This window comes from Elephas maximus, chromosome 2, assembly GCF_024166365.1.
Source record: "Elephas maximus indicus isolate mEleMax1 chromosome 2, mEleMax1 primary haplotype, whole genome shotgun sequence".
NCBI classification, from domain to species: domain Eukaryota; kingdom Metazoa; phylum Chordata; class Mammalia; order Proboscidea; family Elephantidae; genus Elephas; species Elephas maximus.
In genome coordinates this window covers 200484256-200628434 of record NC_064820.1, presented here as the reverse complement: position 1 = coordinate 200628434, position 144179 = coordinate 200484256, and the positions used below count along the sequence as shown (strand labels likewise).

The 144179-nt window shown below is 40.5% G+C and overlaps 1 protein-coding gene and 1 pseudogene across 5 annotated transcripts in view; both read left to right on the top strand.

Moving 5' to 3' along the window:
• Positions 1 to 36846: 36846 nt before the first annotated feature.
• LOC126067423 (butyrophilin-like protein 8) lies at positions 36847 to 94978 on the top strand (annotated as a pseudogene).
• A 33970-nt stretch (positions 94979 to 128948) lies between these two features.
• BTNL9 (butyrophilin like 9) overlaps positions 128949 to 144179 on the top strand; it is an 18657-nt gene continuing 3426 nt past the window's right edge. Inside the window, exons 1-10 of one of the 5 annotated variants that reach the window (XR_007516200.1) lie at positions 128949 to 129105; positions 129231 to 129291; positions 134322 to 134483; positions 136534 to 136881; positions 138183 to 138464; positions 140063 to 140191; positions 140364 to 140718; positions 142258 to 142416; positions 142554 to 142574; positions 143331 to 143357. Coding sequence is in view for 4 of the 5 variants with exons in the window: in XM_049874495.1 (XP_049730452.1) it covers positions 129028 to 129105; positions 129231 to 129291; positions 134322 to 134483; positions 136534 to 136881; positions 138183 to 138464; positions 140063 to 140191; positions 140364 to 140718; positions 142258 to 142363 (1521 nt within the window). In the remaining variant the exon portion in view is untranslated. The other 4 variants (XM_049874492.1, XM_049874493.1, XM_049874494.1 and 1 more) reach the window with 4 other exon arrangements.

Genomic DNA, 144179 nt, shown 5'->3' with positions numbered 1-144179 from the left:
ACTATATATATCTCCATTCTACAGATAGGGAAACAGAGAGGGTAAGCAAATTTCCCAAGAGCACAAAACTAAGCAATTAAAAAATTTTTTTTTTGTGAAAATATGCACAGTGCAAGATACACCATTTCCACAGATTCTACACATATAATTCAGTGGCATTGCTTACATTCTTCAACTTGTGTAACTGTTCTCACTATCCTTCCCCAAATTATTCCACCACCATTAATGGTGAAAATCACTGCCCCCTCCCCAAGCTTTCTCATTTAAACTTTTGAGATTCTATTGTCAATTTGATCCCACATAGATAAATCTTCGAGAGAGCACAAATGCTCAAGGCAGACATACTTTACTAATTAAGCTAAACTGTTGTTTGGTTCAAAGTAGACTTTCAGGAAAAGTTTTGGTTTGAGGTTTAAGGTTTAAAGGTTATCTCAGGGCAATAGTTTTGGGTGTTCATCCAGCCTCAACGGCTCCAAAAAATGTGGATTCCATTGAGAATTTGAAATTCTATTCCATTCCCCTCCCCTCCTTGATCAGAATTCTTCTACAGAATATCAGATCAAAACGTTCAGTTATGGTAGCTGGGCGCCATCCAATTCTTCTAGTCTCATGGCACAGAAGGCAGATGTTTATGGTGGCAGCACTTCCTCCTTCGTTTCCTGCCTCTTCTTCTTCCTCCGCTACCCCAGGTGAATGGAGACCTATTGTAGCTGGAATGGCCACTTGCAAACTTTCAAGACCCCATGCACTACGCAACGAACTAGGAGGTAGAACAGAAGCACGGATAAAAAATATTAGACCAATTGACTGAGATATCCTATGAGATCATGAAGCTAAACCTCCAAATAAAAAATAAAAATAAAAAACTCCACGAGATGTTTGGTTGTATATGAGCAGCATCAGAGACTGCTCTCTCTCTTAATATGTATTACACCATACTTATCATTTCAATATTTTTCTGATGAACAGCTTAGTGATATCAATTTCATTAGTAGGTCGTCAACTCTTACCCATAATCTGTGCCAAATTCCCCATCACCACAAGCAGAAGCTCATTGCTTCTCAAGTAAAGGCTATCCTTGTTCCCCTCCCTCCAGCCCCTGATAACCACCAATAAGCTTTGGTTTCTATATATTTGCTTATTCTTGGCATTTTATAGAAGTGAGTTCATACAGTATTTGTCTTTTTCTGATTGACTTATTTCACTTAACGTAATGTCTTCAAGGTTCATTCATGTTCTAACATGTATCGGGTCTTCATTTCTCTTTCCGGCTATGTGGTATTCCATTGCATGTATGTACCACATTTTGTTTATCCATTCATCTGTTGATGGACATTTCGGTTGTTTTGTAGCTATTGTGAATAGTACTGCAATGAATATTGGTGTACATACTGCTAAGTAGTTTTGCAACTGGGATCTTTGACATCTTTAAAATGGTCTGAGACTTATGTCCATATTTAGGCCTGCATGATGGGCACCATGGTCCCTAAAACTCTGGAAATAATCTATACAAAGCACTCTAGCAAAGATGGAGGACAGAAGGGCAGACATACACACAACCTGGACTGGCCCTAGAGAATACACGGAATACTCCAAAGACCTGGAGATACTAGAAAGTGGCAATGGTTTGCCAAACCAGGAAGTGGCAATGGTTTGGTCAGGATAGGTTAGACTAGGCTGTAGTAAAAAATAAACCCTCCATCCCTGTGGCTTAGCACAAGAAGGATAATTTGTTCTCACATAAAGTTTGATTCAGGTCAGGCTGCCTTTCTCCATCGTGCAGCTGTAACATCTGGAACACGTGTCCTTCAGGGTTGCCACTACAGGGAAAAAGAAGCCTGGAAGATCCCATGGGATTGTATGTGTGTGTGTGTGTGTGTGTGTGTGTGTGGTGAAAATATACACAACAAAACATACACCAATTTAACAATTTCTACATGTATAATTCAGTGACACTACTCTTCAAGTTGTGCAACAATTCTATTTCTTTCCAAATTATTCCAACACCATCAATGTAAACTCGCTTCCCCCCAAGAAAATACCCCCTTTTCCCTCCTCCCTTCCATGCCTATACCCTTGGGGTCAAGTTAATTCCGACTCCAGCGACCTCTCACCTCTGGTAACCACTAAAAAATTTTTTTGTTTCAATATATTTGCTTATTTCATATAAGTGAGATCATATAGTATTTGTTCTTTTACAACTAATTTCACTCAGCATAATGCTTTCAAGTTTCATTCATGACGTGGCTTGTATATGGACTTCATTTAACTTTATGGCCAAGTAATATAGTGTTGTACGTATCTACCATATTTTGTTTATCCATTCATTTGTCGATGGGCATTTAGGTTGTTTCCACTTTTTGGCTATTGTGAATAGTGTTGTAATGAACATTGGCATGCATGTGTCTGTTCACGTCATTAGCCAGGTCATATGGTAGTTCTATGTCCAACTTTATGAGGGGCCATCAACTGTTTTCCACGGTGGCTGTACCATTTCCCTGGGATATTTTTAAGGGCTAGGCCTGGGAGTGCCTGACGTCACTTACACCTACATCTCTTTGGCCAGAACCAAACTCCTGTCTAACCGCAAAGAAGGCTGGAAAATAGAGGAGCATGTGGATATTTCGTGAACACTAACGGTCTTGGCCATAGTCAGGGAGACAAGGGGCCCTTAATTCTCAATTCTGGGGCCACAGCTGGCAACATCCAAGTATGTTATCAATGTGGCCTCATTTTTCACAATGCCTGGGGAAGCCTAAGAATAATCAGGTGACACAGGAATCTTTCCTCAAAGTTTAGAGGGTCCTTTCCCTTCTAAGTTCTGCTTCTGTTTTCTTCTAATTTTTTAAAAATATTTTGTCCTTTAACCTTTGTATTATTTATCTATTGCTATATAACAAATTACCTCTCAAATTTGGTGACTTAAAACAACATTTATTTCACAATCTCTTCAGGTCAGGAATTCAAAAGCATCTTAAGCATCTGAAGACTATTTATTCACAGCTTGCTTTAGCAAGACAGTCGGCCACCTTCACTTGCATTTGGCAGAGACTCAAGTGCAGGCAGGGAAGTGGGAAAGCTTTATAGTAAAAAAAAAGTGAAGGTGTTAGGTGTGCCCTTACTGGAGGCTTCCAGCAGGGGGAAGCTGGAAGTGGGCTAACTAGAAGCAGGGCATCCTACGTGATTGGTGGGGGGAGCATATTTGGCTTCCTCCGGTTAGTCCTAAATTGGAAGCTGGATAAAAATTAAGGAAGCTGTCAGTTATTAATCAAGTCCTGGCCATTTTAGGCCCATTGTTACAAGGACCGTTCTTGGCTTCCTGGAACTGCAGATAGTGGTTTGACTTCCTGGGTTGGATGCTGCAGAGAGTGGGTCAGAGTTCTACTTTTATATATGATCTGGCCATTGTCCGTTTGTTCATTCAGCCTCTCAGATCTTTCATGAAACTGGGATCAAGATGTCGACCAGGGCTGCAGTCATTTGAAGGCTTGCCTGAAGTTGGAGGATTCACTTCCAAAATGACTCACTCTCACAGCTATTGGCAAGAGGACTCAATTCCTTGCCACGTGGGCCTCTCAACAGGGCTTTCTGAGGGTCCTGATGGCATGGCAGCAAGTGATCCAAGAGACAGGTCATTGTAGGAGTCACAGTGCTTTTTACGCCCTAGTCTCTGAAGTTATACACCATCACTTTTGCCATATGCTTTTCATTAGAAGTGAATCACTAACTCTAGCCCACACTCAAGGAGAGGGGAACTAAATACCATTTCCTGAAGGGATGATTATAAGAGAATTTGTGGACCACGATCTTCCTAAGATTTATTTTAGAATACGTATTTCTCTCCCCTCCAGAGAACTGATTGCTCCATTATCACTTACTCATTTTTCAACTTCCTCATTGATTTAAAATATGGTATTTCATCATATTAATTATACAGAAAAGGATCTGTTATGGGTCACATATTTAGTTACACTGATCTGTCTATTCTCATGTCCAAATAGCATAAAACATTCATGTGACTAAAGAGGCACAACAGCCCAGGGTCAAGGACTAGAAGGCAGGAGGGGACAGAAAAGCTGGTAATAGGGAACCTAAGGTTGAGAAGGGAGAGTGTTATATGTTGTGAGGTTGTTAGCTAATGTCATAAAACAATATGTGTACTAATTGTTTAATGAGAAACTAGTTCGTTCTGTAAACCTTCACCTAAAGTACAATAAAAATAAAAAATTAAAAAAATTGCAAAAAAATAGCATAAAACTTTCAGCCAGCCCACAAATAGTCCAGTAGTCTTACCTTTAGACACGTAAGTGATTACAATATACTGTACTAAATGCAACAATAAATAAAGTGGCAGCATGGGGGTGGTGGTAGATAGTATTGGCCCTCAGTAAAGAATGTTGACATCATCACAATCTAAGGGCAGCAGCAATGAGAGTGATAGAGGCCGTGCCGTACACAAGGCAGTGATCATGTGACAAACCAGGGACACGTGTGTGTGTGTGTGTGTGTGTGTGTGTGTGTGTTTTGGAAGGGGGGTATTTCAACATACGGGACTTGGTGACAGATCTTTATTGAGGGAGGGGTGCTAGAAAGCATTGCAGCTTGTTGTTCTATGTGGAGCCCTGGTGGCAAAGTTGTCAAGAACTCAGGCTGCTAACCAAAAGGTCGGCAGTTTGAATCCATCAGCCACTCCTTGGAAACCCTATGGGGTGGTTCTACTCTGTCCTATAGGGTCGCTATGTGGCAATGGGTTTGGTTTTTGGTTTGGGTTCTTTCTGTGTGCCATCAAGTCAATTTCAATTCATAGTGACCCTATAGTTGGAGTTGCAGATTAACTCTGTCTTTTGTTAGAAATCCAAAACTCTCAGCTCCTGGAACTCTAGTCACCATCTGTTGAAAGATTCTAATTATGAAAACAGCAATATCGCTGCATCCCATAGACATTACTCCTGGCGCAGTCCAAGATAAATCACATGGTGGGGCACCCATTAGAAGACAGGCTGTTGGGGAGTGCTACGTGAGCATATCCAGGACATTTGCCAGAAGCAGTGGAGGAAGGGGAGTCTTCTGACTACAGCAGAGGAGGGAACCTGCTCTGAAGATGAGTAATTTGCCTGAGATCTAGGCAGAGTCACAGAGCCATCAGGCCTGAGGATCAGTCCCAGGACCTCACTCCTCTACTTGAAGTTTCAATTTGGCAATACATGGGTTCCTTTCTTCAACCCTGAAAGACATATAAATAGGATGAAGAAGGCTTCCATCTTGGAATTAAAGTATTACTTCAGGCATAATAAAGATAATAAGCTTTTGATATATGTTATGGATTGAATTGTGTCCCCCAAAAAGGCTTGTTGAAGTCCCAACCCTGATATCTGTGAACATGACCTTGTTTAGAAATAGGTTCTCTGAAGATTTTATCAGTTAACATGAGGTCATACTGAAGTAGGGTGGGTCATAATCCTGTATGACTGGTGTCCTTATAAAAGAGGAGAAGAAATACAGAGAGAAAGACAAGGAAAACAACCAAGAGAAGGTGGAGTTACACCGCAGTTGTAAGCCAAGGAATGCCTGGCGCTACCAGAAGCTGAGAAAGGCAAGGGAGACTCTTTCTCCAGAGCCTTCAGAGAGCACGGCTTTGCTGCCACCCTGAATTTCAACTTCTAGTCTCCAGAACTGTGAGATAATACCTTTCTGTTATTTAAAGCCACCAACTTTGTGGTACTTTATTATGGCCTCTCTAGGAAACTAATACATTATGATAACCCAGGAAACTACCTGTACAAATGTGATTGAACTTATAAGCATCCCAAATTCCAAAGATGCCAAGAGTGCAGTCTGAGGCAGAGCTGGAATGGGATTTCAATATTGTGAACTGTGGTGACTGTCAGTGGCCTTCTCAGTAGCCATTCCCATCCTGCTTCTTCTTGGCTAAAAGAACCCCAGCATTATAAGGGGCAGCAATATGCCCCGACCAATCAGGGTTGGTGTAAGACAGCCAAGGACAACTCTCATTATCCTTTTTCAGATACTCAGTTTTCCAGCCTCCCTTGCAGCCAAAGGAGGCCAGGTGATGAATTTGCACCCTTGAGATAAGTGGGGAAGTCTGCTAAGGGTTTTGAGAAAGATTTTGTCTTAAATTAATAAAAACCACCAGCACCAGAAGAGAGCTGACTGGTACTGCCTCTTCCCTCTTCTCCTTCTTTAAAGGTCCACATGATGCCTGGAGCTCCTCTGGTCTTCTTGTATCCAAGAACCATGGGAAGATTCTAAGGCAACGGACTGAAGAGGGCTGCGCAATGCTTGGACATCAAATCCCACTTCTCTGACACCAAATGTGAGAATCAATACAATCTATTCCACTTTTCTGACACTAACTAAATTGAAGGAATTCAATTCCAAATCCTCTGACTCTAACCACCTGAAGCTAGTTCAGATGTCACAGATTAAAAGGGCATATCCTCCAGAATGGCAAGTCTGCCCAAGACCTCAGATGCCAACTACAAGCTTGGGGTTCCCCCTTACTTCTGACCTACTGGCTACAAATTTAGGGATCCCCTCTATCACTTCAGGATACTCCAGCAACCCCTCAATTCTGTTCTGCTTGAATGACTCACAGGACTCAGGAAAGAATGATGTCATAGGAGGTGGTCTAGAAAGGTTCTAACATGGAGTTCCCATTTCCCAGAAAGGGATGTTCTACCCTTCCAAGTGCATTGATGTCTTTCATCAACCAGGAAGCCCACGGAGCTTCTGTGCCAAGGGCCTTTACTTGGGCATCAGTCCCCTTCCTCCCTGAGGTCAGCTGATATGTGGTGAGTCTTTTTAGCCTGACCAGCTCCCACGGGAAAAGGAACCTCATTAGCATAAACCCTAAGGTGTGGTCTGGAGGCCTCATCAAAGACTTCAATCACTGGGGAAATTGCAAGGTTTTAGAGGTTACTGCTCAGGAACTAAGGGCAAAGACCAAATTTGTTGCCTAAAGTTAATCATAAACCCCATAGCAGGCAGATGGGTAATCATGTCTCCACTGATGTCACTGGTCTGCTGCACCAACTGTGATCTGCTCATCTCCATTTTTTTGATACATGACAAATGGAAATGTTTTTATTGTTTAGGCAATATAGTCAGTCTGTTACTTGCAGCCAAAAGCATTCTTAACTGACCCTGGTTGATTAGGTGTGAACACTCTTCTTGTTCTCAGCTCTAGTGTACAAAACAGTCACCCCCAGGAGGCTCACCTTCCAGAAACTGTTTCAATAACTCTACATGGAACCCAAGACTTTTCACAAGCTTTTTTACACCTTTCCAAAGAATTCTGTTAGCCTCTGAGAAACACTGGACTGTGGAAAACAGGGTGCAGCAGACATAATGGAGTAACGTGGAAAATACAATGAAAGAAATGGTAGGATAAAAAAAGTGACTATGCAGGAAATGATTTAACTACTTTAAAAGACAGAAAAAATTTACGTACACTGAGGCAAAAAGGCTAGAGTGAAATCCATCAAAATGCTGAGTAGCTGCCTCGAGGTGCTTCAGATTTTGATATTTTTGTTTGCTTTTCAAACATTTTATAGACAAAGCTTACTTTATGCTATATGTGGTTGTGGGGGAGGCCTTACATGCACTTAAAGGAAGCCCCCCCCCCCAAAAAAAACCTAACTTCTTGCCGGTTGATTCTGACTCATGGCAATCCCATGTGTTACAGAGTAGAACTGCTCCATGAGATTTTCTTGGCTGTAATCTTTACAGTAGATTGCCAGGCCTTTCTTCCCTAGCATGGCTCGGTGGGTTCAAACTGCCAACCTTTGGTCAAGTACAAACTGTTTGGGCCACCTAGGGACCTATTTAAAGGCTCACCCTTCTCTTATTCCTCCTCTCCCAACCCTGTGACCTTCTGGTGATAATTCTGCCTGCCCATGTTAATATTTCAGTCACCAATACGTAAGATTTCCCACTGCAAATTAATAAATTAGCATTTGTATTGAACAGTCAGCTGTGAATCTGGATAAAGTGAGTCAGACAAGACAAAGATTGAGTTTCTGCTATTTAGACCCTGGCTTGTGGCAGGGACCCTTGGCAGAGCTGGCAGGACCCAGAAACAGGGAAAATTACATACCAACACACCCACTAACAGCAATCAATCTCTGCCAAGTACTTACTGTGTGCTAAGTTATGTGGTTTAGCACTTCAAGGACCATCTCATTTAATCCCTAGGACAATCCTGTGAGGTACAAACTGTTAGCAGATAAATCCAAAGGCTCAGAGAGGGCATATCACTAGCCCAAGGCCACACAGCAATTTAACCACTAAGCGATGGCAGTGGGTTTTTTGGGTTAACCACTAAGCAACCACTATTAAAGGCTTGGACTGGGGTGAAAAAAAAAAAAATGTCCGTGGGAATCTTAAAGACATAGAAATAGTGTTGGCAGAATGGACAGAGAGGATCTGGGGGGATAAATACAACTTGAGGCTGTGCTGGTTGTGGGGGCCTCTTTAGCATTCTAAATGAAAAGAGTTAGCTTGTGCAGATAAAAAGGATTTATTCAGCACTTTTGATTGGTATCTTCATTCTTTAGAGATACGAAAAGGCCAAAGAATGTGAAATTCAAGAATCTCTTCTATATTTTACAACGTCGGCCCCATTTAAGCAATTCTCCAATTTTTCAGGGAGAGGAAAAAAAAAAAAAAAATCGAAGTTCCACCCTGTCATGTGGAAATCTGACTCTCTGAAAAGGACACATGGACCTCATGGTGAGGGTACGACTTCCCGCATCCCTTTTCCAGGAGACACAGGGAAAGAAAACAAAACAACACCCGCTGCCGTCAAGTCGATTCCGACTCATAGCGACCCTATAGGACAGAGGAGAACTGCCCCATACGGTTTCCAAGGAGCGCCTGGTGGACAAACAAAGAAAGGCAGAGTTGAACTCCTAGCACTTGGAGGCCGCCCGGTCTTCGGCTTAAACTGATTCTTGCTGCTGATCCGCAACCAGCGCCCCAGGAGGCCGTTGTACAGGGGTGCAGGAGGGCAAGAGGATTAGGTCACCGCCGGTTCACTCGATGGTCAGCCCATGACCCTCTCTTCCGCGGAAGCCGAGGGTAGGGAGGGGACCTACCCTTTATCCAACCGTTTCCTTCCCGGCCCTGCGCCCCACTAACGACCTACAATGACCGAGGTTAAGGCCCCGGGCTTTGCAGACGCGGAACCAATGTAGAGGGGCGGACAGGGCGCAAAGGTCACGAGGTCCTCTAGTGTAGTTCCGCTTCCGCTCCAGGAGGCGGGGCGGTCCCTTTCTCACTGGTCCACCGCCCTGTTGACCCCGGACCAACAGAGAGAGTGTTTTTTGTCGTTGTTCCCGTTGGGGTATTTCAAAGTTAAACCGACAACGCGGGGCGGCTGTTGGCCGTTGGGATTGGAATTCTTGTAGGATGAGGACAAGTACTTTCTGTGATCCTGGAGTCTTCACGCAGAAACAAAAGGCTATAGATATGAGTGGTGTTGAAAATAATCAAAACACAAAGAAATTAAAACATAAGGTTTATTCCGAGTAGTCATTCTATATGCATGCAGGGAGATGATTTTGTTTCTAAAACAAGTGGCTCAAAGGAGGGTAGTTACTTAAAATGGTTAAAAATAAATCTTTGAATTAACTCAAAACGATAATATATGATTGTTTCATGACTTAATAAACAATTTACATAAAAAGGAATGGTCCTGAGGATTGGAGATTTTAGAAAAGCTTAAATTCGTTTTTTGCTTAATGAATTTAAGTTTTCGCGGTAACAAAGCAGTTAATGATTATTGAGTTAGCATTTTAAAAAGTATCTCCTGAAAATCTGGCCTTTTGCATAGATCTCTTGAATTATAATTAAGGAAGAAAACCGTCGTCTTCATTAATTACGAGTTAATGGGTCTCTTACAGACTACTCGTTTTCAGCCAGAAAAGGCAAATTGACTATGTCTGGTAAGAAACAAGTCAGTAGTTTTGCAGTTTTGATTCAGGCTTTTACTGTGGGTAAGGAGAGAAGGAGAGAAACCCCTTGAAATTAACGATTTCTGTTAAAAAGAAAAAATTTTTTGACAGCATCTATATAAAAATTTCATTTTCTGAATGATGAAAATTATGACACCGAAATTAAATCATACAAAAAAGTAGACTGAGAGGAATATTTGCAACACATAATATTATATAAAAAGACTGCCTACAAATGGATAAACTAAAAATTAACCCAATAGAAAAATATGCAAAAGATATGGACAGACACTTCATAGAAAAAGATTTACAAATGGCCAGTTAACATGGATATATGTTCATATCTTGAATAATTAAATAAAAATTAAAATGAGATACCATTTTTGTCCAAAGAGATTAGCAAATGGTAAAGATTGATACCAATAGTGACAAAGTGGGGACGGGACTATTGGAGGGAGGATGAATTGTTGACTTGGAGGATGTTGTTGTTGTTAGATGTGGTCGAGTCTGTCCCAACTCATAGTGACCCTATGCACAACAGAACGAAACACTGCCTGGTCCTGAGCCATCCTTACAGTTGTTATGCTTGAGCTCATTGTTGCAGCCACTGTGTCAATCGACTTCATTTGAGGGTCTTCCTCTTTTCCGCTGACCTGGTACTCTGCCAAGCATGATGTCCTTCTCCAGGGACTGACCCTGCCTGACAACATGTCCAACGTAATGAAGATGCAGTCTCGCCATCCTTGCTTCTAAGGAACATTCTGGTTGTACTTCTAAGACAGATTTGTCTGTTCTTTTGGCAGTCCATGGTATATTCAATATTCTTCGCCAGCACCACAATTCAAAGGCTTCAATTTTTCTTCGGTCTTCCTTATTCATTGTCTAGCTTTCACATGCATATGATGCGATTGAAAATACCATGGCTTGGGTCAGGCACACCTTAGTCTTCAAGGTGACATCTTTGCTCTTCAACACTTTAAAGAGGTCCTTTGCAGCAGATTTACCCAATGCAACGCGTCTTTTGATTTCTCGACTGCTGCTTCCATGGCTGTGGATTGTGGATTCAAGTAAAATGAAATCCTTGACAACTTCAATCTTTTCTCTGTTTATCGTGATCTTGCTCATTGGTCCGGTTGTGAGGATTTTTGTTTTCTTTATGTTGAGGTGCCATCCCTACTGAAGGCTGTGGTCTTCGATCTTCATTATTAGTAAGTGCTTCAAGTCTTCTTTACTTTCAGCAAGCAAGGTTGTGTCATTTGCATGACGCAGGTTGTTAATGAGTCTTCCTCCAATCCTGATGCCCTGTTCTTCTTCATATAGTCCAGCTTCTTGTATTACTTGCTCAGGATACAGATTGAATAGGTATGGTGAAAGAATACAACCCTGACACACACCTTTCCTGACTTTAAACCAATCAGTATCCCCTTCTTCTGTCTGAACAACTGCCTCTTGATCTATGTACAGGTTCCTCATGAGCACAATTAAGTGCTCTGGAATTCCCATTCTTTGCAATGTTATCCATAATTAGTTATGATCCACACAGTCAAATGCCTCTGCATAGTCAAAAAAACACAGGTAAACATCCTTCTGGTATTCTCTGCTTTCAGCCAGGATCTATCTGACATCAGCGATGATATCCTTGATTCCATGTCTTCTTCTGAAACCGTCCTGAATTTCTGGCAGTTCCCTGTCGATATACTGATGCAGCCATTTTTGAATGAGCTTCAGCAAAATGACTTAGAGGATAGTTTGGTAATATTTATTTTTTGATAAATATTTTAATTTTTTGATCAATATTAAAAAAATACTATTCTTTGACTCAGTAACTCCACTTCCTGGAATAAATCCTGCAGAAATACATATGTACCCAGAGATACGTATGAGAGTCTTCTTTCCATATATCTGAAAAAGACCAATAAAGAAATAGGTAAATAATTTCTGGTACATCTATACAATGAAATCTTGTTACCAATTAAAAGAACAAGAGGGATCTATTTTCATTGACATGAAGGATGTCTGTAAAACAGTGAGGGAGAAAAAAAGTCACAGAACTGCACCTGTGTCATACTCATACTCTTTTTAGTGTGTTTGTGTTTTTAAACTCGACAGTACATAAATGGGAAACCCCAGTGGTATACTGGTTAAGTGCTACTGCCGCTAACCAAAAGGTCAGCAGTTCAAAATCCACCAGGCATTCCTTGGAAACCCTATGGGGCAGTTCTATGCTGTCCTATAGGGTAGCTATGAATCCCAGTGGACTCCAGGGCAATGGGTTTGGTTTTTGACATACAGAAATGGAGCCCTGGTGGCTCAGTGGTTAAGGATTATAGCTGCTAACCAAAAGATCCACAGTCCAAATCTGCCAGCCCCTTCTTTGAAACCCTGTGGGGCAGTTCTACCCTGTCCTATAAGGTTGCTATGAATTGTAATCTACTCGAGGGTAACTTTTTTTTTTAATACATATGTATATACATGTATGTGTTAGATACATTTGTACATTCATAGAAAAAGGCCTGGAAGAATCAACAGTGTTGAGCTTTGGGAGGGAACAGCCTGGTGACTTTCGCTCTTACCTTCGTCAGATCTATCTTGTTAGAAGGTTTTCAATGAGTAAATAATGCCTTTGTAAAAACAAATAACTAAGCAAGTAAGTGCCAGGTGTTGCCCTCTTTCATTAGAATTTCCCACTCTTTCAACTTTATTTTGTTGCAGGGCAAGACTTCCCAGCTTGGGACTAAGCCCTGCCTAGGTTTTTGCCTTCTACTGACCAAGAATGACCAGGAGAGGCTCAGAGGTTCCACACAGACAAAGGTTTATTAGTGACAGAAAGTAAAGGCTCATGAGGGAGAGATGGAGAGGGTCTTCCACCTATGCTAGCCTCCAGTCTCTCCCCGAACAAAGGATCTCCTAGGGTTTATAAAATTTTTAGGTGGGAAAAAGGCATTATCTTTATTCATTAGATGGGGGGACATTTCCAGGAGAAGGGGAGGGCTTATGAAAATCAAATGCATGCCCACAGTTAGAATTCAAGATGGATTTCCTCACAGAGGTTGCTGGAACTAAGATGGAGTCCATCAAAAAGGCTGCCAGAATGTCCAACATGACTTATTCTGAGATGTTGTGCATGCGTGATGCCTCTGGACCTTGGTTTGAGTCCCGACGAGGGTTCCCTGCTCATGTTTGTCTCATGTAGAAGGTCATTCATAGGCCACGTTGAGCTTTACTGCCCAGGCTCTGCGCCTGGTGGGGCCTTGAAATACAACTCAGGAGGGTTATCAGTAGTTTATAGCTGGTCAAGCCCACAGGGCATTGAAATGCAGCTCCTTATCTTGTCTAAGCACCTGGCTTGTTAATCACAAATAGTTCTCGGGTGCCAGGAACAAAAGTTCTATAGTGGTCTGCACTTAGGTTTATATTCCAAGAATACTGAGTCAGCGGCTACTTAATTCACCCAGCCGGATCTCTTGACTTTCTCAATTTCCCACGGTTTTTTTATTACCTTTTCTAAAAGGAAAGAGGCTTCTGGAGTGATATTTGCTGTTGACCATCAAAGGTGTCATCGGCTCCTGGGGTCCCCCAGTCTCCCGCTGTGTCTTTCCCCATCGATGTTGACTGGCCCCCAGCTTCCATGAGGGGCCCGGGACTTTGCCCTCCGGACCCTGCAGAGCCTCCACCCCACGATGCAGTGGGAGGGAACTGAAGCCCCAGCCACTAGGAGCCTCCAGTGGTCCCACTGTTCTGGCTAGCACGACCGGCTGTGGGCATCAGAAACCATAGGGAGACCTCCAGCAGAAGGTGGGGATGTGGGGAGGCCTAGCCTCCGGAAGCCTGGCCAGGGTCCTAGCAGGATGCAGGGGTCAGGAACTAAGCAGGCTGCTCCGAGATTCTGTGGGCAAATTGAAAGCGAGAGAGCCAACACCTGGATGCAGGGGAGACAATAAAAAACTGAGGGAAGAGGGTCCACATGGTTGTCTGGAAATCCGTTTCACCACCCCAAAATCAGAGATCCTGGAGAAATGGCTGATTCCAGGGCTGGAGAAGGAATGAGCCTGACAAACCTTGTCATGCTAGGTAGCAAGGACTCCAATGTAAAGGGCAAGTGGGAGCAGCAAAAAAGGAATAGGGAGCCAACTTGAAGCTCAGTGAGAATTACCACTGCAATGGATGGAAATGAAGTAGAGAAAATAGGTTTTCTCCAGTGTTTTGGTATTAGAGAGAATATGTTTTCTTGTTTGTTTATATAAGCTGTGATTAATCTTTAGTCTTTAGAAAATGGCGCAGCTTCTGTTCAAGATATGACTGAGCAGCCTGTTCCACTCCTAACAAATACCATAATACCTTACAACATGTTTTCTCCTATTTACAATGGGTGATTGAGAACTTGACATCACTAACGCCATAATGATGCTTTAAGTAATCTCTAAAAACAGGCTTGCTTTCTTGGTCCCTATCTCAGCCAGAGTGGACTTAGCAGACCAGTTCCACTAGCTGAGAGATTCTCATGTGAGTTTTTTCAGCCTGTTACAAACATACTGATTAGAGTCCAGATGTCTGACAGACATATCTGTAGTTTAATAGTTTTTTGTAGCTGTTTTGTGATATATAAGACCACCTGTGGACTACGTGCTCAAAACATTAGGTAACCCTGATCTTCCCCCTAAAAACTCTCCCGCTAGCTCTTTAGGATTAGACAGAATTTGGGAGAAATTTAACCCCCTCTGTCTCTTCAATACCGGTGTTCAATAAAGCCCTCTTACTGCTTACCTCCTGCTGTCTCAGCATTGGCTTTGTGGTAGGCGGCTCGAACCCACATTTTGCAGTAACAGAAATACATCTAATACGTTTAAATCCATGAATTCATAAGGGCACACATGTACACGAAAGTCCAAGCATTTCATTGGCCATCTATGGAGAATGCTAGGGAGCCAATTCATTATTTTGAAAACTGATAAAACGAAAGAATTAAGCATTTATCCTGTACCTGAATTATAAACAAATACTTGATGAGAAGTTACCTTTATAAAAGTTTTTTTTTTCTTATAATCAGCGGAGAAATGATGGATCATTGCCACCCCTAATTAATTGATCTAGGGGAAAAACAAAAATCAAACAAAAAAAACCCTTAATCTGATCAAGTCTCTAGATCTAATTACCAATTTTCAGGAAATCAGTGACAGAGGAACAGGTCGAATATATCACAGAGATTTGATCAACAACATACAGATTGGGAAACTACTAGACAAATGCCTCAATTTCTTAAAAAAAAAAAGTAAGGAAAAATAAAAGTCAAGCAGGTAGTCATGAAGGGGTTATTAACCATCCCATAATAGTTGTTTTTCAGCAAAGTCTACTCTTGCTACATTTTTGTTACAACTTTTACAGCACTTCACGATGATTTGTCAAATCACCAGGTTTCTTTCATATGGAGAGGAAGTCAATGAGATATCAAGAAACAAAAAGATGGGTTTAAACTTAGAAAAATAGAGGTAAATATTAAGGTAACCACAAAGTAAACTAGTAATCCTACAAATCAAAATAAAAAACAAGAAAAACATAAAGACTCAGCAAATACAAAATCAACAACAATGAAAAAGATGAAAAGAAAAATCCTTAAAGAAAAACGACTCAGCACAGAAAATTAGGTGGAACAAAGAAACAGTCAACAACAACACACACAGACACATAGACACACACATAAAACACATCCAAATGACAGCACTAAACTCATATCCATCAATAATTACACTGAATGTAAATGGACTAAATGCACCAGTAAAGAGACATAGGGTGGCAGAATGGATAAAAAAACCCCATGATCCTTCTATATGCTGCCTACAAGAGATAACGCCTTAGACTCAAAGACACAAACTAAAACTCAAAGGATGGAAAAAAACATATCAAGCAAACAACAATCAAAAAAGAGCAGAAGTGGCAATACTAATTTCTGACAAAACAGACTTCGAAGTTAAATCTGCCACAAAGAATAAGGAAGGAGACTGTATAATGATTAAAGTGACAATATACCAGCAGGTATTACCATATTAAATATTTATGGACCCAATGACAGGGCTCCAAAATACATAAACTCTAACAGCATTGAAAAGAGAAATAAACAGCTCCACGGTAATAGTAGAATTACCACAATCGAGGATTCGAGCCACCTGCCGCAAAGCCAATACTGAGACAGGAGAGGTAAGCAGCAAGAGGGCTTTATTGAACACCAGTATCCAAGAGACAGAGGGGGTTAAATTTCTCCCAAATTCTGTCCACCGTAAAGGGCTAACGGAAGGGTTTTATGTGGGAAAGGTCAGGGTTACCTAATGTTTTTGAGCACGTAGTCCACAGATGGTCTTACACATCGCAAAACAACTACAAGAAACTGTTTATTAAAGACATGCATGTCAGACATTCTGACTCTAATCAGTAGGTTTGTAACAGGTCGAAAAAAAAAACTCACATAAGAATCTCCCGGCTAATGGAACTGTTCTGCCAAGCCCACTCTGGCTGAGATAGGGAGCAAGAAAGAAAGTTGCAGATTAAAAATGCCAGACAGCCCTTCTGCTGTTTTGCAGGCTGAAGGCCATTTCTCAAGAGAACAAAAAAAGGCCACAGGACCTGAGAGAGCTCTGCACCCCTTTGGAAGACACTGGTGCAGCTTGTGCAATAAAAAAATGTTTAGAGATTACTTAGAGCATCATTATGGCGTTAGTTGTGTCAAGCTTTCAATCACCCATTTTGAATAGGAGAAAACATGTTGTAAGGTATTAGGGTGTTTGTTATGTTTAAGAGTGGAACAGGCTGCTCAGCTATATCTTGAACAGAGCCTGCGCCATTTTCCAAAGACTAGAGATTAGTCACAGATTATACAGCTATACTAAAACAAACGAGAAAATATATTCTCTCTAATATTAAAACACCAAAGAAAATGCATTTTCTTTACTTCAGTAGGAGACTTCAACACACCATTTTCAGTGAAGGACAGGACATTCAGGAAGAAGCTCAATAAAGACAAGGAAGATCTAAATGCCACAGTCAACCAACTTAATCTCTTAGACATACACAGAACGTTCCACCCAATAGCAGGCTAGTATACTTTCTTTTCCAACGCACATGGAACAATCTCCAGAATAGGCCACGTATTAGGCCACAAAGCAAGCCTTAACAGAAGAATCCAAAACATCGAAATATTACAAAGCATCTTTTCTGACCATAAAGCCATAAAAGGATTGAATTGTGTCCCCCCAAAATATGTGTTGTAAATCCTAAACCCTGTGATTATAATCCCATTTGGGAATGTTTTTTCTTTGTTATGTTAATGAGGAAGTATTAGTATAGGGTGTGTCTTTTTTTAAGACTAAATGATTTTTAATAGAAAAAAAATACACTATAGATAATTCGAGGGAAGATCATGCACACTGGCTGTTAGGTCTGCACCCCAGCCTCCCCATCTTTCCTACCAGGCTGGGCACTCACTGAAGACAGTGGTCTTGGCCCTCATTCTATAAACCAGCTGCCCTTGGGTCGATTCCAACTCATGGTGGCCCCTTAAAGACAACATTCTCTGGATCTCCCTATAAGCACTTCTACAGAGGGTGCCCAAACGGTGATGATGACCATTAGGCAAGCATCTACTTCTCAGGAAACCAAGAACAGTGGACACCTACAGGTAACTTCTTACAGGCCAGAGGATTCACCACAATGGTGGCACACATGTCCTAGAACTGCATCTGGAACTCAGGATTCTTCTAGATTTCCTACTTGTGTTTGCTGGCAAATTCCTCCAGGTTGGTCTTGAACATGTCCAACTGCTTCAACATCTGGACCACTTGGTCCTCAGCCAAGACAATCCCTTGCTCCTTATTCTTGGCCTCAGCAAGCTTCTTGGTGCTTTCATCCAGCCCTGAGTCCCTGGGCTGCTTGCTGCCTGGACCCCAGATCTCTAAATCCCAGAATCCACCTAGAGGTCCTGGGGGTGTGTCTTAAGTCAATCTCTTTAGATATAAAAGAACAGATTAAGCAAGCAAGCACAAACAGAGGGGAAGATACACAACACATGATAGCCAAAGAACCTAGGGATAAAAGCTAAAAAGAGACAAGGACCTTCTACCAGAGAGGACAGAGAGAGAGCCTTCCCCTAGAGTCAGCTCTCTGAATTCAGACTTCTAGCCTTCTAAATTGTGAGAAAATAAATTTCTGTTTGTTAAAGCCACCCGCTTGTGGTATTTCTGGAATAAAAACAAAACAGAACAAAAAACCAAACCCATTGCTGTCGCGTCGATTCCAACTCATAGCGACCCTAAAGGACAGGGTAGAACTGCCCCGTAGGGTTTCCAAGGAGCACCTGGTGGATTCAAACTGCCAACCTTTTGGTTAGCAGCCATTGCTCTTGACAATTCCATTGTATGTGTATACCACATTTTGTTTATCCACTCATCTGTTGATGGACACTCAGGTTGATTCCACCTTTTGGTTGTGTAAATAATGCTGCATCTAACCCACTTTTAAGGGTTCCAATGATTACACTGGGCCCATCTAGATAATCCAGGAATCTCTCAATCTCAAATTCCATAACATTAATCATATCTACAAAAGTCCTTTTTTTCTATAAAATAGCATCTGCACAGGTTCAGGGGATCAGGGTATGGACATCTTGCACAGGGCAGGGAAGGAGGCATCATTCTATGTTCCATTAGGTTAAAAGAAGCCGTTTTCTCTTCTTTTGGCAGGCAACTGGATGGTATTTCCCATCCTCCCTGTAGTTGGATGTGCCCATGAGACTGAGCTCCGCCAGTGAGATGTGATGTGTGCAATGTCCAGGCTAGACCCATACAACCCTTCCACATATACTCTTCCATATTCTTTCTCCTACCAGCTGTCTGCAATGGAGAGGACCCCAAAGGTGACTTGTAAGCCAAGTGTAATAGAAGGCAGGGCCCTGACTGCCTGGGTCCCTTAACCAGAAGACCTGTTCCTGCCAATCTGATTATCTTCCCAGGAATGTTTCTGGAGCAAAAAACAAATGACACTATATAGAGCCACTGTATGATTCTGGCCTAGCCTACCCCAACTAATACATGCTATTCTTTAAGATATTTGTTGTAGATACCTTTTATTAGGCATCTTTTAGGGAGGGGCCCTTGTTGCCCAGTGGTTAAGCTTCAGCCTGCTAACCTAAAAGTCGGCTGTTTGAATCCACCAGCCACTCCTTGGAAACCCTATGGGGCAGTTCTACTCTGTCCTATAGGGTCACTATGAGTTGGAATTGACTCATAGTGGCAACAGGTTTGGCTTTTTTTCCCCTTCTATTTCTAATTTAGTAAGATATTTTTTATGAATGTATGTTAAATTTAATTAAACGCTTTTCAGCAAATATAAAATAATTTGGTTTACATTGTTTTTTATTGTTGTCATTATATGTTAATGTATCTTCATCTTTATTTTATGTATAACAAACATACAGTGTTTGCTATTTTCTTTAGGATTTTTACAGCTACATCTGTGAATGAGATTGACCCATAATTTTCATTTTTGCTTTTCTTCTGGGAAGATATTCTACCTCTGCTATTTCTGCTTCTTTTCTTGTTTACCTCTCCATCTGTGGTTATGTACCTTTTCATCTATTGCACCCCAGACCTCAGGTTACTAAATATAATGGTCTCTTAACGTCCGCTTTTGATTTGACATTGCCCGTGTCACGGATTATTGCTCAAATCCACTGTTCCTTTAGCTTTTACAGCTGTGTTCATTTCTACTCTTCCCTTTATATTTCTGGCACACCTTCTATTTCACCTTGGGAAACATCTTTCTTGTTTCCTGAGTTAATGTGATTCTATAAACCTTTGTTCTGGGCCCTCTTTTCTCACTGTGTACTCTTTTTCTTGTACACTCTTTCATTCTTTCTTGTGCTCTCTACTGCTGGTTGGACAACCTTATGGAAATGTTCTATGGACAACTTACATTTCCTTTCTAAGACTACTCCATGTGCTTCTCCACATGAGCTGCTGCCCGGCTGAATCACACCAACATCCACTTTGCAACCCAAATCAGAAATCCAAAGATTACATCCTTTCCCTTATAATCCAATTAGTCTTGCTAAGTTTTATTGTTGCTACTGCCTTAATAGCTCTCAAGTTCTTCTGCTCCTTTTCAACTTTACTGCCGCTGCATCAGAGGAAGTCCGCATCACTTCTCATTTGAGTTACTCTTGGGGCTGATCTCTCTGCTCATCTCTCTCCAATAAAACCCGTATTGCTAACATTTTATTGGCAAAGTGGTTCTTCTCAAAGCCAATCACATTAGCTCTTCTTCTTAAAATTTGTTAAAATACTTTTTATAAGTACACAAGACCTATTGTGAGTGCCCCCTTACCTTGGCAGTTTTCTCTCCTGATCTTCCCTTTTATTTAAACAATGTTTTTACTAAGTTCCTTGAATTTATTTGCTGTTTTCTGAATATATACTATTGTTTCATTCCTTTACACCATTACCTATAATGACACGCTGCTTGGAAATCCATTCCCTACTTATAGCTTTGTAGCCTCAGATCAGCTCAGGTGTTTCCCTTGCTGGAATCCTCCCAGAACCTAGTTAATGTGGTCCCTTCTATGCTTCCAGAAGCCAGCACACACTTACGTCTCAGGGCACTTACTCCATTTTCTGAATCGAAGTTGCTGGTTCACTTCTTGTCTCCACCTCTAGTCTGTAAACTCCCAGAGGGCAGGGACTTTCACTCATACCTGTAATCTAAGTGTGGGGCACCATTTCCTTCTGGCTTTTGAGTCCGATCCTTTGTTCAGCTAATTTTCAGACCCTTTTTCTTTTCTAATAAGCATTTGAGGATAAGCATTTGTGTCTGAGAATTACTTCACATGCATTATATATCTTTTGAAATGTACAGTGTTCATTCTCATTCTATTCTAAACACTTTCTAACTTTACAACTTTCTTTTGGACTCATGATTTTTCAAAAAAACGTGTTATTAACAATTTCTAAGTGTATGAATTTTCTGTTTTTAATTGCTTTTTTCCTTAATTGCTTTATGATTACAGAATGGTTCTTTCATTCCAGTTCTTTGTGTTGGTAGTTTTTGTTATCTGTGTGTCTTAGGTACTTAGTGCTGCTGTAACACAAATGACAGAAGTGGGTGACTTTAAAGAGCAGAAATTTATTTTCTATTATTTCAAGATGCTAGAAGTCCAAATTCAGAACTTGGCTATTGTTATGAACTGAATTGTGCCCCCTAAAAATGTGTGTCAACTTGGCTAGGCTATGATTCCCAGTATTGTGTTATCGTTCTCCATTTTGTCATCTGATGTGATTATCCTATGTGTTGTAAATCCTAACCTCTATGATGTTAATGAGGCAGGATTAGAAGCAGTTATGCTTATGAGGCAGGCACAATCTATAGGATAAGGTTGTATCTTAAGTCAATCTCTTTTGAGATATAAAAGAGAGGAGGTGGAGCTAATACCACCAAGAATGAAGCAGTATTCATCCTTTGGGCCTGGGGTACTTACACTAAGAAGCTCCTAGACACAAGGGAACATTGATGACAAATACCTTCCCCCAGAGCCAAGAGAGAGAGAAAGCCTTCCCCTGGAGCTGGCACCCTGGATTTGGACTCCTAGCTTCCTAAACTGTGAAATAATAAATTTCTCCTTATTAAAGCCATCCACTTGTGGTAGTTCTGTTACAGCAACACTAGATAACTAAGATAGCTATAGAGGGAAGTCCTTCGTTGTACATTTGAGTTTCTAGTAGCTGCTGGCAGTCCTTGGCTTTCCTGAGCTTGTAGATGCATCTGTCTCCACCACCTGTCTTCCTCTGTGTCTCTGTGTCTATTCTGCTGTGAGTCAAAATTCAGAAGGATTCGATTTAGGAGCCACTCTCCTGCCGTTTGAACTCATTAACATAACAAATGACACAGAATCATATTTACAGGTACAGAGGTTAGGATATCAACACACACTTTTGTGGGACACAATTCAATACATAACACTGTGGAAACATGCTTTCTGATCTAGTAAGTGGCCACTCTTTGTGAGGTTCCGTGTGGTTGAAAAGATTTCATAATCTTTCATTGTGGCTTCCCTGATATAGTATACTTAATGAATGACTGAATGAATGGGTCTTCGCCTTATCCCCATGACTGAGCCACTGCTCCCGTACCTTTCTCCGCATCTCAGGCCTTTGGCGACTAAGGCCTTGTCTTGTTCTAGCCAGTAATTTCCCATCTGGCTTCATAATCACAGTCTTGACCCTGAGCTTAAGACAAGGGTGGGTGGCAGAATACCTCAAGCTGTACCAGGAAATGTCAGTTTCACCTTCTCTCGATTACCCCTCATGGAACCCTGCCTGTTTGTATGTACACTGCACTATCGTGCACAGCTCTGCCTGTCAGGCTGGACCTGACAGTCCTGAGCCACCTGCCCAGGGCACAGTATTGTCCCAGCACAGATCGCCTTCCAGTCTTTCCCATTCCCCCTTTCTATATTGCTTCCTCAGGCCATGCCTGAGCTTGGTCTGACATAGGTGCTTGTGGCCTTCCAATAAATGCTTGATCATCACCTGATCCAGTGATGCAGAGTCCAGAATCTCTGCAAGGTGTGGAGACTTTAAGAAGAGCAGTGGTTTGCCATCAGCCCTTGCTGAGCCTCTTCATGTCTCCTACACCTTGGACAGCTGGCATGATACTTTCTCACTAATCCAACCATCCCTCCTTCCTGTCATATGATTTGATACAAGAGATTGACCCACATCCATGCCCCTTGTGCTCATGTTAGTTCTCAGTCTCCTCAAACTGGTGTCAGGTAAGACTTCTGGGCTGCATTGTTCTCTATCATCTTCCTGTTCATTGACAATTTGAGTACCTTAGCTACAGTGATTGCAGCATATTAGGAGTGGGGGCATCTTTGTTGTTTGCATCTTTTACCTCTTCTAGTTCCAGCCTGGCATCCCCCAATTCCAGGGGCTGTGGGAGGCATGGAGCAGCAGGAAGGACTCAGCACTGTGGAAACTAGTAGTCCAGAAATAACGCGGCAGAGGTGTTGAAGAGAGGCTGCAGTAGTGGGGAGGGGACACATCAAAGATGTTAAGGTCTGTAAATTAAACATTCTTTCCAGACAGCTGTGGGGCTTAAGCAGTGGAGGTCTTTAGTAGAATACCCAGATTTCTGACTTGGATGCCTGGGCAGAAGGAGGCAATGATTAGGATGTTTGGTGAAATGACAATGTGTCCAGCTGTGGTTGTGCTAAGTGAGAAACGCCTGTGCTATGAGACCTGAGAGAGTGATCTTTAAGTGAGGAATAAGCTGCAACCTGGCATATTATGGGCAGAAATCTTCTTTCTCCTTCCAGTTACCATCAACACAAAGGTTGAGTGATAGAATAAAATTCACAGAGGAAGCTGGAGGCTGGGAGTCTAACACAGGTCTATGAACAGTCAAGTCCAGCTGTAAAATGTCAAGTCAACTGTATTTACCTCCCATCTGCACAGGTCCATCTGCCATCTGTCTACTGCATCTCTTTTTCTAAACAAAGCTAAGAAAAGAGAAATAAGGGACTTTGAAACATATTCCGTGTTTCTACAATAAAATCCCCAAAATCCCATAGGAGAGCCTCTCATCTAAATTCATTCTTCTCCATTTTCTGATGAACTTCTTTGTCTGCTTTCTGTTTCCAGGGGAGGCAGCAGTGTTTGGTTTTTTAATTTCGCTTTCTCTGTTTATTAGCTTCACAGCTCATAACTTCTCTAAGTGTGTTTGCTCATCATGACATGGAGATAACATTACATTCCTCACAGGACTGTTGTGAGATTATGTGAGATTGTGTGTGTAAAGCATGAAGCACGGAGCTATGTTGGTTCATGAGATGTATTCAACCACTCACAGTTTTTCCCTTACTGCTCCCTAGGAGAAGGAAAAGTAAAGAGTGGGAAGAGCTGCTATAGGCAAGGAAAATGACAGCAGCAAGGGCTGGCCAGATGAACCAGGGATACTCTGGAAATCTTCCCTGGTTTCTGTAGCCCCACACAGCCCTGTGCAGTACCACCAGCAGCCCACTTCACTTAGACTGGATCCTCCAGAGCAGATCCCAGGACAGGTGGTTTGTTTAGGAGGTGACTTTGGGAAACAAAAGTGAGGCTGTGGGGACAGTGAGGCCAAGATTGGAGGAAAGTCAAAAGAGGGTGTGCTAATGAGGTTACTGATGTGGACAACTGGGGCTCAGTCCCACTGGGACCTTCTGGGGAACCAGGTAGACCACGGCTCAGAATCATCCCAAAAAGAGCTAGGAGGCTGGGGGTTCATCCACTGATTCTTGGTCCCTACGGGTTAAGATGTTCCCCTAAACCAAAGAACCCACTGCCATCAAGTCAATTCTGACTCATGGTAGAACTGCCCCATAGAGTTTCCAAGGGGCGGATGGTGGATTTAAACTGCTGACCTTTTTGGCTAGCAGCTGGAGCTCTTAACCACTGTGCCACCAGGGCTCCAGATGTTCCCCAAAACAAACAAACAAAAAAAACAAAAATCCCAAACCCATTGCTGTTGAGTCGGAATCAATTCAATGGCAACAGATGTTTCCCTAAGCAGTGGCAACAGATGTTTCCCTAGAGTTGTTAAAATCTTAGCACTACTGGGCCTCCCTGCACCTGAGCTGAGCAGGTTCCAAAATGAGGGAAGAAGACCCCAGCAGAGAGTCAGAGAACAAGCTCCTGGAGTGGAGCTGTCAGCATTCAAGGGAAGTGCCCTTCTCAGGAAAGGTAGACTCAGAGGCAGAGGGGGGTGCGCAGGGCATCATAGTTGATACACCAGGTCAGCAGTGATCAGAGAGATAATGATACAAAGTTATGTTTCATTTAACAATCCTTCTCCTGAAGATAAATGAATGAAAAATATCTCAAAAAGATTTACAAAAGGTATTTAGAGTAGGAAATAGTTGGTGCCAAAATAAAAACAAATTTACTATTTAGCAAAATCCACAGAAGACACGCTTTACCTCCAATGCACATGCACACACCACACACATATATGCATATATCAATAAATAGGTATGTGTGAATTAATCAACAAACATTCCCAATCAAAGGGAATGTGTGCATAAAAGTTGAAGGAAGTGTGCTTCCATAGTTTGTGGTCGCTCTAATGATTACAAAATGGCAAGTGTGATTTACATTGGAAAAATCATGGAAGGGATCAGATGTGAACAGAAGAGCAAATGTGGAAAGAAAATAGTGCTCACCATTCACACAAGTGACCATTGTTTCTGGAACCCTTACTCTGTGTCAGGCACTGTGCAGGCCCTCCATGAGGAAAGAACCTATCTGTGTTGGTTCCCAGAGCACCCCCAGAGGAAAATACTGAGAGGAAAATTACACCATTTCTCCCTCACTTGTGCCTTGAAAAGGTACGCGTCCTCTGTTCCCTAGTACAAGCATTAAAAAAAAAAAAAAGTGGAAAACATGGACATTATTTTAAGATATGAGGAACATGGGAAGACTTGAAGGTCCCATCATGCCTTCATTTCCTCCCTTGGTGTGATGTGCAGGAAGCCTTGCAGCAGCACCAGCTCTACAAGCCAGCATTTATCGCCTTGTCTTATTCTCAGAGGACGGAAGCCTGCTTGGCAGTTAGGCAGCTTTTTCCCATAGAAATCTTGCCTAATGAGGAATGAGGCAGGAATGTTTATCCAAAAACGCAGAATCTTTAGAGGAAACAAGATTTTTGTTTCTTTTGTGGTACCTTAGATGAAGGTTTATAGAACAAACTAGTTTCTCATTAAACAGTTAGTACACATATTGTTTTATGACATTGGTTAACAACCCCATGACATGTTAACACTCTCCCTTCTCAACCCTGGGTTCCCTATTACCAGCTTTCCTGTCCCTTCCTGCCTTTTGGTCCTTGCCTCAGAGCTGGTGTGCTCCTTTATTCTTGTTTTGTTTTATGGGTCTGTCCAATCTTTGGCTGAAGGGTGAACCTCAGGAGTGACTTCATTACTGAGCTGAATGGGTGTCCGGGGGCCATACTCTCAGGGTTTCTCCAGTCTCTGTCAGGCCAGCAAGTCTGGTTTTTCTTTTTGACTTAGAATTTTGTTCTACAATTTTCTCCAGCTCTGTCTGGGGCCCTCTATTGTGATCACTGTCAGAGCAGTCAGTGGTGGTAGCCGGGTACCATCTCGTTGTACTGGACTCAGTCAGGAGGAGGCTGTGGTAGATGTGGTCCATTAGTCCTTTGGACTAATCTTTCCCTTGTATGTTTAATTTTCTCCGTTCTTCCTTGCTTCCAAAGGGGTGAGACCAGTGGAGTATCCTAGATGGCCGCCCACAGGCTTTTAAGACCCCAGACACTTCTCACCGAAGTAGAACATATTCTTTATAAACTATGTTATGCCAATTGAGCTTGTTGTTCCCCAAGACCATGGTCTCCACAGCCCTCAGCCCAGCAATTCAGTCCCTCAAGGAGTTTGGATGTATCTATGGAGCTTCCATGACCTTGTCTTGTACAAGTGTGCTGGCTTCCCCAGTATTGTGTACTGTCTTACCCTTTACCAAATTTGCCACTTATCTATTGTCTATTTAGTGTTTTTCCTTTCGCATCCCTCCCCTCCCTCGTCACTATCAAAGATTGTTTCTTTTTGTGTGTAAACTTTCCATGAATTTTTACAGCAGTGGCCTCAAACGATATTTTTGTGATTGATTTATTTCACTCAGCATAATGCCCTCCAGATTCATCCATGTTATGAGATGCTTCACAGATTTGTCATTATTCTTTATCATTGCATAATCCCCCATTGTGTGTATATACCACAGTTTGCTTATCCATTCATCTGTTGATGGGCATCTAGGTTGTTTGCATCTTTTTGCTATTGTGAACAGTACTGCAATGAACACGGGTGTGCATATGTCTATTTGTGTGATGACTTTTATTTCTCTAGGATATATTCCTAGGAGTGGGATTTCTGGATCATATGGTATTTCTATTTCTAGGTTTCTAAGGATGTGCCATATCATTTTCCAAAATGGTTGTATCATTTTGCATTCCCACCAGCAGTGCATAAGAGTTCCGATCTCCCTGCAGCCTCTTCAACATTTATTATTTCCTGTTTTTTTGAATCATGCCAGAAATGCCAGGGTGAGATGGTATCTCATTGTGGTTTTGATTTGCATTTCTCTAACGTCTAGTGATCGCAAGCATTTCCTCCTGTGTCTGTTGGCCGCTTGAATGTCTTCTTTGGTGAAGTGCTGTTCATTTCCTTTGCCCATCTTTTAATTGGATTATTTGTCTTTTTGTTGTACAGGTGTTGGATTTTCTTGAGATTTTAGAGATTAGAACTTTGTCTGATTTGTAATAGACAAAAATCTTTTCCCAGGCTGTAGTTTCTCTTTTTTATTGTTTTGCTGAAGTCTTTTGATGAGCATAAGTGTTTAATTTTTAGAAGATTCCAGTTATCTAGCTTATCTTCTGGAGTTTTTGTGCTGTTGGTTGTGGTTTGTATCTTGTTAATACAGTGTTTTAACGTCTCTAGCATTGATCTTATTTTTTCTTCTATGAACTTCATAGTTTTTGGCTTTATGTTTAGGTCTTTGTTGCATTTTGAATTAGTTTTTGTATATGGTATTAGGTATAGGTCTTGTTTCTTGTTTCTTTTTTCTTTTTTTGCTGATGGACATCTGGTTTTGCCAGCACCAATTTTTAAAAAGACTGTCCTTTCCCATTTGATGGACTTTGGGCCCTTGTCAAAGATCTGGTGACCATAGATGGATGGATTTACTTCTGGGTTCTCAATTCTGTTCCACTGTCAATGTATCTGTCATTGTGCCAGTACCAGCTTATTTTGACTACCTTAGCTGTATAGTAGGTTCTGAGGCCAGGTAGTGCAAGTCCTCCTACTTTATTCTCTGTTTTCAATAGTGCTTTATTTATCCAGGGATTCTTCCCTTTCCATATAAATTTAATGATAAATTTTTCCATCTCTTTAAAGAATGTTGTTGGTATTTGGATTGCGATTGCATTGTATTTGTAAATCGCTTTTTGTAGAATTGTCATTTTCACAATGTTGAGTCTACCTATCCATGAGCATGGCATGTTTTTCCATTTATGCAGATCTGTTTTGCTTTCTCACAGTAGTGTTTTGTAGTTTTCTTTTACAGGTCTTTAACATCCCTGGTTAGATTATTTCCTAAGTGCTTTATTTTTTTCAGGGCTATTATAAATGGTATTGTTTTCCTTTTCTTCATTCTCTTTATTGGTGTATAGAAATCCAACTTGGTTTTGTACGTTTATCTTGTATCCTGCTACTTTACTGAATCTTTCTACTAATTCCAGTAGTTTTCTTGTGGAGTCTTTGGGCTCTCTATGTATAGTATCATATGATCTGCAAATTGGGGCAGTTAAAATTCCTTATTACCAATTTGGATGCCCTTTATTTCTTTTTGGAAACCCTGGTGGCATAGTGGTTAAGTGCTATGGCGGCTAACCAAAGGGTCAGCAGTTCGAATCCACCAGGCGCTCCTTGGAAACTCTATGGGGCAGTTCTACTCTGTCCTATAGGGTCGCTATGAGTTGGAATTGACTTCATGGCACTGGGTTTGTTTTTTTTGTTTTTGGTTATTTCTTTTTATTGCCTTATTGCTTTAGCTAGCACTTCCAGCACAATGTTAAATAGGAGTAGTGATAAAGGGCATCCTTGCCTGGAAACAAGACTATTGACCTTAGATTTCTGAAGGGGCCTGAAGGGTATTGTGCTTATTAGCATTAGGGAAGAGCTAAACTAAACAATAAGAGAAAATCATAATGAAAACCCTTTCATAATTGGAATAGGTGGGTTTGGACATCATAAGGTCTGTATTGGTTAAGCTGATCCTCTGGGGATGTTTTGGGGGCTGGAGTTTTGTGAAGCAGTGAAATGGAGATTACTGGAGCCAGTATTTTGGGTAACATATTACCTGGGTTACTGTAAAAGAGATCATCTCTGATTTTTAGTGAAGAAATGGAAAAGGGGCTGTCCTGAGTTTTTAGTGAAGCAGATGGACAAAGGGGAAGAATGGGGATATAGAATCTTCACTAGTCAGAAGGTGTGCATTTGGATAGTGCCTCTCTTGCCTCTGAATGACTTTGTCTCTCTGAGATATATTTTTCTCATCTGGAAAATGGGGACATGAATAATACACAAATGGGGAGGCAGGGCCAAGATGGCTGACTAGGCAGAAGCTTCCGCTGAACCCTGTTGGAACAAAGACCTGAAAAAACAAGTGAATCGATTACATACATGACAATCTACAAACTCTGGCCATCAAACACAGAACTAAGGAATCGACCTGAGTGACAGGGAAGTGAGAGACCGCACAGAAGCAGCAACTAGTTGTGGAGCCTGGTGCATAGCACCCCAGCCCTGATCCCTTGGTGCTGTGCTTTGGTGCAAATGCAGTGGGGCTGATGGTGGCTTCCTGAGACAAGGCAAGCATGAGACACAGCCCTAACCCCCTGGAGCAATCATGGCAGGGACCCAGCCAGTGCACACAGGCTACACACCAACCTGAGTGACAGGGGAGCGAGAGGCTGCACAGAAGCAGCGACTAGTTGCAGAGCCCGTGATCAACACTCCAGCCCTGATCCCTTGGTGTGTGCTTTGGCATGAGTGTGGTGGGGTTAATGGTGGCTCCCTGAGAAAAGGCAAGGATGGGTTGCAGCCCTAATCCCCTGTGGCAATCTCGGAGGGGACCCAGTCAGCACACACAGGCTACACACCCCTCTGGAATCTCAGATAAAACAGTCCTCTCCACACAAGGTAAGTGATTTTGTCTATTTTACCATGCTACTCTCTCCTATCTCTCTAATCCCTCCCTCCCCCAGCCACCTTCATTAACATTTGAATTCCTTGGGCCAGAGATAGAAGTGCCCTGCTTTTTTCTCACCCATTCTCCTAGCCTGGGAAAAGCAGCAATTAACAATCAGGGGAAAAATCCTTTCTTGACTTCCCTAAACTGGAAGATCAGAATAGAAGCAGCTCCAGTCCAGGCATAAAAGATCCACAGTCTTTGGCTTTCACCCCTACATGGAACCAGGTGGCTATTATAATGCAAAGGCAATTCTGTTAGAGGTCTGACTGTAATTGTTTCAGCTGAGTGGTGGAGAGGCAGGTTTTGGAAGTCTGATACCACTCTACCTAATAAACAGAGCCCTCACCTACCCACAACAGGGAACTGAGGGCTGAGGCTAAATCCACACCACCTAGCTACCCATGAAAGAGGTCTGAGGATAGTGGTGCCTACCAGTCTTTACAGGTACAAGCATTGGGGGCCTACGGTACAGCTGCAGAGCCCACCAACCAGAGAGCTCTAGAGAACAGAGATGCTCCTTCCTCACTGGCACTTGGGGGAAGGCTGTCAGCACCCTGCACTCCTCGGAGTGTTACCCCCTGCTGCTTCCAGAAACTGGAGCATACAACCATCAACACTACTCCTCTAAGATAGTAGAGAGCCTACACCACACACTAGGTGACTGACCATCAGGACACCTGCGCTGATTTTATTCAAGAATAGTGAATGGACTCATAAGCTCATATACCTGGTAACAGCTCAAACCATCTGGTAACAGGACATAAGTGGTTCAAGGGCCCCACCAATCAAGTTAGCGCACTCTAGTAGCCCATTTGGGTATATTGAAACAAAACAAGAAGATAAGACTCAGTGAGCAAATATCAAATATAATTATTGGAATAACTTATAGATGGTTCAGAGACAGCAGTCGGTATCAAATCACACAGAGAAGCAGAACATGATTGCTTCAAAAACCCCCAAAACAGAGAATCAAGCTCTCTCCCAGATGACGATATATTCCTGGAATTGCCAGACGTAGAATACAAAAGACTAATATACAGAACACTTCAAGATATCAGGGATGACATCAGAAATGAAATAAGGCAATGCACAGAAAATGCCAAGGAACACACAGATAAAGAAGTTGAAAAAATTAAAAGATTATTCAAGAACATAATGAAAAATTTAATAAGCTGCAAGAATCTGTAGAGAGACAGCATTCAGAAATTCAGATTAACAATAAAATTACAGAACTGGACAACTCAATAGGAAATCAAATGAGCAGAACTGAGGAATTGGAATGCAGGATTGGGGAAATGGAGGATAAGGCAATTGGCACCAATATATTTAAAGAAAAATCAGATAAAAGAATTAAAAAAATGCAGAAACACTAAGAATCATGTGGCACTCTATCAAGAAGAATAACTTGTGTGTGACTGGAATTCCAGAACAGGGAGGGATAAGAGAAAACGCAGACAGAACTGTTGAAGATCTGTTGGCAGAAACTTCCAACATTGTGAAGGATGAAAGGATATCTATCCAAGATGCCCATTGAACCCCATACAAGGTAGATCCCAAAAGAAAATCACCAAGACATATTATCATCAAACTTGTCAAAACCAAAGATAAAGAGAAAATTTTAAAAGCAGCCAGGGATAAACAAAAAGTCACCTACAAAGGAGAATCAATAAGAATAAGGTTGGACTACACAGCAGAAACCATGCAGGCAAGAAGGCAACGGAATGACATATATAGAGCATTGAAAGAGAAAAATTGCCAGCCAAGAATCATATATGCAGCAAAACTCTCTTTCAAATATGAAGGTGAAATTAAGTCATTTACAGATAAACACAAGCTTAGAGAATTTGCAAAAACCAAACCAAAGCTATAAGAATCACTAAACGAAATTCTTTGGTCAGAAAATCAATAATATCAGATATATAACACAAGGACACAGAACAGAACATCCTGATATCAACTCACATAAAGAAATCATAAAAATAAAATAAGATTAATAAAAAAAATGCTCAAAACAGGGAATCATTGATGTCATTATGTAAAGGATGACAATAATCAATAAAGAGGAACTAAATACAGGAGGCATAGATCTTCTATATGGAGAGGAAATCAAGGCGATATAGGGAGATACAAGTTAGGTTTATACTTAAAAAAATAGGGGTAAATATTAAGGTAACCACAAAGAGGACTAACAATCCCACACTTCAAAATAAAAACCAAGATAAACATGAGGACTCAGCAAAAATAAATTCAACTACAATGAAAAAGAGGAACACAGGATTTACAAAGAAAAACTTCTCAGCATAAAAAAGTAAGTGGAAAATGAAATTGTCAACAACAAACAAAGATATCAAAATGACAGCACTAAACTCATAAAAAAAAATTATACATATCTATAATTACACTGAATGTAAATGGTCTAAATGCACCAATAAAGAGACAGAGAGTTGCAGATTGGATAGAAAAACATAATCCAGCTATATGCTGCCTATAAGAGACACACCGTAGAATTAGAGACATGAACAAACTAAAACTCAAAGGATGGAAAAAATATATCAAGCAAAGAACAATCAAAAATGAGCAGGAGTGGTAAAACTAATTTCTGACAAAATATACTTTAAAGTTAAATCCACCACAAAGGATAAAGAAGGACACTATATAATGATTAAAGGGACAATTTACCAGGAAGATATAACCATATTAAATATTTATGCACTCAGTGACAGAGCTGTGAGATACATAAAACAAACTTTAACAGCATTAAAAAGTGAGATATACAGCTCTACAACTATAGTAGGAGACTCAGCACACCACTTTCAGTGAAGGACAGGACATCCAGTAAGAAGCTCAATAAAGACACGGAAAATCTAAATGTCACAATCAACCAATTTGACCTCGTAGACATATACAGAACACTCCACCCAACAGCTGCAAAGTATACTTTCTTTTCTATTGCACATGGAACCTTCTCTAGAATAGACCACATATTAGGTCATAAAGCAAGCTTTTGTAGAATCCAAAACATTGAAATATTACAAAGCATATTCTCTGACCATAAGGCCATAAAACTAGAAATCAATAACAGAAAAACCAGAGAAAAGAAATCAAATACTTGGAAACTGAACAATACCCTGCTCAAAAAAGACTGGATTATAGAAAACATTAAGGAGGGAACAAAGAAATTCATAGAATCTAACGAGAATGAAAACACTTCCTATTATAACCTTTGGGACACAGTGAAAGCAGTGCTCAGAGGCCAATTTATATCAATAAATGCTCAAATCTGAAAAGAAGAAAGGGCCAAAATCAAAGAACTGCCCCTACAACTTGAACAAATAGAAAGAGAGAAACAAAAGAAACCATGAGGCACAAGAAGAAAACAAATAATAAAAATCAGAACAGACTTAAATGAATTAGAGCACAGAAAAACAATTCAAAGAGTTAAGACCAAAAGCTGGTTCTTTGAAAAAATTAACAAAATTGATAAACCATTGGCCAGACTGACTAAAGAAAAACAGGAAAAGAAACAAATAACCTGAATAAGAAATGAGATGGGGGATATCACAACATATCCAATTGAAATTAAAAGAATCATATCAGATTTACTATGAAAAATTGTACTCCAACAAATTTGAAAACTAGAAGAAATGGATGAATTCTTAGAAACACACTACCTACCTAAACTAACACAAACAGAAGTAGAACAACTAAATAGACCCATAACAAAAAAAGAGATTGAAAAGGTCATCAAAAAACTCCCAAACAAAAACAAAGCCCTGGCCCTGACGGTTTCACTAAAGAGTTCTACCAAAAATTCAGAGAAGAGTTAACACCACTACTACTAAAGGTATTTAAAAACATAGAAAAGGATGGAATACTCCCTAACTCATTCTATGAAGCCAGCATATCCCTGATACCAAAATCAGCTAAAGACATCACAAAAAAAGAAAATTACAGACCTATATCCCTCATGAATATAGATGCAAAAATCCTCAACAAAACTCTAGGCAATAGAATTCAACAACATATCAAAAAAATAATTCACCATGACCAGTGGGATTTATACCAGGTATGCAGGGATGGTTCAACTTTAGAAAACAATGTAATCCATCATATAAATAACACAAAAGTCAAGAACCACATGATTTTATCAATTGATACAGAAAAGGCATTTGACAAAGTCCAACACCCATTCATGATAAAAACTCTTAGCAAAATAGGAATAGAAGGAAAATTCCTCAACATAATAAACGGCATTTATACAAAGCCAACAGCCAACATCATCCTAAATGGAGAGATTCTGAAAGCATTCCCTTTGAGAACGGCAACCAGACAAGAATGCCCCTTATCACCACTCATATTCAACATTGTGCTGGAGGTCCTAGCCAGAGCAATTAGGCTAGATAAAGAAATAAAGTGCATCCAGATTGGTAAGGAAGAAGTAATACTCTCCCTATTGGCAGATGACATGATCTTATACACAGAAAACCCTAAAGAATCCTCAAGAAAACTACTGAAACCAATAGCAGAGTTAAGCAGAGTACCAGGATACAAGATAAACATACAAAAATCAGTTGGATTCCTCTACACCAACAAAAAAAACATCGAAGAGGAAATCACCAAATCAATACCATTTACAGTAGCCCCCAAGAAGATGAAGTACTGAGAAATAAATCTTACCAGAGTTGTAAAAGACATACAAACAAAACTACAAGGCACTACTGCAAGAACCCAAAAGAGACCTACAAAAGTGGAAAAACATACCTTGCTCGTGGATAGGAAGGCTTAATATTATAAAAATGTTTATTCTACCAAAAGCAATCTATAGGCACAATGCAATTCCGATCCAAATTCCAATGACATTTTTTAATGAGATGGAGAAACAAACCACCAACTTCATAAAGAAGGGAAAGAGGCCCCGGGTAAGTGAAGCATTACTGAAAAAGAAGAACAAAGTGGGAGGCCTCACTCTACCCAATTTTAGAACCGATTATACCACCACAGTAGTCAAAAAAGCCTGGTACTGGTACAACAACAGACACATAGACCAATGGAAGAGAATTGAGAATCCAGACATCAATCCATCCACATATGAGCAGCTGATATTTGACAAAGGCCCAAAGTCAGTTAATTGGGGAAAGGACAGTCTCTTAACAAATGGTGCTGGCATAACTGGATATTCATCTGCAAAAAAAAAAAAAAAGAAAGAAAGAAGACCCATACCTCACACCATGCACAAAAACTAACTCAAAGTGGATCAAAGACCTAAAGATAAAGTCTAAAATGATAAAGATCATGGAAGAAAAAATAGGGACAACGTTAGGAGCCCTAATACATGGCATAAACAGAATACAAAACATTACTAAAAATGCCTAAGAGACCAGATAACTGGGAGCTCCTAAAAATCAAACACCTGTGCTCATCCAAAAGACTTCACGAAAAGAGTAAAAAGATTACCTACAGACTGGGAAAAAGTTTTTAGCTATGACATTTCTGATCAGTGCCTGATCTCTAAAATCTACGTGATTCTGCTGAAACTCAACTACAAAAAGACAAATAACTGAATTAAAAAATCATCAATGTATATGAACAGGCACTTCATTAAAGAAGACATTCTTTCAGACTGCTAACAGATACATGAGGAAATGCTCACGATCATTAGCCATTAGAGAAATGCAAATCAAAACCACAATGAGATTCCATCTCACTCCAACGAGGCTGGCATTAGTCCAAAAAACACACAATAATAAAAGTTGGAGAGCTTGTGGAGAGACTGGAACACTTATACACTTCTGATGGGAATGTAAAGTGGTACAAACACTTTGGAAATCGATTTGGCGCTTCCTTAAAAAACTAGAAATAGAACTACCATCCGATCCAGCAATCCTACTCTTTGGAATATATCCTAGAGAAATAAGAGCCTTTACACTAACACATATGCACACCCATGTTCATTGCAGCATTGTTTATAATAGCAAAAAGTTGGAAGCAACCAAGGTGCCCATCAATGGATGAATGGATAAATAAACTATGGTATAATCACAGAATGGAATACTAAGAATCGATAAAGAACAATGTTGAATCCATGAAACATTTCATAACATGGAGAAATCTGGAAGATATTTTGCTGAGTGAAATTATTCAATTGCAAAAGGACAAATATTGTATAAAACCATTATTTTAAGAACTGGAGAAAGAGTTTAAACAGAGAAGAAAATATTCTTTGATGGTTACGAGGGGGGGAGGGAGAGAGGGAAGGAGAGCGGTATTCACTAATAGATAGTAGATAAGTTTTATTTTAGGTGAAGGGAAAGTCAATACACAATACAGGAGAGGTCAACACAAATGGACTAAACCAAAAACAAAGTAATTTCCTGAATAAACTGAATGCTTCAAAGGGCAGCATAGCAGGAGCGGGGGTTTGAGGACCATGGTTTCAGGTCCTCATGGTTTCAGGGACATCTAAGTCAATTGGCATGATATAATCTATTAAGAAAACATTCTGCATCCCACTTTGGAGAGTGGCATCTGGGGTCTTAAACGCTAGCAAGTGGCCATCTAAGATGCATCAATTGGTCTCAGCCCACCTGGCGCAAGGAAGAATGAAGAACACCAAAGACACAAGGAAATTATGAGCCTCAGAGACAGAAAGGACCACATAAACCAGAGAATACATCAGCCTGAGACCAGAAGAACTAGATGGTGCCTGGCCACAACCGATGACTTCCCTGACAGGGAACTCAACAGAGAAACCCTGAGGGAGCAGAAGAGCAGTGGGCGCAGACCCCAAATTCTCATAAAAAGACCAGACTTAATGGTCAGACTGAGACTAGAGGGACCCCGGAGGCCATGGTCCTCAGACCTTCTGTTAGCCCAAGACAGGAACCATTTCTAAAGCTAACTCTTCAGACAGGGATTAGACTGGACTAGGGGATGGAAAATGATACTGGTGAAGAATGAGCTTCTTGGATCAAGTGGACACAGGAGACTTGGATGAAGTAGACTTATGAGACTATGTTGGCATGTCTTGTCTGTTCTCCTGCTTCCTCTCTCCTGAGATGAGTGCTGATGCAATGGAGGTACGGTTCTTTAGGAATCAGTTCTCTACCATGGTCCACATTTACAGGGATGGGAAAGACCAGGCATATATGCAGATGAGAGCCTATCACGGGAAAACTGAGTTCATGAAGGACTTCATTGCAGAGGGCCATGTCCTCCTGAGGGTGAAAGACATCACTACCTTGGATGCTTGCGTGTATGGGTGCTGGTTCAGCTGGGAGCTGCAGGTGTCAGATCAATTGCCTTATTATTTTTTTAAATAATGTTTTATTGTGTTTTAGGTGATAGTTCACACAGCAAATTAGGTTCCCCTTTTAAAATTTGTATGCAAATTGTTCCATGCCATTGGTTACAATTTTTACAACGTGTCAGCATTCTCAGTATTTCCGTTCTGTTTCCATTGATCTAGCTTCCTTTCCCCTCCTTGCCTTCTCACACCTACTTTTGGGTAAAAGTTGCCTGTTTGGTCTCATATAGTCCATTGTTTGAGGGAGCACATTACTCATGTTTTATAATTTTACTTTCTTTGAGAGAGGAGAAGTGAGAGATGCATCTATGCCATCTTATCCGGAATCCCTTCCTTAGTGCTTGCATCTCTCACGTGTCTGTCAGTTTGTCATACTGTGGGGGCTTGTGTGTTGCTGTGATTCTGGAAGCTATGCCACCAGTATTCAGATACCAACAGGATCACCTATGGAGGACAGGTTTCAGCTGAGCTTCCGGACTAAGACAGATTAGGAGGAAGGACCTGGCGATCTACTTCTGAAGAGAATTGGCCGGTGAAAACATTATGGATAGCAGCAGAACATTGTCTGATAGAGTGCTGGCAGAGGAGCCCCACAGGTTGGAAGGCACTCAAAAGATGACTGGGGTGGAGCTGCCGCCTCAAAGTAGAGTTGACCTTAATGACGTGGATGGAGTAAAGCTTTCAGGACCTTCATTTGCTGATGTGGCACGACTCAAAATGAGAAGAAACAGCTGAGAACATCCATTAATAACTGTAACATGGGATGTATGAAGTACGAATCTAGGAAAATTGGAAATTGTCAAAAATGAAATGGAACGCACAAACATTGAGATCCTGGGCATTAATGAGCTGAAATGGACTGGTATTGGCCATTTTGAATCAGACAATCATATAGTCTACTATGCCAGGAATGACAACTTGAAGAGGAATGGTGTTGCATTCATCATCAAAAAGAACATTTCAAGATCTATCGTGAAGTACAAGGAAGACCAGTTAATACAACTATTATTCAAATATACACACCAACCACTAAGGCCAAGGAAGAAGAAATTAAAAATTTTTATCAGCTTTTGAAGTCTGAAATTGATCGAACATGCAGTCAGGATGCATTCATAATTACTGGTGATTGGAATTCGAAAGTTGGAAACAAAGAAGAAGGATCGGTAGTTGGAAAATATGGCCTTGATGATAGAAACAATGCCAGAGATCGAATGATAGAATTTTGCAAGACTAACGACTTCTTCATTGCAAATACCTTTTTTCACCAAAATAAACGGCGACTATACCTCCCCAGATGGGATACACAGGAATCAAATTGACCCCATTGGTGGAAAGAGACAATGGAAAAGCTCAATATCATCAGTCAGAACAAGGCCAGGGACTGGCTGTGGAACAGGCCATCAATCGCTCATATACAAGTTCAAGTTGAAACCGAAGAAAATCAGAGCAAGTCCACGAGAGCCAAAATATGATGTTGAGTATAATCCCACCTGAATTTAGAGACCATCTCAAGAATAGATTTGATGCCTTGAACACTAATGACCAAAAACCAGACGAGTTGCAGAATGACATAAAGGACATCATACATGAAGAAAGCAAGAGGTCATTAAAAAGACAGGAAAGAAAGACAAGACCAAAATGGTTGTCAGAGGAGACTCTGAAACTTGCTCTCGAATGTCAAGCAGCTGAAGTAAAAAGAAGAGATGATGAAGTAAAAGAACTGAACAGAAGATTTCAAAGGGTGGCTCAAGAGGACAAAGTACAGTATTATAGTGACATGTGCAAAGAACTAGAGCTAGAAAGCCAAAAGGGGAGAACACGCTTGGCGTTTCTCAAGCTGAAGGAACTGAAGAAAAAAATTCAAGCCTCGAGTTGCAATAGTGAAGGATTCTATGGGGGAAAATATTAAAAGACGCAGGAAGCATTAAAAGAATATGGAAGGAATACACAGAGTCATTATACCAAAAAGAATTAGTTGACATTCAACCATTTCAAGAGGTAGCATATGATCAGGAGCCAATGGTACTGAAGGAAGAAGTCCAAGCTGCACTGAAGGCATTGGAAAAAAACCAGACTCCACGAATTGATGGAGATATTTCAATAAATGGATGCAGCACTGGAAGTGCTCCGTTGTCTATGCCAAGAAATCTGGAAGACAGCTTCCTGGCCGACTGACTAGAAGAGATACATATTTATGCCTATTCCCAAGAAAGGAGATTCAACAGAATGCGGAAATTGTCGAACAATATCATTAATATCGCACGCAAGTAAAATTTTGCTGAAGATCATTCAAAAGTGGCTGCAGCAGTATATTGACAGGGAACTGCCAGAAATTCAGGCCAGATTCATAAGAGGATGTGGAACCAGGATATCATTGCAAATGTCCAGGATGGATCCTGGCTGAATGCAGAGAATACCAGAAAGATGTTTACCTGTGTTTTGTTGACTATGCAAAGGCATTTGACTGTGTGGATCATAACTAATTATGGATAACATTGCAAAGAATGGAAATTCCAGAACACTTAATTGTGCTCATGAGGAACCTGTACATAGATCAAGAGGCAGTCGTTCGAACGGAACAAGGGGATGCTGATTGGTTTAAAGTCAGGAAAGTTGTGTGTCAGGGTTGTATCCTTTCACCATACCTATTCAATCTGTATGCTGAGCAAATAATCAGAGAATCTGGACGATAGGAAGAAGAACAGGGCATCAGGATTGGAGGAAGACTCATTAATAACCTGCGTTATGCAGATGACACAACCTTGCTTGCTTCAAATGAAAAGGACTTGAAGCAGTTACTAATGAAGATAAAAGACCACAGCCTTCGGTATGGATTGAACCTCAACATAAAGAAAACAAAAATCCTCACAACTGAACCAGTAAGTCACATCATGATAAATGAAGAAAAGATTGAAGTTGTCAAGGATTTCATCTTACTTGGATCCACAATCAATACGCATGGAAGCAGCAGTCAAGAAATCAAAAGACACATTCCACTGGGCAAATCTGCTGCAAAGGACCTCTTTAAAGTGTTGAAAAGCAAAGATGTCACCTTGAAGACTAAGGTGCGCCTGACTCAAGCCGTGGTATTTTTAATTGCCTCACATACATGTGGAAGCTGGACAATGAATAAGGAAGACTGAAGAAGAATTGACACCTTTGAATTGTGGTGTTGGTGAAGAATATTGAATATACTGTGGACTGCCGAAAGAACGAACAAATCTATCCAGAATGCTCCTTAGAAGCAAGGCCATGAGATGAAGCAAGGCCGTGAGACTGCGTCTTATGTGCTTTAGACATGTTGTCAGGAGGGATCAGTCCCCGTAAAGGACATCATGCTTGGTAAAGTACAAGGTCAGCAGAAAAGAGGAAGACCCTCAAGGAGATGGATTGACACAGTGGCTGCAACATTGGTCTCAAGAATAACAAGGATTATAAAGATGGTGCAGGACCAAGCTGTGTTTTGTTCTTTGGTACATAGCATCACTATGAGTTGGAACCGACTCGACGGCACCTAAAAACAACAACAACAACAAAGTTCTTGCATCATCATTGTTTCATTCAAGAAACATCTATTAGGCTCTGTGCACAAGTCTAGGCCCTGGGGAAAGGCAGAGAACAGCATATAGAGGGTCAGTTCTATTTGGGGTGGATAATGGGCAATAACAACTGATCATGTCTAGATTACGTCTGTAAGGGATGCTCTCCTTAACCTACTAATTCACAAGTCTGGCGGTCAGGCTTAACCTTTCCTCAATCTCCAGTAAGTCTTATTGATTAACCTCACAAATAGCTCCTGTATCTGTTTTCTTTCCTTGTTATAGATTCCTTCTGCTCCAGCCCTTATCTTCTCCCACTACAATGAATTCAGTGGCTACCTGGATGACCTTTACGCTCCTGAGGGGTCCTTGTGATCCCTTCTCCATGCAGCTGTTTTGAGGGGTTCTGTATGATGCAAGCCTGGTCATAACTCTCACCCAGTAGAAGTCAGTCAATAGCCCTACAGGGCTTACAATGCCTTCAGTGCCTACAGAGGCAATGGTCCACACCTTTTAGGTCACTGCACTCATAGTCTCCATAGCCTGCCTCTGCACTTCACTCAGACCTCATCTCAGACTTGTCCTTCCTTGCACCTCACAGTCCAGAAACACCAAATGCTCATAGGCCCTTGAACACACCACAGCCTGGCAACACTCCAGACCATGGTATGCATTTACCCCCTGCCTGGCATGCTTCTCCCCCTCTCCCACTTGTAAACCTACTAACCTGACACAACAGTGTGCAAATGTCACCTGTGACTTCCCACGATTAATCACTTCTCTGTACCAACTTGACTGTGCTTCCATAGTTGTACTTTTCACAATGAAATTCATTTGTTTACATTTATCTCCCTCTTTAGTCAGTGAGATCCTCATTACAAGGAGTTCTGTCTAATTCACTTCATTATATTTAGTGCTTAGGAATAGTCAGGCATTAAAAAAAAAAAAAAACCCAAACCCATTGCTGTCAAGTCAATTCTGACTCATAGAGACCCTACAGGACAGAGTAGAACCGCCCATAGAATTTCCAAGGAACACCTGGTGGATTCGAACTTCTGACCTTTTGGGTCGCTGCAGTAGCTCTTAACCACTAAGCCACCAGGGCTTCCAGTCAGGCTTATAAAAAAAAAGGCTTATAGTAGTTGCTAAATAAATGTTGACTAAACAAAGACAATGGAAAAGCTTAGGGCAGCAATCCGTAAGTAAATGTGTGTAAGAGAGAATGAGGATGAGATAGAGAGAGAGGAAGAAAGAAAAAGAGAAAAGAAGAGAGAGGAGAGCGGAGAGAGAGAAGGGAGTGGAGAGAGGAGGAGGGGGATAGAGAGAGAGTAACACCTATCATGTTTGCTGAACTTGGTACAGAACTGCTGTGGCCTTGGGACATGATCTTTGTTTTTACCCTTTTCTGTTTTCTCCCCAGCTTTGGGCTCAACTTCTCTTATTTCTATCATAGGATATGTTTATGGAGGAAGCTAGCTTCATTATATTTAGTGCTTAGGAACAGTCAGGCATAAAAAAAAAGTCAGGTTCCATCAGTCCTGGAACCTGAAGTACTCTGTCAGCCCTTGGGCTGATTCCCTCAGTCCGCAGGGACGTAGAACGGTCCACAGGGACAGGATTTGCCCTCAGACTCCAAAATGAATGCAGACAGATGTGGCATGCTTGATGTGGAGACTTCCTTTAAAATAAAATAAAATGCTGGAAATACATCATGTTCCATTCAGCATTCTGATCAGAGTCGAGAGTTGCAATCCAGTCTATGGATAGGAGGTAAGTAAAGAGGAGAAGATAAGTAAGAAGGAGGAAGAACCGGAGCTCTATCTCAGGATTGTTGTTTAGTATTGCTCAGACTTATTAATTTTCTTTGAAAATTAAAGGTCAATGGGTTATAAAAATAAAATCATAATAACTCATTATATGGAAATAGAATTGCTTACAATTCCAGAGGCATATAACTATTTCCTTTACCACATATCATTTCCATGGTGTACTTCTCCAAATTAATCACATATAAAACTTAAGAAAGCTGACTCTATGACCAAGAAAAACTTATTGTTTACTCACTTTTTTTTAGAAAATATATCACGTAATTACTCTTTGAGGCAGAATATAATAAAAAGATAGATAATTTCAGGAAGGATGAAAAAATAATAGGACAATTAATGTAAACTCAAATATGTCAGAAATCACAATCAATATAAAAGGACTTAATCTGCTAGTTAAAAGACAAAGAATGTCAGACTGAATTAAAAAATCCCAACTGTTGCAATTCACAAAAGAAAACATAAATTCTATGAGCTCTTCACTGAAAATAAGACAGAAAAATATATACCAGACAAATATTAATCAAAGCAGAGGTATATCAGATTATGTGTCAAGAAAAGAAAAAAACATGCTTTAAGAAAAAAATTATTAGAGATGGAGTTGTTTCATAATTTTTTAAGAATTAATTCACCAGGAAAATATAAAATTTCATTTGGCCACCAGGGCTTCTTATAAGGGTCCATATATATACATGGGGGACTCTTATAAGCAGCCCTGGTGGCCAAGCGGTTAAGTGCTTGGCTGCTAATCAGGAGGTCAGCGATGGGAACCCACCAGCCGTTCCACAGGGGAAAGATGTGGCAGTCTGCTTCCATAAAGATTCACAGCCTTGGAAACCCTATGGGACACTTCTAGTCTGTCCTATAGGGTTGCTTTGAGTAGCAACTGACTCCACAGCAAGGGGTTTGGTATGCATCTTATAACTTTAACATACAGAATGCAAATACTGACGAACTATAAGGTAAAATTAGCATACTGTGAGTTCCAGAACTGGCTAAATAAGCAGACAAAATTAATAAGACTATAGTATGTTTGAACTGCAAATTAACAATCATGATATAATAGACATCCTTAGAAGACATCAGACAAAAAATATTACTGTGAACACACAGAATGTTTACTAACTTTTACCAGGTACAAGCACATAAAATGGTGTTCAGAAAAGTTAAAGGAATTGACATCTACAGATAGTGGTCTGTTATCACAATATAATTAAGTTAAATAACAATAATAAAAGATAATTTAAAATTTATATATATTTGAAAAATTTAAAAATACACTTTTAAAATAACTGAGAGGTCACTGAAAAAGTCATACTGGTAATTAGAAAATTGTTATAACTGAATGATAATGAAATCACAATATATTTTGTGTGAAATAGAGCTAATGTAGTTTTCTGAGTATAAAATTGTATTCTTAAACATTCACATTAGAAATGAAAAAAGCTGAAAATTTATCTACTAGGCTTCCATATTTACTTCAGGATAAACTGAAAAAGAACAGGAGGATGTAAATCATAAAAAGAGGAATTTACAGAAATAAAAAGACAAATATTGCAGATAAGCAAAGTTAAAGGTAGATGTTCAAAATACTATTGTAATAGATAAACTTCTGGCAACATCAACCAAGAATAAAAGAAAGATGGCATAATTAGATAGTATTGGAAATCAGAAGGGGACAGAACTAAAGATGAAGAGATATAATAGACAAACTGTTTTGAATAACTTTGTGCTATTATATTTAAGAGTGATGAAATAAAACTTACCCAGAAAAAATATAAAATACAATATCTGACTCAAGGAAAAATAGATCATCTGTCTAGTTCTATCAGCACAAAAGAAACCAAATCAGTATTTAAAAGTCTTCCCACAAGGAAGACATCAGGGCCATAGTATTTTACATGTAAATCCTACCAAACATTTAGAAAAACAGAAAGTTTCAGTCTTATAGCAAATGTTCCAGAAAATAGAAAAATATGAAATATTTATTCATTTTGTTAGGTTAACATAATTTTGATACCAAAATAGAGCAGGACAGTTGTAAAAAGGAAAAGTATTAGTCAACTTTACTCAGAAATATAAATGTGATAGTTCTATCAGAAATTTTGCAATCCCAAACCAAAAGTGTGTAAAAAACATAATGAATCATGACAGGATTTAACGTATCCTGGAATGAAAAGTTAGTTCAATTTTGGAATATTTATTGATGTAATTATTACCTTAATGAATTAAATGAGATAAACTTTAAACTTATCTTAATATATGTAAATAAAACACATACGTTTTGACTTCTGGCCAACATGGCGCCATAGGCAGAAGCACCACGCTGTCCTTCCATAGCAAAGACCTGAAAAACTAAGCAAAACAGAGAAAAACATCAGTCCTGGAACCTGAAGTATCAAATTAAGAGAACAACAACTCAGCCAAGGACCGAATGGAATAAAACTGACAGAGAATGAGGGGAGATATATGTGGAGGTCCCCTATCAGCTAAAGCAGCACGGATTCAACATCTTGGACTCCTGCTAGAGATAGGCAGACAGGGAGCATGGGAGAGCAGCTTCACGGAACTCCCAGCAGGAGACAGAGCACCCAGTAACCAGCGATACACACTTTCCCACTCCCAGCCTCTCCCCACTGCTCTACCTTTGTGCTTCCTGACTGGCAGAGGTGGCTCAGTCAGCTGGGAAGTACAGCATCCATGCCACTTGGATTCGACCCATCCACATCAGAGATAAGTGGACAGGGAGTACAGGAAAGCAGCTTCACAAAGTTCTCAGCAGGAGACAGAGCACTTGATAACCAGTAATATATACTTTTTTCCCCCTTTGCTTTGTTTTGTTGTGCTTTATTCTGTTTATCTTTTTCTTTTCATGGCTTGGGAGCCCCTTCTAGATGGGCTGAACTGTGTTTAGGAGCCAGTCTCTCATTCTGCACAGCCACATAGGTGGGATCCTTAGGGTCATTTTTTTATTTCTAATTTTTTTTCTCTTTTTTCCTTTCTGTCTCTCTTCACTTCTCAGTTCTTATCTCTCTATACTTACCTTCTTTTCCTGTCTCCTGAATACCTGGCACTGTGTGACATCTATACCCCCTCTAGCCAGGCTATATTACACGGCCTGGGAGCCATTTCCCATTTTTTTGCAGCCACACTGGTGGGACCCCTGGGGTCTCTTCTTTTCTTTCTTTCTTTCTTTTTCTTCTAACTTTTTATCTAGTTTTTTTTTCTTTTTTCTCTTTTTCCTTTTGTTTTTCTCCATTTCTTGGTTTTTCATCTCTCCACTCCAGTAGCAAGCTGCCTTAGCACTCTTTTTTATTTGTTTGTTTGATTGTGGTTCCTGCTTCTCTCTCCTCTTTCCCGTACCAGTATTAGCTCTACACATCACAATCCCCCCCCCTCCTGCCTACCTGCACTGCACACTTAACATCACACCTGCAAAGAGCACAGGCACGGCCTACCAGAACCTGCCCAGCACTGATTCATGGCCCATGCTGTTAGCCCTAGTACGTGCCACAAACAATCCATCCCAGCCCTTCCCCTTCAGCTGGACCTGCCCTGCTGCTACATAGCTGAGTGACTGGCCCTGTCCATTGGACAAGGAGGTGAAAAGTATCATGACCACAGATGAGTAAACAACAAAGAATACACAGCCCGCCTGCTCAGACGTACACAAATAAAACAAAAAAGCAGGATGGAACAAACATGTATAATCGGTAAACAAAGAAATTAACTACTGAATGTCCTGAAGACAACAGAAAATATCAAAACACAAAAAAAAGGACAAGATGATTCTAGTAGGTGTCCAAAATAAAGCACCAGATGAGTTTCCAGTGGAAGAAAAGGCACTGGAACTACCTGACAGGGAATTCAAATCTCTAGCATTCAGAGCTATCCAAGAGTTGAAGCAAAATGCAGATAAAAATGAGGAAAAAATAGACTAATTCATGGAAAAGGCAAGAAAATTCATGGAAAATACAGACAAAAAAAAAAAGGAAGAATTTAGGAAAATAATACAGGAACAAAATTCCAAAATAAATTCACAACTAGAAATCAAACAAATAAAACAATTAGAAATTCAAAAGATAAACAACAAGATTTCAGAAATGGACAGTGTCATAGAAGGGCTGAGGAGCAGGTTTGAAATGATGGAAGACAGGGTCAGTGAAATTGAAGACAAACACTTGGATACAACTCTTTTTGAGGAAAAATCAGAAAAAAGAACAAATAAAAATGAAGAAACCCTGAGAATTATGTGGGATACAATCAAAAGCAAAAATTTGCAAGTGATTGGAGTTCCAGGACAGGCAGAGAAAATGGAAAACGCAGAGAGGATCACTGAAGAATTGCTGACAGAAAACTTCCCTAATATCATGGAAGATGAAAAGCTGACCATCCAAGAAGCTCAATGAACCCCATATAGGATAGACCCCAAAAGAAAATCACCACTCGCTAAAACTAAAGAGAGAAAAAATCCTGAGAGCAGCATGAGAAAAACAAAAAGTCACGTACAAAGGAGAAACAATAAGGTTAAACTCTGATTATTTGGCAGAAACCATGCAGGCAAGAAGGCAATGGGATGACGTATATAAAACCTTGAAAGAAAAAAATTGTCAGCCAAGAATAATATATCTTGCAAAACTCTCATTCAAATATGATGTTGAAATTAGGACATTTCCAGGCAAACAGAAATTAGGGGGATATGTAAAAACCAAACCAAACTTACAAATGACATCAGACCACAGCCTGAATGCAGGGTGCAAGATTGTACCAGCCAGATACCAATGTAGGAAATGAACTCTCAAGGACTATCCAAAACCAAAAGAATTGCAACAGGGAGCCAGAGAGGTTAATCTGTAAATGACAACAATGTCAAAACAATAAAAGAGGGAATAAATGGTGTAGGTATAGAACTTTCTAATGGAGAGGAAGACAAGGTGATACCAAGTAATAATAGGCTGGTTCAAACCTAGGAAGACAAAGGTATCTACCTATCATGTAGTTTTAGTGCCAAGGGTAACCACAAAGAAAGTTAACAAACCTACTCATCAAAATAAAGTAGAAAAACATAAAATCTCAAAAAAAAAAAAAAAAAAAAAAACCCTACAAAAACAAAAGAAAAAGAAGTCCACAAACAAAAGGAACTCAGCACAGGAGAGTAAGAGGAACAAAGAAAATGTTAGCACCACAAAAAAAAAAAAAAAAAAATGGGGCACTACAAAATGACACCAATAAACTCACACCTATCAATAATACACTGAATGTAAATGGCCTAAATGCACCCATAAAGAGACAAAGAGTGACAGAATGAATTAAAAAAAAGGAACCATCAATATTCTGTCTACAAGAGACACACCTTAGACACAAAGGTGTAAATTTATTAAAAATGCAAGGATGAGAAAAAAATATATCAAGCAAATAACTGCTGAAAAAGAGCAGGAGTGGCAATACTAATCTCAGATAAAATACACTTTAAAACAAAATCCACCATAAAAGACAAAGGAGGACACTATATAATGATTAAAGGGGCAATCCATCATGAAGACTTAACCATAATAAACATCTATGCACCCAGTGACAGGACTCCAAAATACATAAAACAAACTCCAACAGTGCTGAAAAAAGAAACTGACAGCTCCACAATAATAGGAGACTTCAACACAACATTCTCAGTAAAGGACGGAACAACCAGGAAGAAACTCAACAAAGATATAGAAGAGCTAAAGGGCACAATCAGCCAACTTGACTTCATAGACATATATAGAACACTCCACCCAACAGCTGCAAAGTACACATTCTTTTTCAATGCACATGGAACGTTCTCTAGAATAGACCACATCTTAGGCCACAGAGAAACCCTCAACAAAATCCAAAACGCTGAGATAATAGAAAGTATCTTCTCTAACCACAATGCCGTCAAAGTAGAAATTAACAGGAAGAGCAAGGGAAAAAAAAATTGGTTACATGGAAACTGAATAACACCCTGCTTAAAAACTTCTGGGTAATAGAAGAGATTAGAGATGGAATAAAAAAAATTCTTAGAATCAAATGAGAATGGAAACACATCTTACCAAAACCTTTGGGACACAGCAAAGGCAGTGCTCAGACGTCAATTTATTAGATGCGCACATCAAAAAAGAAGGGACAAAAATCAAAACATTGGCTATACAATTTGAACAAATAGAGAGCAGCAAAAGAAGCCCACCGCCACCAGAAGAAAGGAAATAAGAAAGATCAGAGCAGAAATAAATGAAATAGAACTATCATACAATCCTTGGAATATATCCTAGAGAAACAAGGGCCTTCACATGAACAGATCTATGCACACTCATGTTCATTTCAGCACTGTTTACAATAGCAAAAAGATGGAAGCAACCAAGGTGCCCAACAATGGATGAATAGATAAATAAGCTATGGTATAGTTTTTTTGTTATAGTCACACAATGGAATAATAATAATAATAATAATAAAAAAAAAAAACAATGAATCTGTGAAACATCTCATAACATGGAGGAATCTAGAAGGTATTATGCTGAGTCAAATTAGTCAGTTGCAAAAGGGCAAATATTGTATGAGATCTCTACAATAAGAACTCTAGATAAGGTTTAAACACAGAAGAAAATATTCTTTGATGGTTATGAGGCTGGGGAGGGAGGGAGAGGGACATTCACTAACTAGAGGTGGAATTGCTCAATCATGTGGTAATTCTATGTTTAAGTTGTTGAGAAACCCCCAAACTGATTTCCACAGCAGCTGTACCGTTTTACAATCTGACCAACAATGGATGAGAGTTCCAATTTCTCCATATTCTCTCCAAGCCTGTTGTTTTTTGTTTTCTAATCATAGCATCACATAGCCATCTTAGTGTATGTGAAGTGGTATCTCATTGTGATTTTGCATTTCCCTAATGGCTAATGATTGTGAGCATCTTTTCATGTGCTTATTGGTCATTTGTGTTTCTTCTTTGGTGAGATAACTATTTAGGTTCCGTGCCAATTTTTTATTTGGGCCAAATTGATTTCCAAAGTGGTTGTACCATGTTATATTCTCACCAGCAGTGTATAAGTGTTCCAGTCTCTCCACAACTTCTCCAACATTTATTATTTTGTGCGTTTTGGATAGTGCCAGCCTTCTTGGGGTGAGATGGTATCTCATTGTAGTTTTGATTTGTGTTTCTCTAATGGCTAATGATCCTGAACATTTCCTCATGTATTTGTTTGCCACCTGAATGTCCTCTTTGGTGAAGTGCCTGTTCATCTCCTTTGCCCATTTTTAAGTTGGGCTATTTGTCTTTTTGTTGTTCACTTTTTGCAGTATCGTGTAGACTTTAGAAATCTGTTGCTGATCGGAAATGTCATAGCTAAAAATTTTTCCCAGTCTGTAGGTAATCCTTTTGCTCTTTTGGTGAAGTCTTTGGATGAGCATAGGTGTTTGCTTTTTAGTAGCTCCCAGTTATCTAGTTTCTCTTTTTTTGCACATGGTTAGTAATGTTTTATATACTGTTTATGCCATGTATTAGGGCTCCTAGTGTTGTCCTTATTTTTTCTTCCATGATCTTTATCCTTTTAGATTTTATATTTAGGTCTTTGATCCATTTTGAGTTAGTTTTTGTGCATGGTGTGAGGTATGGATCTTCTTTCTTTCTTTTTTTTTGCAGATGGATATCCAGTTATGCCAGCACCATTTGTTAAACAGACTGTCTTTTCCCCATTGAACTGAATTTGGGCCTTTGTCAAATATCAGCTGCTCATATGTGGATAAATTTATGTCTGGATTCTCAATCCTGTTCCATTATTCTACGTATCCATTGTACCAGTACCAGGCTGTTTTGACTACTGTGGCAGCATAATAGGTTCTAAAATCAGGTAGAGTGAGGCCTCCCACTTTGTTCTTCTTTTTCAGTAATGCTTTATTATCCGGGGGCTTTTTCCCTTCCATATGAAGTTGGTGATTTGTTTCTCCATCTCATTAAAAAATGTCACTGGTATTTGGATCGGGATTGCATTATGTGTATAGATCTCTTTGGGTAGAATAAACATTTTTACTATGTTGAGTCTTCCTATCCATGAGCAAGGTATGTTTTTCCACTTATGTAGGTCTCTTTTGGTTTCTTGCAGTAGTGTCTGTAGTTTTCTTTGTATAGGTCTTTTATGTCTCTGGTTAGATTTATTTCTGAGTGTTTTATCTTCTTGGCAGCTATCGTAAATGGTATTTATTGGTGATTTCCTCTTCGGCATTCTCTCTGTTGGTGTAGAGGAATCCAAGTGATTTATGTATGTTTACCTTGTATCCTGATACTCTGCTAAACACTGCTATTAGTTTCAGTAGTTTTCTTGAGGATTCTTTAGGGTTTTCTGTGTATAAGATTATGTCATCCACAAGTAGAGATACCTTTACTTCTTCTTTGCCAATTTGGGTGCCCTTTATTTCTTTATCTAGCCTAATAGCTCTGGCTAGGACCTCCAGCACAATGTTGAATAAGAGTGATGATAAAAGGCATCCTTGTCTGGTTCCCATTCTTAAGGGGAATGCTTTCAGCCTCTCTCCATTTAGGATGATGTTGGCTTTTGGCTTTGTATACCCACTAACCCACTGCCGTCGCTTTGTATAAATCCCTTTATTATGCTGAGGAATTTCCCTTCTATTCCTATTTTGTTGAGAGTTTTAATCACAAATGGGTGTTGGACTTAGTCAAATGTCTTTTCTGCATCAACTGATAAGATCATGTGGTTCTTGTGTTTTATTTTATTAATGTGATGGTTTGCATTGATTGTTTTTCTAACATTGAACCATCCCTGCATATCTGGCATGAAACCCACTTGGTTGTGGTGAATTATTTTTTTGACGTGGTGCTGAATTCTGTTGGCTATAATTTTGTTGAGGACTTTTGTGTCTAAGTTCATGAGGAATATTGGCGTGTAATTTTCTTTTTTTGTGCTGTCTTTACCTGATTTTGATATTGGGGTTATGCTGGCTTCATAGAATGAGTTTGGGGGTATCCCATCCTTTTCTATACTCTGAAATACGTTTAGTAGCAGTGGTGTTAACTTTTCTCTGAAAGTTTGGTAGAATTCTCCAGTGAAGCCATCTGGGCCAGGGCTTATTTTTGTTGGGAGTTTTTAAATTGCCTTTTCAATCTCTTTTGTTATGGGTTTACTTAGTTGTTCTACCTCTGTTTGTGTTAGCTCAGGTAGGTAGTGTGTTTCTAGAAATTTTCCCATTTCCTCTAGGTTTTCAAATTTGTTAGAGTGCAATTTTTCATAGTATTCTAATTCTTTTAATTTCAGTTGGGTCTGTTGTGATGTGGCCCATCTCATTTCTTATTCGGGTTATTTGTTTCCTTTCCTGTATTTCTTTAGTCAGTCTGGCCAATGGTTTATCAATTTTGTTAATTTTTTCAAAAAACCAGCTTTTGGCTTTGTTAATTCTTTCAATTGTTTTTCTGTTCTCTAATGCATTTCATTCTGCTCTAATTTTTATTGTTTGTTTTCTTCTGGTGCCTGATGGATTCTTTTGTTGCTCGCTTTCTATTTGTTCAAGTTGTAGGGACAGTTCTCTGATCTTGGCTCTTTCTTCTTTATGTATGCGTATATTTATTGCTATAAATTGACCTCTGAGCATTGTTTTCGCTGTGTCCCAAAGGTTGCGATAGGAAGCATTTTCATGCTTATTGGATTCTTCGAATTTCTTTATTCTGTCCTTAATTTCTTCTATAATCCAATAGTCTTTGAGCAAAGTGTTGTTCAGTTTCTCTGTGTTTGATTTCTTTTCCCTGTTTTTTCCGTTATTCATTTCTAGTTTTTTGGCTTTATGGTCAGAGAAGATACTTTGTAATATTTTGATGTTTTGGATTCTGTTAAGGCTTGCTTTATGGCCTAATACATGGTCTATTCTAGAGAATATTCCATGTGCGTTGGAAAAGAAAATATACTTGTCTGCTGTTGGGTGGACTGTTTTGTATATATCTGTGAGACCAAGTTGGTTGATTGTGGCATTTAGATCTTCCCTGTCTTTATTGAGCTTCTTTCTGGATGTTCTGTCCTTCACTGAAGGTGGTGTGTTGAAGTCTCCTACTATTATTGTGGAGCTGTCTATCTCACTTTTCAGTGCTGTTAGAGTATGTTTTATGTATTTTGAAGCCCTGTCATTGGGATGCATAAATATTTAATATTGTAATATCCTGCTGGTATATTGTCACTTTAATCATTATATAGTGTCCTTCCTTATCCTTCGTGGTGGATTTAACTTTGATGTCTGTTTTGTCAGAAATTAGTATTGCCACTGCAGCTCTTTTTTGATTGTTTGCTTGGTATATTTTTTCCATCCTTTGAGTTTTAGTTTGTTTGTGTATTTAAGTGTAAGGTGTTTCTCTAGTAGGCAGCATATAGATGGATCATGGCTTTTTAAAATCCATTCTGCAACTCTCTGTCTCTTTATAGGTGCCTGTATTCCATTTATATTCAGTGTGATTATGGATATGTATGAGTTTAATGTTGTCATTTTGATGTCCTTTTTTGTGTGTTGTTGACAGTTTCTTTTTTCCCTTTAATTTTTTTGTGCTGATTAGTTTTTCTTCGCAAATTGTGTTGTCCTCTTTTTCATTGTTGTTGACTTTGTTTTGGCTGAGTCTTTATGTTTTTCTTGTATTTTATTTTGTTGTGTAGTATTGTTAGACTCCTTTTGGTTACCTTATTATTTACCCCTATTTTTCTAAGTTTGAACCAAACTTTTATCTCCCCATATCACCTTGACTTTCTCTCCATGTGAAAGATCTATGACTACTTTATTTAGTCCCTCTTTATTGATTTAATGTTGTCATCTTTTATATAATGACATCACTGTCTTCCCGTTTTGAGCATTTTTTTATCTTGATTTATTTTTGTGATTTCCCTGAGTTGACATCTGTTTGCTCTGTCCTGTGTTCTAGTATTGGGTCTATATCTGATATTATTGATTTTCTAACCAGAGAGTTCCCTTTAGTATTTCTTGTAGTTTTGGTTTTGTTTTTGCAAATTCCCTAAAATTCTTTTTATCTGGAAATGTCCTATTTTTGCCTTTATATTTGAGAGGCAGTTTTGCTGGACACATGATTCTTGGCTGGGAATTTTTTTCCTTCAATGCTTTATATAAGTCACCCCATTGCCTTCTTGACTGCATGGTTTCTGCCGAGTAGTCAAGGTTATTCTTATTGACTCTCCTTTGTAGGTGACTTTTCATTTATCTGTTTGGTCTGCTTCTTTGTATGATTTGATATCAGCTGTTTTCTATGAGCCATCTATAAGTTATTGTATTAATTTATCTTATGTTTGCTCACTGTGTCCTAGCTTCTTGCTTTGTTTTGTTTTGATATACCCAAATAGGCTACTAGAGTGAGCTAACTTGATTATTGGAGCCTTTGAAGCACTAACGTACTGTCACTAGATGGCTAGAGCTGTTATCAGGTGTATGAGCCTAGGAGCCCATTCACTGGCCTAGATTCAGCTCAGGTGTCCAGGTAGTTGGTGACCTAGTATGTGATACAGGCCCTCACCTACAATCTTAGAGGAGCAGTGGTGATTGGTGTATGCACAGGTTTCTTGTTGCAGAAGGGTATCATACTCTGAGGAAGGCAGGGGGCTGAAAACCTTCCCCCGAGTATCTGTGAGGAAGCCATGTCCCTGTTCTCTAGAGTGCACTGGTGGGTGGGCTCTGCAGCCATACCATATGCACCCAATGCTTTTAACTGTAGAAACTGGGAGGCAGCATTTATCCTTGGACGCCTGTCACAGGTCGCTAGGTGGCGTGGGTGGAGTCACCAGTCCTCAGGCCCCTGATGTGGATAGGTATCAGATGTCAGATGTCAAAACCCCACCTCTCCACTGCTCAGCTGAAACAGTTACAGTCAGACTTCAAGTACATTCACCCTTGCAATATAACAGCAAGACCCTAGCTGCTGAAACGGGGCCGCCTGGGTCCATGCAGGGGTGAAAGACACTCCAAGTCTGTGGACTGCTTCTGCCTGGACAGGAGCAGCTTCTGCTCTAAGTTTTCAGATTAGGGGAGCCGGCAGTTTATTTTTCTGCCTGTTTGTTAATTTATTCCTTCTCCAAGGCTAGGAGAATGGCTCAGGGAGAGCAGCAGAGCCTATCTCAGGCCGAGGGAAATCAACTGAAGCTGGCTGGGGCAGAGGGAGGAGGGGTCAGATAGATGGGAGAGAGTTCTTTCAAAAGGAGGAGCTATTAGATCTGCACGGTAAATTATATGAAATCCGTTATCTTGTGCTGAGAGCGCTGTTTTTTTTTTGCCGATTCCCGAGGCACGAGTAGATTCTGTGCACTAGCTCCGCCCCGCCACAGTTATGCGAAGGAATTGGGGCTGCGCCACTTCTCTTTCCTTCTTTCACTGAAGCAGCCTCTTCCTGAACTCCACCGCCAGCCCCACCGCAGTCACGCCAGGGGATCAGGGCTGCGCTACCTCGCTTGCGTTCTTTCTCTGAAGTAACAGCATTCTGAATGCTACTGCCAGCCCCGCTGCGGTTGCTCCAGGGAATTGGGGCTGAGGGGTGCCGCTTCCTGCCAAATGAGGTCCAGCAACTCCTTGCTGCTTCTGCACTGTCTCTCCCTCCCCCTGTCACTCAGTCAGGTTTCTTAACTTTGCCTTTGATGTTCAGGGTTCCTAGCTTGTCACATACATAACTGATTCACTTGTTTTTCTGGGGTCTTTGTTGTAAAAGGGACCACTGAAAGCATCTGACTACTCCACCATCTTGGCCCCACCTCCAGGAGTTCTTTATATAATCTAGATATTAAATTCTGATCCCCAAAATATTTTTGTCCAATCTATGGCTGCCTTTTCACTTTGTTGATAAAGTCCTTGAATGCACAAAATTTTTAATTTTGTTGAGGTCACACTTTCTATTTTTTCTGTTGTTGCTTAAGCTTTCAGCGTCATATCAAAGAATCCATTGCCGCTGGATTCTGAATCATTACCCCTATATTTTCTTCTAAGAGTTTTATGGCGTTAGGCCTTAAATTTAGGTCTTTGATCCATTTTGAGTTAGTTTTCATATATGATGTGATGTATGGGTTCAGATTCATTCTTTTGTTTGTGGAAATCCAGTTGTCCCAGCACCATTTATTAAAAAGGCCATTCTTTCGCCCATTGGATGGATTTAGCATCCTTGTCAAAGATCAATTGACCATAGATGTATGGTTTTGCTCCTGGAATCTCAATTCTATTTCATTGGTCTATATGTTTATACCAACACCAGACTGTTTTGATTCTTGTAGCTTTATAATGTGTTTTGAGATCAGGAAGTATAGTCCTCCTACTTTCTTCTTCTTTTTCAAGGTTGCTTTGGTTATTTGGGCTCTCATAAATTTGATGATTGGCTTTTCCATTTCTGCAAAGAAGGCTGTTAGAATTTTGAGGGGCATTGTGTTGAATCTATAAAAAAAAAAGAATCTATAGATTTCATCAATAGAGTTGATCTTGTAGTTTTTTTTTTTCCTTTGTTCTATTTTTTTTATTGATATGGTATCTTACATTGGTTGATTTTTAAATGTTGAACCATGCTTGCATTCTTGAGATAAATCCCATTTGATCATGGTACGTAGTCCTTTTGATAAGTTTTTGCATTTTGTTAGGTATTTTTGTATCTACGTTCATTAGGGATGTTGGTCTCTTCTTTTCTTGTAGTGTCTTTGTCTGGCTTTGGTATCAGGGTAATGGTAGCCTCATAGAATAAGTTAGGAAATATTCTCTCCTCTTCCACTTTTTAGGAAAAGTTTAAGAAAGACCGAAGTCACTTCTTCCATAAATGTTTTGTAGAATTCCCCAATGAAGCCATCTGGTCCATGACATTTCTTTGTTGGGAGGTTTTTGATTACTGATTTAACCTCTTCCTTTTTTGTGGGTTTGTTGAGATCTTTCACTTCTTCTTGACTCAGTGTAAGGAGTTTATCTGTTTTTGGAATTTGTCCATTTCATCTAAATGATCTAATTTTTTGGCATGCAATTGTTCATAGTATTCTCTTATGATCCTTTCTATTTGTGTAGTGTTGGTTGTAATGTCCCCACAATTGTTTCTGATTTTAGATATTTGCATCTTCTCTCTCTTTTTGTCAGTTTAGCTGAATGTTTGCTGATTTTATTGATCTCAAAGAACCAACTTCTGGTTTCACTTATTTTATTTATTGTATTTTAGATGACGGTTTACAGAGCTAATTAGCTTCTCATTAACAATTAATACACATATTGTTTTGTGACATTGGTTGCCAACCCCACAACTTGTCAACACTCTCCCCTTCTTGACTTTGGGTTCCCTGTTACCAGCTTTCCTGTCCCCACCTGCTTTCTTGTCCTTGCCCCTGGGCTGGGGTGCCCCTTTAGTATCACTTTGTTTTATGAGCCTATCTAATATTTGGCTGAAGGGTGAACCTCAGGAGTGACTTTGGTACTGAGTTAAAAGGGTGTCTGGGGGCCATGCTCTTGGGTTTCTCCAGTCTCTGTCACACCAGTAAGTCTGGTCTTTTTTTGTGAGTTAGAATTTTATTTTACATTTTTCTCCAGCTCTGTCCAGGACCCTCTATTGTATCCCTGTCAGAGCAGTCAGTGGTGGTAGCTGGGCACAATCTAATTGTGCTGGACTCAGTCTGGTAGAGGCTGTGGTAGTTGTGGTCCATTAGTCCTTTGGACTAATATTTCCCTGTGTCTTTGGTTTTCTTCATTCTCCCTTGCTCCAGACAGGATGGGACCAGTGGAGCATCTTAGATGGCTGCTCACATGCTTTTAAGACTTCGGACGCTAATCACCAAAGTAAGATGTAGAACATTTTCTTTATAAACTATGTTATGCCAATTGAGCTGGATGTCCCCCAAGACCATGGTCTCCAGCCCTCAGCCCAGTAGCTTGGTCCCTCAGGAGAGTTTGGATGGGCCTGCAGAATTTCTATGATTTTGCCCTGGTCAAGTTGTGTTGGCTTCCCAGAATTGTTACTGTCTTACCGTTCACCAAAGTTACCACTTGTCTACTGTCTACTTAGTGTTTTTCCCTCCCTGCCACTCCCCTCCCTTGTAATCATCAAAGATTGTTTCTTTCTGTGAATGAACATTTTTATGAATTTTTATGATAGTGGTCTCATACAGTGTTTGTCTTTTTGTGATTTTATTATTTCACTCAGCATAATGCCCTCCAGATTCATTTACGTTGTGAGATGTTTTTCAGGTTCTTCATTGTTGTTTATCATTGCATAGTATTCCATTGTGTGTATGTATAAATTCATTCTTTCACAGTCTAGTAGGCTACAAGTCCAAATTCAAGGCATCAGCTCAGGGTAAGCCTTTCTGTCTCTGTTGGCTCTGGAGGAAGGTATTTGTCGTCAATCTTCCCCTGGCTGAGGAACTTCTCAGCTCAGGGATCCCAGGTCCAAATGGTGGGCTATTCTCCTGGCTCTTGTTTCTTGGTGGTATGAGGTTCCCATGCCTCTCTGCTTACTTCTCTCTTTTATATCTCAAAAGAGATTGGCTTAAGACACAGTCTAATCTTGTAGATTGAGTCCTGCCTCATTAACATAACTGCCACTAACCCTATCTCATTAACATCATAGAGATAGGATTTACAGTACATAGGAAAATCACATCAGGTGATAAAATGGTAGACAATCACACAATTCTGGGAATCATGTCCTAGGCAAATTGATACATGTTTTGGGGGGGGGACACAATTCAATCCATGACAGTAAGGAAGAAAGAAAATTATTACTTTTTGCAGATGACACAATCCTATATATAGAAGACCCCAAAGAATCCATAAGAAAATTGTTGGAGCTAATAAATGAAATCAGTAAAGTAGCAGGATACAAGGTCAACACATGAAAATCAGTGGGATTTTAATACACCAACAGTGAGCAATCTGAAAAGGAAGTTAAGGAAACAATTCAATTCACAATAGTATCTAAAAGAATAAAATATCTAGGTATTAATTCAACCAGAGAGATGAAAGACCTGTAAACAGAAAACTATAAAACACTGCTAAAAAAAAATAAAGATTACCTAAATTAAATAGAACATTCCATGCTTATGGATTGGAAGACTTCATATTCTCAAGATGTCAATAGTAATGAAAGAAATCTATAAATTCAGTGCAGTCCACATCAAAATTTCAAAAACCTTCTCTGCAGACTTGGAAAAGCCAATCCTCAAATTTTTATGGAACTGCAAAGGATCCTGAATTCTCAAAGTAAATTTTATAAAAAAAACAGTAGAGGGACTCTGACTTCCTGATCTCAAAATATCTTATAAGGTTACTGTAATCAAAACTGGTACTTGTATAATGATAGACATATACACCAATAGAATAGAATCTGAGTTAAGCTCACATAGCTATGGTACATTAATCTTTGACAAGGGTGCTAAATCCGTCAAATGGATAAAGAATAGTCTCTTTAATAAATGGTGCTGAGGCAACTGGTTTTCCATATGCAAAAGATTGGAGATAGGCCCATATCTAACACCAAATATGAAAACTAAAAATGGATCAAAGACCTAAATGTATGACCTAAAACCATAAAACCCTTAGAAGAAAACATAGGGGGTAATTCTTCAAGACCTAGTCCGCAACAACAGATTCTTAGATATGACACCAAAAGCACAGGCAACAAAAGACAACATAGATAAGTGAGATCTCATCAAAATAAAAAACTTCTGTACATCAAAGGACTTTATCAACAAAGTAAAGAGACAACCTACAGACTGCAAAAAAAAAAAATTTAAGAACCATATGTTGGATAAGGATTTAATATCTAGAATATGAAAAGAACTCCTTTAGCTTAGCAAGAAAACAACGAACAATCCAATCAAAAATGAGCAAACACCTTGAATAGACATTTCACCAAAGAGGATATTTGAATGGCCGGCAAGCACATGAAAAGATGCTTAATGGCATTGGCTGTTAAGGAGAAGCAAATCAAAACCACAATGAGATACCATTTCATTCCCATTAGGATGACTAAGATTTAAAAAGAAAAAAAGGAAAATAACAAATATTGGTGAAGATGAGGCAATATCAGAGTGCTCGTTCACTATAAAATGGTACAACTGATGTGGAAAACGGTTTGGAACTTCCTCAAAAAGCTAAACACAGCACTACCATATGACTCAGCAATACTACTCTTAGGTATATACCCAAGAGACTTGAAAGCAGTAATGCAAACAGACACATGTAGACCAGTGTTCATTGTGGTACTATTCACAATAGTCAAAAGATGGAAACAATCCAAATATCCATGAACAGGTGAATGGATAAAACAAAATATGGTACACATACAATTAAATATTACTCTGCCATAAAAGGAAGCCCTGGTGGAGCAGTGGTAAAGTGCTAAGGCTGCTAACCAAAAGATTTTACACAAAAGTCTACCAAACATTCAAGAAAATGGAAAATTTCAGACTCACAGTAAGTCTTCTAAAAATAGGAAAATAGAAAATATTAAACTCATTTTGTTAGATTAGCATAAATTTTGATACAAAAACAGACAAGAGAAGTTTGAAAAATGGCCAAAATATAAGTGTAAAAATCTTACCAGAAATTTTGCAAACCCAGCCAGACTTACTGGTCTGACAGAGACTGGATAAACCCCGAAAGTATGGCCCCCATGTAACCTGACACTTCAAGGTCTGCTGGGTGGCTGTGAAGACACACGAAGTAGATGAAAATGAAAGAAGGTTTATTTAGCTGGCCAAGTAAAAAGCACATTGGGACCCGGGTCACCAAGGTGTCTCCCAGAACAATGGCCCAAGGGGTTTATATGGATAAGGTAAATTGGGTCTGGGGTCCCCAGGAGCACCCCAAGATGGGGTAAGCTTGCTGTTGGTTTGATATGAGAGGGCTTTCTCGGGGTGATCCAGTCTTCTACGTCTGTTCAGTCTGACAGGGGGCCACCAAGATGGCATTTTGTCCATGTCCAAGGCATAGACAAGGGTGTGTTTTTTGGTCTCTGACATCAGTAAGATGTCTGAGGGCAAGGTCATCAGTATTGCATAGTTCAGGAGGGCCTGAGCTGGTCCAAGACCAGTTTTAGCTGGACAGAAGACCCCAGTCTCTTGTTTTCTTTAACTGAGTCTGGAAGTATACCTCAATAAGGAGATACTCTAAAAGCAGAGGTTAGTTCCTGTTTTGCCTAATAGGGGGATAGCTTCCATGCTGGGAGTTAATTCTCTATGTTACTGAAGATGGTAGGCTCAGCCCCTTGGCGCGGCCCCTTGTTTGTTCAACGTGGCCGGTGTACTTTCGGTCTCACCCAGACACCCTTTTAACTGAGTGCTGAAGTCACTCTTGAGGTTCATCGTTCAGCCAAAGATTAGACAGGCCCGCGAAACAAACTAAGTGGGCACACCAACTCAGGGACAAGGATCAGAAGGCAGGAGGGGACAGGAAAGCTGATAACGGGAAGCCCAAGTTTGACACATTGTGGAGCTGGCAACCAGCTTCACAGAACAATGTGTATTAATCGTCTAATGAGAAACTAATTTGCTCTGTAAACCTTCATCTAAAGCACAAGAAAAAAAAGAAATTCCTCAAACTAAAACCAAAAGTGTATGTAATAAATAAATAAGGCATGATCCAATTTAAGTTATCCTGGAATGAAAGATTAGTTCAACATTGTAATATATGTGACTATAATCATTACAATAATGAATTAAAAGATAAAAATCTTTATAACTTTTTTCAGTAGATATAAATAAAACAAATTTCAACATCCATTTATTAAAACTCTTGTGAATCCAGAAATAGAAGAGAACATCTTATGAATCTAGGAATAAAACAGAGCCTCCTCAATTTCATAAAAAATGTATCTAAAAATGCCTACGGCAAGCATCATACATAATGATATGTCATTTAAAATCAGGAACTAAAGACTACCATAGACAGAAGCACCATTCTGTCCCTCTACAGCGAAGTCCTGAAGAACTAAGTAAAATGGAGACAAATGTCATTCCTGGAACCTGAAGTGTCAAATGAAGAGATAAAGAACTCAGCCAAACATGGAATGGAATAAGAAACTGACAGAGAACAGAGAGCAAGGAGAGATACATGTGGAGGTTCCTTATCAGGTAATGCAGCACAGATCCGGCATCTTGGACTCTTGTCGGAGATCTGCGGACAGGGAGCACGAGAAAGCAGCTTCATGGAGCTCCTAGCAAGAGACAGAGCACCCGGTAACCAGCGATACATACTATTCCACCACTATCCTCTCCCCACTGCTCTACCTCCAAGCTTCCTGGTTGGCTGCTCAGCCGACTGGGAAGTGCAGTGTCCATCCCACTTGGATTAGACCCACCCACATCCCAGATCCCGAATAGGGAGTATGGGAAAACAGCTTAAAAGTTCCCAGCAGGAGGCAGAGCACCTGTTAACAAGCAATATACGTTTTCCTAACCCCTACTCTTCTCCTCCTCCTCCTTCAGCCTCCTCTGCTTCCCACCAGCTGCAGTCTTTTTGCCAGGAGGCAACTGCTTCCACTGCTTGGATTCACCTTGCCCACACTGGCCAGGTCCCTGAGTTGGCGCTGCTTCTTTCTGTCTCTTTTGGTTTCTTCCATGCCTCCCACCACCTCCCCGCCTTTCTCCTGAATGCCTGGCTCCATGTGCCATCTTTGCTTCTTCTTGAAAGGCTGTGAAGCCGTGCTCAACTGGGGAACCACTCGCCAGCCCAAGACACCGTGCTGGTGGGATCCCTGGGGCTTTTTTTTCTCCTTGTTTTGTTTTGCTTTGTTCTGTTTAGTTTTATTTGTTTGTTTTCTTTCTCTTTTCACACTTGGGAGCCCCTTCTAGCCAGGCTGCACTGCACAGCTTAGGAGCCACTCGCCCAATCTGCACAGACACTTAGACAGGATCCCTGGGGGCATATCTTTTTTTTTCTTTCTTCTTCCTTTTTCCCTTTCTGTGTTTCTTCATTTCTCAGTTCTTGTTTGTCTATACTTACCTTCTTTTCCTGTCTCCTAAATACCTGGTGTTGTGTGGCATCTCTACCACCTCTAGCCAGGCTATCCTGGGCAGCCTGGGATACTTCCCCCATCTTCTCAGCCACACTGTTGGGACCCCTGGAGGCTTTTCTTTTCTTTTAAAGTTTAACCTAATTATTTATTTTCTTTTTCCCTTTTTCCTTTTCTCTACTTCTTGGTTTCTCCTCTCTCCACTCCAATGGCAAGCTCCCTTTGCACTCTTTATTGTTTTCTTTTTTCCTTTGTTTGTTTTTTGCTCTCGTTTCTCTCTCCTTTTTCCCACACACATATTAGCTTCATACATCACAACTTCCCACCTCTTTCCTGCCTACCCGCACCATGCACTGAATATCACACCTCTGAGCAGCACAGGCACATCCTATCAGAACCTGCCCAGCACTGACTCCTGGCCTGCCCTGTTGGTCCCAGTATGTGCCACAAACAACCAATCTCAGCCCCTCTCCTTCAGCTCAACCTGTCCTGCTGCACCATAGCTGAGTGACTGCTCTCTTCCCCGCAACTGGACAATGAGGTGAAAAGTATCACAACTACAGATGAGCAAACAACAAAGAAAACACAGCCGGCCTACTCAGACATAAACAAATAAAACAAAAAACCAGGATGAAACAAACAAATCTACAATCAAGAAGCTAACTACTGAATGTCCCGAAGACAGCAGACAATATCAAAACATAAAAAAAAAAAAAAGGACAGGATGGTTCCAGTAAGTGTCCAAAACAAAACAGATGACTTTCCAGTAGAAGAAAAGGCACTAAAACTACCTGACAGGGAATTCAAATCTCTAATATTCAGAGCTATCCATGAGTTAAAGCAAAATGCAGACAAAAATGAGGAAAAAATAGACAAATTTGTGGAAAAGGCAGACAAATTCATGGAAAGTACAGACAAAAAAATGGAAGAACTCAGGAAAATAATACAGGAACAAAATGCCTAAATAAATTCACAACTAGAAATCATACAAAAAGAATGATTAGAAATCCAAAAGGTAAATAACAAGATTTCAGAAATGGACAGTGTCATAGAAGGGCTGAGGACCGGGTTTGAAATGATGGAAGAGAGGATCAGTGAAATTGAAGACAAACACTTAGATAGAACTCTGTTTGAGGAAAAATCAGAAAAAAATAAGGAAACCCTGAGAATTAAGTAGGATACTATTGAAAGAAAAATTCACAAGTGATCCGAGTTCCAGAACAGGGAAAGAAAATGGAAAACATGGTGAGGATCATTGAAGAATTGCTGACAGAAAACTTCCCTAATATCATGAATGATGAAAAGCTGACCATCCAAGAAGCTCAACGAACCCCAAATAGGATAGCCCTCAAAAGAAAAACAACAAGGCATATCATAATCACACTTGCTAAAGCCAAAGACAAAAAATCCTGTGAGAAACTTGAGAAAAACAAAGTCATACACAGAGGAGAGACAGTAAGACTAAGCTCTTATTATTCAGCAGAAACCATGCAGGCAAGAAGGCAATGAGATGACATATATAAAATCTTGAGAGAAAAAAATTGCCAACCAAGAATAATATATCTCACAAAACTTTTGTTCAAATACAATGGTGAAATTGGGACTTTCCAGATAAACAGAAATTAAGGGAATATGTAAAAACCAAACCAAACTTATAAGAATTATTAAAGTGAGTCCTTTGATCTGAGAACAAACAACATCAGACTATAGCCTGAATTTAGGATGCAAGATTGTACCAGCCAGACACCAATGTAGGAAATGAACTCTTAAGGACTACCCAAAGCCAAAAGAATTGCAACAGGGAGCCAGAGAGGTTAATCTGTAAATGACAAAAATGTCAAAACAATAAAAGAGGGAAAAAATGCTGTAGGTACAGAACTTTCTAATGGAGGAAGACAGAACTTCCTAATGGAGGAAGACAAGGTGATACCAAGTACTAATAGACTGGTTCAAACCTAGGAAGATAAGGGTAAATTTCAAGGTAACCACAAAGAAAGTTAACAAACCTACAAATCAAAATAAAGAAGAAAAACATAAAGTCTCAGTAAAAACAAAATCTACAAAAACAAAAGAAAAGAAAAAAAATCCACAAACAAAAGAAATTCAGTACAGGAGAGTAGGAGGACAAAGAAAATGTTAGTACCAAAAAAAAAAAAAAGCACTACAAAATGACAGCAATAAACTCACGCCTATCAATTTTTTTTTAATCAGTAATTACACTGAATGTAAATGGCCTAAATGCACCCATTAAGAGACATAGAGTGACAGAACAGATTAAAAAACAGGATCCATCAATATGCTCTCTACAGGAGACGTAGCTTAGACACAAAGGTGTAAATTTATTAAAAATGCAAGGATGGGAAAAATATATATATCAAGAAAATAACTACCAAAAAAGAGCATGAGTGGCAATACTAATCTCAGATAAAATACACTTTAAAACAAAATCTACCATAAAAGACAAAGAAGGGCACTATATAATGATTAAAAGGACAATCCATCATGAAGACTTAACCATAATAAACATCTATGCACCCAATGACAGGGCTCCAAAATACATAGAACAAACTCTAACAGCACTGAAAAGAGAAATTGACAGCTTCACAATAATAGTAGGACACTTCAACGCACCACTCTCAGTAAAGGACAGAACACCTAGAAAGAAACTCAACAAAAATACAGAAGAGCTAAAGGTCAGAATCAGCCAACTTGACCCATAGACATATGTAGAACACTCCACCCAAAAGCTGCAAAGCACACATTCTTTTCCAACACACGTGGAATGTTCTCCAGAATAGACCAATCTTAGGCCACAGGGCACCCGTTAACAAAATCCAAAACACTGAGATAATAGAAAATATCTTCTCTGACCACAATGCCATCAAAGTAGAAATTAACATGAAGAGTAAGGAAAAAAAAAATCGATTACATGGAAACTGAATAACACCCTGCTTAAAAACCACTGGGTAATAGAAGAAATCAGAGATGGAATAAAAAAATTCCTAGGATCAAACGAGATTGAAAACACATCATACCAAAACTTTTGGGACACAGCAAAAGCAGTCATCAGAGGTCAATTTATAGCAATAGATGCGCTCATCAAAAAGAAGGGACAAAATCAAAACATTAGCTACACAACTTGAACAAATAGAAAGGGAACAGCAAAAGAAGAACACAGCCACCAGAAGAAAGGAAATAATAAAGATTAGAGCAGACGTAAATGAAATAGAGATAGAAAAACAATAGAAAGAATTAACAAAACCAAAAGTTGGTTTTTTGAAAAGATCAACAAAATCAACAAACCACTGGCCAAACTGACAAAAGAAAAACAAGAGAGGACACAAATAACCCAAATAAGAAATGAAATGAGGGACATTACAACAGACCCAACTGAAATAAAAAGGATCATAACAGAATATTATGAAAAACTGTACTCCAACAAGTTCGAAAGCCTAGAGGAAACGAGGAAATGGGCAAATTTCTAGATACACACTACCTACCCAAGCTAACAGGAAACGATGTTGAAAATCTGAACAGACCCATAACAAGAGAAGAGATTGAAAAGGTAATTAAAAAAAAAAAAACTCCCAACAAAAAAAGCCCTACCTCAGATGGCTTTACTGGAGAATTCTACCATACGTTCAGAGGAGAGCTTACACTAGGACATAGAAAAGGAGGTGATACTTTCGAATTCATTCTATGAAGCCAGCATAACACTGATACAAAAACCAGGCAAAGACACCACAAAAAAAGAAAATTACAGACCAATATCTCTCATAAAACAAATACAAAAATTCTCAACAAAATTCTATCCAACAGAATTCAGCATCATATCAGAAAAATAATACACCACGACTACGCAGGATTCATACCAGGTATGCAAGGATAGTTCAACATTAGAAAATCAATTGATGTAATCCACCACATAAATAAAAACAAAGAAAAGAATCACATGATAATCTCAATTGACCCAGAAAAAGTATTCAACAAAGTCCAACACACATTCTTGATAAAAACTCTCAATAAAAGAGGTATAGAAAGAAAATTTCTCAACACAATAAAGGGCATATATGGAAAACTAACAGTCAATATCATTCTTAATGGAGAGAGGTTGAAAACATTCCCATTGAGAACAGGAACAAGACAAGGATGCCCTTTATCGCCACTCCTTTTTAACACTGTGTTGGAAGTCCCAGCTAGAGCAATAAGGCAAGAAAGACAAATAAAGAGGATCCAAATTGGTAATGGAGAAGTTAAACTCTCCCTATTTCTGGATGATATGATACTGTACATAGAAAATCCAAAAGACTCCACGAGAAAACTAGTGGAACTAATAGAAAGATTGAGCAGAGTACCAGGATTCAAGACAAACATACAAAAATCAGTTGGATTCCTAAACACCAAAAAAGAGAACAATGAAAAGGAAATGAGGAAAACAATACCATTTATAATAACCCCTAAAAATATAAAATACTTGAGAATAAATCTAACCAGGAATGTAAAAGACCTATGCAAAGAAAACTACAAAACACTACTGCAAGAAACCAAAAGAGATCTACATAAATGGAAAAACATACCATGCTCATGGATAGGTAGACTCAACCTTGTGAAAATGACAATTCTATCCAAAGCGATTTACAAATACAATGCAATCCCAATCCAAATGCCAACAGCATTCATTAAAGAAATGGAAAAACTAATCAATAACTTTATATGGAAAGGGAAGAAGCCCCAGATAAGTAAAGCACTATTGAAGAAGAAGAATAAAGTAGGAGGACTCACACTACCTGACCTCAGAACCTACTATACAGCTATGGTAATCAAAACATCCTGGTACTGGTACAACTACAGGTACATTGACCAATGGAACAGAATTCAGAACGCAGATGTAAATCCATCCACCTATGTTCACCTGATCTTTGCCAAGGGCCCAAAGTCCATCAAATGAAGAAAAGACAGTCTTTTTAACAAATGGTGCTGGCAAAACTGGTTGTCCATTTGGAAAAGAATGAAAACAGGACCCATACTTCACACCATATAAAAAAACTAACTCAAAATGGATCAAAAACTTAAAGATAAAGCCAAAAACCATGAAGTTCATAGAAGAAAAAATAGGGTCAATGCTAGGGGCCCTAATAACACGGGATTAACATGCTACAAACCACAACCCAACAACCCACAATCTCCAGAGGATAAGCTAGACAAGGATCTTCTAAAAATTAAACACTTATGCTCATCAAAAGACTTCACCAAAAGAGTAAAAAGAAAACCTACAGACTGTGAAAAAAATTTTGGCTATTATAAATCAGACAAACATCTAATCTCTAAAATCTACAAGAAAATCCAACACCTCTACAACAAAAAGACAAATAACCCAATTAAAAAATGGACAAAGAAGAAATTCAAGGGGCCAAGAGGCACATGAGGAAATTCTCATGATCTCTAGCCATTACCCTAGCCATTAGAGAAATGCAAATCAAAACCACAATGAGATACCATCTCAACCTGGCATTACTGGCATGAATCAATAAAACAGGAAATAACAAATGTTGAAAAGGCTGCAGAGAGTTTGGAACTCTTATGCACTGCTGGTGGGAATGCAAAATGATGCAACCATTTCAGAAAAAGATATGGCACTCCCTTAGAAAGCTAGAAATACCATATGATCCAGCAATCCCACTCCTAGGAATATAACCTAGAGAAATAAAAGTTGTCACACGAATAGACATTTGCACACCCATGTTCACTGCAGCATTGTTCAAAATAACAAAAAGATGGAAACAACCTAGATGCCCGTCAACAGATGAATGGATAAACAAACTGTGGTACATACACACAGTGGAGTATTATGCAATGATAAAGAACAACTATGAATCTGTGAAGCATCTCATAACATGGATGAATCTGGAGGGCATTATGCTGGCCGAAATAAGTCAATCACAAAAGGACAAATATTGTATGAGACCACTACTGTAAAAGCTCATGAAAAGGTTTACATACAAAAAGAAACAATCTGATGATTACTAGGGAGGGGAGGGGTGGGGATGGAAAAATACTTAATAGGCAATAGATAAATGGTAACTTTGTTGAAGGGTAAGACAGTACACAACCTGTACAAGGCAAGGTCATGGTAGCTCCATAGACACATCCAAACTCCCTGAGGGACCAAATTGCTGGGCTCAGGGCTCTGTGGGGACCATGGTCTCAGGGAACATCTAGCTCAATTGGCATAACATAGTTTATAAAGAATATGTTCTACATTCTACTCTGGTGAGTAGCGTCTGGGGTCTTAAAAGCCTGTGAGTGGCCATCTAGGGTACTCTACTGGTCTCACCCATTTGGGAGCAAGGAAGAAAGAAGAAAACTAAAGATACAAGGGAAAGATTAGTACAAAGGACTAATGGACCACATCTACTATGGCCTCTACCAGACTGAGTCCAGTGCCCGGCTACCACAATTGACTGCTCTGACAGGGATCATGGTAGAGGGTCCCGGACAGAGCTGGAGAAAAATGTAAAACAAAATTCTAACTCTAAAAGAAAGACTAGACTTGCTGGCCTGACAGTGACTGGAGAAACCCAGAGAGTATGGTCCCTGAACAGCCTTTCAGCTCAGTAATGAAGTCATTCCTGAGGTTCACCCTTCAGCCAAAATTGAACAGGCCCATGGAACAAAACAAGACTAAAGCGGCACACCAGTCCTGGGGCAGAGACTGGAAGGCAGGAGGGAACAGGAAAGCTGGTGATAGGGAACCCGAGGTCTCAAAGGGAGAGTGTTGACATGTTGTGGGGTTGTTAACCAATGTCATACAACAATATGCATACTAACTGTTTAATGGGAAACTAGTTTGTTCTGTAAAACTTCATAAAAAAAATAAAGGAAAGAAATCAGGAACTTAATAAGGATGACTGCATTAAACATTTCTGTAACACTGTACTGGAGTGAGTACCAGTCATTGCAATAGGGGAAAAAATGAAAAAAGAGTTGTAACTTTTAGAAAGGAAGAAATAGAACAGCCACTGTTCACAGGTTATGTGATGATTTAAAAAAAAAAAATTCAAAAGAATAATTCTCCTGATTCATAAAAGAATTTATCAGGTTCATGGTATATATTATGGACTGAATTGTGTCCCCCCAAAATATGTGTTGGAATCCTAACCACTATACCTGTGAATGTAATCCCATTTGGGAATAAGGTTTTCTTTGTCATATTTTTGAGGCCATACTAGGGCAGTGTGTATCTTAAATCTATTCCCTTTTGGGTATTAAAAGGGCAGATTAGACACAGAGAAGCAAGCATGAATTGAAAGGAAGATAACATGTTACGTGGAGATCACTACGGAATGTGGAGAAACAGCTGAGAAAAAGATTTTCACCCAAAGAGGACAGAGACAACCTTCACTTAGAGCTGGTGCCCTGAATTGAGACTTCTAGCCTTCTAAACTGTGAGAAAGTAAATTTCTGTAAGTTAAAGCCACCTACTTGTGTTATTTCTGTTTCAGCAGGACTAAGAAACTAAGTCAGTATATAAGATTGATAAAAAAAATAAATTGTATTTCTACACCAGCAAAGGCAGAAAAACAAACATGCCATTTACAATAACAATAAAAAATCTGCTAACTAGGAATATGTCCAATAAAACATTTGAAAACTGTTAATGAAGGAAATTATAAAACATTATTAAAAGGTATTAAAGAAAACTGAAATAAATGGATAAGATACAGATAAGAAGATAAAATAGATTAAGGATTCCTAGAATTGATCTACAGATTCAATACAATTCCATTCAATATTTCAGCATAACTTTCTTAAAATTTGAAAATTTCTTAGAATTTGAAAATTTATGTGACTGAGCAAAGGACTAAGAATTGACAAACACAGTTGAAAGAGAGCTTAGCCTAGTATTTATGAAGATGCATCCCAAAGCTGTGATGATTAAGCCAGTCAAATTATTGGCACAGGAATAGACAAGTAGGCCAATGACACAGAACAGAGAGTCTAGAAACAAATCCAAGTATGAGTAGAAACTTGATGTAGACAGAAATGACATTGCATGTGACAGTGGGCAAAGAAAAGTCCATTCAATAATTAATGCTAGCACAATTGTTATCCATTAAAAAAAAAAAAATTAAATCAGACCTCAACCTCACTTCACATACAAAAATAAAATCCACAGTACTGAAGTCACTCCTGAGTTTCACCCTTCAGCCAAAGATTAGACAGGTCTAAAGGGCAGACAATAATACACGTGAGGAACGTCCATCATAGTTCAGTCACGTATAGGAGACTAAATGGGCACACCAGCCCAAAAGCAAAAATGAGAAGGCAGGAAGGGACAGGAAAACTGGACAAATGGAAACAGGGAACCCAGGGTAGAGACGGGGAGAGCGATGGATGACACATCATGGGGTTCGCAACCAATGTCATAAAACAATTCGTGTATTAAATGTTTAATTAGAAACCAGTTTCCTCTGTAAACTTTCACCTAAAGCACAGTAAATAAAATAAAATCCAGATGGATCAAGACTTGTACAGATATGCAAAGTTTTAAATCTTTATAGGAAAATATCCTTTTCATATTGAAGTATAAGGACTCATTAAATGAGAATCAAGTTGCCTTGGCTGTTGAGAAATCACGAAGAGTCTGTGGGACTGTTTTTCAGAGACATTTTTCCAGCCTTCACATTGGCACCTGGCTTTCGTTTTACTGGGATCGACCTGCGTTTGCCTAATTGTTGGTATCATCATTGCAGAGAGGATTTTCTACTCCAAATCCCAAGGTAAGTATCAAAGAGAAGCATGGACCAGTGGCTTATTCATGGTTCACGTGAGGCCAGGAGCTGGGATGCCCCACATAGTTTCCTGATCCATTTTTCCAGACCTGAGCTCCAGGGGCCCATCACTAAGACCACAGGAACTACAGTCTTCATCCTTCTTCATTGCTCACCCAAACTTGCTCCCCCAGGACAGGCCAGCCCCCACCTCGCCTTCCTACTTAATATAGGTCTCAGAATTAGGGGAAGAATAATTTTCAGTACCTATTTTTTTTTTTTTTATAACCCATTGCTGTCGAGTCGGTTCCGACTCATAGAGTAGGACTGCCCTATAGGATTCCCAAGGAGTGGCCAGTGGATTCAATCTGCTGACCTTAACCACTGCACCACTGGGGCTCTTTAGTACCTACAGAGCTCATATAAATGTTTAAGAGCAACACCAAGACTCTGAGGAAAAAACTTTCAATGTAGTAAAAAAGAGGAAATAAAAAATATGACAATGAGGTAAAATAATATTCAGCCTCACTAAGAATTTTCACCCTTAAGAACCAATTTTCTCCTCCTTGGTGGTGATATTGCCCCTTAAAAATATATGCCATAATCTCATCTCACCCTCCCACCTTCTCCCTGATAACCTCCATCTCCACATGCTCTTAGATATCAATACTCCCCTTCATGGATCCATTCCTGATCTCTCATATAGAGGCACTCAGTGCTGGGGCAAAAGGTAGAGGGTGTGGAGATTTCTAAGAGATCCCATGTCCGTCAGACTCCACAGCTCATTCCACATGAGCAAGGAGCCATGGTTGTGTGTGTGCCATACACATTCCTGTGTAGACCACTGAATATTCTCTTTCTATTTCAGAGAAACACCAGAAATAATTAGATAAGTGTCTTAATGTGTTTGGAGACTTCCCCCCACAGTTCTCTTGGGTCCCTCCCTGTTTCATGGTTACAGCCATCTGTAAACTTTCTTGGCTTCAGGTTGGACAGAAGCATGTGCAGGCCAAGGAGAGCAGCTGATTCACTCTCCCCATTCATTAGCTAATGAATTGATGCTCAGTGGTCAGCAGGACTTAAGCTGAGCATCACGGCCTGGAAATCTCGTAAAGCTGTCTGCAAATTTTGCATGTTGGTGTATTTTTTGAGTAGAGGAACTGTAGATTTCATGAGCTGTCTGAGGGTGTGTGGTCCCAGAATGGTTAAGTACCTCAACTTCACCATGCCCTTATGCTAGAGATTTTATACAGGCCCTGAACCAGCTATCCAATATCCTGCTTTTTGTTTTGTGGAAACTCCAGGAAAAGCTAGGTTATTATAGGCAGAGCTTTCCACCTACTACTCCCCAGGCACTTGTTGTACCATTTGAGCTTCTACTATGTTTTCTTGGCTTCAGAATGGAGAAGGATACAAAGACAAGCGGGTGAGAGACCTATTCTCCTCCCCTCGTTTAATCTCTTTTCCATATCCATAGTTTATCCCTGTCAAGACCCAATTATTTTCTTCTTTGAATTTTTTGTTGACACCATGTGTTTTCAGTAGTGGAATGCATGCTGAGCCATCGAATGTTTAAATTTTTTTTGGTGATATAGATTTTGAGAAATATTATCTGAAAGTACATGATTTGTGAGAGCCCGTCTGGCCCATTGGTCTTGAGTTCCAGGCTTAATTGAGGGATGCCTTCCATTTGAGTACATGGGGCACCTCTGGTTTTGCCTAATACCCCAGCTATTTTGCTTCAAAAAATGTTTTCTTTCGCTTTTCACCATTACACAAGTCCCCACTGAAGGGAAGCAATTTTTTTCAGAGGAAAAAGTATACTCCTAAAGAACCTCAAAGGCATAAAAAGTGGGTGGGTAGCATATGATCCACCAAGTTACAAAAGGGTTATGGATTCTTTTAAACTGACACCCAGGAATCTCTGCAGAGGCAAGCTTGTGATGGACTTCAGGGTTCAAGGGGCACTAAAATTTTCCACAGGGTGAAGTGCATTTTTGTAGAGAGGCCCCATTGTCTTCATCACATCTCAAGTGGACCCATGACACCCAAAAAAGACAACCACTCTTGGTCTCTCCCCTTTCCCTGCCTCCTGCTCTTGGTGTGAGCATTGACTCAGCTCCCTCTGTCTGTTTTCAGACCTAAGTGAGGCCTGAACTTATGCAGGTACCAATGCCTGAGAGGTGAGAGTGGGACAGAGCCTAGTAGCCATGTGAGAGGGAGCAAAACACCAACAGATACGGGGCTGCTGAGCAACACTGAGTCCCACCCATCTTGAAGGTGAGGAATCTGTGATGCCTTGATCAGGATACAGCTCCCCTCATACCCACTTCACAGCCCAGGTGTAGGAGAAAAGAGAATAGGAACTGAGTCAAAGCAGGGTGGGGGTTGCAGACAGAGCTCCAGGGAATCAAGGGCACTAGTAACTGACCATAGGGCTGAGGGGTAAGCAAGTGGTGTTGGGAAAGAACTGATGGATGGGAGGAAGATGGGTATATGTGTATAGGCACATATATATATGTGTATAGGCATATATGTGTACATATGTGTGCACAGATAGAATTATCTATATGCCCCAGAAGTACATATATGTGTGTATGTATATATATTCATAGAGGATGTAGTTATAGATACTTCTCAGACACAACCAAACACCTCACAAAATTGGTTTTCTGGGTTTGAAGACCTAGAACCTTAGGACCTTTATGGGAAAACTCAGTCAATTGGCATAGTATAGTTCGCAAAGTTTATGTTTTGCATTCTAGTGAGGTGAGTAGTGTCTGGGGTCTTAAAAGCTGCAAGCAGCCATCTAAGATACAACTATCAATCTCTACTCACCAGGAGAAAAGAGAAAGAAGGAAACCAAAGTCTTAGAGAAGAAACCAGCCTATAAGGCTAATAGTCTTCGTGAGCCATATCTTCATCTACCCTGAGACCAGAAGAACTAGGTGGTGCCTGGCTACCACTACTGACCATTCTGATCAGGGGCACAATAGATGGACCCTGATAGGACAAGAGGAAAATGTGGAACAAAACTTACATTCTTAAAAAGTCCAGACTTACTGGACCAGTTGAGATTAGAGGATTCCGTGAGATTACTGCCCTGAGATACTCTTTAAACCTTGAACCAAAAATATCCCCTGAGGTTACCTTTCAGTGAAATAACAGATTGGCACACAAAATAAAGGATATTACCCAGGCAATAAAGCAATTATTTTATTTAGGAACACTAGTGGTAGAGTAAGGAGCCCTAGTGGTGCAACGGTTAATTGTTGGCTGCTGGCTGAGAGGTCGCTAGTTTGAAACTACTTGCTGGTTCCATGGTGGCAGGATCTGGCAGTCTGCTTCTGTAAAGATTACAGCCTGGGAAGCCCTGTAGGGCAGTTCTACACCTTAATGTGGGGTCATTGTGAGTCGAAGTCAATTTGATGGTACCCAGTAACAACAGTGATGGAGTGCAAAGTCATCAGCTAAGTGTCCTAACAGTAAGAAAGCAATCCTAACCAGACAGAAAAATTTGCACTCTGGAAACTCACCTCTGAATGTAAAAACAATATTTTCCTCCCTGATTTTCATGTTAGAATTTATGTTTTTTTGAAGACTAACGTATCCAATTCAGATTGAGGTTGAAAGACGGTCCTAAGCTCTCTGAAGAGGCAGGAGGTGCTCGGGTTTCTAATTTCTGGGTGGACATGTTGGAACTTCTCACCAACTATAGGATAGTTCGGCATTGCAAACATAGGTTTGGAGATTCAGACAGCCAAAATTCAGTTGTCTTTTACATGAACTCAAAGGAAGTATCAAGGTGAGTGAGGAATAGCCTAAGAGAGAAAAGTGCCTTCTTGCTACTTAGAATCATTCTTTCACATATGTCTACTGAGCAACTGTGGGTGCCAGCCTTGCTCTGTACCCACTGAGGAGACAGAGATGAAGAAGACACATCTCCTGCCACCAACGTGCTCATGGTTTAATGATGGAGGCACATTCACAATGATTTGTGCCACACATTCTATTCAAGTTATGTACTGAGGATTATGGGAATACAGTGCAGGTAGCCACCTAAGTTTCTAGGGATTTGGGGAAAGTTCCTTAAAAGGGATAACATTTAACCCTTTGAGGAAAAGGAGGAATTCAACGGGCAGGAAGGAATAGTTTTAGCAGAGGGAGCAACACATCGAAGGGAGCATAGACAAACCCAGCAAGGATCCCACCTCAACTTTTTTCTCTTTGTAACTGGATTATATAGTAAGAAGAAAGGAGGCAACAAAGTGGCAGTTGTGAACGGTTCTTTTGGCAAACTGAGGAATTTTCTGTTAGCTTATGGGCAAATTAGTGGGTTTCCCCCATCCAATATGACTGGGTTCACTACTTCTGCACCCTGCCCTTACCTCTCTCATATAACATTGCAATACAGTGTGGTGACTGCTGGCTCTTTGTTTCTCCTGCTAAATAAAGAATTCCTTAAGGTCACAGAAAATAAAAAACAAAGGATATTACCTGTAAGTATGGTGCTCCATTAAAAAACCATCTATATGAGACCAAAAGGTCAAAAATTACTCTAAAGCAAAGATGAAAGATAAGAGGGTAGGGAAACTAGAGCACTGGAAATGGAACAACCAGACAGAATTAAAGAGAATGTTGACACATTATGACAAATGTTACTGATGTCACTGAAAGATTTGTGTAGAAATTGTCAAATGGGAACCTACTTTTCTGTGTAAACTTTCACCAAAAACACAATAAAATGTTATTTAAAACAATAGATGCAAAAAAAAGTTTGACAAATCCATCATTCATTACCGAAAAACAAAAACGTCAGCAAAGAATATGATACACAGATAGCAAATAAACACATGAAAACATCATCACACTGTAATAAAATGCAAATTAAAACCACAACCTGATATCATTACCTACCTATTAAAATGGCTAAAATTAAAAAGACTCACCATACCAAGTATTGACAAGGATGTGGAAGAATTGCAATTATACACTGCTGATGGGAATATAAAATAGTACAACCTCTTTAGAAACAGTTTGACAGTTTCTATAAAAAGTTAAACAGATACCTACCACATGATACAGCCATTTCACTCTCAGTATTTGCCTTAGAAAAAAGCGTCTTAGTTACTCAGTGCTGCGATAACACAAATACCAGAAGCAGGTGACTTTAAAGAACAAGAATTTATTTTCTTATAAGCCCAAAAGACAGAAAGGGCCACATAAATCTGAGACTCCATCAGTCTGAGACCAGAACTATATGGTGCCTGGCTACCAACAATGACTGCCCTGACAGGGAACAAAACAGAGAGTCCTCAACGGAGCAGGAGAAAAGTGGGGTGCAGAACTCAAATTCTAGTAAAAAGACCAGACTTAATAGTCTGACTGAGACTAGAGGAACCTAAGAAGACATGGCCCCTGGACTCGCTGTTAGCCCAAAACTAAAACCAGTCCCAAAGCTAACTCTTCAGACAAAGATTAGACTAGACTATAAGACATAAAATGATACTTGTGAAGAGTGTGCTTCCTTAGCTCAAGTAGATACATGAGACTAAATGGACAGCTCCTGTACAGAGGTGAGATGAGAAGGAAGAAAGGGATAGGAGCTGGTTGAATGGACACAGGAAATACAGGGTGGAAAGGAGGAGTGTGCTGTCACATTATAGGGGGAGCAACTAGGGTCACATAAGTGTGTGTATAAATTTTTGTAAGAGAAACTAACTTGAACTGTAAACTTGCACTGAAAGCAAAATAAAAAAAAATTATTTTCTCATAGTTCTGGTTGCTAAAAGTCCAAATCAGGGTCTCATCCATATCGATTCCTTCTGTATGCCTCTCTTTTATATTCTAGTGTGTGCTGGCAATCCTTGGCATTCCTTTGCTTATAGATGGGTCCTCACATGGCATCTCTCCTCTCCCTGTGTGTGTCTATGTCTATTCTGCTCTTTTTATAAGACACCACTCAGAAGTAATTAAGTTTAGGACCCACCCTACTCTGGTATGACCTCATTAACATAAAAAAAAGAAAATTCCTATTTCCAAACAGGGTTATATTTAGGACTTCCACATTTCTTTTTGGGTGGACACAATTCAATCCATAACAAAAAGGAAATACATATCTACACAAAGACTTGTACATGAATGTTCATAGCAGCTTTATTTTTAATAGCAAAAAGCTAGAAACAAACCGAATGTCCATCAAAAGACCATTAAAAACATTAAGAGGAATACTACTTGGCAATAAAAAAGAATGAACCACTGGCTAATAAAACAACATGGATGAATCTCAAAATATTTATTCCAAGTGAAAGAAGCCAGATATCCTCTCCCAAAAGAATGCATACCATGTGATTCCATTTATATAAAACTCTAGAAAATGCAGACTAATCTATTGTGACAGAAAACAAGCCAGTGGTTGCTTTCAGGGGAGGGGAGGGGAGGAGGGATTACTAAAGGGGCACAAGAAAAGTTTTGGAGATAAAGGATAGGTTCATTATCTTGATTGTGGCCAAGGTTTCATGGGTATATACATAAACCGAAATTTATCAAATTAAACACTTTAAATATGTGCATTTTATTGTATATTAAGCATGCCTCAATTAAGCTGCTTTTAAAAATAAATAATTAAACATCATCAACAACATAAGAACTCCATTGGTCATGGTGCCACTATTTCCTAAGCCTCATCCTTTGAGTGCCAGTTTCACGTTTTTCCCATAGCTCTGTGGCCTGATACACTATTATTTGCTCAATGATGTCCTTTCAAGTCTAAGTCTGTGGACACCCAGATATGTGAGTGTGGACACTGTCGCGAGGGAGAGAGGAATGTGCTCCTTGATGCAGTAACTTGGAAGGTCCCTGTGTGGGAAGAGGCGACCACACCCTCATCTGTCACTGTTTAAGCCTGTCTGGCCTTAGTTCTAGGGAGTTATGGGGTGACTGGGAGCGCAAATCCTCAGGGTCTCACAAAACCACAACCCCAGAAGCTGTGTTTGTCTAAAAGAAGCTATTGATAGAATATTATTCAGTAATAAAAAGTAGCAAATTATTGATAAGTGCAATAATTTGGAAGTTTCTTAATGGTGTTAGAAATAATCGAAACTCAATGAAATTGAACCATAAAGTTTATTCTGAGCAGGTATCCTATATGCATATAGGGAGACCATTTTGATTCCAGAAAAAGCAAATGGTTTGAAATAAGCTAGGTACAATGAGGCTTATAGAGAGAAGAGGAGGGAGAAATAGAGAAGATCAACCACTGGCTAATCTTAACATGATTGATTGAACCCTGCCCTCCCCTTTTTACTGAGATCAACTAATATCAGGTCACAAGATGGTCTCTGGCCCTCTACCCAGCCATATCTTTTGAGATTCATATTCAGGAAGCCTGACTTCAAACAGGAAAGAAAATATTAGCAACTTTGGGTGAATTAATTTTTGTTGGGAATTTCTTTACAAGTGAATATTTGGTTTAATGGGTAGGAAAACTCCCAAATCAAACTAAGATGTCTGTTACTAATTTATCTTTTTGACAATGTCATGATATTGAGTAAAAAAACTCAAAAGGTTACATACTGTATGATACCATTTATATAACATTCTCAAAATAACAATATTATAGAGATGGAAGATAGATAAGTGGTTGCCAGGGACTAGGAAAGGGGCAAGGGGGAGGATGTGACTGCAAAGGGGCAGCATGAAAGAGTTCTTTTGTTGCTGGGACAATATCTTTATTATGGTGGTGGTAAGGATGGTGCAGGACCGGGCAGTGTTCTGTTCTGTTGTGCATAGGGTCGCTATGAGTCGAAACCAACTCGACGGCACCTGACAACAACAATATGGTGGTGGTTATGAGACTATGTATGTAATAAAATTGTGTAGAACTAACTACACACACACACACACAGATAAATACATGTAAAAATTGGTGAAATCTGAATGAATTAGGCCTGTAGTCTGGTTAACAATATTTATCCATGTCAATTTCCTGGTTTTGATATTGTACTAACACTATAGTTACGTAAGATGTTTCCTGTGAAGCAAACTGGATGAGGTTACAGAGGACTCTGTACTATTTTTGCAACTTCCTGTGTCTATAATTATTTCAAAATAATAGATCGAATTGTGTCCCCCAAAAGTGTGGGTAAACTAGGTTAGGCCACGTGTGGTTGTCCTCCATTTTTTGATTTTCCTATGTATTATAAATTATAATCTCTGCCTGTGGTTAAAGAAGACTAGTGGTGGGATATAGCACCCTTGCTTAGGTCACATCTCTGATCCAATGTAAAAGGATTTTCCCTGGGGTGTGGCCTCCATCACATTTTATCTCTCAAGAGGGGGGAAACAAGCAGAGAGTTGGGGACCTCATACCACCAAGAAAGCAGCATCAGGAGCAGAGCATGTCCTTTGGACCTGGGGTCCCTGTACCTGAGAAGCTCCTAGACCATGGGAGGATTAAGGACAAGGACCTTCTTCCAGAGCTGACAGAGAGAGAAAGCCTTCCCCTGAAGCTGATGACTTGAATTTGGACTTTCAGCTTACTATACCGTGAGGAAATAAATTTATCTTTGTTAAAGCCAACTGCTTGTAGTATTTCTGTTATGGCAGCACTAGATGATAATGACAAAAATTATCTTTGAAAAACAGCTATAAATCTATAATTATCTCAAAGTAAAAAGTTTAGTTAAAAAAAAGTAATTCAGCTGGGCAGCAGTGCATTATCTACAGTAACTGAAATTAGGAAATGTTAAACACAGTATCAGAGATTAACTGGTGTTAACGCATACAAATAATAATGAAACAGAAGGCTTTAAAAATCTCTGTTAGCTTCAAATATCAGAACAATTATCTTCAACTAATCTAAAATGCAGGATGCCAACCACTGTGCTGTCCAAAGTAAACGAAGAATAAAATTATAAACGAGAAATTTTGTATGAGTAAGTGAAAAAATGATAATGCAATGTGGTGGTAGGACTAGAAACAGTAAACAGCAATACAATGAACACCCCTTCCCATGCAATGAAATCCTAATCATCATATTGTTTTTCATAATAAAACTGATTTCAAACAACAAAGCAGCCACAGATGGACTGCAGGGCCAAGGGCCCAGGATGGTGTCAGAACCAAACCACTACAGATCAGGAGTTATTGGAGGGCTTGAGGACCCTGTCTCCTGAGGCAGCCTTCCAAGCTTTCCTACCTTAGGACAACCATGGGGAGCAGCTGCTGTGAGGCGTGGATCAGGAGTTAGACCCACCGCTGTGCCTGGGGAGGGAGGCATGGCTCTGAGGACTGACAAGGAGAGGAAGCAGAGTGGTTTGTGAAGCATGGACTGAGTCCAGGTGGCCAGAAACAGTGGAGGGTCTGGGAGTTCATGGTGAGTGACAGAGGGGATGGCTAGTGTCCCTCAGGGAGTAATAAATATGGGCCCAGAAAGTAGCAGAACATGCTCATGAAGGATATGAGAGCAGGCTAGTGTGTGCATGTGGGAGGCAGGGGTGGCGGGAATTATCTGGGAACAAAATGGTATGCTGTGGAAGGAGGTGGAAGAAGCTTAGCTCCTGGGAAGAAAGAAGGAAGAGAGTCAGGGAGGGTCTTGAGTAGCCAGGGAGGGGCCTGAGCACACACATGCACGAACACACACTGATACACATAGAAATATTTGTGTGCATGTGTGTTAGAATGGAAGAGTGAGAGTGAGCTAACTAGGGCCACCATATCCTGAGGGTAATACCACATTTTGTGCCTATGCCACCAAGAGCCTGGCCTGGGTCCTGGCAGGAAGTGGGGGCAGGAGCTAAGTGGTGGCCCTGAGACTCTGCAGGCAACTGGAGAACAGGGGAGAGAACATCCGTGCTCAGCGGGAGTCCTGAGCACCACCTGGCGGGGGTGCCCATCCTGCTTTATAACCCTACGAGGGTGGGGAGGGGTCCCACCTTTCCCAGAGGGCTGTTTTTCAAAGTGAAATAATAAAGAGTTGAGGGAAAATGATCTAGGTGGTTGTCTGAAATTGCTTTTGCCACCCAAAGGAACCAGGGATCCTTGGAGAAGTAGATGATTCTATGTCTGGGGAGTTAGTGAGCCTGACACATCTGGTCATACCAGGTAGCAAGAACACCACTGTCAATGACAAGTGGGTCTGGCAAAAGGAATCAGAAGCCAACCTGAAGAGGCTCCCACTGGGCAAGTTGATTTGAGCTTCAGTGAGAATTGTAATTGCAATGGTTGGAAACACGTCTAATATGTTTAAACCCATTAATTTATAATGGCACTAAAAAAAAAAAAAAAGCCTCATTGGCCACCTATGGACGATGCTAGGGAACCACCTCATTATTCTGAAAACTAGTAAATAAAGGGAAAGAATTAAGCATTTATCCTGTACCTGAGTGTAACCAAATACTTGATGAGAATTTTCCTTTATAAAAACTTTCCCTATCATCTGCGTTTTAATGATGGAGCTAGGATGTCAGTGGCTACGATGTGGAACATGTTTCAGCAGAGCTTCCAAACTAAGATGGACTAGGAAGAAAGGCCTGGTAATCTACATCTGAAAATCGGCCAGTGAAAACCCTTTGGATTGCAACAGAACATTGTCTTGCTTTGCTTATGGTCACCATAAGTAGGGCAGACTTGACAGCAGCTAATAACAATAACAATAAGGATATTATTGCCACCCCTAATGAATTTTTTTTAATGAATTATCATCCGGCAAATAAACAAATATCAATCAAACAAAAACATCCTGAATCTAATTAAGCCCCTACATCCAATTACCAATTTTTGGGAAATAGAGGAACACATTGAATATACTATAAGGATTCAGTTAGCAAAATGCAGGCTGTGGGAAATTCCTGGACAAATGACTCAGTCTCTTCAACAAAATATTATTAAGTGCAAATGAAAGGATCAGGAACTATAGATTAAAATACACTTAAGAGATCATAGACTAAATTTTTGGAATTGATTTGGATGCTGATGAAACAGACAGACAAAGTAGTTACACATATTACGTATTGTCTGTGTAAACCAGTTGAGAAATGAAAACAAGGACTGGATATTTTATAATGCAAAGTAAATATTACTACTTTTTTAAATTGATGGTAACAAAATTGTTATTTTTTTAAGTATCTTTATCTTTTGGAGATACACACTGAAATACTTTTGGATGAAATGATATAACATCTGAGATTTGTTTGAAACTTATCTGGAGGGCTGGGAGGAAGTTGTCGAGAATTTAGATGGCATGAGATGGCCAGGAGTTGGTTATTTTTGAAATTAGTGTTGTATACATCAGGGTTCATTATAGTTTTCTTTGTATATATTTAAATATTTCCAAATTGGAAATTAAAAAGAAGCCAAGGGAAGGCAAGGTTTGGGAGAGGAGCACACCCTTTCCGTCTCATCACAATGATCATTCCTCAGCAGCTAATGGGAAGTGCACAGTTCAGATCATCCTCAATTGGAAAATTATGAGGGCACAGACCTGTCTGAAAATATTCTTATTTTGCCTTTATTCTTGGGCATTATTTTTCTGGTTATAAAGTTCTAGGTTGACAAATTTTGTCCTTCAGGACTTTAAATATGTCTTTCCATTGGTTTCTTGCCTCCATTTTTTCTGTATATTTTAGTGACGTTCTCTTGATTATAATTTGTCTTGTTTTCTTAGGTACTGTTAAGATCTTCTCATTTGTTTCTAGCAACTAGACAATGATGTGTCAAAATGTGATTTTCTTTGTAATGATTTTTCTTGGATTTTGCTGACATTGTTGGATCTCTTGGTTCATGCATATCCAGAATTTTGGAGTTTAGGCCTGTGTCTCACGGAAAAAAAAATGTTTTTAAAGCCGCCCTTTTCTCTTTCCAGAAATCCTTAGACATATATGTTACATTGTTTGATATTTTCCCACAGGTCTCTGATCAGTTATGTTTTTCATTTGTTTGTCTTTCTGTGCTTCAGTTTTTGGGTTTTTCTAGTCTAGGCTAGTTTTATAATTCCAGGGTCAGCAAAATATGGCCCATGGATCAAACTGGTTCACTGTTTTTTTTCAGTTTGTAAGAAAAAATTCAAGCCTCGAGTTGCAATAGTGGGGGATTCTATGGGGGAAAATATTAAATGACGCAGGAAGGATCAAAAGAAGATGGAAGGAATATACAGAGTCATTATACCAGAAAGAATTAGTAGACGTTCAACCATTTCAAGAAGTAGCATATGATCAGGAACTGACAGTACTGAAGGAAGAAGTCCAAGCTCCTCTGAAGGCATTGGAGAAAAACAAGGCTCCAGGAATTGTTGGAATATCAATTGAGATATTTTAACACGCAGATGCAGCGCTGGAGGTGCTCACTCGTCTATGCCAAGAAATATGGAAGACAGCTTCCTGGCCAACTGACTGGATGGAAGAGATTCATATTTATGCCTATTCCCAAGAAAAGTGATCCAACCAAATGTGGAAATTATAGAACAATATCATTAATATCACATACAAGCAAAGTTTTGCTGAAGATCATTCACAAATGGCTACAGCAGTATATCGACAGGGAACTGTCAGAAATTCAGGCGTGTTTCAGAAGAGGACATGGAACCAGGGATATCATTGCTGATGTCAGATGGATCCTGGGTGAAAGCAGAGAACACCAGAAAGATGTTTACCTGTGTTTTATTGACTATGCAAAGGCATTCGACTGTGTGTATCATAAGAAATTATGGATAACATTGTGAAGAATGGGCATTCCAGAACACTTAATTGTGCTCAGGAGGAACCTTTACATAGATCGAGAGGCAGTTGTTTGGACAGAACAAGGGGATACTGATTGGTTTAAAGTCAGGAAGGGTGTGTGCCAGGATTGTATCCTTTCACCATACCTATTCAATCTGTATGCTGAGGAAATAATCAGAGAAGCTGGACTATATGAAGAAGAACAGGGCATCAGGATTGGAGGAAGACTCATTAACAACCTGCGTTATGCAGATGACAGCCTTGTTTGCTGAAAGTGAAAAGGACTTGAAGCAGTTACTAATGAAGATAAAAGATTTTACCTCATCATAAAGAAAACAAAAATCCTCACAACTGGACAAATGAACAAGATCATGATAAATGGAGAAAAGATAGAAGTTGTCAAGGATTTCATTTTACTTGGATCTATAATCAAAAGCCATGGAAGCAGCAGTCAAGAAATCAAAAGACGCATTGCATTGGGTAAATCTGCTGCAAAGAACCTCTTTATAGTGTTGAAAAGCAAAGATGTAATCTTGAATACTAAGGTGCACCTGACCCAAGCTGTGGCATTTTCAATATGCAAATGGTATTTTCAATCACATCATATGCATGTGAAAGCTGAACAATAAATAAGGAAGACAGAAAAAGAATTGATGCCTTTGAATTGTGGTATTGGTGAAGAATATTGAATATACCGCGGACTGCCAAAAGAATGAACAAATCTTTCTTGGAAGAAGTACAACCAGAATGCTCCTTAGAAGCTAGGATAGCGAGAGTGCATGTTACATACTTTGGACATGTTGTCAGGAGGGATCAGTCCCTGGAGAAGGACATAATGCTCAGCAAAGTACAGGGTCAGTGGAAAAGAGGAAGACCCTCAATGAGGTGAATTGACACAGTGGCTGCAACAATGAGCTCAAGCATAACGATTGTAAGGATGGCACAGGACTGGGCAGTGTTTCATTCTGTTGTGCATATTTGATGGCACCTAACAATAACAACAATCTTTGGCTGAAGGGTGAACCTCAGGAATGACTTCATTACTGAGCTAAAAGGGTGCCTGGGAACCACACTCTTCAGGTTTCTCCAGTCTCTGTCAGGCCAGTAAATCTGTTTTTTTTTTTTTTTTGAGTTACTATTTTGTTCTACATTTTTCTCCAATTCTGTCCAGGACCCCCTATCGTGATCCCTGTCAGAGCAGTCAGTGGTAGTAGCGGGGCACCATCTAGTTGTACTGGACTCAGTCAGTGGAGGCTGTGGTAGTTATGGTCCATTAGTCCTTTGTACTAATCTTTCCCCTGTATCTTTAGTTTTCTTCATTCTGCCTTGCTCCTGAAGGGGTGAGACCAGTGGAGTAACTTGGATGGTCGCTCACAGGCTTTTAAGACCCCAGATGCCAATCACCAAAGTAGAATGTAGAACATTTTCTTTATAAACTGTGTTATGCCAATTGAGCTAGACGTTCCCTAAGTCAATGTAACTCTTTTTGGATTTATCCTAGTTGGTGTTCGTTTAGCTTCCCGGATGAGTAAATTTGTGTCTTTTGAGACATTTGGGAAATTTTCAGCCATTATTTTTTCAAAAATTTTCTTTGTCCCTTTTTCTGTCTTCTTCTTCTGGGATCCCATAATGTGTATATATCCTACCTGATAGTTTCCCAGGTATCCCTTAAGCTTTGTTCATTTTTCTTCATTTTTTTTCTCTTTGCTTCTCAACCTACATAATCTCAAATGTCCTAGCTTCTATTTCTCTGATTCTTTCTTCTGCTGATTCAAACCTATTTTTGACCCCCTCCAGAGAGTTGTTCATTTTTATTATTGTATTTTCTTTTTCCATCAACTCTTTGAGCATACTTGCAACTGTTGCTTTAATTTTTTTTGTCTAATGATTCCACTGTCTGTTCTTCTCAGGATGGTTTCTATCCCCTTCTCTTGATCTTTTATTTGGGCCATCCTTTTCTGCCTTTTTATATGCCTTGTAATAGTCTGTTGTAATTGGGACATTTAACTATTTTACTGTGGTATCTCTGGAGATTAGTGCTTCCCCTATTCTAAGGTTTGCTTTCTTCCTCTTTTTTTTCTTTTGTTTGCTTTCTTCCTCTTTATTATTGTTATTATTACTACCATTTTAATTTATTGAAGGTTATGATTCTGTACTTCAACTCTAGACTCCCTGCTAGGTGTACCTGCTGTTGTCCTTTCCTTATTTGTCTCCCTGTCTATGGGTACCATCTGTCACTGCTTAACTCTATGTTCCCTGAGTGGAGCACTGGCAGTGCCTCTGCAGCTCTGTTGTAGGCTGAATGAGTAAATTTGTGTCTTTTGGCAGATTTGGGAAATTTTCAGCCATTATTTCTTCAAAAATGATCTCCGTCCCTTTCTCTCTCTTCTTCTTCTGGGACTCCATAATGCTTATATTATTCTATTTGATGGTATCCCACATAGCAAAATCAGTTAAACATATATGTGTGTGTGTGTGTGTGTATAGAGAGAATTATATCAAGGAAATGGCTCACGTGGTTGTAGAGGCTGGAAAATCCCAAGCCAGTGGGTCATGCTAGAGGCTTCTCTTTACTCACATAGCTGCAGGAGCCAGCGAGCCCAAGATTGGCAGGTGAGACTGCAGGCTTCTGGCTGACAGGCTGTGGAGGCTAACAAGCCCCAAGATTGGCAGGTAAGATGGCAGGCCACTGGCTCACAGGGTGCAGAGGTTCATGAATCCCCAAATCAGCAAGTAAGCTGCTAGTTCAAGTCCCAAGAACCAGAGGTCAGATAAGGAGCCAGCTGCAGGATCCAGAGTAAGCAAAAGCCAGCAAGCTTTGCCAGAAAGTTCCCATATATTGGATGCAGGCCACATCCCCAAGGAAACTCCCTTTAAACTGAGTGGCTGCTTATAGTAGACCTCATTGTGGAGGTGATCACATCATTACATAGCTGCCAAACTACATTATAACTGCCAAACCACTGAGAATCATGGCCCAGCCCGAATGACACACAACCTTAATCATCACAAGCACCAAACTCTATGGCCTGTAGCACCTGTGTGGTTGCCTCGTCATCAGATTTTGGGAATATTGACCATGTTCTCCATCACCAGACTTCCCCACCAAGGTGCTGTCTATGCCCTTCCAATGCCTGTCTCCACGTTTGGGTTTAGCAGTTGTCCCTACTTACCACAAATCACTCTCCTACCCCTCCAGTGAGCATTGGTCTTGCATCTCTGACTCCCCAGGTTTCCCTCTTCAGGAGCTGCAGCTGTTGCAGACTCCCCTTACATGGGGCATCAGCGGTACAGCACCAGCCTCAGATTCTCACCCCAAAAGTGGCAGCTGTTGTCAATTCACCACTTATCCTCACTGTTCAGAAACTCAGGCCCAGCTGTTCTCACTGTGTCACTCTTTCTGGGGACTCACAGGAAATCTGTGCTTGTCACAGTGCTCCTTCCCAAATCTGCCTGTTCAGTTGTGCTGACCTGTGCTGCATTCACCATTTCTCTCTGTCCCAGGCCTGAGTGCTCACAAAGTCTGCACCACGTTGTTCTGCCATTGTTGCTCTTTCCTGGGACACACCAGGACTCCAGACTTCAATGCACTTGCCACACCTGTCCCCTGAAGCTTCCAACTTGCTCTGCTTTTACTGTGTACCTATCCCAAGCATTTTTGCTCATAAAGTCCATTCTGTGCTGTTCCCCCCGTGTAACTCCCAGGACTCATGTGGACTCCAGCCTGTGCTGCTCTCACTGCGCCTCACTTTCCCTGGTCTGCCCCTAGAGGGGCATCCACTTCATCTCCCTTTCCCAGGGCTGGGCTGCTCATAAAGTCAGGTCTGCTCTGTTCCCCTCCCCCCGTTACTCTTTTCCAGGACTCATGGAGACTCCCACCTGCACTACACTTGCTGAGTGCCCTTTCCCAGGTCTGCCTGCTTGGAGGTTCTGGCCCGCTTTGTGGTCTCTGACCCTCTCCATTCTTGGCTTCATTGCTTACTTTGTCCACCTTGCCAAACCATTCCAGGGTTGATTACTCAATACCTTCAGACCACTCTGTGTCTTCCATGCTGCTCCAATCCTGGGCTCCCTGTCCAAGGGCACCAGCTGTAGCTGCCCTAAGATGTCTGTGCTCAGCTGGGGAGTGGGTGGGTTGAGGATGTGTGTCAAACTTCTACTCTCTTGTGATCTGTAGGCTATCTTTTTATTGATTCAGTGTTCATTTTGGCCCTCTAGCCCTTTAACTGATGTCCAGAATTCTGAGATTATCAATTTTATAAGTTTTTGCTTGTTTTCTTCCTGAATTGCTGTGGGGCGATGAGACTGTATAACTTCTTATACAGCCATCTTACTCTGCCATCTTTGCCTTCATTCTTGAAAGATTTTTAAAAAATAATTTATTTTTGTTGTTATTGTTCAGGATGTACACAGCAGAACATATACCATTCAACAATTTCTACATGTACAATTCAGTGACATTGATTATATTCTTCAAGTTGTGCAACCATTCTCACCTTCCTTTACAGAGTTGTTCCTCCCCCATTAACATAAACTCATTGCCCCCTAAGTTTCCTATCTAATCTTTTGAGTTCCTATGGTCAATTTGATCCCATATAGATAGTTCTTAAAAGAGCACAATGTTAAAGACAGATGTTCTTTACTAGTTAAGCTAAGCTGTTGTTCGGTTCTAAGAAGACTTCAGGAGGATAGTCTTGATTTAAGGTTTAAAGATTATTTCAGGGTAGAAGTTTTAGGGTTCATCCAGTCTGCCTGGTTTCAGAAAGTCTGGATTCCACGGAAATTTGAAATTTCGTTCTGCATTTTCTCCATTTTGGTCAGGAATCTTCAATCAAAACATTCAGTAATGGTAGCTGGGCACCATCCAGTTCTTCTGGTCTCATGAAAAAGAAGGCACTTGTTCATGAAGGTAATTAGCCCCACATTCCACTTCTTTCTCCTATTCCTGTCTTTCCTTCTTCCTCTGTTGCTCCAGAATAGAGACCAATTGTACCTTGGATGGCCACTTGCAAGCTTTTAAGATTGAAGGCACTACACAACAAACTGGGAGATAGAACAGAATCACTAAACACAATATTATGTCAATTAACTGCAATATGCCTTCAAACCATGACCTCAAGAAACCAAAACCCATGAGGTGTTTGGTTGGACATAAGCCGCCTCAGCAGCTGCTCTTTTGTTGTTGTTGTAAATACATCTATTATGCAACTTTTGCCAATTCAACTTTTTTACAACTTATTGACAGCAATTACATTAGTCGGTTGTGCAACCCTACCCTGAATCAATGGAATTTTCCATCACCATAAACCAAAACTCAGTGCTCCATAAGCAATAACTGCCCGTTTCTCCCTTCCTTCGGCCCCTGATAACCACTAATAAACTTTGATCTCTGTACATTTACCTGTTTTTGCCTTTTTATATAAGTGAGGTCATACAGTATTTGTCCTCTTATGATTGACTTATTTCACTCATCGTAGTGTCTTCAAGCTCCATCCATGTTGTAGCATGTATCAAAATTTTACTTCTCTTTCTGGCTGAGTAGTTATTTTTGCTGGTTATAAAATTCTAGGTTGACAGGTCTTTTCTTTCAGTACTTTAAATACTTCTTTTCATTGGTTCTTGCCTCTATTGTTTCTGTATATTTTAATGTAGGTCTCTTGATTATAATGTATCTTGCTTTCTTTGGTTACTTTTAAGATTTTCTTTTTTGATTCCAACACCTTGGCAATGATGAGCCTTAGTATGGATTTCTTTATAATTATGCTGCTTGGGTTTCCCTTGGATTATTGGATCTGTGGGTTGGTGTATATCCATGATTTTGGAAAAAATTTAAGCCAGTATCTCATCAAGTCTTTTTTTTTGGAAAATCTTCCCATTTGCCTTCCTGGGACTCCAAAGACACATGTATTACATTGTTTGATATTTTCCAACCAGCCTCTCTCGTTTGTCTTTCTGTGCTTCAGTTTTGGGATTTTCTATTGACTATATATGGAAACACTGGTGGCATAGTGGTTAAGTGCTGTGGCTGTTTACCAAAAGGTCGGCAGTTCAAATCCACCAGGCACTCTTGGAACCTCTGTGGGGGCAGTTATACCCTGTCCTAGTGGGTCGCTATGAGTCAGAATTGACTCCATAGCAACAGGTATGGTAGTCATATCTATCTATCTACCTACCTATCCACCTACCTGTCCACCTACCTGTCCACCTACCAGCTACCTACCAGCTACCTATCACCTACCTGTCTATCATCTACCTGTCTAGCATCTACCTGTCTACCTATCTTGTCTACCTACCTACTACCTATCTACCATCTATCTATCCATCCATCCATCCATCCATCCATCCATCCATCCATCCATCCATCCATCCATCCAATCTATCATCATCATCTATCTGTCTATCATCTATCTATGTATCTATATCTATCTATCTATCTGTCTATCTGTCTATCTATCTATCTATCTATCTATCTATCTATCTATCTATCTATCTATCTATCTATCTATCTATCTATCTATCTATATCTATCCTCTATCTATCCTCTATCTATCTATCATCTATCTATCTATCTAATCTATAGTTCCAGGGTCAGTAAACTCTGGTCCATGGGTCAAATCTGGTCCACTGTCTGTTTTTTTTTTCTGAGTTTTATTGGAAAAAAGCCACATTATTCATTTAGATATTGTCTAAGCCTGCTTTTGTGCTAAAACAGTAGAATTACACAGTTGCTGCAGAGATCATATGCCTTGCAAAGCCTAAAATATTTACTGTCTAACCCTTCACAGAATAAGTGTTTCTAACTCTGTTCTCGTTCACTGATCTCTTCTTCTGTCAATTACAGAATGCTCTTAATTCCATCCAATGATTTTCTTACTTAAGATGCATTTCCTTTTTTTCTTAGAATTTTCATTTCTCTCCTTCAGTTTTCCATCTGTTTACCCATTCTAATATTTTTACCACCTAAATTCTTTAACCTAATTAAAATAATTATTTTAGTTTTAGTGTCTTCTAATTTTAAACCTAGCCCATCTCTGCATTTGTCTGTACTGATGGTGCTTTCTCTTGGCAGGTTGCATTTTATGCCTTTTGGCATGTTTTAATTTCTAAGTGTAGGTTTGACATTGGAGACTGAAATAGATCACTTTTTGTTTCCTTTTTCCAGGCAGGAAATCCCCCCTTTTTTTTTCTGTCAGGCATTATGGGTACTTGGTATTTTTTATGTTTCTCAGCCTTATAACTTTTTAAAAATTCATTTTTGCATACTGATATATTTATTTTATATATTATTTTTTACATATTTTGTTTCCAGTAATTTTGCTAAAAACTCCTATTAACTCACATAGCTTATCTGTTCATTATTTTGGATTTTTCACACTCAAAATCCTATCATTCAAAAATACTTTTTTTTTTTATTTTCCAGTTCTTATTCATTTATTCCTTTTTCATGTCTTAATGTGCTAATTGCAACCTCCTATACAAAGTGGAACATAATGCTCATGGGCAACTTTCCCTTGTTCCTGACCTCAATGGGAGAGGTTTTCAATGTTGTTTTTTAACTGGGATGTTTGTCATAGGTTCTGTGTTGTTGCTGTTTTTGTTGTTAGTTGCTGTTCAATTGTCTCTGTCTCAATGACAACCTTATGTATAACAGAATAAGATGTAGCCAGGTCCTGCCCCATCTCCATGATCTTTGATATGTTTGAGCCCACTGTTGTGGCTGTTGTGTCAGCATAATGACCTTTTCTAGAGATTAGTCTTTCCTGATGAGGTGCCCCAAGTAAGCAAGATGAAGTCTCTCCATCCTTGCTTCTAAAGAGCTTTCCAGTTGTGTATCTTCTAATATTTGTTTGTTCTTCTGGCAGTCCATGGTATATTCAACATTCCTTGCCAATGCCACAATTCAAATGTGACAATTCTCCTTCTGTCTTCTCTTTTCACTGTCCAGCTTTTGCATGCATGTGAGGAGATTGAAAAGACCATGGCTTGAGTCTGGTGTACCTTAGTCATCAAAGCGATGTCTTTGCTTTTTAGAATTTTAAAGAGTTTTTTTTTTTTTGCATCAGATTTGCCAATTGCAAAACAATGTTTGATTTCTTGGCTGCTGCTCCCAAGAGCGTTGATCCAAGTAGAATGAAATCTTTGAGAACTTAAATATTTTCTCCATTTATCGTGATGTTTATTTGTCCAATTGTGAGGATTTCCATTTTCTTTACATTTAAGCAAAATTCATACTGAGGGCTGTGGTCTTTGACCATCAATAAGTGCTTGAAGTTGTCTTCATTTTCTACACGCAGGGTTATGTCAGGTTATATAGGTTTTTAATGACTCTTCCACCAAACTTGATGCCACATTTTTCTTCACATAACTTCTGAGATTATTTGTTCAGCACAGATTGAATAAGTAAAGTGAAAGGATACAAGGCTGCTGAACACATTTTCCAATTTTGAACCGTGCAGTATCCCCTGTTCTGTTTGAACTACTGCCTCTCGATCTGTGTAGAGTTTCTGCGTGAGTGCAATGAATTGTTCTGGAATTCCCAATCTTCACAATATTATCCATAATTTATGATCTACACAGTTGAATGCCTTCATGTAGTTGATAAAACACAAGTAAACATTTTCTGGTAGTTCTGCTTTCAATTAAGATCCATCTGACATTAGCAATGATATCTTTCATTCCACATCCTCTTCTGAATCTGGCTTAAACTTCTGGCAGTTCCCTGTCAACATATGGCTGCTGTCATTTTTGAATTATGTTCAGCAAAATTTTGCTAGCATGTGATATTAATGTTATCATTTGATAATTTTTATAATTCCCAAATTTTGTTCGGCCACTTTTCTTTGACATGGGCACAAATACTGATCTCTTTCCATTGGTTGGTCAGGAAGTTGTATTCCAAATTTATTGACATAGATGAGCGAATGCTTCCAGCATTGCATCTGTTTGTCGAAGCATTACAGTTAATATTCCATCAATTCCTGGAGCCATGTTTTACGCCAATGCCTTCAGTACAACTTAAAGGTTCTCTGTAGATGCCTTTTATTAGATTAAAGGAGGTTTCTTCTATTTCTATTTTGCTAAGAAAATTTTTTTTATGAATGTGTGCTGAATTTTATCAAATGCTCTTCAATAAAATGAAATAATTGTATGATTTTTCTCCTTTAATCTATTAAACTAGTGATTTACATTTCTTTTATTTATATATTATTTTTATATATTTTGTTTTTTTAATATTAAGCCACCCTTGCATTTATGTGATTAAACCCAACTTGGCCATTATATATTAATCTATCTTTCTATATACTTTATGTATTTATTCATATTAAATACATAGTAATTATGCTACTTTATATTATATTAAATAAATATTTATACAGATTGGGTTTTTAAAATATTTTCTTTATAATTTTTATAGTTATGTCCATGAATGAGAATGGCCCATAATTTTCCTTTTTACTCTTTTTCTGGAGAGATACTCTACTTCTATTATCTATATTTCTTCCTCTCCTGTTTACCCTGCCATCAGTGGTTATGTGATTTCTCATCCACCACACCCCAGATTACAGGTTACTAACTATAACAGCTTCTTAACAGTTCACATGTGATTTCACATTGCTTGTGCCACAGATCCAATTACCATCAAGTAGATTTTGACTCACAGTGGCCCCATGTGTTGGAGAGTAGAACCATTTGCACCACCCAGGAAACTTATGCATCAGAGCCAGGATGGTTTGTACTCAGCTACTAACCTATAGGTTGGTTATTTGAAGCCACTCAGCAGCACCATGGAAGCAAGGCCTGGCAATATACTTCCTTAAAGATTATAGCCAAGAAAATCCTGTGGAGCAGTTCTCCTCTATAATACCTAAGTTCACCATGAGTTGGAATCTACTCAATAGCAACAGGTTTTGTTTGTTTGTTTTTGGTGACACAGATAATTACTTCTTCACTCAAATACATTCTTCTTTTAGCTTTCACGTATGCTCACTGCTACATTTCCCTTTATATTGCTAGCACATCTTCTATGTCACCTTGGAAAACATCTTTCTTGTTTTATTAAGTCAGTGTTGGGATTCTTTAAGGCTCTGTTCTGGGCTCTCTTTTATTACTCTTTATACTGCTTTTTGGTCACCAAACCAAGTTCATATTCAACTTTCATAACACCTATGTTGTTGTCATTGTTAGGTGCCGTTGTCAGTTCTGACTCATAGCAACTCTATGTACAATAGAATGAAACACTGCCTGGTCCTGCCCCATCCTCACAATTGTTGTTATGCCTGAGCCCATTGTTGCAGCCGCTGTGTCGATTGATCTTGTTGAGGGTCTTTCTCTTTTTCTCTGGTTTCTACTTTACCAAGCATGATATCCTTCTCCAGGGACTGATCCCTCTTGATATCATGTCCAAAGTATGTGAGATGTAGTCTCACCATCCTTGCTTCCAAGGAGCATTCTGGATGCACTTCTTTCAAGACAGGGTTGTTCATTCTTTTGGTAGTCCATGGTATATTCAGTATTCTTTGCCAACACCACAATTCAAAGGTGTCAATTCTTCTTTGGTCTTCTTTATTTATTGCCCAGATTTCGCATGCATATGAGGTGATTGGAAACACCATGGCTTGGATCAGGAGCACCTTAGTCTTCAAGGAGATATCTTTGATTTTCAGCACTTTAAAGAGGTCTTTTGCAGTAGATTTGCTCAATGCAATATATCGCTTGATTTCTCGACCGCTGCTTCCATGGGCGTTGATTGTGGATCAGACCCTGTAGAATCTGCTTTTCCATGAGTACCTGCCCTACACTAGTAAGGATCTTCCTGGTCTTGAGGGAGGGACCATCTCCTTCTTCAATATAAATAATCAGTCCCTTGTTTATACCCTAACGCATCAGTTTCAAGGTTTACTGAGGCCCTACATTGAACCTTGTATTTTGTGGAAAATCCCATAGTCATCTGCTGTGTGTACCAGTGATCAGAGCGAGAAGCCCTTTCTCAAAGGGTCCTCGCATCCCCAGACACAGACAGCCGAGACCCCCCCCTCCACAGGTGACCACATCCTTCCTCTCCAGGAGTGATGTCCCAAAGGAATCATGATTCACACTGTTCTTTAGGCTTCAAAGTTCTCTATCCTAGTTCCAGAGCCCTGCAGTACCAGCAGTGATGGCATTCAGATTAAGGGAAAATCATGCTGCCCTGAGTTTGGGAAGGAAGAAAGCTTGGAAGTTGATTTAGTTTGCACCAACTCTATCCAAGTAAGTATCCTTGGATGAGTCGCGAGCTCTCAGGCTCCTAATGTTTTAAACAGGGACAGTGATTCCCAGCTTAGAGGTCATCATTGCTGAGTCAGTTTTGACTCATACCAATCCTAGTGAATATTAAAGAAACAGTGAGTGTGAATCATATTTGCGTCATAGCAATGCCACAGTGTTTGGTAACTATTCCTTTACATTAAACTTTTCTTTAACATAATCTCTGTTTATTTATTCCATCTTTATTCATTTTTCCTTATTCCAAATAACCCATGGAATGCTGATCGATCACCCACTCTGTTTCAGGCCCAAATAATTCAAGAGAAGGGTACACTCTCCAACTCATTCTATAAGGCCAGCATTACCCTGATGCCAAAACAAGACTAAGACATTACAAGAAAAGGAAACTGTAGACCCACATTCCTCATGAACATAGATGGAAATTTTTAAAATAAAATTTAAGCAAATTGAATGCAACAATATAATCAAAGGATCATGCATCAATGCTCAATGCAGTTTATCCCAGGAATGCAGGGTTGGTTTAATATTCAAATATCAACCAGTGTAATTCACCACACTAACAAACTAATACAGAAAATTTGTATAATCATTTCAATAGATCAAAAAAAAATTCGACATATCCAACATCCATTACTAGTAAAAAAAAAAAAAGTCAGCAAAGAAGATATACAGATGGCAAATAAGCACCCAAAAAGTTACTCAACAGCATCAGACATTAAGAAAATGCAAGTTAAAACCACAATGCGATGCCATTACCCACAAATTAAAACGGCTAAAAGTAAAGAGATTGATCATACAAATTTTGTCAAGGATGTGGAAGAACTGAAACCCTCATATGCTGTTGATGAGACTGTAAAATGGTAAAATGATTTTGGAGAATTGTTTGGAAGTTTCTGTAAAAGTTAAGCAGACACCTACCATATGATCTACCCATTATACTCTTAACTATTTGCCTAAGAGAAATGGAGATACATATCTATACAAAAACTTGTACCTGAATGTTCATAGCAGCTTTATTTGTAATAACTCAAACCTTAAAACAACCCAAATACCCATCAATAGATGAATGGTAAACAAATTGTGGTAGGTATGTACATTGGAATACTAAGCAATAAAAAAGGAATGAACTATTGATACACAACACGGATGAATCTCGAAATAATTATTCCAAGTCATAGAAGCCAGACCAGGAAAAAAAAAAAAGAATACATATTATGTGATTCCATTTATATAAAATGCAAACTAATCTTTAGAGACAGAAAGCAGATCAGTGGCTATTTGGAGGGGAGTAGAGTAGGAAAGATTATAAAGGGACACAAAGATACTATTGAAAGTGTGAATATATCCACTATCTTGTGGTGATGGTTTCATGGGTATATACATAAATCAAAACTCATCAAATACTTTAAGTATGTGCACTTTTTTGTTTGTCAGTTATGCCTCAATAAACCTATTTTTTTTTCTAATAAATAATTAAATATCAACAACAACCAATGGACCTGGTTAGTCATTATGCTACTATTTCCTAAACCTCATTCCTTGAGTGTCACTTTCATGTTTTCTGCCACAGTCCTGTGTCTGATACACTATTATTTACTTAAGGATTTTCTTGCAAGTCCAACTCTATGGGCATCTGCATACCTGAGTGTGGACACTGTCAAGAAGGAGAGACGGATGTGCCCCTTAATGTAGCATCTTCTGTGTGGGAGGAGGTGACCACACCCTCAGCTGTCCCTGTTCAAGCACTCCCAGCCTCAATCCCAGGGTGTTATGGGGCACCTGGGAGTGCAAGTCCACAAGGCCTTTTACAACCTCTCTCCCTTCCAATGCTGTAAGAGTGTGCCTAAAAACAGCTATGTTGTTGTTGTTAGGTTCCGTGGAATCAATTCTGGACTCATAGCAACCCCACGTGAGAGAGTAGGGTTTGCTAGACTATGATCTTTATGGGAGCAGATTGCCAGGTCTTTCTCCCGCACAGCTGCTGGATGGGTTTGAACCACCAACCTTTCAGTTAGCATCCAAGCACTTAATCATTGTATGACTAGGGCTTCTAAAAACAGCTATAGATGGAATATTACTTAGCAATAAAAAGGAACAAACAATGCAATAATTTGGAAGGATCTTTACAGCATTGTATTGAGTAAAAAAAAGCCAATTTCAAAGGTTATGTACTGTGTGATTCCATTTACATAACATTCTCAAAATGACAATATTATGCAGATGAGGAATGGTTAAAAGTGATGCCAGGGGTTAGGGCAGGGGAAGGAGGGCATTGACTATAAAACGGCAGCATTCAGGAGTTCTCTTTTGTTGATGAAACAGTATCTTTATTATGGTGGTGGCTATATAAGTCCGGGAATCTAATAAAATTGTATAGAACTACATACATACATACAGATGCATGTAAAAACTGGTGAAATATGAACGAATTGGGCCTGTAGTCTTGTTAACAGTATTTTATCCATGACAGTTTTCTGCTTTTGATATTGTACTATCATAATGTAAGATGTTGCCATTGGAGCAAGCCGAGTGAGGGAGCACTGGACTGCACACTATTTTTGCAACTTCCCGTGAGTCTGTAACTATTTCAAAATAAAAAGCATCTTTGAAAAGCAGCTGTAAATCTACAACTATGTCAAAATAAAATGTTTAATTAAAAAAAGTGATTCAACTGGTCAGCAGTTTATTATACATGTGATTGAAATAAGGAAATGTTAAATGGAGTTTCAGATATTCAACTAGGGTGGTTGTTGTTAGGTGCCATCGAGTTGGTTCCGACTCATAGTCACCCTATGGAGGACAGAACGAAACACTGCCCGGATCTGCGCCATCCTTACAATCGTAGTTATACTTGAGCCCATTGCTAGAGTCACTGCATCAATCCACCTCATTGAGGGTCTTCCTCTTTTCCACTGACCTTGCATTTTACCAAGCATAATGTCCTTCTCCAGGGACTGATCCCTTCTGACACCATGTCCAAAGTATGGAAGATGCAGTCTCACCATCTTTGCTTCTGAGGATCATTCTGGTTGTACTTCTTCTGAAACAGGTTTGTTCGTTCTTTTGGCAGTCCATGGTATATACAATATTCTTCACCAACACCACAATTCAAAGATCTCAATTTTTCTTCGTTCTTCTTTATTCATTGTCCAGCTTTCACATGCATATGATGCGACTGAAAATACCATGGCTTGGGTCAGGCGCACCTTAGTCTTCAGGGTGACATCTTTGCTCTTCAACACTTTAAAGAGGTCCTTTGCAGCAGATTTACCCAGTGCAATGTATCTTTTGATTTCTTGACTGCTGCTTCCGTGGCTGTGGATTGTGGATCCAAGTAAAATAAAATCCTTGACAACTTCAATCTTTTCTCCATTTATCATGATGTTGCTTATTGGTCCAGTTGTGAAGATTTTTGTTTTCTTTATGTTGAGGTGCAATCCATACTGAATGCTGTGGTCTTCGATCTTCATCAGTAAGTGCTTCAAGTCCTCTTCATTTTCAGCAAGCAAGGTTGTGTCATCTGCATAACACAGGTTGCTAATGAGTCTTCCTCTAATGCTGATGCCTCATTCTTCTTCGTATAGTCCAGCTTCTCAGATTATTTGCTCAGCATACAGATTGAAGAGGTATGGTGAAAGGATACAACCCTGACACACACCTTTCCTGACTTTAAACCAATCAGTATTCCCTTTTTCTGTCTGAACAACTGCCTCTTGATATATGTACAGGTTCCTCACGAGCACAATTAAGTGTTCTGGAATGCCCATTCTTCACAGTGTTATCCATAATTTGTTACGATACACACAGTCGAATGCCTTTTCATAGTCAATAAAACACAGGTAAACATCCTTCTGAGAGTCTCTGCTTTCAGTCAGGATCCATCTGACATCAGCCATGATATCTCTTGTTCCACGTCCTCTTCTGAAACCAGCCTGAATTTCTGGTAGTTCCCTCTTGATATACTGCTGCAGCCATTTTTGAATGATATTCAGGAAAATTTTGCTTGTGTGTGATATTAATGATATTGTTCTATAATTTCCACATTCGGTTGGATCACCTTTCTTGGGAATAGGCATAAATATGAATCTCTTCCAGTCAGTTGGCCAGGAAGCTGTCTTCCATATTTCTTGCCATAGACAAGTGAGTACCTCCAGCACTGCAACCGTTTGTTGAAACATCTCAATTGATAGTCCATCAATTCCTGGAGCCTGTTTTTTTGCCAATGTCTTCAGTGCAGTTTGGACGTCTTCCTTCAGTACCATCGGTTCCTGATCATATGCTACCTATTGAAACGGTTGACATTCTTTTCAGGATAATGACTCTGTGTGTTCCTTCTATAGTCTTTTGATGCTTCCTGCATCGTTTAATATTTTCCCCATAGAATCCTTCACTATTGCAACTTGAGGCTTGAAATTTTTCTTCAGTTCTTTCAGCTTGAGAAACACCAAGCGTGTTCTTCTATCTTCAGCTCTTTGCACATGTAATTATAATACTTTACTTTGTCTTCTTGAGCTGCCCTTTGAAATCTTCTGTTCAGTTCTTTTACTTCACCATTTCTTCCTTTTGCTTTAGCTGATTGACGTTTGGGAGAAAGTTTCAGAGTCTCCTCTGGCATCCATTTTGGTCTTTTCTTTCTTGTCTTTTCAATGACCTCTTGCTTTTTTCATGTATGATATCCTTGATGTCATTCCACAACTCGTCTGGTCGTTGGTCATTAGTGTTCTGTGTGTCAAATCTATTCTTTTTTTTTATTTTTTTAAATAATTTTTACTGAGCTTTAAGTGAACAATTACAAATCAAGTCAGTCTGTCACATATAAGGTTATATACACCTTACTCCATACTCCCACTTACTCTCCCCCAATGAGTCAGCCCTTCCAGTCTCTCCTTTTGTGACAATTTTGCCAGTTTCTAACCCTCTCTACCCTCCTATCTCCCCTCCAGACAGGAGATGCCAACACAGTCTCAAGTCTCCACCTGATACAAGTAGCTCATTCTTCATCAGCATCTCTCTCCTACCCATTGTCCAGTCCCTTCCATGTCTGATGAGTTGTCTTCGGGAATGGTTCCTGTCCTGGGCCAACAGAAGGTTTGGGGACCATGACCGCCAGGATTCCTCTAGTCTCAGTCAGATCATTAAGTCTGGTCTTTTTATCAGAATTCCGGGTCTGCATCCCATTGATCTCCTGCTCCCTCAGGGGTTCTCCGTTGTGCTCCCTGTCAGGGCAGTCATCGGTTGTGGCTGGGCACCATCTAGTTCTTCTGGTCTCAGGATGATGTAAGTCTCTGGTTCATGTGGCCCTTTCTGTCTCTTGGGCTCATAGTTATTGTGTGACCTTGGTGTTCTTCATCCTCCTTTGATCCAGGTGGGTTGAGACCAATTGATGCATCTTAGATGGCCGCTTGTTAGCATTTAAGACCCCAGACGCCACACTTCAAAGTGGGATGCAGAATGTTTTCATAGTAGAATTATTTTGCCAATTGACTTAGAAGTCCCCTTAAGCCATAGTCCCCAAACCCTTGCCCTTGCTCCATTGACCTTCGAAGCATTCAGTTTATCTTGGAAACTTCTTTGCTTTTGGTCCAGTCCATTTGAGCTGACCTTCCATGTATTGAGTATTGTCCTTCCCTTCACCTAAAATTTCTTATCTGCTAACTAATCAGTAAATAACCCTCTCCCACCCTCCCTCCCCCCCTTGTAACCACAAAAGTATGTGTTCTTCTCAGTTTATACTATTTCTGAAGATCTTATAATAGTCTTATACAATATTTGTCCTTTTGCCTCTGACTAATTTCACTCAGCATAATGCCTTCCAGGTTCCTCCATGTTATGAGATGTTTCACAGATTCATCACTGTTCTTTATCGATGTGTAGTATTCCATTGTGTGAATATACCACAATTTATTTAACCATTCATCTGTCGATGGACACCTTGGTTGCTTCCAGCTTTTTGCTATTGTAAACAGAGCTGCAATAAACATGGGTGTGCATATATCTGTTCGTGTGAAGGCTCTTATTTCTCTAGGGTATATTCCGAGGAGTGGGATTTCTGGGTTGTATGGTAGTTCTATTTCTAACTGTTTAAGATAACGCCAGATAGATTTCCAAAGTGGTTGTACCATTTTACATTCCCACCAGCAGTGTATAAGAGTTCCAATCTCTCCACAACCTCTCCAACATTTACTATTTTGTGTTTTTTGGATTAATGCCAGCCTTGTTGGAGTGAGATGGAGTCTCATCGTAGTTTTAATTTGCATTTCTCTAATGGCTAATGATCGAGAGCATTTTCACATGTATCTGTTAGCAGCCTGAATATCTTCTTTAGTGAAGTGCGTGTTCATATCCTTTGCCCACTTCTTGATTGGGTTGTTTGTCTTTTTGTGGTTGAGTTTTGACAGAATCATATAGATTTTGGAGATCAGGCGCTGATCAGAGATGTCATAGCTGAAAATTCTTTCCCAATCTGTAGGTGGTCTTTTTACTCTTTTGGTGAAGTCTTTACATGAGCATAGGTGTTTAATTTTTAGGAGCTCCCAGTTATCTGGTTTCTCTTCGTCATTTTTGGTAATATTTTGTATTCTGTTCATGCCTTGTATTAGGGCTCCTAAGGTTGTCCCTATTTTTTCTTCCATGATCTTTATCGTTTTAGTCTTTATGTTTAGGTCTTTGATCCACTTGGAGTTAGTTTTTGTGCATGGTGTGAGGTATGGGTCCTGTTTCATTTTTTTTGCAAATGGATATCCAGTTATGCCAGCACCATTTGTTAAAAAGGCTATCTTTTCCCCAATTAACTGACACTGGGCCTTTGTCAAATACCAGTTGCTCATATGTGGATGGATTTATATCTGGGTTCTCAACTCTGTTCCATTGGTCTATGTATCTGTTGTACGAGTACCAGGCTGTTTTGACTACTGTGGCTGTATAATTCCTATTTTGGTGAGAGTTTTTATCATATATCGGTGTTGGACTTTGTCAAATGCCTTTTCTGCATAAATTGATAAGATCATGTGGTTTTTGTCTTTTGTTTTATTTATATGGTGGATTACATTAATGGTTTTTCTAGTATTAAACCAACCTTGCATACCTGGTATAAATCCCACTTGGTCGTGGTGGATTATTTGTTTGATATGTTGTTGAATTCTATTGGCTAGAATTTTGTTGAGGATTTTTGCATCTATGTTTATGAGGGATATAGGTCTGTAATTTTCTTTTTTTGTGGTATCTTTACCTGGTTTTGGTATCAGGGATACGGTGGCTGTATAGAATGAGTTAGGCAGTATTCCGTCATTTTCTATGCCTTGAAATACCTTTAGTAGTAGTGGTGTTAACTCTTCTCTGATAGTTCGGTAGAACTCTGCAGTAAAGCCATCTGGGCCAGGGCTTTTTTTTGTTGGGAGTTTTTTGATTACCATTTCAATCTCTTTTTTTGTTATGGGTCTATTTAGTTGTTCTACTTCTGATTGTGTTAGTTTAGGTAGGTAGTGTTTTTCTAGGAATTCATCCATTTTTTCTAGGTTTGCAAATTTGTTAGAGTACAATTTTTCATAATAATCTGATATGATTCTTTTAATTTCAGTTGGGTCTGTTGTGATGTGGCCCATCTTGTTTCTTATTTGGGTTATTTGTTTTCTTTCCTGTATTTCTTTAGTCAGTCTGGCCAATGGTTTATCAATTTTTTCAAAGAACCAGCTTTTGGCTTTGTTAATTCTTTCAATTGTTTTTCTGTTCTCTAATTCATTTAGTTCAGCTCTCATTTTTATTATTTGTTTTCTTCTGGTGCCTGATGGGTTCTTTTGTTGCTCACTTTCTATTTGTTCAAGTTGTAGGGACAGTTCTCTGATTTTGGCTCTTTCTTCTTTTTGTATGTGTGCATTTATCGATATAAATTGGCCTCTGAGCACTGCTTTTGCTGTGTCCCAGAGGTTTTGATAGGAAGTATTTTCATTCTCATTGCATTCTATGAATTTCTTTATTCCCTCCTTAATGTCTTCTATAACCCAGTCTTTTTTCAGCAGGGTATTGTTCATTTTCCAAGTATTTGATTTCTTTTCCCTAATTTTTCTGTTATTGATTTCCACTTTTATGGCCTTGTGGTCTGAGAAGATGTTTTGTAATATTTCGATGTTTTGGATTCTGCAAAGGTTTGTTTTATGGCCTAATATGTGGTCTATTCTAGGGAATGTTCCATAAAAAAAAAAAAAAAAAATTTATGTACTAGAAAAAGAAGTATACTTTGCAGCAGTTGGGTGGAGTGTTCTGTATAAGTCAATGAGGTCAAGTTCAAATCTATTCTTGAGATGGTCTCTAAATTCAGGTGGAATATACTTGAGGTTGTATTTTGGCTCTCGTGGACTTGCTCTGATTTTCTTCAGTTTCAGCTTGAACTGGCATATGAGCAACTGATGGTATGTTCCATGGTCAGCCCCTGGTCTTGTTCTGACTGATGATATTGAGCTTTTCCATCATCTGTTTCCACAGATGTAGTCGATTTGATTCATGTGTTTCATCTGGTAAGGTCCATGTGTATAGTCGCCGTTTATGTTGTTGAAAGAAGGTATTTGCAATGGTCTTGCAAAATTCTATCATTCGATCTCTGGCATAGTTTCTATCACCAGGGCCATATTTTCCAACTACTGAGCCTTCTCCTTTGTTTCCAACTCTCTGATTCCAATCACCTATAATTACCAATGCATGCTGATTGCATGTTCAATCAATTTCAGACTGCAGAAGTTGATAAAAATCTTTAATTTCTTCATCCTTGGCCTTAGTAGTTGGTGGGTAAATTTGAATAATAGTCGTATTAACTGGTCTTCCTTGTAGGTGAATGGATATTATCCTATCACTGACAGCGTTATACTTCAGGATAGATTTTGAAATGTTATTTTTGATGATGAATGCAACACCATTCTCCTTCAAGTTGTCATTCCCAGCATAGCAGACTATATGATCAAATAGTATTAGCCTGCATCAAGTAATAATGAAACAGAAGCTTTTGAAAATCCTTGTAGCTTCAAGTATCCAAAAAATTATCTTCAGTTAATTATAGGATGCCATCCAAAGTGAGGGTTAAAATCATGAGTGAGAAACCATTTTTGAGTTGGTGAAAAAAGTTAACATTAATGTAATATGATGGTTGGATTATAAACAATGAGCACCAATACAGTGTATATCCCCCCCTGAAAAAAATCCCAACCATCATATTGATTTTCATAATAAAACTGATGGCAAACAACAACAATAAAACAGCCATAGGTGGACTGCAGAGTCCAGCTTGGGTCACTTGGAGCCCAGGATGGTGTCAGAGCCAAACAACTGCAGACCAGGTGTTATCAAAGCCCTTGGGGACCTTGTCTTCTGGGGCAGGCTTCTGAGCCTTTCCACCTTATGACAACCATATGGGCAGCTGTTGTGGGGTCTGGATCAGGAGTTGGACCCACACACTGTGCCTGGGGAGGGTTCATGGACTGACAAGGAGAGGAAGCAGAGTGGTTTGTGAAGGATAGGCTGAGTTCAGATGGTCAGAGGGAGCGGAGGGTCTAGAAGCTCTTGGTGAGCTGTCAAGAGGTGATAGTTGGTTCCCCATGTGTTCTGCAGTGAGTAATAAATACAAACCCAGGAACTACAAGTACTCACTCATAAAGATATGGTGGTGGAAAGTTGGAGGGGGGTAGTTTATGAAAAAAATTACCAGTTCAGAGAATGCTCTGGAAGAGACTTTTATTCTTGGGAGAAAAGGAGAGCCAGGGAGGGCCTCTGGCAGCCAGAGAGGAGCCTGGCTACACATACACATTCACACTCAAAGAGGTATTTGTATACATATGTATGTATGTGTGTGTATGTATGCATGTTAGAAGGAGTGTGTGTGTGTGTGTATGTGTGTTAGAAGGAGAGAGAGAGAAAAAGAGAATGATTGATTTTGAGGTCCTCTATGGTTTTCATTTCTTTGTATGACCAAAAAGCCAGCCAAGTTGCTCACATATTAAACATGACTTCACATCTCAGGCAACCTCAGGACTAATAAGCTCCTTTGTATTTTAAAAAATTTATTCTTATCAAAGTAATTCAGGCTCATGTTTAAAAAATAAAGTGGGACCAAAAGCATGATAATAAAAAAGCAGCAGTCCCCTGATCACCTTTTCTTTTTGCATCCTTCAACTTCCAACCTTATTTTCCAGATGGAGAACTTTGTGGTTCCCAGTTTTGGTTTTTCTGGTAGTTATTTCCCTGATGTCTAATGTCTAATATAAATGTTTATATCACTACCACTTATCTATTGACTTTCTGCTCTGAGGGACCAGGATTAATTCACTTAGACTACCCCCTACCTCTTTACTCCCTCTTCCCAATAAGACCCTACTACTATTCCCATGGCCTCCCCTGATCATATCTGTATTTTTGAACAGTCATCTTTCAACAATGTATGTAAAAAAAAAAAAAAGAAAACGACATAAGAAATGGAAGGAATCTGAGAAATTATATTACTCAAGGACATTTTTGGAAATAAGATACTTGAAAATATTTTAAGCAAAATGAACCCAAGAAAAAATAAAGCAGATGAGACATGTAACACAAGAAACAGTGGTGAGCAAAAAACTGAAGAAAAACAAAAAACCCACCAACCAAAAGTAGTGATCATTGATATAACTGCCACTAATGCACCTGTGATGTGTACTGTAATTTCTAGGAAATAGGTCTTAAATCAAGGGGAGAAAAAAAAATGCATGCAAAGACATCTGAAACAAACCCTTCAGATGACTTCACCAAACATGGGAGTTTGGAGGATGAAGAGGAGAAAGGAAGAAAAGGGAACTAAAAGTATACTCAAGATCTTGTCTTATTCAGAAGTAACCAGTATTTCTAAATATGAGAGGAGAATACAAAGATTTAGGTATGTTTTACAAATTTTTAAGGATTATAGATTATAGAACTTTCAAACCACTACAGGGAAAGCAAAGAAAGAAAAACTGTATCACCCATTAAAAGACAGAAACTCTATCTTGTAACAAAAAATAAATGTTCCTCATAGTTAACCCTAATAGTCATGAAAGTATCAAACACTTATATACCGCTGATTATAAGCCAGATGGGAGCCCCGGTGGAACAGTAGTTAAAGGGTGTGGCTGCTATCCAGAAGGTTAGCAGTTCAAATCCACCAGCTGCTCCTTGGAAACCCTATGGGGCAGATCTACTCTGTCCTATAGGGTCGCTATGAGTTGGAATCAACTTGATGGCAACAGGTTATAGGCCAGATTAGGAGCCCTGGTGGTGCAGTGGTTAAGAGCAGCTAAGTGGAAGGTTAGCAGTTCTAACCCACCAGCTGTGGTCCAAGGGAGAAAGATGTGGCAGACTGTTCCCGTAAAGATTACAGTCTTGAAAACCCTATGAAGCCATTCTACTCTGTCCTACAGGGTCACTATGAGTCAGAATCAACTCGTGGACAGAGGGTTTTTTTTTGCCGCACACTGTTGTAGATACTTTACATACAGCAACTTAATTAGCAAAATAACTAAAACAAGATCACAGAGAAAGTTTGTAAACATAAGAGATGGGCAAAGGTAATCTAGTTGAAACAAAAAGGAAAGTTGAAATGGCAAGAGTAATTTTAGACAAAGAATAACGCAAGAAAAAAATTTAAACGGAACACAGAGAGACAGTTTACATTAATAAAAGACACGTTTATTGAGGAAGTGAAACAGCCACGGTTAACGCAATGCACTGAAGAACAAAATATCAAACATGGAAGTACATTAAATGCTATACTTTAACAAAAGCACAAGTATTGGGGAAACTAACACAACATTTTTCTGAAACAAAAATCAGGGAGACAAAAATAAATAACAAAGAAAGAATTTGAATAACACAATAAACCAAAAAACCAGGCACTGTAGAGTCGACTCTGACTCATGGCAACCACACGTGTGTCGGACTAGAACTATGCTCCGTAGGGTTTTAAGTGGCTGGTTTTTCAGAAATAGATTGCTAAGCCTTTCCTCCTAGGCACCTGTGACTGGACTCAAACCTCCAACCTTTTGGTTAGCAGCTGAGTGCATTAACTGCACCACAGAATTGAAGATTGTGAATTGATGAATGTATAGAACTTGGTGCCCAAAAAACTTAGACCAGAACTTAGTCTTTTTAAATGCCCATAGATCATTTTAAACATTGTGTTTGAAAGGTCCTGGGTGGTGCAGTTTGTGCTTAAATACTAGCCTAAATGTTGGCAGTTTGAATCTACCCAGCAGTGTCACGGAAGAAAGAACTGGCAATCTGCTTTTGTAAAGATGTGAGCCAAGAGAACCCTATGGAGCAGTTCTACTCTGGGATCGCCATAAGTTAGAATCAACTCAACAGCAACAAGTTTTTTTTTGTCGTTGTTTGTTTACGTTTTAATCTAGACCTTAAAAAAAAATCACGTAACTATCGAAATGGAGAAATTAATTGCACAGGTCACATTCCCTGACTACAAGACAATTAAATTAGAAATGAACAGCCAAAAGATAGGTCCTCCCAACTTCCAAATATAACCTTTTGGGAAAAAAAAGGTATTCTTCTAAATAATTCTTGCATTAAAGAGGAAAATGAAACTGAAATTACAAACTACTTGGAAATAAACAATAATGAATAAATTATATATGGAGCATGGTCTAGCTGGTACCCAGAAAAATTATTAGCCCTAAATGTAGTTATATTAGAAAGTAAGAGAGATACAAAATGAAATCACAAGCATATAAATCAAAATGTCAAAACAATCCTGACATTACTTGCACTAATCAAAAAAAGAGAAAATGACAAATGTTGGATATGCTGTGGGGAGATTGGAGTTCTTATGCACTGCTGGTGGGAATGCAAAATGGTACAACCATTTTTAAAAGCTAGAAATAGAAATACTATATGATCCAGCAATCCCACTCTTAGGAATATATCCTAGAGATATAAAACCCGTCACATGAATAGACATATGCACACCCATGTTCATTGCAGCATTATTCACAACAGCAAAAAGATGGAAACAACCTAAGTGCCCATCAACACATGAACGGATAAACAAATTATGGTCCACACATAATGGAATACTGCGCAATGATAAAAACAATGATGAATCTTCGAAACATCTTATAGCATGGATGAACCTGGAGGGCGTTATGCTGAGCGAAATAAGGCAATCACGAAATGACAAATACTGTATGAGACACCTATTATAAAAACTCAAGAAAATATTTACACACAGAAAGAAATAATTACGAGGCAGGGGAGGGGAGGGGTGGAAAAACACTAAATAAACAATAGATACGCGGTAACTTTGGTGAAGGGTAAGGCAGTACACGATACTGGGGAACTCAGCAGGACTTGGCCAAGGCGAAGTCATAGAAGCTTCATAAACACATCCAAACTCCCTGAGGGACCTCATTACTGGGCTAAGGGCTGGGGACCATGGTCTTGGGGGACATCTAGCTCAATTGGCATAGCATAGTTTATACAGAAAATGTTCTACATCCTACTTTGGTGAGTAAAGTCTGGGGTCTTGAAAGCTTATAAGCGGCCATCTAAGATACTTCTACTGGTCCTATCCTGTCTGGAGCAAGGTATAATGAAGAAAACCAAAGACACAAGGGAAAGATTAGTCCAAGGGACTAATGGACCACAAATACCACAGCCTCCGCCAGACTGAGTCCAACACAACTAGATGATGCCTGGCTACCACCACCAACTGCTCTGACAGGGATCACAATAGAGGGTCCTGGACAGAGTGGGAGAAAAATATAGAACACAATTCAAATTTACACACACACACAAAAACCAGGTTTGCTGGTCTGACAGAGACTGGAGAAACTCCGAGAGTATGGCCCCTGGATACCCTTTTAACTCAGTACTGAAGTCACTCCTGAAGTTCACCCTTCAGACAAAGATTAGACATGCCTATAAGACGAATAATAACACACGTGGTTCAACCATGTACACAAGATTAAATGGGTACACCAGCCCAAGAGCAAAGACAAGAAGACAGGAAGAGACAGGAAAGCCAGACGAATGGAAATGGGGAAGCTAAGGTCAAGAAGGAGAGAGTGTTGACACATTTCAGAATGGCAACCAATGTCACAAAACAATATGTGTATTAATTCTTTAATGAGAAACCAATTTGATATGTAAACTGTCACCTAAAGCACAATAAAAAATAAAATGAAACAAAAAACAGGATAATAAAATTAACCACAAAAAAGTAGGGAAGGAATAATTTTAAAAGGTAAAAACAGGTATCAAAGAAATAGGGAAGTAAGTAGACTTGTTAAGTACATACAAGCTGCCTCTCTGCTTCCCCCCTCCCCCAGGAGTTCCTTTGCCCCCTTATTTTTCTGGTGGTTCCTTCTGTTGCTTACCTTTGGAAACCTCCTGCTGTAAGAGTTTTTCTTTCCTGCAAATCTATAAAAGCACTGGCTCCAATAAACAGCTTGTTTCACAACATATCTTTTTCCTTGATCAGCCTGAAGCCCCTCAAACTCATTTCACCATATAGTTTAAACTAATTGATCTGAAAATATAGATGAAATAACAATTTTGTAGGAAAATATAAATGACCAACATCGGCAAGTAGGAAACTTTAATAGACAACATCAGAATACACTTTTGAAATGGTTACACATCTATTGTCCCCCAAAGTCTATGCCCAGGTGGTTCTGAGTTAGTTCTATCAAATCATCAGTCTCTGATATTTAGGAAAAAAAAATCTTCGCTGAGAAGATAGAAAGCTTTCTTTCTCATTTTAAGATTGTAGCACAATCTTGATGCCAAATTGGACAAGATAATGCTGGGGTGGGGGTGGGGAGGAGAGAAAGAAAAATGAAAGAAAAGTATGCACCTATTTTGTTAAAGAATATAGAAAAAACTTCTGGTCTTAGTCATCTACTGCTGCTATAACAGAAATACCACAAGTGGATGGCTTTAACAAAGAGAAATTTATTCTCTCACAGTCTAGTAGGCTACAAGTCCAAATTCAGGGCGCCAGGTCCAGGGGAAGGCTTTCTCTCTCTGTTGGCTCTGGAGGAAGGTCCTTGTCATCAGTCTTCCTTGGTCTGGGAGCATCTCAGCGCAGGAAACTCATGTCCAAAGGATGCCCTCTGCTCCTGGCACTCCTTTCTTGGTGGTATGAGATCCCCATGTCTATCTGCTCGTTTTTCTCTTTTACTTCTCAAAAGAGACCGGCTTAAGACACTACCTAATCTTGTAGATCTCATCAATATAACTGCCATTAATCCATTTTGTTGAAAACCCTGGTGGCCTAGTGGTTAAGTTCTACAGCTGCTAACTAAAGGGTCGGCAGTTTGAATCCCCCAGGCGCTCCTTGGAAACTCTATGGGGCAGTTCTACTCTGTCCTATAGGGTTGCTATGAGTCGGAATCGACTCGACGGTACTGGGTTTTGGTTTAATCCGTTTTGTTATATCATAGTGACATGATTTACAACACATAGGGAAATCACATCAAATGACAAAATGGTAAACAAACGCACAACACTGGGAATCATGACCTAGCCAAGTTGCAGGTATTTTTGGACACAATTCAATCCATGACACTCCTAAAGTAAATATTAGTGAACAAGCAGAGAAGAATATTAAGAGTAATGTGCCAAGAATGGTTCTCTCTAAGAGAATTTTATTAATGTAATTAATTTCATTAATGAACAAAAACTATTAACTATTGAGTTAATAGATGTTTAACAAGCAACTGATAAATTTAACAACAAATCCATGTTTTAAGAATCCTCTTAGTAAGCTAGGAATAGAAGGAAAAGACTTTAAGGTGATAGTGTATCTGAAAATACACAGCAAATGTCACATTTAGCGTTAAAACACCAGCAGCATTCACTTTGAAGTGCAGAATAATACAAGAATGACTGTTATCAATGCTATCCCAATGTAATAAAATAAAACAAGGCATAAATGTTGAAATGCAAAAGTAAAAAAATTTTACTGCTTGCAGATTGATAGAATTGTCTACCTAGAAAACCCATGAGAATCGACTGGAAAGCTATTTGAACTAAGACAGTTTCCAAAGGTGATTAGCTACCAGATAAAAACAACCAGGCAATGATTTTTCCCCCATATATTAGCAATAATAAAAAATAATAAATTAGAACATTTAAAAAATCCCATTCATAATAGCCACACAATCTAAAATATAACACCTAGGGGAAAAAATCTTAACAATTCATGCGCCTGAAGAAGAAAACTAAAAAACCGTATGGAAGGACCAAAAAAAAAAAAAAAAAAAAAAAAAATTAGGTTTTACTCTTAGATGGGGGAATAGCATATTATAAAGACGTTCACTACTCCAATCCAAATTCTAAGAGGTTTATTTTGCAAAATTGAGGAGATGATTCTGAAGTTCATGTGGAGGACCAAATGTGTAAATATAGCTGAGAACCTTTAGAAAAGGAAGCACTGAGATGTCCTTCGAATATCAGGATGTTACTAAAGCAGTGTGTTGCTGATGTGGGAATAGTCAAGTAGGTCAATGGAACAGAAGAAAAGCTCTAGAAACAGACCCAGGAATATATGAAAATAGAGGGCAGTGGTGGTTCAGTGGCAGAATTCTTACCTTCCATGCAGAAGACCTGGGTTCAATTCCTGGCCAGTGCACCTCAAGAGCAGCCACCACTTGTCTGTCAGTGGAGGTTTGCATGTTGCTATGATGGTGAACAGATTTCAGTGGAGCTTCCAGACTAAAACAGATTAGGAATAAAGGCCAATGAAAACTCTATGGATCACAACAGTCAAATTCCATTATACATGGGTGTTGCCATGAGTTGGGGACAGACTGGGTGGCAGCTAACAACATAGTATGTGATGAAGATATCACTTCAATAATTTTAATCATAGTTACATTCTAAACATGAAAGAAACCCCAGAACTTGTAAAATAATTATTGACACATTTAACTACATTCACATTTTATACTTCTCTAAAATGGAAGATACTATAAATAAAGTTAAAACACAAGCATTAGATAAAATATCTGCATTAATCATTACAGACAAGAGGGCAATATCCAGAATATCTAAAAAAAATCTAAAAACACCTACAAATAATAGGAAAAAGAAAACAATCCAATATAAATATAAGAATGAAATAGAATAGGAAACTCACAGAAGATGAAATTCTAAAACACCATGAAGATAAAAAGATGCTGAACTTCACAGTGATCAAGAAAAGACAATTTTTCAAAAAAAGACAAGACAATTTTCCTAAATTGATAACCTATCAAGAAGTTTTATAACATTCAGTACTTATTGAGGGTGTACAGATATGGGTACTTTTATACCCTAGAAGTATTAACAGGAACAACATTTTTGGAAGATCAAACTCTTAAAAGCATGTTCCCTACTATCGCTTCTGTTTTCAGGAAATCTTGACACAAATGCTCAGAACAATGCAGCATTTTTAGTGAGAACAAATTTCTACATTCAAAGCCAAGATAGGCAAGATGGCAACAGTGGACAGAGAAATGGAAGTGGGACCACGTGGAAAATATGTAGGCTTCGAATTCAAGTGTTAACAGGGACACTATATCAGTGACTAGCCCTACCTAGGGCTGGTTCTCAGGACTACATCTGGGCTGTAGAGACGTGTACCTCCTCATGCAACGTGGTGCTCTGCTAACTCTGCCTCTCCTATTAGGCTCGCTGAGTCACTTGGACTCTGTGGCTTTGGGATCTGGATGGTGCAGTGAGGGACTTGGGCAAAGCGATCTCTAAGATCTCCTTGTGTCCTACATTCTGCAGAGGTACTCATCTCTCTTTTTAGTCTCTTCCTCCCCTCCATTTTTCTTCCTGGAGTGAGCTCCAGGAGGTGAATTTGTTGCACCAGCTGCAGTTGAGGGTAGCAAACTGTGTGCAGAGGAAAGGGCCTTGATGGTAACACAAATCCACTGTCAGCTTCAACTCTGACCAATGTCCCCCATTTATTTTTTATGCAGGCAAATACTCAAAAAAGCTTAATTCTGAGTCTCAAACTTGGGAAGGGGCACTTATCCTTTTGAGCCCTGTGAAAGGAATAGACTTACTCAATTTTAGTTGGGAATTCAGATCCCTACTTGGTCCCAGTTCTAATGATTTAAGTACAGATTTGGGTGACCAGCTCAAGCTGTGAATAGTGTTTTTTTTTTTTTTTTTAAACTCTTTGTAGTATGTGATTGTTAAGGTTGTGTGTCAAATTGGCTGTGTCATGATTCTCAGTAGTTTGGCAGTTGTATGATGTTGTGATCACTTCCATGATGTGATTTGATACAATGTGATCACCTCCATGATGGGATCTGCTATAAGTAGCCACTCAGTTGAAAGGGAGTTTCCTTGGGTATATAACTTGCATCAAAAATAAGTGGACATTCTCGCAAGGCTCATGGGCTTTTGCTCGTTCTGGTTCTTGCAGCTGGCTCTTGTTCATCTGACCTCCATTTCTTGGGACCTGAGCTAGCAGCTTACCTGAGGTCTTGCCTGCTGATCTTGGGATTCCTCGGTCTTCACAGCCTGTGAGCAAGAGCCCTGCTATCTGACTTGCCAATTTTTGGTTTGCCAGCTCCTGAAGCTATGTGAATCAGGAGAAGCCTCCAGCCTGACCTACAGATTTGGGATGTTCCAGCCTCTACAACTTCGTGAGCCATTTCCTTGATATAAATCTCTTTATATAGATATTTATATGCTTTACTGGCTTTGCTTTTCTAGAGAACCCAGCTGAAGACATAGTGACGGCACGGATCTTAATTAGATGGTTAGAAACTAATCCTAAATGAAGAAAGGGGAAGACAAAATGGTCTCTTAAAGAGGACCTCTAATATTTAGGAGAAGGAAGACAGTAAAGTCCAATTTTTCTGGCAAAGTTTTCCAGATGGTGCCATTTTACCCTGGCTCCATCATGGATTCAGGTGGTTATTGAGTAAGTGCTCATTAAGTCAGTGATTAGCACACAGCGATGAGGAGACTAGGTTGATGGGTACTGCCAGGGCCTGGTCTCTTTCAAGAAAAGCTGTTTCTAGGTGAATGACTTGTCAAACTATAATTTTCAAAAAATTTAAAATATGACTTTTTTGTTCAAATACAAATGAACACGTGTCAAATATTTTATTCAACACATTAAATTAAGAGGGAACCAGTGATATAGTAAAGACTGATTCAAAGAACCTTTGAGGAATTGGGTATTTAGAGGCATGTTAATAAGGGAATGTTGGGATAAGATTGCTGGCTTATATACAAAACTGGTTAATGTCCCACAAGGCAATAAACTGTAACCTTTAGGGATATTTTTTCTACTAGAAAGAAATCATTTGTAACTCCATTGGGCAAAAATCTACAAGTTAATGTGAAATTTCACTGCATCTGGGGCCTTTACATAATAGTAAACGGCAATCAAAAAAGTATACTCCATAATAATTAAATAGTCCTTGAGTGGGCTAGTGCCCCCATATGACAAATGATGTGTTTCCCACCTTTTTTTTTTTTTTGCCTTATTTAGAAATTTTAAATAATATTTCTTAAAACACCTTACTCCTAACATGGAAAATAGGTGCCATTGGTTTACCAAAGGAGCCAGGAGAGAGTATGGAGAGCCTGGTGGAACCCACCGCATGCTAGGAAAGGAAGCACAGGTTTGAATGTCCATGGGTCTAGAGCACCATCTTTAAGAAACAGCCTAGTGTCCATCAACAGATGAATAGATAAACAAAATGTGGTATATACATATGATGGAATATTATTTAGCCATAAAGAGAAATGAAGTTTTGATAGTACAACATGAATAAACCTTGAAAATGTTACACTGAATGAAATAAGCCAGACAAAAAAAGGACAAATATTGTATGATCCCACTTATATGAAATATCTAGAATAGGCAAATGCATAGAGATAAAATTTTACTAGTGGTTGGGGGACTGGGGGGGGGGCAGAAATGGGAGTTACTGCTGAAGGGGTACTGAGTTTCTATTTGGAGTAATATACAACTTTTGGAAATGGATAGTGGTGATAGTAGCACAACATGGTGAGTGTAACTAATGTAATTGAACTGTACACGTAAAATCATCAAAATGACAAAATTTTTGTAATATATATTTTGCCAAAAAAATGTTTTAAAAAAGACATAGCTTAATCATTTCTTCTCATTACAGCCTCTTTATGTAACTCAACCTCTGTCAAACTCTACGTTTGGGCTGCCTCTCTTCCTACTCATGAACAGTGGCACCCACCAGAGTCCATCTACTTCCCTTCTCCAAATGCTCAGGACTCCTGTGAGTACTGCTCTCACAAAGCCTGCATTCTTTTACAACCAACTCTTACCCTCCATGTCATAAGGTGTATAGCCTGAGTTCCGTATCCCACCCACTTTTTTTTTTTTTAATTTTCATGGTGCTTTAAATGAAAGTTCACAAATCAAGTCAGTCTCTCATACAAAAATTTGTATACACCTTGCTATATACTCCTGGTTGCTCTCCCCGTAATGAGACAGCACACTCCCTCCCTCCACCCTCTATTTTTGTGTCCATTTGGCCAGCTTCTGACCCCCTCTGCCCCCTCATCTTCCCTCCAGACAGGAACAGCCCACATAGTCTCATGTGTCCACTTGATTCAAGAAGCTCACCCCTCACCAGTATCATCCTCTATCCCATAGTCCAGTTCAATCCCTGTCTGAAGAGCTGGCCTTGGGAATGGTTCCTGTCTTGGACTAACAGAAGGTCTAGGGACCATGACTTCTGGGGTCCTTCCAGTAAGAGTCAGACCATTAAGTCTGGTCTTTTGATGAGAATATGAAGTCTGCAACCCACTGCTCTGCTGCTCCCTCAGGGGTTCCTTGTTGTGTTCCCTGTCAGGGCAGTCATCGGTTGTAGCCAGGCACCACCTAGTTCTTCTGGTCTCAGACTGATGTAGTCTCTGGTTTATGTGGCCTTTTCTGTCTGTTGGGCTCATAATTACCTTGTATCTTTGGTGTTCTTCATTTTCCTTTGCTCCAGGTGGGTTGAGACCAATTGATGCATTTTTTTTCCAAGTGGGTTGAGACCAATTGATGCATCTTAGATGGCTGCTTGCTAGCATTTCAGACCCCAGACGCCACTCTCCAAAGTGGGATGCAGAATGTTTTCTTAATAGATTTTATTATGCCAATTGACTTAGAAGTCCTCTGAAACCATGGTCCCCAAATCCCCGCCCCTACTACTCTGGCCTTTGAAGTGTTCAATGTTTTCAGGAAATTTCTTTGCTTTTGATTTAGTCCATTTGGGCTGGCCCCTCCTGTATTGTGTGTTGTCCTTTCTTTCACCTAAAATAGTTCTTATCTACTATCTAATTAGTGAAAGCCCCTCTTCCTCTTGCCCTCCCCCCTCTTGGAACCATCAAAGGATGTTTTCTTCTCAGTTTAAATTATTTCTCAAGTTCTTATAATAGTGGTCTTATACAGTATTTGTCCTTTTGCAACTGACTAATTTCACTCAGCATAATGCCTTCCAGGTTCCTCCATGTTATGAAATGTTTCACGGATTCATCATTGTTCTTTATCGATACTGCTACTATTCCATTGTGTGAATATACCATAATTTATTTATCCATTCATCTGTTGATGGGCACCTTGGTTGCTTCTATCTTTTTTGCTATTGTAAACAGTGCTGCAGTGAACATGGGTGTGCTTATATCTGTTTGTGTAAAGGCTCTTATTTCTCTAAGATATATTCCAAGGAGCGGAATTGCTGGATCCTATGGGAATTCTATTTCTAGTTTTTTAAGGAAGTGCCAAATCGATTTCTGAAGTAGTTGTACCATTTTGCATTCCCTCCAGCAGTGTATAAGTGTTCCAGCCTCTCCTTAACCTCTCCAACATTAATTATTTTGTGTTTTTTGGATTAATGCCAGCCTTGTTGGAGTGAGACAGAATCTCATTGTAGTTTTCATTTGCATTTTTCTAATGGCTAATGATCGTGAGCATTTCCTCATGTATCTGTTAGCTACCTGAATGTCTTCTTTAGCAAAGTGCCTGTTCCTTTGCCCATTTTTTAATTAACTTTTATTAAGCTTCAAGTGAACATTTACAATTCCAATCAGTCTGTCACATGTATGTTTACATGTATCTTACTCCCTTCTCCCACTTGCTCTCCCCCTATTGAGTCAGCCCTTTCAGTCTCTCGTTTCGTGCCAATTTTGCCGTCTTCCCTCTCTCTCTATCTTCCCACCCCCCCTCCAGTCAAGAGTTGCCAACACACTCTCCAGTGTCCACCTGATTTAATTAGCTTTCTCTTCATCAGCATCTCTCTCCCCCCCGCTGACCAGTCCCTTTCATGTCTGATGAGTTGTCTTCGGGGATGGTTCCTGTCCTTTGCCAACAGAAGGTCTGGGGACCATTGCAACCGGGATTCCTCTAGTCGCAGTCAGACCATTAGGTATGGTCTTTTTATGAGAATTTGGGGTCTGTATCCCACTGATCTCCTGCTCCCTCAGGAGTTCTCTGTTGTGCTCCCTGACAGGGCAGTCATCGATTGTGGCCAGGCACCAACTAGTTCTTCTGGTCTCAGGATGATGTAGGTCTCTGGTTCATGTGGCCCTTTCTGTCTCTTGGGTTCTTAGTTGTTGTGTGACCTTGGTGTTCTTCATTTTCCTTTGATCCAGGTGGGCTGACACCAATTGATGTATCTTAGATGGCCGCTTGTTAGCATTTAAGACCCCAGACGCCACATTTCAAAGTGGGATGCAGAATGTTTTCATACTAGAATTATTTTGCCAATTGACTTAGAAGTCCCCTCAAACCATGTTCCCCAGACCCCAGCCCCTGGTCTGCTGACCTTTGAAGCATTCATTTTATCCCGGAAACCTCTTTGCTTTTAGTCCAGTCCAATTGGGCTGACCTTCCTTGTATTGAGTGTTGTCTTTCCCCTCACCCAAAGCAGTTCTTATCTACTGATTGATCAATAAAAAACCCTCTCCCACCCTCCCTCCCCCCGCCTCGTAACCACAAAAGTATGTGTTCTTCTCAGTTTTTTCTATTTCTCAAGATCTTATAATAGTGGTCTTACACAATATTTGTCCTTTTGCCTCTGACTCATTTTGCTCAGCATAATGCCTTCCAGATTCCTCCATGTTATGAAATGTTTCAGAGATTCGTCACTGTTCTTTATCGATGCGTAGTATTCCATTGTGTGAATATACCACAATTTATTTATCCATTCATCCGTTGACGGACACCTTGGTTGCTTCCAACTTTTTGCTATTGTAAACAGAGCTGCAATAAACATGGGTGTGCATATATCTGTTTGTGTGAAGGCTCTTGTATCTCTAGGGTATATTCCAAGGAGTGGGATTTCTGGGTTGTATGGTAGTTCTATTTCTAACTGTTTAAGATAACGCCAGATGGATTTCCAAAGTGGTTGTACCATTTTACATTCCCACCAGCAGTGTATGAGAGTTCCAATCTCTCCGCAGCCTCTCCAACATTTATTATTTTGTGTTTTTTGGATTAATGCCAGTCTAGTTGGTGTGAGATGGAATCTCATTGTAGTTTTAATTTGCATTTCTCTAATGGCTAATGATCGGGAGCATTTTCTCATGTATCTGTGGGCTGCCTGAATATCTTCTTTAGTGAAATGTGTGTTCTTCTCCTTTGCCCACTTCTTGATTGGGTTGTTTGTCTTTTTGTGGTTGAGTTTTGACAGAATCATGTAGATTTTAGAGATCAGGTGCTGGTCGGAGATGTCATAGCTGAATATTCTTTCCCAGTCTGTAGATGGTCTTTTTACTCTTTTGGTGAAGTCTTTAGATGAGCATAGGTGTTTGATTTTTAGGAGCTCCCAGTTATCGGGTTTCTCTTCATCATTTTTGGTAATGTTTTGTATTCTGTTTATGCCCTGTATTAGGGCTCCTAGGGTTGTCCCTATTTTTTCTTCCATGATCTTTATTGTTTTAGTCTTTATGTTTAGGTCTTTGATCCACTTGGAGTTAGTTTTTGTGCATGGTGTGAGCTATGGGTCCTGTTTCATTCTTTTGCAAATGGATATCCAGTTATGCCAGCACCATTTGTTAAAAAGACTATCTTTTCCCCAATTAACTGACACTGGGCCTTTGTCAAATATCAGCTACTCATACGTGGATAGATTTATGTCTGGGTTCTCAATTCTGTTCCATTGGTCTATGTGCCTGTTGTTGTACCAGTACCAGGCTGTTTTGACTACTGTGGCTGGATAATAGCTTCCGAAATCGGGTAGAGTGAGGCCTCCCACTTTCTTCTTCTTTTTCAGTAATGCTTTGCTTATCCGGGGGTTCTTTCCCTTCCATATGAAATTGGTGATTTGTTTCTCTATCCCCTTAAAATATGACATTGGAATTTGGATCGGGTGTGCGTTATATGTATAGACGGCTTTTGGTAGAATAGACATTTTTACTATGTTAAGTCTTCCTATCCATGAGCAGGGTATGTTTTTCCACTTAAGTATGTCCTTTTGAATTTCTTGTAGTAGAGCTTTGTAGTTTTCTTTGTATAGGTCTTTTACATCCTTGGTAAGATTTATTCCTAAGTATTTTATCTTCTTGGGGGCTACTGTGAATGGTATTGATTTGGTTATTTCCTCTTCGGTGTTCTTTTTGTTGATGTAGAGGAATCCAAGTGATTTTTGTATGTTTATTTTATAACCTGAGACTCTTCCAAACTCTTCTATTAGTTTCAGTAGTTTTCTGGAGGATTCCTTAGGGTTTTCTGTGTATACAATCATGTCATCTGCAAATAGTGATAGCTTTACTTCCTCCTTGCCAATCCGGATACCCTTTATTTCTTTGTCTAGCCTAATTGCCCTGGCTAGGACTTCAAGTACGATGTTGAATAAGAGCGGTGATAAAGGGCATCCTTGTCTGGTTCCCGTTCTCAAGGGAAATGCTTTCAGGTTCTCTCCATTTAGAGTGATATTGGCTGTTGGCTTTGCATAGATGCCCTTTATTATGTTGAGGAATTTTCCTTCAATTCCTATTTTGGTAAGAGTTTTTATCATAAATTGGTGTTGAACTTTGTCAAATGCCTTTTCTGCATCTATTGATAAGATCATGTGGTTTTTATCTTTTGTTTTATTTATGTGATGGATTACATTAATGGTTTTTCTGATATTAAACCAGCCTTGCATACCTGGTATAAATCCCACTTGATCAGGGTGAATTATTTTTTTGATGTGTTGTTGGATTCTATTGGCTAGAATTTTGTTGAGGATTTTTGCATCTATGTTCATGAGGGATATAGGTCTATAATTTTCTTTTTTTGTAATGTCTTTACCTGGTTTTGGTATCAGGGAGATGGTAGCTTCATAGAATGAGTTGGGTAGTATTCCATCTTTTTCTATGCTTTGAAATACCTTCAGTAGTAGTGGTGTTAAGTCTTCTCTGAAAGTTTGGTAGAACTCTGCAGTGAAGCCGTCTGGGCCAGGCCTTTTTTTTGTTGGAAGTTTTTTGATTACCGTTTCAATCTCTTTTTTTGTTATGGGTCTATTTAGTTGTTCTACTTCTGAATGTGTTAGTTTAGGTAGGTAGTGTTTTTCCAAGAATTTATCCATTTCTTCTAGGTTTTCAAATTTGTTAGAGTACAATTTTTCGTAGTAATCTGAAATGATTCTTTTAATTTCATTTGGCTCTGTTGTGATGTGGTCCTTCTCGTTTCTTATTCGGGTTATTTGTTTCCTTTCCTGTTTTTCTTTAGTCAGTCTAGCTAATGGTTTATCAATTTTGTTAATTTTTTCAAAGACCCAGCTTTTGGCTTTGTTAATTCTTTCAATTGTTTTTCTGTTCTCTAATTCATTTAGTTCAGCTCTCATTTTTATTATTTGTTTTCTTCTGGTGCCTGATGGGTTCTTTGGTTGCTCACTTTCTATTTGTTCAAGTTGTAGGGACAGTTTTCTGATTTTGTCTCTTTCTTCTTTTTGTATGTGTGCATTTATTGATATAAATTGGCCTCTGAGCACTGCTTTTGCTGTGTCCCAGAGGTTTTGATAGGAAGTATTTTCATGCTCGTTGCTTTCTAAGAATTTCCTTATTCCCTCCTTGATGTCTTCTATAACCCAGTCTTTTTTCAGGAGGGTATTGTTCATTTTCCAAGTATTTGATTTCTTTTCCCTAGTTTTTCTGTTATTGATTTCTAGTTTTATTGCCTTGTGGTCTGAGAAGATGCTTTGTAATATTTCGATGTTTTGGACTCTGTAAAGATTTGTTTTATGACCTAATATGTGGTCTATTCTAGAGAATGTTCCATGTGCACTAGAAAAAAAAGTATATTTTGCAGCAGTTGGGTGGAGAGTTCTGTATAAGTCAATGAGGTCAAGTTGGTTGATTGTTTTAAGTAGGTCTTCCGTGTCTGTGTTGAGCTTCTTACTGGATGTCCTGTCCTTCTCCGAAAGTGGTGTGTTGAAGTCTCCTACTATAAATGTGGAGGTGTCTATCTCACTTTTCAATTCTGTTAAAGTTTGATTTATGTATCTTGCAGCCCTGTCATTGGGTGCATAAATATTTAATATGGTTATGTCTTCCTGATCAATTGTCCCTTTTATCATTATATAGTGTCCTTCTTTATCCTTTGTGGTGGATTTAAGTCTAAAGCCTATTTTGTCAGAAATTAATACTGCTACTCCTCTTCTTTTTTGCTTATTGTTTGCTTGATATATTTTTACCCATCCTTTGAGTTTTAGTTTGTTTGTGTCTCTAAGTCTAAGGTGTGTCTCTTGTAGGCAGCATATAGATGGATCGTGTTTCTTTATCCAGTCCGTGACTCTCTGTCTCTTTATTGGTGCATTTAGTCCATTTACATTCAGCGTAATTATAGATAAATAAGTGTTTAGTGCTGTCATTTTGATGCCTTTTCATGTGTGTTGTTGGCCATTTCATTTTTCCACATAGTTTTTTGTGCTGAGACGTTTTTCATAGTAGATTGTGAGATCTTCATTTTCATAATGTTTAACTTTATGTTAGTTGAGTCGTTACGTTTTTCTTGGCTTTTTTCTTGAGTTATGGAGTTGATATTCCTTTTTGTGGTTACCTTATTATTTACCCCTATTTTTCTAAGTAAAAACCTAACTTGTATCGTTCTATATCGCCTTATATCACTCTCCATCTGGCAGTTCAATGCCTCCTATATTTATTCCCTCTTTTTGATTATTGTGATCTTTTATCAATTGATTTCCATGATTCCCTGTTATGTGTATTATTTTGTTTATTTATTTATTTTTTAGAATTAATCTTTGTTTTTGTGCTTTCCCTATTTGAGTTGATATCAGGACGTTCTGTTTTGTGACCTTGTATTGTGCTGGTATCTGATATTATTGGTCATCTGACCAAACAATCTCCTTTAGCATTTCTTGTAGCCTTGGTTTAGTTTTTGCAAATTCTCTAAACTTGTGTTTATCTGTAAATATCTTAATTTCGCCTTCATATTTCAGAGAGAGTTTTGCTGGATATATGATCCTTGGCTGGCAGTTTTTCTCCTTCAGTGCTCTGTATATGTCGTCCCATTCCCTTCTTGCCTGCATGGTTTCTGCTGAGTAGTCTGAACTTATTCTTATTGATTCTCCCTTGAAGGAAACCTTTCTTTTCTCCCTGGCTGCTTTTAAAATTTTCTGTTTATCTTTGGTTTTGGCAAGTTTGATGATAATATGTCTTGGTGTTTTTCTTTTTGGATCAGTCTTAAATGGGGTTCGATGAGCATCTTGGATAGATATCCTTTCGTCTTTCATGATGTCAGGGAAGTTTTCTGTCAGGAGTTCTTCAACTATTTTCTCTGTGTTTTCTGTCCCCCCTCCCTGTTCTGGGACTCCAATCACTAGCAAGTTATCCTTCCTGATAGAGTCCCACATGATTCTTAGGGTTTCTTCATTTTTTTAAATTCTTTTATCTGATTTTTTTTCAGCTATGTTGGTGTTGATTCCCTGGTCCTCCAGAAGTCCCAGTCTACATTCTAATTGCTCGAGTCTGCTCCTCTGACTTCCTATTGCGTTGTCTAATTCTGTAATTTTATTGTTAATCTTTTGGATTTCTACATGCTGTCTCTCTATGGATTCTTGCAACTTATTAATTTTTCCACTATGTTCTTGAATAATCTTTTTGAGTTCTTCAACAGTTTTATCAGTGTGTTCCTTGGCATTTTCTGCAGTTAGCCTAATTTCATTTGTGATGTCTTTAAGCATTCTGTAAATTAGTTTTTTATATTCTGTATCTGATAATTCCAGGATTGTATCCTCATTTGGGAAAGATTTTGATTCTTTTGTTTGGGGTTTGGAGAAGCTGTCATGGTCTGTTTCTTTATGTGGTTTGATATGGACTGCTGTCTCCGAGCCATCACTGGGAAACTAGTTTTTCCAGAAAATCCGCTAAAAAAAAATGCAGTCAGATCCCTATCAGAGTTCTCCCTCTGGCTCAGGCTTTTCAGATGTTAATGGAGCCGCCTGGGGAGGGTGGAGGAGGGATGAGAGAGCTAGGAGTGTAGCACCTCAGAATATAGCCAGAGTTGTTTGTCTTACTTGGAATTACTCTTATATCTGAAATTTCCATGGGGCGCGTCGCCTATATGTACTGGGTGTGTGGAGATTGCCCCCCGGGGGGTCTGGCCCGCTGGCGTCACGGTCAGATCCTCCGCTGTCAGCCCCACCCCCAAGGTTAAGGCTCCCCTACTGGGACGGTGCACTCCCGTCGCCAAAATCCATCGCTGCCTCCTGGGGGCTCCCCGTCCCTCCAGCCGCGTCGCGCGCTGCTCCCACGAACCAGGTGAGACTGCGCGCCCGGCTGGGACGCCGCTCTCCCCGCTCCAAGACCAGCCACTGCCTCCCGGGGACTTCTCCCTCCGGCGCTCCATGCCGCTCGCGCAAACTGTGTGGGTGCCTCCCGCACGAACGACTGGACCCCCCCCGGGGTCAATTGAGGGAAATGTAGGTGGTCCCCGCTCTCACACCCCGTCTGCGCCGCCAAACTCCCAGCGGGACGGCTCCCCAGCTGGGACGCTGCTCTCCCCGCGCCAAGACCAGTCACTGCCTCCCGGGGACTTCTCCCACCGGCTGCGCTGCCATGCCGCCCACGCCAACTGGCTGGGCTCGCTCCCGGGATGAGTTCGGGGCTAGGGCTGGGCCCCTTGTCTGTGCCGTCTGCCTCCCTGGGCTCTGCCCCAACTCGGACTCCGAAGGTCACCTGCTTGGTGCGCTGGCTCCTGGCTCTGAAAACAATCGCTGTCTCCCCGTATTTGTTCGTTCTCCGTCTCTAAATCTGTGTTTGTTGTTCAGAGTTCGTAGATTGTTATGTATGTGATCGATTCACTTGTTTTTCCGAGTCTTTGTTGCAAGAGGGATCCGCGGTAGCGTCCACCTAGTCTGCCATCTTGGCCCCGCCTCTCCTTTGCCCATTTTTTAATTGGGTTACTTGTCTTTTTGCAGTTGAGTTTTTGCAGTATCATGTAGATTTTAGAGATCAGATGCTGATTGGAAATGTCATAGCTAAAAACTTTTTCCCAGTCTGTAGGTAATCTTTTTACTCTTTTGATGAAGTCTTTGGATGAGCATAGGTGTTTGATTTTTAGGAGCTCCCAGTTATCTAGTTTCTCTTTTGCATTGTTAGTAATGTTTTACATACTGTTTATGCCATGTATTAGGGCTCCTAGCATTGTCCCTATTTTTTTTTCCATGATCTTTTTCCTTTTAGATTTTATATATTTAGGTCTTTGATCTATTTTGAGTTAGTTTTTGTGCATGGTGTGAGGTATGGGTCTTGTTTCATTTTTTTGCAGATGGATATCCAGTTATGCCAGCACCATTTGTTAAAAAGACTGTCTTTTCCCCATTTAATTGACTTTGGGCCTTTGTCAAATATCAGCTGCTCATATGTGGATGGATTTATGTCTGGATTCTCAATTCTGTTCCATTGGGCTATGTATCTGTTGTTGTACCAGTACCAGGCTGCTCTGACTACTGTGGCAGTATAATAGGTTCTAAAATCAGGTAGAATGAGGCCTCCCACTTTGTTCTTCTTTTTCAGTAATGCTTTACTTATCCGGGGCCTCTTTCCCTTCCATATGAAGTTGGTGATTTGTTTCTCCATCTCTTTAAAGAATGTCATTGGAATTTGGATCGGAATTGCATTGTATCTATAGATCGCTTTTGGAAGAATAGACATTTTTACAATGTTAAGTCTTCCTATCCATGAGTAAGGTATGTTTTACGTTCTACGTGTTAAAAGAAGATGCTGGCTAAATGGCTATTGGCTTTGGAGACATAAGACTGGTTGAGCAGTGGGGGGATGTATGCAACTCCTGCATCATCTTACATTCATCCAGGAACTCAGCTAAAGATTAGTGCCTGCATCTCAGAAAGCAGTCAATGTTTTTGTCCCTCTCTTTCTCAATGCTTATGTGTGTTTCACCATCGGTGTGACAAAAATACAATGTGGGCACTGTGCCAGCTGATAGGCAAAGGAATTTGCAGTCTGAGCCCTTTGGGAGCAATGAAGGAAGGTATGAAATACGGAAAGCTCAGGGGGCCATGCTTTGGAATGGAGAGGGTAGATCGATGAGAAATCATCAAATCCACTTTTCTGCCCCTGAACAGTGCAGAACAAAATCCATCTCCCTTAATGACTGTCTCCTCTTTTTGTATATCAACTCCATGCAATTGACTAACATCCTTTGTGAGAAGGAATCTATGCCAGTCTCCATGAGAATATACCAAGGACCAAGGAGACTCAGTCACTGAACTTCAGGAGTCAGAGTTGTGGTTGAAAAGACAATACAGACACATAAAGACATTTGCAAACATGCCCTCATGAGATATTTATACAAGTTCAACCTATCTGGGGCAACTTGAAGAGTAAGAAGAATGAGGTGTGCACCCAGGTCCAGTTCACCCAGGAAAACTTATAGGAAGCAAGAGTTCTGAGCAAGATTTCATCAAAAAGAACAGGGATTGGCAGAGAAGAGGTGGGTAGGATGCCACATGCAAAAGCACGGAGGTGAACATGATGGCCACATGTTCTTGGCTGGTGAAGAGATTAGAGGCCAAAAAGAGAGAAAGCCAGAAAACCAAGGATGAAGAGTAATACAAATCACTGGATGGACTCTGAGAATGAGGGAAAACCCTTTATTTCACAAACTCAGAAGAGGTAACTCACCCTTCCCAAGCCAGCCTCTGTGCTCTCAAATTTACCTTAAGCCACTCTACTTTTATCATGTTCCCTTGGCAGAAGAGGACTAATTTACATACTTGCAAGTTTGGCATGCTTTTCATTCCATCTCCTCAGGTACCCAAGTCTGCTCAGAGAAGTGATATGTATGAGAATGGCTTTTGTATTCAAAAAGGGGATTCTCCTGCTTCTCCACCTTCATGGTGAGGGTTGGCGTCCACCAAGGAGAATTGTCCTAAATTACTGATGCAGACTGTGTAAGGGGGTGAGCTCTCCAAGAGCAGGTGGGAGTCCTTCCTTTCCCATATCACGTACAGCCTGCCACAAGTCAAGGGTTCACCCTCTGTCTCAGTTACCTAGTGCTGTTTTAGCAAAATATCACAAAGTGGGTGGCTTTAAAGGACAGAAATTTATTTTCTCACAATTCTGGAAGCTAGTGGTATCAGCTGTGTTTATTCCTTCTGAGAGCTCTGAGGGAAAATCTGTTCCATGCCTCTCTCCTAGCTTCTGGTGGCTCCCAGCAAACCTTGGCATTCCTAGGCTTGCATCTGTCTCTGTAGTCATGTAGCCATCCTTCTGTTCTTTCCTTTTATAAAACACCACTTGGATGGGATTAGGGACAATGCTCCTCCAGTATGAGTATAATTTAACTGATCACATCTTCGAAGACCCTATTTGCAAACAAGGTCATATTCATAGATACCAGGGATTAGAATTTCAACATAGATTTTGGGAGGGCAGAGTATCAATCCATAACACCCTCTGTTTTGGATATAGGTCCTAGGTACCCATATGAAGCTGATTGAACAGGGCACAAGGGCCGCTAGTTCCTGTTGGACAATCTACCCTGAAGTGCCAACCCTGGCAGGTGGGGTCTTCCTCCCATGTTGCATCAGGACTGTGTCTAGGCTCACAGAGCTGAGCTCTATTTCTCTCTCTGCATTCCTGCTGTGATAACCTCCTCTCTCTGAAGGCAGTGTGAAGACTTCTTATGGTCTCAAGGAACATGCTCAGGGGAAGTGCAGCAACAAAAAATTCAGGATTAGTGTTTTAAGATAGCCCTCACCACAACTGCAATTTTTCTCCTCTAGCCTGAATCACTTGGGACCTTGGAACATCCAAATGGCTCTTGACTGCTCATCAAACAACGTTGCACTTTCCTGTGGAGCATTCAGGGCCTTCTGCAACTTGGTCCCATCTATTTTTGTTCAAAGAGTCCCTGGATGGGACAAACGGTAAAAAGGTTGGCAGTTTGAGTCCACCCAGAGGTACCTCAGAAGAAAGGTCTGGCACATCTGCTTCTGAAAGCTCACAACCTTGAAAATCATCTGGAGCACAGTTTTACTCTGTAACACATGGGGTTGCCGTGAATCAGAATCCACTTGGCAGAAACCGTTTGGTTGTTTGGCTGTTTTAGCTCAGCCTTTCCTTAAATTGGTAAATTCCCTAAACCCTCACCACAATCCTGTAGTCTTTTCCAAGCCTCCTCACACATACTACTCACCACCTTGCCCTCGGGATGTCTGCTTCCCTCCCCTCCATCACTTCCCTGACCCTGCTGTTATTCTGTGTTCATTTTAAATTCAGTTTGTTGGTGAGCTCTCCTCTAGCCCCCCAGCCCCAGGGACAAGAGCCCACCATTTGAGGTCAGCATTCAGCCCCCTTTGTTGCCTTAGGATATCATTATGCATGTGTTAGCCCCATCTGTCTGAACCTGTAGTCACCTTGAAGTTGATAACCCACTGATCACTGGCTCTCACCTCTACTTAATCAGAATTCTAGCACCTGCATAGGGACCTCCTAAAACACCTGGCACTTCTGGGAGACCCTGGGGGTGTCCTGTATGTGCTTGAGGCACCCTGTGTCACAGTGCTAACCTGTCTCTTAGGGAGATGCCAGTGTGGGGCACGGCCAGGTGGACATCTCAGTCCAACGTGCTTCTTTCCCACTAACATCAAAGTTGCACCACGGGCTATGGCAAAATGAGATGAAGGTGGGGGTAGTGCTTGCTTCTTCTTCGATCTCCATTCCACTAGAGAAATACTACTACAGTGTGCCAATTTATTTCAAACTTGTATTTGAAATGACTCTTTCAGTTTTTACTTACGGCAACACTCATGCTATCTTTTGTTCTGCCTTGCAGAGATGGGTCTGGTGGGTTAAGATTTGGGCACTAAAAAAACCAGTTGCAGTCAAGTTGACCATGACTCATGGTGACCCCATGTGTGTCAGAGTAGAACTGTACTCCGTAAGTTTTCAATGTTTGATTTTTTGGAAGTAGATTGCCAGGACTTTCTTCCTAAGGTACCTCTGGATGGACTCAAATCACCAACTTTTCTGTTAGTAGCCAAGCACATTAACCATTCGCACCACCCCGGGACTCAAAGTTGGGCACTAGCCCCCTTCCTGAACGCTTGGCTAGTGGAAATTCCAGTCCAGTCTCTGTCTCTTTCACTGTGATAGCGAGGGGAGAGGGGCTAGTAGGGATGGCCATCCTACCTCCCTGGAGTCCCAGCTCTGCCCACCCAGAGATTCCAGGCAGCCAGCCAAGCATTTTCTTCCTGCTCTGAGTCTCTATAGCTGCAGACTCTCTGAATCTTCCAGATAACTTTCCCCTCTTCCTAAGACCTAAGAAAATTTCTTCCCAGGGAAATTCAATTCATGATTTTCCTCACAGAGGCAGGATGTGATGAGGCGATTTCCTTGTTTTGTCCTTTCCATCTTGGTTTCTATACCAAAGGGCAGAGCACATAGCCTGTTTCTTAAGGTAAAAGGTGGGTGAGTAATTCTGTCACAGATGGGCTCACCCCCTGAACTCAGTGGCTGGGCCGTGTCTAGGGGATCTTAGCATCTTGGGCTGAGACGCTTTACAACAATTGTTTCCCTTTGCAGAGGGATTTGAGATTGCCCAAGACTCATCTGTCATTCTGGATACTTTGTTGCCACCTACTAGGTAAGTAGCTCATTCTCAACACCTGTCTACATCTCCACTTTTCAGAAATGGAAAAGAGAAAATTATAGTGAGAAGTTTTGGGGACAGCATGAGATGCGTTGGAACCATCTTATTAGTTGAGTCAGCTGCAGGATGGAGTTTTGAGTGTGGTTAAGAGGAGATGTCTGTTCAGGCAGCTCCCACCTGAGGAGGCAGGATTCCAGTTGTCCTATTTCATCATCAGAGAAAAAAGATTTCAAGCCTTACTGAGGCTCCCCTCTTGGGGTTAGGGATAGAAATCCCCTTGTGGGCTTTTTGAAAACAAACCAAAGTAGGCTGGTGCACATTACTTGACTGCACATTAACTGAGCGCAAGGCATTGCAGTGGGCCTCAGGAGGGGGCAGTGAGGAAGAATGGGAAAATCCCACGTCTTGTTAGTGTTGTGATTCCAATTCATGGCGGCCCCACGTGTGCAGAGTAGAACTGCTCCATAGGGTTTTCAAAGCTGTGACCTTTTAGAAGCAAATCGTCAGGACTGTCTTCCGAGGTGCCTCTGGGTGGCTTCAAACCACTAAATTTTCCACTGGTAGTTGAGTGTTTGGGGAATGGGAGGAGGGCAAAACACACCACCTGAGTTTACAAAAGTAGCAAAAGCAAAAAATAACAATCTTTAAAGAGAGATTCAAGAGCTCAGGGACTGGAAATCCAGGCAGTATAAGGTGTTGTTTAAGAATTGGAGGTTCTGGAGGAGAAAAACTGGAATAGGGCTGGAGCTGAGCAGTGAGAAAATAAGAAGAAAACAAAAGAGAGTAAAGTAGGGAGAAGGAGGCCTGGTGGTGCAGTGGTTAAGTGCTCGGCTGCTAACAGCAACTGTGGTTTGAAGCCACCAGCCATTCTACAGGAGAAAGATGTGGCAGTCTGCTTCTGTAAAGATTACAGCCTAGGAAACCCTATGGGGCCGTTCTACTCTGTCTTATAGGGTCTCTATGAGTTAGAAATTGACTTCAAGGCAATCAGTCAATTTCTTGGGTGGGGGAGGGGGTTGAAAGTAGGGAGAGAGAAATGGGCTCCCCTGGTGGAGGGTGGAGGCATTTCTTCTGCATCAGTGTGCAGGATAAATACCTCAGGAGAGAACATTCCAGAGGCTACAAGAGAACTCCAGGGAAAACGTATCCCACCAGCAAAGCTTAGCTCCAGTCTCTAGCCTGAGACCTCCTTTCTGCCCTGTCCTTCCCCTGACTGGATCCCCCATCTTTCCCAAATATCCAGTTGTGTCCAGCCTCTCACCCCTTCCTCCAGCAAAACTTTCTTACCTGGAACAGAACTGATATCCACTTACACTGTGGCATGAATAGTTGAAGTCTTAAAGTGTTTCCCTTCACAGTAATAAATGCACTTCAAGAAGGATCAGAGCCTTTAAACTGGTGACATGCACTCATAAAGGGCAAACTTCAGCCAGAGAGTGGGGAGAAGGATCCATTTAGAGTGCAGAGGGGCTTTCAGCCCTCTGAAATCGCTGACTTTTCCCCCAAGAAATTGCCAGACCCCTTTCCCTGGATTGAAGGATTTCAAGGCAATGTCCTTGAGTGTTGGGAGCAAAGGGATCACAGTGCATCATGTACTTTCTGTCTAAAGCTTCCTTGACAAAACCGAAGGGAGACTCCAGTTTTAATTCATCTAGCAATAGGATTTTTGCTTTTTTATTCATTGGTTGGTTGGTTGGTTTTTTGGCTGACACCATTGTGACCCATGCCACTTCTTCAGTCCATTTCTGAGATGGCTGATCAGGCTGTGAGCTGTAGCCAGAGAAGCTCATGGGGCTCCGTAACATGGTCACAGTTTTGGGTAACAGGAGTGACCGAAGGGTATACCTAGACTTGACAGAGGAAAAGGCTGGTGAGAAATCCATGTCCAGAGAACCAGCAGGGTACAGACTCTGAAACGAGATAGCTTGGCTGGGATCCCAACTCCACCATTTATTAGCTGTGTGTCTAGGGGCAAGTCACTTAACCTCCCTTGCAGCTGTTTCTTTATCTGTAATTTGGACTTACTAGTAATCAACTCGATAGCAATTTTTTTTTTTTTTAAATAATGATGATGATGGTACTTATTGCATAGGTAAGTGCTTGGTAAATAGTAAGTGCTCACTTAGTGTGTGCACGTGTGTGAGTGTGTTTACAACCTCCTTCTAGCATAGACTCACTGTGGAAATCATATGGATGTGTCACAATGGAGAATAGGGGCTCCTCTAGCAATTCTATTGTTCTGGAAAGCACTGCCCCATCCCCTGCCCCCCAGGAGGTGGTAGCACCCCCTGGTCAGGGAAATTGGGCATGTGCTCCTCCTGTGAGGCAACCCCACCCCAGCTATGGGTCTTAATACCCTATCGATGTTGTGACTGATTGTTCAGAATCTGGCTGATTCAAATGGATTCATAAACACTCTCTGAGCTCCTCTTGTTTTAAAAGGCACTAGCTGGATGCTCATATACCCAGCATGGCTCTGCACTCATGGGGTTTTAATCTACGTCTACAGAGGCACAAAAGAAAAGAGAAGGGAATAAGGAAGAGGGTGAGAAAACGCAAAGCCAGGTTGCGACTCACTGCTCTAGACCCACCCTTCACTGCTTTCTTCCCAAGTCTATTACAGATGCGTTCCTGCTGTCAGTCACAAAGACAAGAGGCTGGGCTGTCCAGCCAGAGCCTCAATTCTAGCCCAAGGCCTCGCTCATGCTGGCCATTGTGCTAATAAGTTACTCCAGTAACTGCTGGCCATCAGCGCTGCTAGGCCTCCTCCAGAGAGAACTTCCAATCTCCTCACCGCTGAGGGACCCCTGTGGTAGCATGAATTGAACTCCAGCAACTTGCTCCTCTGTCTCCCACCTGTGTTTGAGCTTCCAGAGGGCAGGGGCCAATCAAAACTGGCCATTCACCTCACAGACCATGGCCTCTCCCTCACATTTTATTCCCTTCAGCTTGAGCCCTTCCTAGCTCAGGGGTAACTGGGGGCGGGGGAGGCTCAGATTTACTCACCTCACATACCCTACTCTGAATGCTCCTCTGCTACATGGTCCAGCAGCTTGTAAATTCCCTTGTTTTTTATACCCTACCAGGAAACCCTGGTGGTGTAGTGGTTAAGTGCTACGGCTGTCAACCCAAAAGATTGGCAGTCTGACTCCACCAGGTGCTCCTCGGAAACTTTATGGGGCAGTGCTACTCTGTCCTATAGGGTCACTATGAGTCAGAATCGACTTGACAGCAATGGGTTTGGTTTTTTGGTTTTATACCCTACCAGTTTTTTTTTTTAGTGGTAGTGTGGCTCAGCCACGCAGCCACAGTGTAAGGTGGAGGGGGAGAGTGGAGGGGGAGAGCTTGCACTCGGGAAGAGGAAGAGGCAGGGGATGGTGACATTCCTAAATAAGACAATCCCAACAAAGGAAGAGACAGGGGGTGGTGACATTCCTCAGTAAAATGGTCCCTGCATAGTTAAACTTTAAGCCAAGGAAATGATCTTCACAGGGGTCTTTGATTTGCTAAAGTCCTTAACCTGTTAAAGTCCCTAACTTGATAAGACCTCTAACTTGGTAATTAAACCTTAAGCCAAAGAAATAGTCTTCTAGCGGGGTCTTGTCCTGGCTTTTAAATGTTAATAGAGAGAGAGATCAAGAGACAAAAGGAGTATAAAACCCTAAGAAAACGATTATTGGGGCACTCAGATTCTTTCTCTACCTGAGTAGCCCGCTTGAGGCTTCCTAGTCAAGTGTACTTTTACTACTAACCCTCCGCTTGCTAATAAACCTCTGCTTGCTTGGCACTGTTTGTCTCAGTGTTTAAATTCTTTCCTACACCAAAGACAAGGACCGAGGCCATTCTCCGGTAACAACAGGACAGTAGGAACATGTGCCACATTGTGGGTCTGCAGAAGGAAAAATCAAGCAATGGGAAAATATGGTGGCAGACAATGGGAGAAGGGGAGATAAGTAGGGCCTGGAGAATAGAACCTTACTGTGGGCCCCTTACTCCCCACGTGCCCCCCCCGCCCCGCCCTGGGATGCTGTGATGGTAAGAAAGGAGAGAGTCTTTTGGAAAAAGACAGAAGGTGGACATTTGGAAGGTGGAGGGGAGAGAGCAGAAATGCTGACAATTATTAAAGAGCATCCAACCAAATGTATGGGAGGCTTAACTACCCTCAGAACTGGCATTGATTTCTTCCACTGTTCAAAAAAAAAAAACTGAGGTGTAACCAGTAACAAATTCTGAGAATCTGAGAAATGTGGAGAGGCTTGTGTGTCTCTAAAGATATATCAGCTCCACCACACTCACTGGCCACCCCAGACTGTGAGACATTACAGTGAGGGGCAGGGGGGGTGCTGAGGAGAGGGAGTGGCTCTTGTATGATTTAGGGCACAGGTCTTCTGGACCACAGATCGGGGGGTGGCTAGATGGGATGAGTCCATCACTGTGGTCCCGAAGATACCACAGACACCAGGACATTGGGGCCCTCTCCACTGGAGGAAAGTGTCCCTGAAAGCCATTGGAGCTGACTCCACTTTGGAAAGGTTGGAACTCTGTGTTTGTTCCTCTGTTTTGTGGACCTGGTGTTCAAGAGCAAAGGGAAGTAGGAGCAAGGCTGAGTAGCTAGTGGTAGGGCCAAGAGATTGAAAATGCATCTGGGATTCCCCATAGATTTGCCTTTGTTTGGGGAAAGTCACTAAAACTAGAAGAGGGTGGCACTGAGGCCCCACCCTCCCATAATGTGGGAGTCTCTTTCTGGGTGTAAACAATATTCAGCTCGGGGCTGCTTCCTGTGGGACCCTTTGTCCTGTCCCCTTAAAGCTCTGAGCAAGGCCAGTGAAGCTATTAACAGTGTCACCTGATAAAATAAGAAGCAGCTCTCACATCCAGCCAAGACTTAAAAGAAACCAGGCTTTGGGGCTGATAAGGAACTCCAGAGCCAGATAAAAAATAGTTGAGGCAAGGACACACCTCTGGTCTGATGGACCACATTCCATTTCCTCTGAGTCACTTAGCATCTCTTTGTTCCTCTCCAGGTAGCCACCACTGCTGGCAGGAGATGATGGATTTCTCAGTCTCCCTGGACTCAACGGCACTGGGTTTTTTTGTGGACTCCTTGTATCAAGTACCTCTATCCAGCAGTCTCTTCTTCCTCACCCACTTCCTTCTCCTCTTCCCACTTGTGCAGCTGAGCTCAGGTAGTGTGTCTGATCTGTTCCCTGTCCAGTCAAGACACGAGTACCTCAGCTTTTGTTCGTCTCTCCTTCTCCCAGATGCAGCCCTGGGCAGAGATCTTATAAGCTAGTACCAGGCTATACCAGTGGCTAAAATACACAGAGATATCCATCCCAGTTGTTAAATTGCCACTTCTCTGAGCATCATGTAGCTCTACTGCCATTTCTCCAGCCACCAGCATCATTCACATAGTTTCCCAGGATTCCTCAGTTAACAGGCATCCAAGGAGACACAGCAGGAAGATGCCAGGAGACTCTCACTGGTCTGTACTTATGCTGAGCCAGTTGGCAAATATTTTTCACTCTGCTCCTGTGTATAGGCCATAACTTTTGAGGAGCATGAAGGACCTCAGTCTGACCATTTCTTATCAAAGAACCAGCCAACAGAGGGTATAAACTAATTATGCAAGTGTTATTCCCTAATGCTCTGGGCTGCAAACCAGGGACACTTGGGTGACTGAGGCACAGCCCAGGTCCTCAGGCAGCTTGTAGTCAAGGTAGAGGCCAGACATGACCTAAGCAGCTATCCAGCTGTGTGACCAAGGCTGCAAGAGAACCATATCCAAAGACTTGGGGAGCATAGCTAAGAAAAAAATTTGTTTTTCTCCTGGAAAGCCAAGAAGAGCCATAGAGAGGAGGTGCTGTTCAAGCTGAGCCTGGCAGAATGTACATTCTCCAGGAAGATGACAGGTGGAGGGTAAACTGAGTCAGGGTGTGCCCATGTAGACGGCCAGGCATCAGGTGTGTAGAAGAAACAGCTAGAAAGAATTTGGGCAGGGACACTGGTAGGAAGGGTGTTGGAGCTTCACCCAGTGGGCAGCAAGGTGGTGTGAACAAAAAAAGGTACCTCCACATTCTGTGAGCAAAGTGAAGGACGGGGAGGGATCCACGGAGAAAGAGCTTTGGGGATGGGATTTTAGCTGAACTTGGAAGGAAGGAAAGGAGGTGCATGGAGGTCAGACAGAAGAAAGTGAGGGCATGCTGAGTGGCCAGGAACAGCTCATGCAAGGGAACAGCAGCAGGCACCAGCAACTCTCATGAAATTGCAGAAAACAGATTAGCTAGGGAGGGGCAGAGGTGCCACATGAGACATCACTGACAAGGAGGACAATCAAATGAAAGATCATGATAAAGAGAAGTCTCGAAGGCAGGGTTTGCTCTTTAGATAGGAAAACCCATGAAGCAGGGGGCCCCCACAGATTATTTTGAATGCCCTTTGTTATTACAGAAGCTATACATTATAAAAAATTAGAAATCAGACAAGCAAAAATAAGAAAACTTCTGTTCTCATTGTGCAGAAATTACCATCATCAAAAACTTGGTGTATCTCCTTTCACATCTTTTCCTCTGTACATTCATGCAAATATATCTTCTTTTAATCAAGATTGTTTAGTAGTGTACATATTGTTTTGCAACTTACTGTTTATGATAAAGATTTCATTTCAGTAACTTTTCATTTCATTTAATACCTTGGCCATATTCAAATTTACATAATTGTCACCAAAATAACAGCTGCAGCCAGTTGGTTCAAACCAGGGCTTCCAACCAGTTCTTACCAGTTCAACCCCCTGCTGAGAATTTGCATTTCCACCCCAGAGATACTGAATCAGAATTGAAATTTTAACAAGATTCTTCGGGGGATCTAGTTAAAATGTCGATTGTGATTCAGTATCTCTGGGATAGAAATGTAAATTCTCAGCAGTCAAAGGACCACACTGGTTCAAACCAATAACCAGACCGGTAAAAACCAAACCCAGTGCCATCAAGATGTGGCACCTAGTATATCTGGTTGTAATGTACCTTGTGTGTTTTTTAATCTAGCACACTCAATTTTTAAAATAACAATTACTTGTTCAAGAAACCAGGCCAGTCGTCCTGTAGAATGTTCTACCTTCGTCGTTTGAATGGTTTACTGGAAGAGGGATAGGATGAAAAATCATATTTGTTGAGGGCTGATTTTGGCAGTTGTTACGGCTTCTTCTTCTTTTTTTTTTTAATGGCTTCACATTCCTAGAGAAAGTCAAGGTGGTAGGACCTGGGCAATCCATCCTGGCACTCATCGGGGAAGAAATAGAGTTCCCGTGCTACCTGTGGCCCTACCTGGACGCCGAGCACATGGAGATCCGCTGGTTCAGGAGCCGGCCCTCTGACATCGTCCTCCTGTACGGGGAGCAGCAGGAGCTCTCCAGGGGGCAGATGGCGGAGTTCCAGAACAGGACAAAACTCCTCAAGGACGAGATCAGAGATGGCCACGTGATCCTGAAGCTCCATAGTGTTGTCCCCTCCGATGAGGGCCACTACGGATGCAGCTTCCTCTCCAGTAACTTCACTGGGGAAGCTATCTGGGAGCTGGAGGTAGCAGGTGGGTAAACTAGCCACGCCTCCAAAAAGCAGTAGGAGAAAGGATCCATTTGGATAGAGCTGCATTGCTTGAATTTCAGAGAAAGGAAGAATACCCCTAACACATAAACAAATAACTATTAATAAACTCGGGGAAAGGTCCATTAGGAAATGGGTAAGATATATGAACAGCAAGCCCACAAAAACATACTCAAAAGGCTCTTAAACTAGGGAGAGATGATCACTTTTACTCATAATGAGAGAAAGGCAAATTAAAGCTATGCTAAATATACCTGTATCTATCAGATTGGCAAAAATTCAAAAGCTGGACCACCCACTCTCTTGGCAGGGCTATGGGGAAACAGGTCCTCTCATACCTTGTTGGTGGAGTTGAAAATTAGACTCTCCAGTGGAGGGAATTTGGCAATAGTTAATAGAACTACCTGTGCATTTACCTTTAGAACAGCAATCCCACCTGTAGGAACCTACCCTGAAGATACACCTCCAACAATATGAAAAGAAAAGCACATGTATAAGTTTAATCCTTGTAGCACTGTTTGTAATTGCAAAATACTGGAAACAGCTAAACACCCAAGCACGGGAGCCGAGTGTGGCACACATGTACAATGGAGTACTATGCAGTTAAAAACAAAAACAAAAAAAATGAGGAGAAACTGTACAAACAGTTGTGGGGTGATTTCTAGGGTATACTGTTAAGAGTAAAAAGCAAAATGTAAAAGAGGTTCTACAGTAAGTAAACTTTTGTGTAAGAAAGAAGGTGAGCCAGTGCAAATAGAAACACAGGAAGGATAAATTAGGAACTAAAGAAGTTGGTTACCTAAGGGGGGTGGAACGGGATGGAAAGGATGGAGAAGGACATGGGGCTTCCTTGAATATACATTTTGCAGTGTTGATATTTGAACCATATTACTGTTTTACCTACTTAAAAAATGACGCTAACGCCACAAGGATGTGGAGATAAAACAGTACAGACAGCCCAAGCACTGAGCTTTGGAAGAATCCAAGACAGAGATAAGACATTCTCTTGGAATTTGGGGTGGGGCAATTCTTCATTCTGGGGGGACTATCCCTTGTATATCAGGACTAAAGACCAGTAGCACTTCCTCACCAAATGCCCCACTTTATATTTTCAAATGTACCCAAGGAGTAGTACTGCCCCCACATGCCCTACTGATCTTGACTGTCATTTATAGTCCATGGATGGAGGCTACCAGCCAGTGATTGCAAATGGTGAATGGTGGCATGGGCTTCATGCACAACCTTTGGGAAGGAACCTGATCTTTCCCACTCCGTCTCTCCCAGGGATGGGCTCGGACCCTCACATCTCCCTTGAGGGCTTCAAGGAGGGAGGCATTCACCTGAGGTGCAGCTCCAGTGGCTGGTACCCCAAGCCCAAGGCTCAATGGAGAGACCATCAGGGACAGTGGCTGCCTCTTGAGTCTGAAGCCGTCATCCAGGATGTCCAGGGCCTGTTTAGTCTGGAAATATCCGTGGTCCTCCAAGAGGGAGCCCACAGCAACGTGTCCTGCTCCATCCAGAACACCCTCCTCGTTCAGAGTAAAGAGTTTGTGGTCGAGATAGCAGGTCAGTGGTTGCCAGTAACCTTCACCTTCCTAGTTACCAGGTTCTCCAGATCCATTGTCCCAACACCTGTCTATAAGGACACAATGGCCTATATGCATGTGGGCTGGGCTGGGCTGGGCTTCACACCTGAAAAAGTCAGCAACTAAGTCTACTAAGAGCACAACTGACAAGCCACACAGTAAGGGGGGGAACAGGGGGAGAAAGGCCCAAAATTTAAAGGCCATGCACTAAGTCCCATAATCTCATTAGAAGTCATATGAGAACCTAACCAGCCAGTTGCCGTTGAATCAGCTCTGACTTATGGTGACCCTATGTGTCAGAGCAGAACTGTGCTGCATAGGATTTTCAATGACTGATTTTCACAAGTAGATTGCCAGGCCTTTCTTTTGTGGTGCTTCTGGTAGACTCGAACCTCTAATCTTTTGGTTAACAGCTGAGCATGTAAACCATTTGCACCACTCAGGGACTCCCCATGAGTGTCTACTTGTTCCTAATTTCATCCCTTTGGCAGCATTTATTGAGACCTACAATACGCCCAAAACCTCTGTCCTAAGGTTCATATTCTACTGAGGGAACAGACAAAATGAGTAAATTACATCACACATTAGAAGGTGTTGGAGCCCTGGTGGCACAGCGGTTTTAAGAGCTATGGCAAACTACGGCTGCTAACCAAAAGGCTGGCAGTTCAAATCCACCAGCCACTACTTGGAAACCCTATGGCACAGTTCTAGTGTGTCCTATAGGGTTACTATGAGTTGGAATCGACTCCATGGCAACGGGTTCAGTTTTAGAAGGTGTTAGGTGCTATGGAGAAAAATGAAGCAGAGAAGGGTGCTAGGGAGTGGCAGGATGTGTATATGGATTTAAAAGAGGTGGGTCAGGGAAGAAATTTAGGTGAGGCCATTACCTAGTACCAAAGTCTTGTATGAGGCACTCACAGAAGGGTGCAGACTGAACTTACACAGTGTTTAATGTACATGGTTCTGTTTTAAGTCTTGAGGACAAACCCAACCTGTGATTCATTTTTCATGTCAGTCCAAACCAATAGTTATAATAGAAAAAAATCTCTCCCTTTTATACAGTCAGGAAGATATGACCTATTACAACGTATCTCTGAGAAGGCGGTAGCTACAACTTGGAGCCAGGCGCCCAAGTTAAATTCCCATGAGGCAGAAAAAGAAGGGCACTACCTTCCTCTATGTTTACATTTCAAAGAGATGGCTCTGAGATCCTGAAGAAAAACATTCCTGGGTTGTAAAAGTGGGCAACATAGCAATCTGTAAAATGGGCGTGATAGTGGCTGTTCCACGTGCTCTCCAGGTAGCATAATGTGGAACAGAGGCAAACTTAAACTTGCTTAGCAGAGGGGCAAAGTGCTGCAAACCGAAGTATGTGACCAAACCAAACCCTTTGCCATCAACTCAATTCCAACTCACAGCAAACCTATAAGACAGAATAGAACTGCCCCACAGGGTTTCCACGGAGCAACTGGTGTATTCGAACTGCCAACTTTTGGTTAACAGGCATAGCTCTTAACCACTGCAACTTAGTGCTGAGTGGTGTCTAAACCTAGACAACTCCCTTGGGATGTTTTCCAGATGTTTTTTTCCCCACAACCTCCTCCTGGAAGGGAGCTTTCCTTCGGACTCTAGCAGGACTGCCGTTGCTCATGGTTCTCCTCATGGTACTAGTGGTGTACTTCTTTCAACAGCAACAGAGAACCCAAGGTAGGAGGGAGGCCAGGGGACTTTGCTGAGGAGGGAAGTGGTGAAAAGGGCGTGTGGAGGAGGGCACGGTGGCAGTGCGGTTTAGAAAGCCTCCATCCTGCCTGGAGGCAGGGCTGAAAGGCAGAAACAGGCAGGGGAGAAAGCATCCTCACCTCTCCTTTCTTCCTTTCAGAGAAGCTAAAGAAGCTGGCAGAGAAGGAAAAAGGTAACAGTGGAAGAGGCACGCTTTTCCCCCACATCCCTGACTTCCAAACGGGCGGGTGCTGGGTCAACAAGGCAGCACCTCAGGCCCAGAGAGACCTAAGAGCAGGGCAGAGTGTGGGTGGGACAGAGAATGTTCACTCTTTCTCTTCCCGCACCTTGAAGCCTTCTCCTCCCGGTGTCCAACGAAGGTGCGGAGGGTGGATGAAGTCTGTGCACTTTGAGGAAATGATGTCTCCGTGTTCATCAATCTTCCTACCTGATTCATTTTCCCACCTGAGAAATTTTTCTCATTTCTCTTCCAGAGGAACTCACAGCAGAGCTGGGTAAGTTCTGGGTGGCCATACCCACAATGCTGGCTGCAGGCAGTGTACAGCACACAGTGCGTGTGGTCGTGGGAGGAGTTAAGTGGTTTTAGGCTTCCCTGTAGAAAGAAATGTACCTCAAGGATCTAATCCTAAATCCACCCTTCTGCCGCTCCTACCTCCATTCCCCAACCAGTGAAAGGACAGGCTGCTTACCCAGGAGCAGCTGCCAAGGTGGCCTAACTTGACATATTCTCGGCAGATCCTAAGGAGTCCTGGGGCGCAATGGCTAAGTGCTGATCTGTTAACCGAAAGGTTGGTGGTTCAGGAGAGAAAAGACCTGGCGATCTGCTCCCAGTTGCCTTTTCTGACTCATAGAGACCCTATAGGACAGAGTAGACCAGCCCCATAGCATAGGGTTTCCCGTAAACAAACAAGGCCATAATATTTACAGAAGCAGATTGCTACATCTTTCTACTGCTGAGCGGCTCATGGAACCACCCACCTTTCCGTTAGCAGGCAAGCTCTTCACCACTGATCCACCAGGGCTCCTTCCAGTGAAGATTACAGCTGAGAAACCCTATGGGGGCATTTCTACACTGTCATATAGGGTCTCTATGAGTCAGAATCAAGTTGACAGAACCTAACAACAACAGACAGATCCTGCAAGCCCTTCCCATCAAATCATCCAACTCAATTAAAATTCCACCATTAAATGTTTTCTCCCTCTGGTTCAGCTTCCTAGGATGTCTTTCTCTTTTTAATGAAATGCCACTGGGGAAGGTGGTACATTTCATTTGCCCCAAAGTAGGACTAATTATTCAGATTCACTTTTCTCCCCAGGGAAACTCAACAACTCTCTACTATGGAGTGTGGGAGTTTATACATAGGAGGGGAGACATGGAGAGTGTGAGCCCAAAAGAAGGGGTGATAGGAAAGAAGGCCACAATGAGTGAGGGAAAAACCTCAAGAGAACCACTTGGCCTGTCCCAGCAATGCTCCAGACAAAACTGTGAGGTTGGGGAAGTCCTGCTTGGAGGCAAGGGGGGAGGCTGCTGTAATAACTCGTTGGAGTCCCTGGGTGATGCAGATGGTTATGTTGGAGTCCCTGGGTGGTGCAAATGGATAAGTGTTGGACTACTAACCACCTAGAAGTGCCTCGGAAGGAAGTAACACCTGGTAATCTGCTTCTGAAAGGTCACAACCTTGAAAACCCTATGGAACATAGTTCTTCTCTGCACACTGAGGTTGTCATGAGTCAAAATCAACTTGACAGCAACAAGTCACTAACACCATAGTTTGAATTAGGATACAGTGTCGCCTTTCCCAGAAGCATTTACTTTTGAAAGAGGGGATAGGGTGGAGATATCAGGGGAATGCATTTTTAGTGGCAAAATGTCAGAGTCCTTGGTATCTGGGCAGGGAAAATAATTGAGTGTGATTTCCTTCTAGTACTTTAAATAAATTACCCGGTAAGTGGCCCTGAGGCTTATACAGGCTGTGTGCAGTGTCTCTGAACTTATTCCAGACCTTTTCCCCAGGAAAAGTTTGTGATTCCAGGGCAAATGAGTGTAACCTCTTCAAACCAGACCTGAGCTGTGGAAAGAGGCCCCTCAGTACAAAGATCTGTTTTCCCTTCCGGGACTGTGCAGATTTCTGCCTTTGAGCAAACAACAGGATAAGGCATCAGAATCCCAAATATGAGCCTCCTTTATTAGGGTGATGCAGATGTGAGGATGGATTGGGGTCAGCAGTGATTTAAGACTAAGCTACCCCTTCCCAGTGGCCTGACTGCCATGGGCAGGTGGTTCCACTTGTTTGAAGGCTGATGTTTTTTTCTTGCATTCTGCTTACAGGGAAGCTTCAGACAGAACTTGGTAAGTGACCCCTCTTAGAACTATTTCTTCGTGTCCACCTTTTGCATTTGGTTATTGCCTTAGTCATCTAGTGCTGCTATGACAGAAATACCACAAGTGGGTGGCTTTAACAAAGAGAAGTTTATTCTCTCACAGTCTCGTAGGCTACAGGTCCAAATTTAGGGCACCAGCTCTAGGGGAAGGCTTTCTCTCTCTGTTGGCTCTGGAGGAAGGTCCTTGTCATCAGTCTTCCCTTGGTCTGGGAGCATCTCAGTGCAGGAACCTCAGGTCCAAAGACTCGCTCTGCTCCCAGCACTGCTTTCTTGTTGGTATGAGGTTCCCCAACTCTCTGCTTACTTCCCTTTCATCTCTTGTAAGATAAAAGGTGGTACAGGCCACACCCCAAAGAAACTCCTTTTACATTGGACCAGGGATGTGGCCTGAACAAGGGTGTTATATCCCCTCCCAATCCTCTTTAACCACAGGCAAAGATTATTATTTATAACACATAGGAAAATCACAAAATGGAGGACAACCACACATGGCCTAACCAAGTTAACACATATTTTGGGGGGAACACAATTCAATCCATTACAGTTATCCATGTATCTTCCTCGCATCTCCCAACTAGGTAGGATGCCCAGGTTGGCACCTTGCTGGCTGTGTGGATGACAGAGAAAGGGGAAAGGAAAGGGGGTTGGTGCAAAAGAAGATGTGTGAGCAGAAAAGCTGTGGGCTGCTGATGTTCTAATCCATGTTTTTCCTTGGCTGATGCAGACTGGAGAAGAGCCGAAGGCCAGGCTGGTGAGTGAAGCACCTTTTCCTTCCCACTATTCCACATTAAAGCCCAGTCACACTCACTCTGATTAACCACACTTCATTCTGATTTCATTCCATAGCCTTACACACTGCATGCATTAACCTACGTTACTTGGTAAAGGTTATATTCTAATTTTATTTTTATATGGTTCTGAAGCCTAAGCAAAATGTAAACCCTTGGTTCAAATCCTAGATGTACATTAGGATCACCTAGACTCCTGGTGTCCACTTGGGCCTGGGATGGGCACATTCCCATATACGTAAATATTTCTTCCCCATACCTCCCTCTATTCCCCCCCTCCATAAAGCAGTCTACTGTGTATCTTTATTTTGTATATATTTTTGCAAATGTGAATTTCTATTTTGTGCACCTGCATTTTAGTTTATGTAAATGATATTTACAATCTTGCACTGTTTTTTTTTTTTCACTAATCACTGTGCCCACATGTGTGTCTGATTTGTTTCTCCTTCTTGCTGTGGACCCCTCCATTTTAGCCAGCCACACTTCTGAGGTAGACATCCAGACTGCCCCTAACAGCACAGCACCACAAACAATGCTGAATGAATAGCCTTAAACATGTTGTCTTATGGCCCTGTGTGAAGAGTCTCTGGGCTATGCACCCAGGAGAAGCATTGCTCACACATGGGGGATACACCCACTAGGTGGGAGAGAGAGGGACCCAGAAGGCAGTGCCATCCATCCTCCCACCAGTGGTGCACAGAGGCCCGTGTGCCCATGTCCTGTATGAGCCAGCTATCTAAGTCTGCCGGTTCCTTGGAGATAAGCAGTTGTTCATTGTTGTTTTA